Source organism: Nelumbo nucifera, chromosome 3, assembly GCF_055504915.1.
Source record: "Nelumbo nucifera cultivar China Antique chromosome 3, China Antique-T2T, whole genome shotgun sequence".
NCBI lineage: Eukaryota > Viridiplantae > Streptophyta > Magnoliopsida > Proteales > Nelumbonaceae > Nelumbo > Nelumbo nucifera.
In genome coordinates this window covers 6,761,643-6,904,136 of record NC_142651.1, presented here as the reverse complement: position 1 = coordinate 6,904,136, position 142,494 = coordinate 6,761,643, and the positions used below count along the sequence as shown (strand labels likewise).

Sequence of the window (142,494 nt, the reverse complement as noted above, 5' to 3'; positions counted from 1 at the left end):
CAACCACCCAACTAATGGTGGATTAGTTTCGTTACCCAAATTCAGGATGTGAATGGTTCTTTGTCTCCTTAACTTCTTCCTAATATAATTTTGATATAAAACAAGATATTTTTCAATAAAAAGAAAGAATTTCATCAGTCCATGTAACACAAGCGGACCCTATAACTAAAACTGACCAACACAACTTCAAAAAAATTTTTAACTAGCTAATCTTAGTCCCATCAATCATCATCCCATCATCAGTGACCAAAAAAAAAAATTAGCATCCCATCATCAGTGACCAAAAAAAATCATTATTCCATCATCATGTAAGCCTTATCCCAACTATATGGGGTTGGCTACATGAATCCTGTTTTGCTATTACTAGTCTAAGAGCACGTGTGCAAATAAATGTTAAGCATATATGATATATAGTATTTGGATTTAACTTTTATGACCTACAAAGAACCCAAGGCAAGTATCCAGTTTATACAGTATAGATAGATGATCTGTTAGTGCCATTTCCATTATTAAATTATGAGCACTTTAAATACTAAGAAAATCTATCCAAAGGCCGGAACAGACAGTATTTACAAAGGTGCCGAACTGCTGATCAATGTCCCTTAAATAGGAGAATTAAATTTTCCTTCACACAAGAGAGACTTTTTCATCTGATTGGATCACATCTCCCAGGCATAATTGTCAAGGCTTCGTCTGGTGCCTGCCTAGGCATCAACTAGGTGCCCTTGGCTGGGTGCCTCACCTAAATGTCTTGTCTATAGCAACTAGGTGCCTGCCTACATAATTTCTTGTTGGGATATGGGGCTTACTGTCTTGTTATGCTTCTGTATATCCTCCTGTACACATCTATATCACCTCTATGATTCTATGAATATATTACATTTCCCTCAAAAGAAAGGGAAAAAAGTGGATTATATTGATCAAACCATGCATATGCCACTGCATCAATTCTTTTTTATGAGAAAAGGTAAAGTAGCCACTGCATCAATTCTAGAGGGATAAAATTTACAAGTCCTTCCAAACATTGGACAGCTGTTTCATTTGATGCTTTCAATCATAGCTTTGACATGTTCATGGGTCTCATCTTGGCCCATTCGGAGGAACAATCACTTTAATAAGTTCTAGCCTTCCAATCTACTACTAAGTTTTTAGAGCCCATGTTAAAATGGTAAAAAAATGTGGAGAGGATTATGAGGTCCTTTGGGAAACAGGACATTCCAAAAAGGGTGGTAGGAAATGGTTTTTAAGACTAGAGAGGAAGGTGGGCTTGGATCAAGTAGTTTAACCATAAGAAATACATCCTTTTTAGGTAAATGGCTGTGGAGGTTTCCTATTGAATCTGATATGTGGCACTCTGTCATAAAAAGTATTCATGACATACAATCAAATGGACAAGATGTAAAGTTGAAACCAAGAGCAATAAGTAATGATGCTATGAGGGGAAATATGGTTAGATTTTGTGAAGACCTCTGATGGGGTTATGATCCATTGGTGCAAAGATTCTCAAGGTTGCATTTTATTTCTTAGTATAAAAACTAGTTGAGTGGCATGCATTTGCACATGAGAGAGAAAGAGAGAGGCCAATGCATGCATAGGCGCTATATAGTAAAGATATCCCTTCTTTTTCTAAATAGGATTTATATTAATGAGAAATAGGGAGAGATTTCCTCAAAATAGAAAGCACATAGCTAATACAAACAACCAACATAAGATTACACAGGCTGAACTTAAGAGGGAAAAACTCTATACAGATAAAAGTAAAAATAATAATAATAATAATAATGTAATCCTATTGTCCCTGAAAAATGGTCATATTCAAGGCCATCAACTTCTTTGAGGATTTCTACCAAAAACAAAACTTGAGGATCGAGACCCAACACTGTTACAGATCCTTGATTTTGCCTTTGATCGAGACCCAACACTCTCCTGTTTCATTCCTTCCATAAAAACCAGTGGATAGCAATAGGTAATTAAATTCAATAAAATCTTCCTCTTGTCATTAAACCCCATTGGCTGCCAAGAAGAACTTTCAGGGGCACCCAAAGCCTGGCAAACAGCTTTAAAAAATGGGACTAGATATCGTATGCATAACTGCATTGTCATCCTTTATTTCATCTTCTACTACATATCCATCTTGGAATTTTGGTTTCTAGAGAGGCCTTAGGGATCATGAGATCTCGGAGACTATTCTACTTCATGAAACTCTAGAGGGTGCTTTTTGGAATTTAATGATAATGATAGGAGAGCTGGGGCAGTCAATCATCTTGGTTTCTTCTTTCATGCCTTGGGTTTTAAAGCCATTGTCACATCAAACCAACTTATTTCCAGTTAAAGCAATATATTTTGGTTGTACCCCCTAAAATTAGATCCTTCTGTTAGTAAATTTTCCACCTAAGGATTAATACTTATGAGACACTTAAAAAAAAAAAACTGAGTAGGATATTATCACTCCATATATTGTAATATGGAAAATTTATATTGAGTGTAGAACCTTTTATCATTGTTGTAATTGGGTGATGCCTCATCACCATCAGCATGTAATTTTTCTTTTATTTTAACGAAATTTTCATTTTTTACCTATCAAAAAAATTTGTATCTTCTATTCATTTGTGAAAAGCATTTGAGAACATTATCTATCAAAAAAATAAAGCATTTGAGAACATTTTTTACCCTATTTGGTGCTAGGTGGAAATCTCCACCTTATGGATGCATTATTTTGACCAACTCTACTCTCACCAACAAGTAAAAGGGGTACGGTATCATGGTGATTCATATGGGCAGATGTATTTTGGACAACTTGGCATATGGTGGCAATGAAGAACTAGAAGCACTACAGTTTGGGCTCCTCCATAAAACATGATAAAATTTTGATGGGCGTAGCCTTAGAAACACAGGTGCTTCAGGAATAGATTGGCATTTTCAAGAACCAGATTTAATGATGTTTGTTCGCCCAATAGAGTGCCGTAACTCCATACAGGCAAAATTGAGATGTGCTTCAAGGATTGTTGAGCCTGGCTTAGAGCCTTAGACAGCTAGCTTTCAAAACCTCCTCATTGAGGGAGATTCATTAATCATGATCTTGTTGCTGAATAGAGTAGCAGGAACTTGGCATCTAAGACATCACATGAGAGAAACAGAACACTTAGCTCATTGTTTAGAATAAAAATTTTATTGCGCTTCTTGGTCTGCTAATTTGTTTTCTGATTCTTTAACTCATGAGGGAGTTAATAGAGGATTATTAGTGTGGGGCAGGTAACCTTTAGAATGAAACAAAGTATTAGATTGGGTAATGTTATGTGGGGCTCTAGTTGGAGCAGGGGGGCAGCAATCAGCAATGGTCTAGCTCCGAGGTTACAATTATGATTCATACACAAGTCCATCTAATTGGTATATACTACTGTATAGACTTATCATCAATAAAATTATCACTATTAATGATAAAAAATGGAAAAGATGGCATTCTTCATTTATTTTTCCATGATTATTGACCTAAGGTTCATGAACAATTTTATTGTCTAATTAATATAAACTTGTTATATGAAAATATTCTCCTCTGCTTTCTCAAAAAAGTCCATATAAATCTAGTTCTATGCTTGTTGAGTCAATATCCCGTACCATGTTGAATTCTAATACTTGTATTAGCAATACTAGCAAGTAAAAATTACATAACCTAAAAGAATATGATGCTAGCAAATAGATGAGATGCACATCCAATACACTACGACATGGTAGGATGAACAAAATCCTTGGCTTTTTAATACATCCTTTCATTGGTCCACCTTGTGTACAGCATGTCACATAGCTGAGCTGAATGCTAGCATAAAATGTCACCTTGTAACATTAATAACCTATATACTCAAGTAAAATTTACTGGCCTACTTTGCCACCATACCTGTTGCACAAACTCTTGCTCAATAGATTTGCCTGCTGCAGCTTCTTGTTCTGCTGCCATTTTCCATCTTGCAATTTCTTCCTCAGCAGCTGCAACGTCCATCATAAGCCCTTCAACCTGTGATCAATACAAGTTCATTAAGCCCTTGGTATGAATAAATGATACACAACTATGAGCCTTTTTGGATCAACTAATATACATTGGAGATGGATAAACATTTTTTGCCTTTTCCTTTTGGCTCCTTTTCAAGTTAACCTAGAGTCCCCAATTGAAACAAGGGAGAAGAATATATATAGTTCTATACATGCATATATACTAAAAGGCATAAGCATGCATAAAAATTAAAAACACACCAATGTATGTAATATGTATTTGTGTATGGGAAATCCTAACCTTCCCTCTCAAAGGACAATATTACTGCCCCAGTTTTTTGAATGCTAATAAAATAATTAGATCTAGGATCATATGAATGGTTTCTCTATGGATAAGTTTAGTTACTTCTTCCATCTGCTTCATTTGTTCTTCACTCTATGCATTAAATGTCTCTCCCTCTTCAACTGTACAATCACTACATTTAATAACTGAACCTGCTACTGTTTCAACCAAAATCACCATTTACTCAGACAACCCCTAGAAATTCAATCAATCAGGCAATGAACCTATAGAAAAAGTTCTAACTATCATCGCATCAATCAATCTCTATTGCTTTCCAAGAAATTGTAAAGATCAAAATTTGAATCTCTAGATCAATATTAATGGACTTCAAGTCTTCAACATGGAGTCCAGCAAGGATGATAAGCAACCGATGTTTTCACCTATAAACACACCTATGTCTACCCTCTCTTGCTCCCCAACCCATGGCAATTAGAAAACAATAGTAGTCAGTGAATAGGTGACAAAATCATCTTTTTTGACTTGTTCTCTAACAGTCTAACCCCTTATTGCTCCCCAATCCTCCATCTGCCAACGTCATTGGTTTAATGTGTTGATCTCTTAATTAGTCAAGATGGACATTGGGTCCCTTGAGTTGGTTGCTGCACCTCAAATCTGATAGACTTAGCCATGCCAGCACATAATGCTTGGCATGCCAAAATGCGGATGATGTTCCATGATAGTACCTGGCACTTCCGGACAATGTGTCAAATAACAAATATCAAAAAGTTTCCAACCCTTTGAATTTCAAACTTTTTCTTTAGTTTTTTCTATTCATTGAATGATTTATTATTTTATTCAAAATATCCACTTATGACCACATCCCCATGCTGTGATTTATAGAGTTTGACACGCTGGGAAGCCTTTTAAGACCTGCCACCCATGCCACATCATGGCAACACTGGTTTGGTTGAATTAAAACAACCACTAAGCCACAAGTGTGTAGGACAGACACTGATAGTGTCACTTACTGACTGTATCCATCAACAGAGTTTCAAAGGTTTACAGGAAGGTCAGAGGCAAGGAAGAGAGTAGGGGAAAAAAAGGGTAAAAAACAAATTGAAATTTATCTATCTTAACCAAGGCAATGCTATTACTCGGGGCAGTATTTTGTCCAAAAAATGTGAACCATACTATCATTACCAGAAGATGCAGTTACTAGGTGCAGTTTAGTCCAAAGTTGCTTACACTTTCATTTGCGACTCTCTCCTTTTCTTCAAGTTCTTCTATCCGATGCTTTCTTTGGCTGAGCTCCTTGGCTTGAACCTCCACATGTGACTTAAGTAGATTTGACTCTGCCCTTGATCCAGTAAGGCATTATGCAAGACAAAGGATATCTAATCAACAGATGTCAAGCACTATTACAATATTACAAATGGAAACTATCACGTCATCAAAAAACATGTATCCATTCCCTCATAATTTTCTTTTCTTCTTGTACGAATGGGTAATGCCACTTGTGCAATTAGTGAAGTCTATGTTGCTGCCACAGACTCGGGTTTGAAAAACCCATGTCCTCAACAGGAGTTGCAAACAATAAGTAGATTGCATACCCAAAAAAAAAACAAATGTTGAGAATGTGATTCCACTTTTTAATAACACAATAAATTCTTACATGACCAACTTCATATATTTATATAGAGGGTACCTAAGTTCATCCACAGAATGCCGCAGCTCAATAATCTCCAGCTGAGATGCCTTAATTATCTTCTCCAAAGCTCCAACCTGCATGGAATGAAAATAACACTCAAAGATAGATACACATGGAATTCCTCATAACAATTTTAAGAAATAGTTTAATCAACGGTGCTATAGAAAGGCTTACCAGAGTATAGACCTCATCCTCCTCTACCCCCAAAGAACTCAGTTTATCATGGGAGCCCAGATTTTCATCATTCCCTAAAAGGTTATTGAATCTTAAGTCCATCCCTGCCTCTCTTAAGCTTTTTTCTGCAATTTGTAGAACTTCATTCATTTCGGATGATGGATCTGATGTCATCCTACTAGACAGAACACTTCTAAGTAAATACCCGATATGTTGTTTCTCCTTCACCAATCGATCAACAGTCTCATTTAGACATTTTGCTTCCCGGCTCCTCTCCTCCATTTCGTTCCTTATTTTTTCTGCAGCTATTTTGGTCAGCTCATAAATAGATTCCATCCCAGCCAAAGAAGCACGTAAGTTCTCATTCATGTCCATTTCTTGAGGTAGGAAGATTGATTCTGACAAGTCCGATTGATCTGATTTACTAGGGTCAACCATCTTAATAACATTACAGATGTGGTCATGGATTTTTGACACATAATTCAACTGGTCGACCAATAAGGATCTCTGTGAGTCCATTTTCAATTCCAAACTGCTCAATTTATGATCATAATCCTTAACCATCTCCCTCAGCTCTGCTGCTTCGTTCTCCAACCCATTTAACTTTTTTGTCATCTCTTTGTCCATCTCCGATATATTTTCGTCTTTCTCAGCAATTGCTTTTTCCAAGTTATCAATTTCAGATGTTTTCGTCACGACCTCCTCCCTCAACCCATTAATGGTTGCTTCCAGTTGAGAAACTTCAATTGCAATTTCATAATTTCGTTGTTCCATCCGTTCACGAGCATCATTCCTAGCCTTCGTTGCCGTGTCGAGGTGCCCAAGAAGCTCTTCAACAATTTCATTTGTTCTCTTGATAATGCCATAAGCAACAGCAGGCAATCCTGTGTACTTCTGAGATCTCGGGAGCCCAGTCCCGGAGAAATTTTTGAAATTACTAACCTTTCCAGAGATTTTCTCCATTCCAGTGACAAGCATATGAGCAGCAACTTCGACCTCCGATCTTGACAAGTCCCTTGCCTTAACTGCTTCATCGAGCTGTCGTGCAACATCCTCCCTCTGCTTCAGAAGCTCATCTTTAAGTCTCAGAGCCTCCGCCAATTCCCCTGAAATTCTCTCATTGGATCTCAAAAGTTCTTCCTTCTCACGCAACGCTTCCTCCCTCTGCCTCCCACTCTCATCGCGCTTCTTGATTGCCTCATGCGCGAGCACCTTCAAGCGATTGAACGAGGTCTGAAGCTCGGATTTTGCATTCTCCGCAGCTTCTCTACCCTTCCGCTCGCGCTCAAGCTCCGAAAGGATCTCCCTAAATCTCTCCACGGATATGTCTTCTTGAGATGGGTCGTTGAGGACAATTGGAACCGCATCGTCCCCTTCAACATCACTGAGAACTGCGTCGGCGTCTTCATCAACGGTGCTGGCCATTTCATTAAACAAATCAGTACTGGTGGCCGATCAGATCCTCTTCCATCTCGGGAAATGGAATTCCCCAATTAAAGGGATTTTTGGACTGCACTCCCCCTCAGAAATCTTCTTTTTTCTTATATCTATGTCGAGTTCGTATTATTCGAATTAGAAAGATGCAAGAAACTGTTCTGATTGGAATCCGACAAAACGAAAGCGAAAAATCGACGAGTTAAACACAGATTACTAAAGCGACTGGACAAGAGAGCCAATTGAGTCTAAAATTCTGATTCTTTTAGCGTGCCGTAGACGTAGAGGGAAAAGGTTGGAGTGGGAAGAGAGCACAACGGAGAAGAAGAGCGAGCAATAGTCACCAACAACCAGTCTCCGGCTCCGTCTCCTCCCTTTGGCCTCTCAGGTTGCTTACACTGGATGCTTTTTGGTGGCGAAGTCAAATAGACCGAGATGACCGTATAGTAGAATATATATATAGGCGTATACGTGTTCAAATCTGAGGTTATGTCCAATATCCAGTAAGTCCCACTATTCGCCTTCGCCGTTCGCTTTTTCCAGACTGACAGACTGTGCGTCTGTGCCTCCTTGTATCGTAACAGCGGGAAGGATGGCTGGATGGGGGGAATCGAGCTGTCAAAGTTTTGTATTTGCTTACACAATGAGAAGACCCATCGGGTTCAACCCATATCCAGAAGATCTCAAAGCTTAATCCGGAACAAAGCAACAAGACCCGACAGCCCGATCATACATAGATACACTAAAAAATAATACAAATTTCATAAATTGAATACGGATGAAAATATTTCAAAATTATTAAAACTTCTAAGATACATATTGATGGTGCACAATCTGGCCGGTCTTAGCTGTCGATGATCTTGCCTCTGAACTGAGTAACAGGGACCTGAAACGGAAGGAGAAGAGAAGCTCCGGGGAGAACCCGGCGTAAGGGCTCCGAAGCTCAAGTTAGAATTCTTCAAAGGCAAGATAAACCAGATAGCGCGAAAAGTTAGCATACCTCGTTCCTAGGGGGTAGAAGCCTTTTATAACCACCTCGCGCACTCACTTCCAGGCTTCCGTCAGGTCGGGCATGATTACTTCTGAACTCCTGCCAGTTCGGATGTCATTTCCTCTAGCCGGACAGAACCGCCACTGTTCCTTTTGTCAGAGCCATCTCTGCGGCTAGTGACGACGGTTGCAGGTGGCGGTAGTAGGAAGCCGTTTGAAATGCGGCTGTCAGGCGTCAGATCCCAAATCAGTCAGGTGCGTCGCCCTTGGATACGGACGTCCTTGGTGTCGGGTACGTTTGGTCGGCCTGGTGTTTCGGAAGTGAAGTGTTGGAGTGGCGAGCGAGGTGTCTTGAGTTCGGTTTGGAGTGTTCCGAGCTGCCATGGGCCAGCTCGGGTCAGCTTTGTGAGGCTTGGGGCCTAGTATAGTTCGTGCTCCTTGCAGGGAGCTCGGGTTCTCAGTAGGGAGCTCGCTCTTAATAGGGAGCTCGGACTCCCAGTAGGGAGCTTGCTCTTAATAGGGAGCTCGGACTTTAGGGAGCTTGGGTTCTTACTTAGGGAGCTCGGACCCTTAACAGGGAGCTCGCTCTTAACAGGGAGCTCGGACTTAGGGAGCTCGGGTTCTTAGGGAGCTCGGACCCTTAACAGGGAGCTCGCTCTTAACAGGGAGCTCGGACTCGGTACAGCGGTCTGGAGTTCGGGCTCGGTAGTGAGCTTGGACTTGCTTCCGATGTTCGCTTCGAGCGCTCTACTGTCCCGAGCTGCTTGCCTTTGCCACGTGTCGGGCGATCGCGAGCTCGGGCCAAATTTCCCTTCATCAATTGCCCCCCACTCCCTGCGACAACGGCCCCGTCTTGGCGCGGGGAGTTTGCAAGGTAGCAGGAGGGTTTTGGTCCGTGCCGAGCGTGCTTGCTCTAATTTGATTTTCAAAAAAGGGTGCGCGTTTGGGAGTCGTGACGGCAGTTGTTCGGGAGTTACGCTGCAGACGCTTTTATTGCGAGGAGACGTGCGCCGACACCCCGTCAGTTTCGGGAAGACGCGTGCCGACACCTGTCCTCTGACAAGACGTGCGCGACGCTTCGTCAGTTTCGGAAAGACATGCGTTGATTGGTCTTGGAAGACGTGCGGCTTAACGCGGCTGTGGGCCGTTGGATTGGCTTCGATCTGGGCCGTCGCTTTCCGGCCGCTGTGGATATAAATAGCGCGCGGGGGGGGCCCCCGTCCTTGCTACTATTGTACATCTTGAGCTCGCGTCCAGGCTTTTCAGCTCGCGTCCCAGGTTTCCTTGTTCGATCTTTCGTGGTCTACTTCAGTCTTCTTCCCGGGTGAGTGCTTTTGGAATCCCGTTCCGTTTCCCGATGTCTGGTTTGGAGGGTTCAGACTGTTCAAGTGGGTCTGATGTAGGTTCTACGAACCAGTTTGCGTCCCCCGGTAGTTCAAGTGAGCCCGATGTAGGTCCTGAGGAAGGGGTCGGGCCTACAGCCCGAGGTGCTTCGGGTAGGTCGGCGTCCACCTCCCGTCGTGGCCGGGTTGTAGATCAGTTCGGCCCTTCAACTATGACGCCTGAGGAACTTCAAACCCGCGTAGACTACTACGACTTGCCCGGGGAGTACGGTTACTTTATCCCTACGGGCAACAGCTTCCCTTGGGAACACGGTCCTGATGAGATCGTGATTTTCCGGGAACAGCTCGCCGCGGGGTTGCGAGTGCCCTTCCACCCTCTTCTTGTCGAGGTCCTAAACCACTTCGGTGTGACGGTCGGCCAGCTTCACCCGAACTCTATTAGGAACTTAGTGGGAACGATCTCTTTATTTTGCGACGAGAACTTTCCTCTGGATCTGGAGATTCTCTTCCATTTTAATGCTGAAAAAGCAAGTGGGTCCCCTTCCTGGGCGTAGGCGGGCATACTACCTCGCCCAGGCTTCAAGCTCTTACACGAACTCCCCAATAAGGTCCCGACGTGGAAGCGGGATTATTTCGGGGGGCGAAGTGCGCTGGGGTGGCCATTTCAGACCGGCTGGGGGATGGCCGCTCCTGATTCCGACATCACACTTGATAAGGAGACGGCGAAGAGCCTCCGGCAATGGGCACGTCTTGGGCTGGATTGTCAATGGTATCTGACGGAGGCCAAGCTTATTGCTGCGGGCCTGAGTTCGGGTAGGTTCTTTCCCTAGTGATCCTGTCTTGCTCTTCTTTTACGTGTCTTACTGATGCCGAACTCCTTTTCGCAGGTACGATGGACTCTCGAGGGACCCGAGGTGGGCACTTGTTCGAGGGCATGAAGAGGAGAAAGCGGGTGGCTAAGCGAGCTCGCGCCGAGCCATCCCAGGGTGCGGAGCCCGAGGTGTCGGATTATCCGGCAGAGGAGCCCGAGATGGTTCCTCCTATGCAGGAGCTGGCGGGGAATCCTTATGCTGAAACCACACACACGGGGGCTCCCGCCTATTCCGAGTCTGCCCATATGCGAGCTGGTTCGTCGGGCTCGAAGGCACCGGGGGACTTCAGGAGCATGCTGTCACCTATTCATGCTCTTCAACGGAGTAAGGAGGCGATGTTTCCCGAGGAAGTTGCGGCGTGGACCGAGCTCCTTCGGTGACAGGAGCGACCTCTTCTGCCTCACCGAGAATGCTGGGCCGAGGTAAGTCCTCTACGTACACGGTTCTCCTGGCGTTGTGGCTCGTGCTAGCCAGTTGGGACAGGGCGTCGGCCTCAGCGTTCTCTGACCTCGGGATTTGCTTGATGAAGTGTGACTGGAAGTTGAGCAGAGCTTCCTTTACTTTTGCCAAATACGTAATCATAGTGAGCTCGTGTGCTTCGTACTCGCCTGTAACTTGGTTGACCACGAGCTGGGAATCACTGCAGATAACCATGTGCTTTGCTCCGACCTCGTGCGCTAGGTTTAGCCCGGCAATCAGTGCCTCGTACTCTGCCTCGTTGTTGGATGCCGCGAACTCAAAGTGTAGTGCGTATTCCAATTTTGTTCCGCTCGGGCCGCGTAGCACTATTCCAACCTCGCTGCCTTGTTGGTTCGAGGAGCCATCTACGTGAAGGATCCAGGGCTCCTCATCCCAGTTCGCGCTTGGTCTAACCAGGAGGGATGCCACACTGGCTGCTACTTCACGGGGTTCGGACTCGTTTGGCTTGGGAGCTCCGAGTTCGCCCAAACTGGGGATCTCGGGCTCGACCGGCTCAGGGGCTTCGAGGCTAAACGTGCATTCTGCGATAAAATCTGCCAAGGCTTGGGCCTTGATGGCAGTTCTTGGCTTGTACTGGAGATCGTACTCGCTGAGTTCGATGGCCCACTTCGTCAGCCGGCCGGAAACCTCGGGTTTGAGTAAAACTTGTCTCAGAGGTTTGTCAGTCAGGACGAAGACGGTGTGAGCCTGGAAGTACGGGCGGAGTTTCCGTGCTGCTACCACCAGGGCATACGCTAGCTTTTCTATCTGCGGGTACCTTGTCTCTGCTCCCTGCAAGATTTTACTAACATAATATATGGGTCGTTGGACCCGGTCTGCCTCCTTTACTAGTACCGAACTGACCACCTCGTCGCTAGCCGAGAGGTACAGTTCTAAGACTTCGCCTTCCTCGGGCCAAGCTAAGGTTGGCACACTGGCGAGGTAGCCTTTTAGCTCGTCAAACGCGAGCTGACAGTCTTGGGTCCATTCGAACCCTTTGCCTTTGATTGCTTTGAAGAAGGGTAGGCAGCGATCTGCCGACTTGGACATGAAGCGGCTTAGAGCGGCTATGCGGCCGTTTAGCCTTTGGACTTCTTTTATTTTCCGAGGTGGTCTCATATCTAGGATGGCTTTTATTTTGTCTGGGTTGGCCTCGATGCCGCGTCGATTGACAACGTAGTCCAGGAACTTGCCCGAGGTGACGCCAAAGACACATTTGTTGGGGTTCAATTTCATGTTATACTGACGCAGGATTTGGAAGACAGAATCTAAGTCTTGTATTAATTCTTGTGAAAACTGTGTTTTGACGACCATGTCGTCTACATAGCACTCAATCTTTGTGCCGATTAGGGGCCGAAACAGCCTATTTACAAGTCTTTGGAAGGTTGCCTCGGCGTTTTTTTAACCCGAAGGGCATGACCTTGTAACAGTATAGACCGAACTCGGTTATGAAGCTGGTTTTTTCCTCGTCGGATTGGTCCATCCGGATTTGGTTGTAGCTTGAGTAGGCATACAGGAAGCTTAGCAATTCATGTCCCGAGGTCGCGTCCACTAGGCGGTCAATCCTAGGAAGGGGGAAGCAGTCTTTCGGGCAAGCTCGGTTCAGGTCGGTGTAGTCGACGCACATGCGCCACTTGTCGTTCGCCTTTTTCACCAGCACAGGGTTGGCCACCCAGCTCGGGTAATGGACTTCCCTTATGAAGTCTGCCGCGAGGAGCTTTTCGACTTCCTCGTCGACCGCTTTCCAGCGCTCCGGGGCTAAGTTCCGTTTCTTCTGTCTAACGGGTCTGACTAAAGGGTCAGTGTTAAGTTTGTGAGTTATAAGACTAGAGTCAATACCGGGCATATCGGCCGCAGACCATGCAAAAATATCTAAATTTTGGAGTAAAAAACTTACCAGTTCGGTCCGTAGGGGTTCTTTGACAGAAGCACCAATCTGGAATGCGCGAGCTGGGTCTGTAGGTGAGGTCGGGATCGCGACTGTTTCTTCTGTTGGCGAGGCTCGTTCTTCGCCTTGCTCCGTAGGCCGCTCCAGATCGAGGTCGTCGGCCGGCTTGGACTTGCCCTTTAGGGCGGCAACGTAGCACTTGCGGGACTCGAGCTGGTCGCCCCGCACTACCCCCACACCGAAGTCCGTAGGGAACTTCATGGCCAAATAGTAGGTGGAGACCACCGCCCGCAGGATATGCCTGATTGGCCGTCCTATTATGGCATTGTATGGGGAGGGGGTCGCGACCACCAGGAAGTCGTGGTTGAGTCTGACCGCACAAGGCCACGTGCCGACTTCCACGGGCACCGTTATTTTTCCAAGGGGCCTGACTTCCTCCCCGCTAGACCTGTTCATGGGCTGGCTCGGGCCGGGCTTTTAGTGTTCATTAACGAAAAAATAATAGGCCCGAGCCCGAGCCCGGCCCGACCAACGGGCCTAGAACTTGGGCCCGAGCCCGAGCCCGAAGCCCGACCTAATAAAAGAAATTAAAATTTTTCCCTACATTATCTATTTTAATTCAGATGTTTTTTCCCCTATTTAAATAAACACTATTTTACATTCTTAAATCAAAAAATTTATTCAAATGGAAATCACATAACCCATTTTAATTTATTCTTTTTTTTTTTTACAATCAAGTGAATCAACAACCTTCTTTAAGGTTGTTTAATATATTCCCTGTTGTTTGGTTGTTTCTCTACAACCAAGGCAAACCTGAAATAAAACACAAAAGAGCAAATCATATAGGTTCATATTCCTACAAATAGCATCACAAACTAAAACTAAATTCATATAACTTCAAGTTCATGTTCCTCCAAAGTCATAAAAAAATAATCTGAATAAGACAAACAAAATCCATAAAACATGTTCTCCATCCATTCTTGAATTCACCAACAAGATGGAATATTCCAACTCTCAAGTTCCAAGCCATTCTAAAAAATAAAATAAAAGACTTCATTGCCCATATGACCATATCAAATAAAACATGTTCTAGGCTTCTAGCCATCTCCATTCATTCTTGAATTCACCAACAAAATTGAACATTCCAACTTCCAAGTCCCAAGCCATCCTACAAAAGAAAATAAGAGATAAATTCAGTACCCATGTCACATATGTAATTTGTTATCATGTCAAATGACAAATAAATAATGGAAATATATGTTATTATAATACCTAAAACATATTATCAAGTTCAATATTTTCATCATCATCATCATCACTACTATTTGATTCTCCATCCTCTTCTAACAAGCTTGAACCTGAAGAAGCCCCTAACAAGCTTGATCCCCCTGCATACAATTGGTAAATCTATTAGAAAAAATTCAATGAATCATATATTTTAATAAACAATAAATAAAAAAATTACCTAATACAAGGCCTTGTGCACGAAGCCAATCTTCAAGACAAACCAAAGCTTGAATTGTCTTGGACTTAAGTGAACTTCTCCAAGGATTGATCACCTTCTTTCCAATGCTAAATGCAGATTCGGATGCAACTGTGGAAATAGGAATATCCAAAATATCTCGAGCCATTGATGCCAATTCAGGATACCTAAGAGAACTCTTATTCCAATACTCCAAAACATCAACATCTGCTTTGATATCAAGGTTTTGTTCCTCCAAATAAAGGTCTAACTGAGTTTTTTCACTTTGAATCTTTCTTTTCGAATTCAAAAATTGCTCATAATCCTCAAACCCATCACCATCATCATTTCTCTCACTCATGTCAAATTGACTAGAAAATCCAATAAAGGAGGTGGAGGAAAAGTTTTCTTTGTATTCATTAAACAAATCATGGAGAGTTTTAGTTATAGCATTAACATGCTCCTCAGCTTCATCCCCATAAAGTTTATCAAAACAATACTCCACTAACCTAATCTTGCAACGAGGATCTAACACAGTAGCACAAGACAAAATCATACTATATTCAGCCCAATATTTATCGAATTTATCCTTCATTTTTCTAACCATGTCAGTCATAAAATTCTGAGGTTCGTTACTCACTAACATCAAATGTCTATGAATCATCCACACTCCCTTGAAGTAAATGTTTGAAGTAGGGTACTTAGTGGCAGAAAACATGCAAGTAACATCATAAAAAACCTTTAAGAACTTGTGAAGCTTATCCACTTTTCCCCATTCTTCTTCCGAAAGCATAAACATTTTAAAAATATTATCCCTTTGCCCCCAATGTTGTAAGACTTGCTTATAATAAATGGCATGTTCAAGCATCAAATAAGTTGAATTCCATCTCACACACATATCTAACATCAATCTTCTAGTTGTGTTTAAGTGAAAACTTTTTTCAGCAAGTTCATAAAATCTATGCTTTCGGGCAGCTGATTTCTTTATATTTTTCACACCATCCCGAATCTTACAAACAACATCATCAACAATATTCAAACCAGCTTGCACAATAAGATTCAAAATATGGCTACAACAACGAACTTTGAAAAAATCACCACCACACACCAAAGATTTATGTATTGAAGATCTCAATTTCAAAGAGTTAGCCATCACATCATTATAACTAGCATTATCTAATGTGATGCTAAAAATTTTCTGATCAATATTCCATTCGCTTAAGCACATGGCCACCTCATTTGCTAAAGACAATCCATCAAAAGGAGGTGCCAAAGCTTTAAAGCGAATAATTCTTTTCTGTAACTTCCAATTGTTGTCAATCCAATGAGCAGTTATACACATGAATTCATCATCAGTGTGCTCAGATCTCCAATTATCGGAAGTTAAACAAATCCGACCAAGTGTATTAGACAAATCACTTTTCACACCCTCTCTCTCTTTCACATAACTAGACATGATATCTCTTTTAGCAGTATGCCTACTCACATTTTTAAATTCAGGATTTATAGATTGAATAAAGAATCTAAAACCAGGTTCTTCAACAGTAGTAAAAGGGTGTTTTCCACATACAAGAAAAACTGATAATGCCCTACGAGACTCTTGTTGATCAAACTTGTAGTTTTTCAAAGAAGTACTCCCATCAGTGTTTGATTGAGTAGTTACTTTGTATTGTCTAATATCCTGAATTCTACGTCTAGGGCAACGCTCTAAATGACGCTTCAAGTGAGTAGTTCCCTTACTTGACTTACCTTGTAATATTTTCATGCAGTGCTTACATCGTGCCTTCTCCGAATTAATCTTTTCCATTTCTTCCCACACCTTAGATGTCAATCTTTTCTTAGTGGAAGTCTGATCAAACTCTTGATAGTCATCATCAACTAAATCTACTCCAGCAGCCGCATTTTCACTTGTCATTGACATGATAGTAATTATTAAATATGAAATAACCTGCATAATGAATTCTAATTTTATCAATAAGACAAGCATATATTAAATAAAAAACTAAAAGAAATTTCTACAAATTTTTTACATTAAAAAAGAATATAATTTCTGAATCTGCAAAAAAAAACAATTGCTGATTATCCAATATAAATTCTGAATTCAATAATCAATATAAATCAGAATTTATTTACATTAAAAAAGAGTATAAATTCTGAATTCAATAATCAATATAAATCAGAATTTATTTACATTAAAAAAGAATATAAATTCAGTATAAATTCTGAATTCAATAATTAATATAAATCAGAATTTATTTACATTAAAAAAGAATATAAATTCAGTATAAATTCTGAATTCAATCTTATTCTTTTCTGACTTCACAAATTGCAATCTTATTCTTTCCTGACTTCACAAACTCAGATCCAGAATCTTCTGGGGATCAAGATGATCAGATTATGGTTGTAAATGTAATGTTCCTGGTCTGAGGCACTGCAGGAATTTTGAAGTAAATCAAGCCAAATGTAATTTAAATGACTAAATTTAGGTCTGAGATGCTAATGGCAGCCCAGAGCTTACACCCTTACTCCAGACCAGATTGCCTAAAGCTTCCAAATAAGGACAAACCCAGTACTGGAAGGACATAATTGCTCCGCACAAACTGCCATGAGGAAAAGATCAAAAGGTGAGTTATTTTTTTTTAGAGTGTGGGAGATTGGTCCTCCAGCAACATTGAGAGAGGATTGCAGAAGCGCACCCACCAGCTCATCCTGTCTCAAGACACCCACAAAAGAATAACATACTTCGGCTTCATCAGTTTTGAAAGGAATGATAATATCTCACTTCCCTTGACAGAACTGATAAAAATAAATCTTCTTTTATGTAGTAAACACTCCTCAATGTTGGCTGAACTGTATATAGAATTACAGAGTAAGAAAATGATTCTTTTGGACTCCTTTTCCTTGCAACTTTTCTCTACTTTTTCTTGTAAGGCTTTCCTGGTTTCCCATTTATCTAAACAAAGGCTTCTGCTCCTCATGTTACCATTTATCTAAACAAAGGCTTCCCATTTCTCTGCTCCTCATGCAGAGAAGTTAACTGAATTCATATTTAATGCAAACACAGTTATACCGCTAGAACATTTTCATATATTTTAATAGCAGTTCTGATACTAACAGAATTTGTAATGCAGAGGCAAACCTGGTGGTGGTCGACTGGAAGTTGCAGAAGTTTATAAATTTCACGTATTCAAATGAGAGTAATAAATTTCACGTACAGGAAATATTCTGTGAATTGGGTACGAATTAATCGCTGATCAAAATCATATTGAATCTTGTGTATTCTTCTTCCTTTTTTGACTTTTGATTTTTAACACAAAACACTTTTAAAGTTTAGAAAGCGCGTAATAAAACGAAAGAATAATGGGATAGGCAGATAGGTGGGTTGTGTCATTTATCTCCAACAGTTATAAAAACAGTAAACACCAAAGATTGTAATAGAATAAAATGGTAAAGAGGACTCACCGCCGCTGCCGGTGATTGTATTCGTCGGTGACTGTGGCTGCCTGAGAGTGACTTGATCAGTTCGCATATGAGAGAGAGAGAGAGAGAGAGAGCTCACCACCGTCGTCGGAGTTGTTGCGCCAGTAAACGTTCGCCGCTTCACTGGTTGTGGCTGCCTGAGAGTGTGAGGATGAGAACTGTGGTCTGTGGAGTGTGGAGGATGTGGAGATGGAGATGAAGGGTTCGGTTGGAAAAAAGAATGGGAAGAGTCAAAGATGTCTAGAGTAGGGTTTAACTATGGTCGGGCCGGGCCGGGCTCGGGCCGGGCTATTTCGGCAAATCCCGAGCCTGGATCAAATTTATTGCGGGCTGGGCTTTTTGGCCCGAGGTTAAGCCCGCGGGCCCATATACCTGTTCAAGCCCGTCCGGGGGCCGGGCCGGCCCTTCGGGCCGCCCGGCCCATGAACAGGTCTACTCCCCACTGAAGCCCACCAGGGGAGTGCTTGCAGGTTTTAGTTCGCTCCTTGGCAGCTGTAGCCGATCAAACGCTGACTTGAAGAGGATGTCCGCCGAGCTGCCTGAATCTACGAGCACGCGCCTAACCTCGAAGTCGCTGATCCTGAGTTTAACGACAAGTGCGTCATCGTGAGGGTAGCGAACTCCCCGCGCGTTGTCTTCTATGAAGAGGATCGGCTCCTCAGTCTTCGGCCTTTTCGGAGGGTTCCGCTCCTCGAGGACCGCTTCACGAACTGAGGTCCGGGCTGCCGCTGATGTGCATCCCGCTACCACCGAACCTCCCACAATTACATGGATGGTTCCCCGAACTGGCCTTTCTGCCGGAGGCTGTCGCTGCATCGGTTCGGCTGGCTTGCTGCTAGTTTCGGGGGCGTCCTTTAAGTGTTCGCCCGGCTGATCCGCTTTATTGCTATTATTGTTGTGCTGTACAAAGTTTCTTAAGTATCCGCGACGGATGAGCCCCTCTATCTCGTCTCGGAGGTTATTGCACTGCTCGGTACTGTGACTGTGGTCCCTATGGAAACTACAATACAAATTCTTATTTCTTTCGTTCGGATTTCCCTTTAGGCGAGGTGGCCATTTCACGTATGGGGCGTCCTTGATCGTCATTAGGATCTCGGTCCGCCTCGTGTTTAGGGGCGTGTAATCCGTCCGAACTGGCAGGGGAGCTCGGAACGACTGGTTCGGTTTTGGGTCCCGGGCCGGGTTTCTTCGGTCGGCCGAGCTAGAGGGCTCGCCGTCCCTCTTTCTCTTCTCGTTTCCGCCCTCAGTTCGCTGGTTGATTTCCTCCTCTGTTCTCATGAACTTGTCCGCGAGCTTGAGGAACTCGGCCACGGTCGCGGGCTGGTTGGCTACCATGTGCCATTTGAACTCCTTGTGCGTCACCCCTCTTTTTGCTGCGGCGAGCTGCACCGCGGGGTCTAACCGCGGTATTTGTAAGCATGCCTCATTGAATCGCTTGATGTATCCCCGTATGGGTTCTCCTTCCCTCTGGACTACCCCAAAGATGCTTTCCTCTGCTCTGGGGCACCGTTTGCTAGTGACAAAGTGTGCAGTGAAGACCCGCACGAACTGAGCCCAACACTTTATTGATCCGGGGGCCAGGTTCCTGTACCAAGTGCGGGCTACCCCCTTGCGGGTGGTGGTGAAGGCCACGCACATGCATGATTCGCTGGCTCTGGCGAGGTGCATTTGGGACTGGAAAGCGTCCACGTAGTCGTTTGGGTCGAAGGACCCGTCATACTTGTCTAGGGGCGGGAGCTTGAAATCTCTGGGCAAGGGGACTGCCAGGAGTTCTGAGGCGAGGGGGGAAGGAACTGAGAGAATTGGGGCGACTCCTACCTCGTCCGAGCTCGTCTCGCCTTCGCCTCTGAGCTCGGATAGGACGCGGGTGGCGGTTCGTCGACTTCGACGGCGCCTTCGCTGCTGAGTGGGCCTTGTGCTGGCGCTGCTGGCCTCCGTGTTGCTGAGCTCGATGGGCCCGGAGTGCTGGTAGTCCGCTGCTGCCAGTGCGCCGAATCGGTTTTCCACCAGTGGGGACTCCGATTTGGAGCCCCGAGGTGCCGATCTCGCGGGCGAGGTTCTTGATCCACCTGCGAGCCGCGAGGCGGGGATGACTTTTCTTTCTCTCCGGCCTGGGAACGAGGCCTGGCTGTTTGGGGGATTCTGGGGCCTAGAGGCCTTCCCTTGGTGGAGGCGCCCATCCTACGGAGAGGCCTTGACTGGCTTCGGGGCAGGGTGGCGAGGTGGAAGTAGTGGTTGGTTCGGTGTCAGTTGGGGGAACTGCTGTTGATAGTGGTATTGGGAGAGGTTGTGCAACACTTGGTGCTGGTGAAGCTGGTGTTGCTGGAACTGCTGCATCTGGGCTTGCGTTGCCCGCATGCACTGCATTAAGTCGTCCAACCGATTTTGGCTAGCTGCCAGGGGGACGGCGGTTGGTTCGGTGAAGGTAGTCTCGATGGGAAGAGGGAGGGGGATGTTTGCGGCAGGTAGGCTTACAGGCACCACTGCTTGTGGCATAGTCAGATTGGGGATTCCATCCACCGAGAGGGGGATGGTGAACTGCCCAACACACACCACGGGAACTTGGGGCTGTTCTCCGGTGGTGTTTGTCTCTGTGCCGCGTCCGGCGTTGCTGGATGAGGCCATGAGTATTGAGTTTTTCAGAGAAGAAGAAAAGGGTATGAAAGTTTTGGAGGGAGGCCTTTAGAAGCGATCCCACAGACGGCGCCAATTGATGGTGCACAATCTGGCCAGTCTTAGCTGTCGATGATCTTGCCTCTGAACTGAGTAACAGGGACTTGAAACGGAAGGAGAAGAGAAGCTCCGGGGAGAACCCGGCGTAAGGGCTCCAAAGCTCAAGTTAGAATCCTTCAAAGGCAAGATAAACCAGATAGCGCGAAAAGTTAGCATACCTCGTTCCTGGGGGTAGAAGCCTTTTATAACCACCTCGCGCACTCACTTCCAGGCTTCCGTCAGGTCGGGCATGATTACTTCTAAACTCCTGCCAGTTCGGATGTCATTTCCTCTGGCCGGACAGAACCGCCACTGTTCCTTTTGTCGGAGCCGTCTCCGCGGCTAGTGACGACGGTTGCAGGTGGCGGTAGCAGGAAGCCGTTTGAAATGCGGCTGTCAGGCGTCAGATCCCAAATCAGTCAGGTGCGTCGCCCTTGGATACGAACGTCCTTGGTGTCGGGTACGTTTGGTCGGCCTGGTGTTTCGGAAGTGAAGTGTTGGAGTGGCGAGCGAGGTGTCTTGAGTTCGGTTTGGAGTGTTCCGAGCTGCCATGGGCCAGCTCGGGTCAGCTTTGTGAGGCTTGGGGCCCAGTATAGTTCGTGCTCCTTGCAGGGAGCTCGGGTTCTCTGTAGCGAGCTCACTCTTAATAGGGAGCTCGGACTCCCAGTAGGGAGCTTGCTCTTAATAGGGAGCTCGGACTTTAGGGAGCTCGGGTTCTTACTTAGGGAGCTCGGACCCTTAACAGGGAGCTTGCTCTTAACAGGGAGCTCGGACTCGGTACAGCGGTCTGGAGTTCAGGCTCGGTAGTGAGCTTGGACTTGCTTCCGATGTTCGCTTCGGGCGCTCTACTGTCTCGAGCTGCTTGCCTTTGCCACGTGTCGGGCGATCGCGAGGTCGGGCCAAATTTCCCTTCATCACATATCATATGAAATTCATAAAGTTTTAATTATTAAAATAACGATTCCATTTATTAACATTTTTATTTCTACACATTTTCTGAAATAACAAATCATTTTATATATAAATTTAAATAAGTGGATTTGATAAATTCAATTTAATATTATATTTTCAAATATTTATAAATAATTTTTTTATTCTTTAAATAATAAATATGTTATTTTTAGTCTAAATTAAAATGTCAACGAATAATCTATAAAAATATGTTAAATTTTGAAGATACATATAATATACAAATTTATGAAATTTATACTACTAAAATAATTATTTTATTATTAATATTTTTATTTGTATAAATTTATTGAAAGTAAAAAAATAATTTTTGATATAAATGTAAATTTGATAGATTGTTTACTTCATTAATGTTTATAAAATACTAATTTTTTATATTATTTTTTTATTTTAAGTTTTTTTAACACAAATATATATTATTTGTTTAGGCTCAATTTGGAAGGAGTACAAATATGTAAAGTGCAAAACCTTGTATTTTATATGTATTTATATTGTACATATTTGCATTTGTACTCTTTCCAAACTAAGCCTTAGGTTGCATGTTAATAATGAAGTTAATAATTTTTGCTTACTTGATATTGCAAGTTGCATGGTGGCATAGTGGCTCAAAACACTAGGCACACAATGGTGTAGGTGTGATGACTTGAGTTTGAATATTCGCAAAAGCATTTTTTGAATAAGAGATGTACATGTATAAGTATGTATCGACATATCGGTCGATACAGTGCGATACACATTGATATTGACATGTATCTTGTTATGCGCTCAGGTAATGATTTGAGTCAATTGAAATCTTAACAAACTCCTAGTCCAATGAGTTGCATGATCGCATCCTTATTGGTAATGAATTAGAATCTACTCCTCACAAAGCACACTTCACACAGACCTCATAGCCCCATACCATCGTATATAGGAACATCTCCCCAAGAATAATAACACGAAGTAGGGGAGATGTTTCAGTACACAATGGAATGGGGTTGTGAGGAGCATATCCAGACTTATTGGTAATTCATAAATCATATCACTCCACTTTTTTATGGGGAAATCTATTCGATAAATATATGATGACGTAAGGGCTTTTACCAATAAAAGTCCTGCTAAATTTGATAAATACCACGTGATTGGTTTTTTTCACTTTGGCTTATTCGCTTTTCAGAGAGTTGATTATTAGGTAAATGCACTAATATGGATAATTCGGGTAAGTGCATTTATCCATATTCTTTTATTTCCCAAGTAAATAAGACAATGATCGTTTTAATCATAAAAAATCATTATTAAAAGGGGTGATTTTGTTTCATCCAAGTGTATGCAGATTCCCGAGTGAAAAATTTGCTTACTCACATTAGAGGATAGGGAAATATTTCTGTAAATCCCATAAATCAATAAAAAGAACATGAATATATTGCTCAATAAAAAACCAAAATCCTATGACCAACTTCTCCCCTCTCAAAATCCAAAAAAATGAACAAGCCCTTTATAATACTAGTTGATTGAGGTGGGAGCAAAGGAGATAGTTACAAATGGATTTAGGGGTAGCGTAAAAAAAAGGATTTAGGGGTGTATGTCATGTACAGATCGAATCAGTCAAAATCAAACCAATATCTTAACCGATTGGTTTTGGTTTTAGGGTAAAATACAAAAACCTCCCCTGAAGTTTCTGGCAATCATAAAAATACCCATTCTACCCTCTTGTCAACCTCTTTCTCTTATAATCTCCCATTCTTGAACTCCATTGACTAGGAACCTTGTTTAATACTCCATCGACCCAAGAAGAGAGGAACCCTAGAAGAATATTTATCATTTTCTCCTCTTTCAATCTCATGTTCTTATAACTCCATCGACTCAAGAAAAGGTAGCAACCACCGTTGACTCTTTCAGCCTTGAAACTTACTCCAATCAAGAAGGAAAACAACATTTGAACACCGGAGATTGTTTGGTGAAGAAGTGAGGCAACATTTATGGTTTATGCACAGGAAAAGCACAAATAAAATTTGAACTTTAGCTATAGATTAGAAGGTGAACCGTTGCAGGTGATTGTTCTTCACCGGAAGGTTGGCTGAGAAGTGTGTTAATCATAAAGGCTGCATAATCTTTTAATCACATCTTAGATTTATGATACTGGTTTTCTAGCAGAAATGCCAAATGATGAGTTATTGGGTTTGATTGCATATCAGAAATAAAAATAATTCTTACACTGTTCAACTTTTCCCCTTGTTTTTCTTTTGGGTTTTATGTATTTATGGACACTTCTAAATGCATCTTTTTTTCTCATTTTGGGTCATACGAAATGTCATTTATTGAATCTCTGATTTGGTTTTTGTGGGCTTCAATGAATTTGTGCTTTATTATTTCTGTGCTTTTGGATTCGATGAAGCATAACTCTGTTTGGTCCCTAATTTCTTATCGATTGGCTACTGGTTACTCAATTTACGAGCCACCAATGAATGATGTTAGTAATACCTTCAAAAGAAAGCGTTAACAAATTACAGCACATAAAGAGGAATTGATTTATTGTCCTTGAGAGCCTTTGTTATTTTTCCATGCAGTACTAATGAAATGCCGGAGACTTTGCTACCCAGAAATGTCGGAGACTCTGGTTAGCAGGGTCTTCCTTTTCTATTTGTGAAATGCAATCGTCATAGCAAGATAAATGAAAAAAAAGCTCTAGTGAGAAATTGCCGGTAAAGAATAGTAGTTGGTGAAAAACGGTTTCTAGAAAATGGGAAATATTCTTAGGTAAATGGAATATTTTGAATGATGGTGCCATGCAAGTGTTTAGTGGTGTTAGGGTTTAAACTCTATTGTTTTGATCTGGAAAAAGGCTCATAAAATCACAAAGAGTGATGTTAATCGAATGAGAGCACTTTTAAAATTTTAATATATTTGCAATGATGCCCCAACAATTAATAAGGGGTAATTTTGTAATTTTATATGTTTTCCGTCTGGATTAGTGACGAAAGGGAGGTTTCTGTTGATTTTTTCAAAAGTTCAAGGGAGGTATTTGTTAAAGTTAAACTACAAGGGAGGTTTTTATGATTGCCAGAAACTTCAAGAGAGGTTTTTATATTTTACCCTTGAGTTTATTTCATGATTTTAAAAAAAAAACCGGTGATACCAATTCAAATTAAATTCCCATTAAAATAGTTAAGAAATGCCAAAGTCGGACCTGCCCAAATTGTGCCCATAAGGTGATTGGGCAAAGATTCAAGGCAAGTATTGGCAATAGGAATTCCTAATGTAGTCAAGGTTGGATATTATAACAGACCCAATCACATCCAAATTCGTTACCAATGTTTTAAAAACTGACTCGAAGGTCAAATCATTTTTGCCTCTGGGTCACAGGTCACTAGTTCGACCGGCTAGGTCGAATGGTTCACACCGTGCCATGTCATCACATATATACATTAAGTATGTGGTACATATGGTTTATGGAATTTAAACTTTTATCCCTTGTTAATTTTCCATACTCCAGTTAATAGTTTTCTAATTTATTTGAGTGGGGATGATTGCTTTCCCTTATTCAGTTTGTAAATTTTACAAAAATCATGTCGAGGAATATACCAGCTTACCAAAAAGAGGCAAAGTTTGCTTTAGTGGCTTTGGTGGAAATACCTTCTCAGTATAAAACAATGATGAGGCTTGACATATTGGGGTGGGTATCTACCTATCCACTCTTTAATTTTTTCCTCTAATATTTTGTTCTTTTGGCTTAGATTGGAAAGAGTATAACTACAAATTTGTAGAGTGCCAAACCTTGTATTTTGTATGTATTTGCACAATACATATTTATATTTGTACTCCTACCAGATTGAGCCTTTTGGAATGAAAATTATGTTTCCAAGGCCTAAATATCTAAACCTGAGTTATAATATCTTCTTCTTTTATGTGCTCAAGCAGTCATCCAAGAGGAAGGGCTCCAGACAGGTTTCTCTGCCCACACCTCTTTATGAAGAGTCTTCATCTCTGTAGTAGAATGCACCTTCTTATAGTGAACATGATATACTTGTTCCCACAGCTCCCCTTGCAAGCAATGCCTCTAATGACTTGGTACACACATTTTGATGAGCTTTTCTTTCTTCTTGTTCTTGTGGCCATTAACTTGGATGTGGGTGTTATATACAATATTATTGGCATATGAAACCTATGAGGAATATTAATATATATGATCCTAAACAGGTTTGCCTCATCTGCCTAAGTAATCCCAAAGACATGGCATTTTGGTGTGGGCATTAGGTAATGATTTAACGTAGCTGCTTAAATTTCTCCATTTTCTTGGTTAGGTTTAGGAGGGATGTAACATTGGGTTATTTTGATGGAAAGAGGTCATGTAATCCGGTTGTTGGAAAATTGGGGTCACTAAAACTTGGAGGAGAAGCTCTGAGGCGTTTATGAAGACACTGTCTTTAGAATGTTATTTACCCCACTCAAAAGTCAAAGCCGCCATTCGCAAGCCACACGAGAAATGCACCTCTAAGGTGCCTCATAACACCGCACACACGCGTTGCGAAATAATAAGCCTCCATATTCTCCTATTTATTTCTAAGGAGTGTAAATAAGCTTATATTTAAAAACTCAAAACAAGTTTTATAATTTTCCAATGTGGGACATGTTGGAAATTTGTTTTAGTAAGAGAAAAAACTATTTTCCAATACATGTATACAGGTGTGATTTTCATGAAATTAATGAAACAAACCCATTGGATTTAATCTCTAATGAGAATAAAATCCAACACCGATCAAATAAGCAAATTCTCCAACTCCATGTACTGCACCTAATTATCTACTACGTTGAGGAAAATAAGAGAGAACTCTCTTAATATGCTTTGTGATCACTCTTCCCAAATCAGCCTTGTAACCTTCTATGTATTGGAATTGGAGTTATAAATTTTAATATAAGTGTATTGAGCATTGGTTAAAATATGAAATGGGATAGGCCTTGATGCACTTCAAATCCTCGAGAAGACCAAATGCACTTCATTCTTGTAAGTTGTGACTCAATTTTAGCATGAACTTTGGAAAAACGATTCATTTTCTAATTGAATATCATTGTTTCCTTCATCTTACGTGGAACAACCACAATGAAATAATTTCACTCCACTTGGAATTAAACAATTCATTAAGGCATCAATAAGTCACTCCACTAGGAAAGATAACTGCACTTATGGACTTACCAACACTCTTTTATTATCCAAGTAAAATTGTATAATGATTGTTTTATCTAAAAAAGTGATATTATATATATTTTTTGAAATGCAAAACAAGTAATATTATCGAATTGATAATATTATCCTATCACATATTAGCAATTTATAGGAGGGATGGGTAAGTAATTTATTAAGGCTCTGTTTGTTTATGCTACAAATGCCGAACCGGGGTATTTATGTAACCTGATTCGCGTTTGCGAACATTTATTTGAAATGTAAAAAAAGTAATGATTATCAGAGCAAAAACGTATTTTCTGACACTTTTGTACTCTGAAAAGAGAGCATGTACCTAGTTTTTGGATGCAATTTTGTGTTCTTTTGATAATTAATTTTTTGACCAAAATTAATGCATTGGAGCATAAGATAGTTGGAGCATTTAATGATGGGCCCACACTTTTGCACTGATTTTAAACAAACAAGATGAATGCAAAAACGGTTTAAAATATGAACCGTATTTGCATTCATAAACCGAAAAATGGATAAATATGTAGTATACATTGCAACCAAATGCCGCCTAAGTCTCATGAAAATATTTTTGGACCAAGTAAATGAGATGTTTTAGAATCATTATTTTTCATGGGACCCACCAATTTGCCCACCCCCACTTCTTGGAAAATGAACTAAGCCTTAGTAAACTATGGGTACTATAATAAATTGCTTTTCTCTAAGCATCACACGTAAGTGATGATGGATAATTAATTTTTCCACTTTGAGGGAATTGAAATTGTCAAAACATCATGAAACAAAATTGTCCCCCCTAATAATTGCATTTTATAGGGGTGTCCACGGTTCGGTTAACCGAACCATGCCCCCTTTTTGTAAACTGAACTGGTGGTACCGAATTTTTCATTTCACTAAACCGAAATTGAACCGGTACCACCAGTTAACCAATCCACCGGTTTTGGCTTTTGAATGATTCGATTCTTCAGCTTTTCAGTTTTTTATATTTATAATATATATTATATAAATATATGTATAATATTATGTTATAAATAATAAATGATATATAATATATTATAAATATTTTAAAAATATATAATATATTTATAAATAGATCATTATAAATATAAGATAAGTATATATTAATATATAATGAATATACAATTTATATAAAATACATAGAAAATATGTGACATATATTAAATATATATATAAAATATACATATAAATATATATACCGGTCGGTTCAGTTAATCGTCGGTTTTTTATAGGTTAACTGAAAACCGAACCGGTCCTTCAGTTTTTCAAAAATTCCAAACGAAAACCAAACCGACCAGTTCAATTAACCGCATTTTGCGATTCGGTTCAATTTTTTGGTTTTTCGGTTTTTCATGGACACCTCTAGCATTTTATGCATAAAAATGATCAAAGCAACACTTTTGTGTGGAAAACACTAGATAAGTGCACTTAAGTGGCATACCCCAAACGGACAACTCCTTAAGGTTTAGGGTTTTAGGGTTAGGAGTTTATGGGGTATAAGGGGTTCAGGGTATGGGGCTTAGAACTTTAGATATGAAATTTCAGAGGTAATCGGACGCACCATAGTAGGAGCCAAATAAAGACCGGGCTAGATCTAGATGGTTGAATCTTGTAAGAGTTGACAATTCGTTAGCGAGGATGCAACAGTTGCATGAAATGTCAGAGTTAAGCCGAGTACATCAAATAATCTCCGTGTGTTTTAAAGTTCAGACAGGTTTATTCCTTCTTCTGGGAATTGACACTACAGCTTTCTAAAAACTTGGAGTGAGTTTATCTTGATTGGTTTCTAGAACATTGATCTCATCAATCAATAATTGAAGTACCATTTTACTGCTCACCGATAATTATTAATATGATCATTGTTTTAATAGACCAGTCCAAATAAACTCAGAATAATCAGAAATGGGTATATATATTCACATTAGAAGTCGCTTCTTTTTCTTAGCTTTTAATACCAACGCGCTTTCTGTAATTTGCAGGACAACTTCCATTTTTTCCTGGAATTTTCTTTCTGTTTTGTTCCCTCTTTAATTCTAAATGGCACTGGAAAATGAATAGATAATAAAACGATGAGATGGAGGGTTGAATTCTAATCTGCACCCCAGCCATTTGTCTAATTTCAGGACAGACCAGATTTCAGTTTTCTCTTTTGTTGGTAATTTGAAGTTACAAGCTTTTAGTTTTTTTATTTTTTTGGAAATCGTGGTCTCTCTTCTTCGTAACTGTTTCTTGGTTTTCTTATTATGGAATGGTTTGTTTTGCTTTGTAGCTGGTGGTTTTGATTGCCAAAAGCAATAAATCGAATTGGTTAGTCTTGGAGAAGCCCGGGTATAACAAATACAAAGTTGATGGTGGCTCACACGATACCCGATAACTACAGTTCCTTAGAAGAGGTGAAAATCCCTTTTCTTTTTTGTTTTTCGAGTCTCATATATTGTTTTATTTGAGTGCATGAGATAGATCTACTTCATGTGCTGCAATTGCAAAGAAATTATTGATCCATTTCAAACCTCTATCTGGGTTGTCTATAGCCATCGGAGCTAATGGGCAAGAATCAATCCAACGAGAGTCAACGACTCAACTGGTCACAGTCTTTGTTTTTTCCCCTCTTTTAGTTTAGAGAACAAAGTTGTATACATTGGTGATCACCCCTGAAAGTTTCAATAAAAACTCATTAAGAGCCTCAAAATGAAAGGATCAAAACGAGTGTCTCAAGATATAGAAAAAGTGAACGAGTTGGACAGAGTTGACCTGGATTAGGCATTGAACACATACTTCATATGCACCTTTTCTATAGTCCTTCCATTGTTCCCTCTGCTCTGTCCATTTCTTTCTACTTCCTTTTTTGTAGTGGGAGAAAAAACATTGCTCATAGAACTGCTCACAGCAAAGAGATGATCATTCTTTTCAAAGATATGGGGATCTAGTTCCATGAAAAGTTTGTTTGGATGCCTAGAATGAAATGATTTCATTGTAGTTTTCATTTACATCTGAAATAGATCAATTTCTGGTTGTTAATTAAGATTAGAATGAGGTCGTTTGGGCTTTCCTGAAAATGGATTTGTTCACAGTTTCTGTTATCATCTTTGACTTGACTGAAATAGTGACGAAGTTTGTGTTCATATACTATGCAAAACTAAAAACAAATGATTCTAGTTTATGTAGTGTCAAAATAGGAAAATACTTGGAAAACAGACACATAAATTAAGGGTTACAAATAGTTGGATTGGGATATTGTAGCCAATTGCATTTGAGCCTCCCTAGGCTTGAAATCAAGATTTGGCAAACAAAATGGGATCTGCAATTTTGCTGTTTGCACCTATTCTATAAATTCTTTTCAGATGGGATCAAATGAAAAAACATGTCTCACATATCTCACTTTACTAGTTATCATGATGAAAATTTGTCCTCTCATGGATCACAAAATCATACACTTACAGTATGAAAAGTAATTAGGCAATAGCAGATAATGATTGGGATGGGTATAACTGAAATTTTATCTAGAATTGTTACTTCATTTACATGAAATTATACTGCAACAATATCAAGGAAAATCTGGAAAAAGGAACATCTTCATGCACCAAATTGTATTCATGAGTGAAATCAACTTTTAAGTTCTTACTTTTTTTACTAATATTTTCCACATATCAACATGCATCGCCTATTGTTGTGTAAATTAATCTTATTAGGGTACTTATATAAGTGTATTCATGTGCAAAATATTGGAAACCACCTTAGGTTAAACATATGGCCATTACAGTTCCAAATGTCCATGGACCTGCTGCCATCCTCATGGGGTGCTGGGATCCATCACATAATTTTCTTATATACAGTTTCTAACTAGCAGTTTGCACCTCCAGTGGCAATGTAGTCAACATGCAATCTGCTCAAGGGCTTCATTTTTTTTTTTAATTCTTCCTTTAGTGGTGAGAACTGCTAGTTTTTTAGGTCTTTCATCCAGGAAATGATAGGTTGGTGCATTGAATTTTCTAGAATTTGTAAAATGGAAAAGCCTAAGTACTCCATGTGAGAAAATTATGAATGGGAATATTCCCACTTTTGCTGATGGGTATGGGTGTTGTAAACAAGAAAAAGTATCACAATTATACAATATTAATCTTCTTAAGGCTGACTTTATTTCTATATAAAGGTGATGGAAAACAAAAGTTTTGGTTTTAAAAGGCCCAAAAGTATAACTAAACTTTTTCAGGTTTAATTTTTTTCAAAATCTACTATAGAGAAGGAGCCTAATAGGAAATTCAATGGAATTAAGATTTTAGTTCTTGTTTGTAACTTTGTAATAAGCACGCATGGACTAGAACAGTTGTTTTTGCTGAAGTTATGTTAAGGTAATTAAGATATCTTGAGGATCTGTCATTGTTTGTTTAATTTTTGATTAGTAAGAAATTACTGATTATACAAAATCTACAATTTTGCTTTTTGATTGCTGATTGACTAAACTTGAATGGTTCAGAATTTTTTATTCTTCAATCATGTTATAATGGTGAGATGACCAAGTACCTACCTCTCTTCAGGTCACTGAGGCTCTTGCACGAGCCGGGCTTGAGTATTCTAATCTCATTATTGGTATTGATTTCACAAAAAGCAATGAGTGGACAGGTTTGCTCTCATCTATATGCTTTTGAGATTCTTTTATTTAGTAAACAACATGCTTAACATGCAATGAAAACTAGGTAAAATGTCATTCAACCATCCGAACCAGCACCATATTGGAGACACTCAAAATCCATATGAGCAAGCAATATCAATTATTGGGAGAACCTTAAGTGCATTCGATGAAGATAACTTGATTCCCTGCTTTGGATTTGGAGATGGTAGTTTCTTTTGAAAATGTGTATTAGCAACTTGATTGGTAGATTTTATCTGGATAAAGGAGATAATGGTGTCCCTCTTGTCAACTTTGGCAGCTTTAACACAAGATCAAGGCATCTTCAGTTTCTATCCAGATGAGAGATCTTGTGTTGGATTTGAGGAGGTCTTGGTGCGTTACAGACAATTAGTCCCCCATCTACAATTAGCAGGTTGATATTTAGTTCTCTTCCTTGCGTTATTTTTGTTTTGAATAAATTAACTGTTTTGATTCTTATCAAATATGGTTTTCCATTATCTTGTGCAGGACCAACATCATTTGCACCCATCATTGAAATGGCTATGACTATTGTTGAACAAAGTGGTGGTCAGCACCATGCTTTGTTGATAATTGCTGATGGGCAAGTATATTTTCTATCATTCATTCTTTTTAAAAGGCCATTACCTGATGCTGGTCCCAGAAATTTAGGATAATGGACCTAATCTTATGGTATCTTTCTTCCACAAAGTGGTTATTTTCAGACTCAAACCCACGTTCATATGCTTGTCAACCTAAGGTTTTATCATTGCACCAAGCAATGCTTCAGATTCTATTAAGTTTGAAAAAGGAACTTTGCTCTTGAAGGAATGTTGTTTTTGCATGAATTTTGAACTGACTTCTGATTTGGTAGCTCAGTCGTATTCTTATATTGGATTCTAACACCACGGATCAAGCATTATACAAGAAGATATTATGGGCAATATACTTGCTAGGATGCTTTCTTTTTACATAATTTGTATAATATTGATTGTGAGACCCAGGATCATACAACCTAGTTGAATAAAAAGTAATAGTTTGCAAGTCTAGAAAATAGATTGAAATCCAACAATAAGAAAAACAAATTGTATTAGTTTTGCAATAAAATTATAGAATAATCAGAAGTTGTAACTAAGCACTAAAAGGGAGAGAAATTGAAAGGCCAGAATTGGTCTTTTTGTATATAAAACACAATTTAGCCAATTGTGGAATGCATTTATGTTGTAAGGGAGCACTAAAAGGTTAACTGAAACACACTCAAGATGGAAATTTTCCCATGGATATGTTCTATTGTTGCTGATTCCAGGTCTTTGAACAGTAGAACAATATAATCGGCAATTTACTTACAATGACAAGCTTGATTATGCCTTAACATGCGTAGGTGGATTGCCAATCATGAATATCCTACCATTTCAAGGAGTGCGAATCTGAAAGAAACCTTTTCTTCACAGGTAACAAGGAGTGTTGAGACAGAACATGGGCAACTAAGTCCACAGGAACAAAAAACTGTAGATGCAATTGTAGAAGCCAGGTAATGACCTATGTTCTTTACTGGATTTTTCTTGGCAATTCACATTCTTAAATACTTCTCTTTTCTTTTTTCAGTAAATTCCCCTTGTCAATTATTTTAGTTGGAGTTGGGGACGGACCTTGGGACATGATGAGAGAATTCGATGATAACATCCCTGCCCGTGCCTTTGATAACTTCCAGATACTATGCTTTATTTGGTACTTTTCATTCTGCTATTTGTAATATCTGCCATTTATGAATTGAAGACAAAAACTTCTTTTGCTTGTTCAGTTTGTAAATTTTACAGAAATCATGTTAAAGAATATCCCAATTCAGAAAAAAGAGGTAGAGTTTGCTCTGGCAGCCTTGATGGAAATACCATCTCAATATGAAGCAGCAATGGTGCTTGGTATATTGGGGTATTAAAGGTACTTGTTCGGCATCGCTTTTGATGTTCTCACTCAGTATGAAAGTTGTGCTAGTCTTAGATGCTATATTTTAACTGACCTATTCTTTCTATTTTCCATTCTCAAGCAGTCACCCAAGAGGGGAATCTCCTGATAGGGTTCCTTTGCCCACACCTCTTTATGATGGACCTTCATCCTTGCAGCAGAATGGACATTCTTACAGTGAACATGACATATCTCTTGTCACGGCTCCCCCTAGTGCTGTCTTTGATGACTTGGTACACAGTCCATTACCAGAATAAGTGTTCCCCCTTCTTCTTGATAGAGATTAGAGGAAAATGCAATTGATTGCATATATCTTGTTGTTGAGTTATGAGCGTTGTGGCAAGAATTGATATATTCTTTTCTAATGGGTTTGTACAGGAATGCCCCATCTGCATTACTGATCGGATGGACATGGCCTTTGGTTGTGGGCATCAGGCAATGCAGCTCTGTAATTCTCCAGTTATTAGGCTACTTTGAACAACTGGAAAGATATTTAGTTAATATGTTATAATTAATTTTTAGCAGACGTGTTGCAAGTGCGGTGAAGAACTTCAATTTTGCCCTATCTGCCGAAAATCAATTGAAATCAGAATAAAGCTATATTGAAGATGTTATACTGACAAATGCACAAAGTTTGAAAATAGTATGGTGTTGGTTTGGTAAATTAGATGGTGCATTTTTTGATACATTGAGAAGAGATCCAAGAAATTGAGAATTATAGTGTATTTTGATAATGAGAAAAATCTGCATTGCATGGGGTGGTGTACATTGTTGAAAATGTTATTCAAAATTCAACATTCTGATACATAGCACTTCAAAGTAATAAAATATCAAACTAGACAACCAGAACCATGAAGCATTAATGCTCAAGAACATAATAGATCTGAAACACATTAACCTGCAAGTTACAGATGCTGGACTTTGTGAAGATAATATTGATGTTAGAATCCTACCTATATTTTTATAAGTCAGTACTGTTGAGATTATTAGGGTGGATTTCTAGCCCGTTTCAGTTACTTACAAATGACAGATATTATTGGATTGCGTCTGGGCTAGAGTTGTCAATGCATCAGGTCTGGTCTGGGACAGGTTGGACCCAGTCCCGAACTGATAAGAAAATTATGTAGAGCCAGTCCTGAAGCAGACCCTATAGGGTCTATAATACCAGACCTGGAACCAAAATGATTATTAATTAGGCTAACCGAGTTGAGCTGATAAGATCCAAATACATTTAACATCTATAATTACCTATAAACCTGCTTATATGTTAATTAAACTGGCACTTTTTACCATTTTAGACACAAAGTTTAACAAAAAATTGGCCTGGGCCTGAAAACTTGGGTTGGGCTGGAGTTAGTCTTAAAGCAGTTTAAGCCCAAATTGAACCAAGTCTGATGCAACATGAACTATATTTATGTTAATGAATATATGTATACAGGAAAAATGTCATATAACATTTTACCCTGTACATTCTAGGGTATATTCACTAATCACATTCCATTTCTATGTTGGGAACTTGGGGTAAAACCGTAAAAGTGCCAAACATGAGTATGATGGCTTTCAGCTCCAGACCTAATCAATGTGCACAAGCTGGAGCCTAGTTGCTGAATGCTGATAAAAAAAAAGAAAGCTGGAGCCTAGTTATATTAGGTTTAACTTGGGCCGAACTTGGATCGGCAAAGTTGGGCATTGACTTCAGGTTGGACTGGGATTGAGCATGAGGTCAAGCTTGGTTTGAATTTTAAGCCCAGCCCAATCGGCCCAAGTTAGCGGCCAATTAGGATAGAATTGAAACGACAAAATAGTTCAGATTGAGGTCTGCAGATCCAAATTTTTTAATCGATAAAACCAAATTGTCGGCATGCAATAAGAGAAATATGTAATGTGAAAGCTTAGAATTTAAGAAAGCAAGCATACTACGTCACCATATGTGGTATGAAAATAAAAGTGCCTAATAAAAAAAGTATTGGAGAGTTGGGCTGTTGTGGTGGACATCTCAGCCAGATGACCCTATCCCACCTACATCCTTGACCCACTCCAATCCAGCTTTTCAAAAGCCCAACACCCGCATATTTCTGTCATTCTGTGTCGTGATCCACTGCTTGAAGTCGGGGGTCTTTCTGCCACCTGGACAACGACTAATTCTATGCGGGACCATTAGTCTAAATTGAGACCGGATCTGCTCCTCACACTTGGCGTCTCACACACACATCCTACCATGCATTGGGAACATCTCCCATACTTATCAATTATTATTCATGGGAGATGTTCTCAATGCACGGTGGATGTGCATGTGAGGTGCCCATTTGTGAGGAATAGATTCCGTCTTGTCTAAATTTGGATTTGGTCTTCAAAGAGCACGTCTCATACCAATCTCACAACGCATTTGGGCCCCGTTTGGTTCGCGGGAATAAGAGTCTGGAATCAGAATCGGAATAGTCCATTCTAATTCCAACTATTTAGTTGGGTGGAATCGGAATTCCACTTCCATTCCTTCTGGAATGGCATTCCCCCCATTTGATAGAATGGTCATCCCTTGACCCTCCCTTGGGAATGAAATCCTATTCCAATTCCCATTCCTTTTTAAACCAAACAGATTATGGGAATGGACCATTCCGATTCCAGAGGATTTCAATTCCGATTCTGATTCCAACTGCGAACCAAATGGATCCTCATATTTGTCACAGTTGCATCTAATGGAACATTCCTTATACCAACCTCATAGCACTTACAGCCACACATCGGGAACAATGGAATATCACCCGTACGATAAGGGTGTTAATTAGATCTGATTTGGTCTAATCCAATCCCATGGACACTTTGAATCATTTCAGATCGATCCAATTCAATGTATGAACCGGGTCTGATCACCTATCAACGAAAGACATTCCAACATCCTATCAACATGATCCGACACTATATATCTCATACACGAGGAATCCCAGTCTCATGATAAGATGTGTGGTATCAAATCTTATTGATAGAATACTGGAACTTGTTTTGTTGATAGATGATCCCTTGAGGTATGGACCAATCTGTTCAAATTGATTTTAATTCAGATTGGTTTCAACTCAAACTTGGTCCATTGACACTTGTACTCTTATCTTCTATCAATATATCAGACACTTGTACTCTTATCTTCCTACCATTGGGCGTTCAATTCCTCTCTCTCCCCCTGTCTTCCTCCCATCACCGTTGTAACTCTCAACAACGGCGATTGATGGTGCGCAATCCGGCTGGTCCTACTTGTCAACAACCTTGCCTCTAAACGGACCTACAGGGAGCCTGAAACGGAGAATATGAGGAAGCTCCGGGGTGAACCCGATATGAATGCTCCGAAGCTTAAGTTAGAATTCTCTCAAAGGCAAGATAAAACCAGATGGCGCAAAGTTCACATACATTGTTCTTGGAGGGTAGGGAGCCTTTTATAACCACCTCGTTCACTCACTTCTAAGCTTCTGTCAGGTCGGGTATGATCACCTCTGGGCTCCTGCCTGTTCGGGTGTCATCCCCTCTGCTGGACAGAACCGCCACTGCTCTCTTTGTCGGAGCCGTCTCTACGACTGGCGATGACGGTGGCAGGTGGCCGTTGAAATGCGGCTGTCAAGTGTCATATCCCAAGTCAGTCAGGTGCGCCGCCCTTGGATACGGACCCCCTTGGTGTCAGGTATGGTACGTTTGTTCAGTTCGGCGTCCTGGAGGCGAAGTGCTGGAGTGGCGAGCAAGGTGAAGTCTTGAGTTCGGATAGGGGAGTGTCCCAAATTGCCATCAGGCGGGCCAGTTCGGGTCATTGCCTTGTGTGAGGCTCGGGGCCTAAGGGAGACTTCGGGCTCCTTGTAGGGAGTTCGGACTGCTGGTAGGGAGTTCGGACTGCTGGTAGGGAATTCGGACTGCTGGTTCCTCCCTTTGGTGCTCGCGCCCTGGGCGCGCTGTTGTGCCGAGTTATTTGCCTTTGCCACGTGTTGAGTGATTACGAGGTCGGGCCAAATTTTCCTTCATCAATTGCCCCCCATTCCTCGTGCTAAGGGTCTTGCCTTGGCGCGGGGAGTTCGCAAGGTGGCAGGTGGATTTTGTCCCATACTTCGAATCTCGGTTGACTGATAGCGCGAGGTGCGTTGTTAGGGTTCTTTGGGTTTCTTCGAGCGCCCAAAAGGCGGGAAACGCGCCGACCTGCCTACAAATGCTGACAGACGTGATAGCGCGCGCTTTATTTCAAAAATTCAAAAAGCGCGCCGCTGGGAGACGTGACAGCAGGCGTCTTTTCAAATTTTGAAAACGTGTCGCTGCCGCCTTTAATGTGAGGAGACATGCGTTGGTGTTCTGTCAGTTTCAGAAAGATGTGCGTCGGCACTCTGTCAATTTCAAAAAGACGTGCGCCAATCACGTCTCGATCTCAGGGGAAGTGCGGTCAACGCGACTGCAGGCCGTCGGATTGGCTTTGATCTGTGCTATTGCTTCTCGGTCACTATGGGTATAAATAGTGAGGGACCCCAGTCACTTTGTCACTTCTGTGCTTTGCCTCTTGAGCTCGCGTCCAGGCTTTCACTTCGCGTTCAAGGTTTTTGCTCGTTCAAGTTCCCGTAGTCTTGTTCAAGCTTTTTTCCGGGTGAGTACCTTCCTGGAATCCACCTTCTCTCCTCGATGTCTAGCTCGGATATCTCAGACGGTTCTTCAAGTGGGTCAAATGCAGGTTCTATGAACTGAGTTGCATCCCCTGATAGTCCTAGCGAGCCGGAGATAGAGTTCGAACCCGTAGGTCGAGTCGCCTTGGGTAGTTTGGCGTCCACCTCTCGTCGGGGTCGGACGTTAGACAAGTTTGGCCCCTCGACCATGACGCCAGAGGGGCTCCAATCCCTTATTACCTATTACCATTTGCTTGGGGAGTACGCTTATTTCATACCTTCAGGTAGCTTTCCTTGGGAACACGAACCTGATGAGATCGTGATATTCCGGGAGCAGCTCGCTGCGGGGCTGCGGTTGCCTTTCCATCCCCTCCTTGTCGAGGTCTTGAATCACTTTGGCATTATGGTCGGCCAGCTTCACCCGAACTCCATTCGCAATTTGGTGGGGACAATCTCCCTATTTTGCGAACAGGGCTTTCCTTTAGACTTGGAGATCTTCTCTTCCATCTTAATGCTTAAGAAGCAAGTGGGTCTCCTCCCCGGGCGTAGGCGGGCGTATTACCTGTCTCCTCGCCCGGGTTTTAAGCTTTTACATGAACTTCCTAACAAGGTCCCGGCGTGGAAGTGGGACTACTTCGGGGTGCGAAGTGTGCTGGGGTGGCCGTTTCAGACCGGGTGGGGGATGACCGCCCCTGACTCCGGTGTTACGCTTGACAAAGAGACGGTGAAGGGCCTCCGGCAATGAGCGCGGCTTGGGATAAAGCGCCAACAGTATCTGACGGAGGCCAAGCTCATTGCGGCCGGCCTGAGTTCGGGTAGGTTCCTTACTTAGAGGTTCTATTTTGCTCTGTCTCTTGCTTTTTTCTGATGCCGAACTCTTTTTACAGGTGTGATGGACTCAGGAAGGACTCGTGGTGGGCACTTGTTTAAAGGCATGAAGAGGAGGAAGCGAGTCGCCAAGCGAACTCGCGTCGAGCTGCCCCGGGATGTGGAGCCCGAGGTACCAGACTACCCGTCAGAGGATCCGCCCAGGGAGCCCGAGATGGCTTCTCCAATGCAAGAAGCGACAGGGGGCCCGTATGCTGAGACTACTTTCACGGGGGCTCCCACCTACTCTGGTGCTCCTACCTACTCTGGTGCTCCTACTTACTCTGTGTCTGCTCATACGCGAGCTGGGCCCTCGGGCTCGGGGGCCCCAAGGGAATTCAGGAGTGTGTTGTCTCCGACCCACGGTCTTCAAAAGAGTAAGAAGGCCATTTTCCCTAAGGAGGTCACGGCGTGGACTGATCTCCCTCTGCACCAGGTGGCCTGTCGTGCTGTTACTCATGCTATGGTGGTAAGTCAGACTTTTTTATCGAGCTCTTTTGCTTTTATCCTTCTTGTTGTCGTTCTTTTGATCACTTGTTCTTTCTTTTTGGTAGGTGAACTCTTTTATCCATGCCTTGGTGGCCCAGGTGGAAAGGAGCTCGAGGCAGGCGTGAGCTGCCGAAGAGGCTCTTCGTGCTGCCGAGACGACTTCCCGAGCTGCTGAGGCGGCTGCTCGTGCTGTAGAGGCCAAGCAGGCGAGGTCTCAGAGAGATGCCGAGGCCATGGGAGTCGTAGTGAAGCACATGAGGACATTAGGGAGATGACGCAGATATTTTCTCAAGGTATTGAAGATGCCAAGAAGAAGGCTGTCGATGAGTACATCGTCTCGTCGAGCTTTGACGACCTAATGGTGGACTCGTACCGAAGGGGTTTCAAGCTAAGCCGATGGATGATCCGGAATACGTACCCCGAGCTCGATATCAGTGCCATATCCACTTCGCGCATAACTCAGGAGATGGCCAATGCTGCTGATGGTGAGCCATATTCCGAGGGCGAGGCAGGGCCTTCGGGTATCGTTGAAGTGCCTTCCGATAATGACGAAGTAGCTCCGGGCCTGTAAATTTTTTTTTTTTCGAAATGTACTCCCTTATTTTGAAATGGAATGACTTTTCTTTTGGTTAAGTGTTGGTTGTTCTTTCTCCCGAACTGAACGTATTTGCCGAACTGACCATACGTCCGGTCTGTTTCTTGCCCGGGTTACCGCACTCGCGCGACCTGTTTTGGAGTTAACTGTCTCTGAGATGTCGATGTCCCCATTAGCTCGTTGTTTCCATTTCGCCTTTGGCTGACTTTTCTTTGCTTGTCTATGCTAAGGTTCCTTCGTTAGCTCGGCATCCTAGCCCTTAGGCTTTGGTGGCGATTTTATCCACTTCGCTTGGTGGTCTATAGGTAGTATCGCCTTAAGTTGACGATGTTCCATCATCGGGGTACTTGCTTACCCTCTAAGGTTTCGAGCTCGTATGCCCCCTTGAGTGCTTTCTTTACTTTGTAGTGTCCTTCCCAATTTGGTCCAAATTTGCCCACGCCGGGTTCGGGTACCATGATCTTACGGAGAACCAGGTCACCGACGCGGAAGCTCCGCTTCTTTACTCTGGCGTTGTAGTACCGAGCTACTTTTTGCTGGTAGGTCGTTGTTCGGATGTGCGTGAGGTCTCTTACCTCATTCAATAGGTCGAGGTTGGTGCGTAACTCGTCTCCGTTTGTCTGATCGTCATATGCTTCTAGTCGCAGTGTAGGTATTTTGATTTCCGCCGGGATCACCGCTTCAGTGCCGTAGGTGAGGTTAAAGGGGGTCTCTCCCGTGGCGGTTTTTTCCGTAGTTCGATGAGCCCATAGAACACTTGGTAGCTCGTTCGCCCACAACCTTTTAGCTCGGTCTAGTCGTGCTTTCAGTCCGCGGAGGATGGCTCTGTTCATTACTTCTGTCTGACCATTTGCCTGCGGGTGTGCAACCGATGTGAAGTTCTGACGAATTCCCATATCTTGGCACCATTCTTGTCGGAGATCAGTACCCGAGGTAGCCCAAAGTGACATACTATGTTCTTCCAAAAGAAGTTCTGTATGTTTCGGGCTGTGACTGTTGCCAGAGGTTCAGCTTCTATCCACTTTGTGAAGTAATCTACAGCCACCACTAGGAACTTTCTCCCACATGTTGCTGGCGGGAATGGCCCCAGGAGGTCGATGCCTCATTGTGGAAAGGGCCATGGACTGGTGAGGTACTTGAGGTCAGCAGCAGGCTGATGGTGGATATTGGCATGCTTTTGACACTTGTCGCATTTTCTGACGAGCTCGACGGTTTCTGCCTTCATCGTTGGCCAGTAGTATCATTGTCGAAGTGCCTTTTGGGCGAGGGCTCTGCCCCCCAGGTGTTCGCCGCACAGACCTTCATGAGTGTCGCGGAGTACGAGCTCAGCTTTGGCAGGTCGCAAGCAACGCAGGTAGGAGAGCGTGTAGGACCATCGGTACAACCGTTCGTCTATTATGACGTATTTGGCTGCCTGACGTTGCACCCTGCCTTTCTGGCTGCATTGCGGTCCGCAGGGAGGGTTCCATCTAGCAAGAAGCTCGCGAGTGGGTCGATCCAGCTTGGCTCTGCTTCAAGGACGGGAGCGACCTCCTCTGCCCCACCGAGAATGCTAGGCCGAGGTAAGTCCTCTATGTACACGGTTCTCATGGTGTTGTGACTCGTGCTAGCACCGAACTGGGGATCTCGGGCTCGACCGGCCCAGGGGCTTCGAGGCTAAACGTGCACTCGGCGATAAAATTTGCTAAGGCTTGGGCCTTCATAGCCGTTCTTGGCTTGTACTGGAGGTCGTACTCGCTGAGTTCGATGACCCGTTTCGTCAGTCGACCGGAAACCTCAGGCTTGAGTAAAACTTGCCTCAGAGGTTTGTTAGTCAAGACGATGACAGTGTGAGCCTGGAAGTATGGGCGGAGTTTCCGAGCTGCTATCACCAATGCGTATGCTAGCTTTTCTATCTGCGGGTACCTTGTCTCTGCTCCTTGCAAAAATTTACTAACATAATAGATGGATCGCTGGACCCGATCTACTTCTTTTATTAGTACCGAACTGACCACCTCGTCATTTGCCGAGAGGTACAGTTCCAAGACCTCGCCCTCCTCGGGCCGGACTAAGGTTGGCACACTAGCGAGGTAGCTTTTTAGCTCGTCGAATGCGAGTTGGCAGTCTCGGGTCCACTCGAATCCTTTGCCTTTGATTGTTTTGAAGAAAGGTAGGCAGCGGTCTGCTGATTTGGACATGAAGCGGCTTAGAGCGGCTATGCAGCTGTTTAGCCTCTGAACTTCTTTTACTTTCCGGGGTGATCTCATATCTAGGATGGCCTTTTATCTTGTTCGGTTTGGCTTCAATACCGCGCCGGTTGACAATGTACCCTAGGAACTTGCTCGAGGTGACACCGAAGACACATTTGTTAGGGTTCAGTTTCATGCTAAATTGACGCATGATTTGGAAGACAGAATCTAAGTCTTGTATTAATTCCTGTGAAAACTACGTCTTGACGACCATGTCGTCTACATAACATTCTATTTTCGTGCCAATTAAGGGCCGAAACAGCCTATTTACAAGTCTTTGGAAGGTCGCCCCGACATTTTTTAATCCGAAGGGCATGACCTTGTAGCAGTACAGGCCGAACTCGGTTATGAAGCTGGTTTTTTCCTCATCGGACTGGTCCATCCTGATTTGGTTCTAGCCCGAGTAGGCGTCCAGGAAACTTAGCAACTCATGTCCCAAGGTCGCGTCCACTAGGCGGTCAATTCTGGGGAGGGGGAAGCAATCTTTCAAGCAAGCTCGGTTCAGGTCGGTGTAGTCGACGCACATGCGCCACTTGCCGTTTGCCTTTTTCACCAGCACTGGGTTGGCTACCCAGCTCGGGTAATGAACTTCCTTTATGAAGTTTGCTGCGAGGAGCTTTTCGACCTCCTCGTCGACCGCCCACCAGCGCTCCGGGGCTAAGTTGCGTTTCTTCTGTCTAACGGATCTGACTACAGGGTCAGTATTAAGTTTGTGAGTTATAAGGCTGGGGTCAATACCGGGCATGTCGGCCACGGACCAAGCAAAAATATCTAAATTTTGAAGTAAAAAACTCACCAGCTCGGTTCGTAGTGGTTCCTCGACGGAAGCACCGATATGTAGTGTGCGAGTTGGGTCTGTAGCCGAAGTCGGGCGAAGCTTGTTCCTCGCCTTGCTCTATAGTTCGCTCCAATTCAAGGTTGTCGGCCGCCTTGGTTTTTCCATTCTGGGCGGCAACATAACACTTGCGGGACTCAAGGTGGTCGCCCCGCGCTACCCCCACACCGAAGTCTGTAGGGAACTTCATCGCCAAATAGTATGTGGAGACCACTGCCCGCAGGATATGCGTAATTGGCCGCCCTATTATGGCATTGTATGGGGAAGGGGTCGCGACCACTAGGAAATCATGGTTGAGTCTGACCGCACAAGTTCTTGTGCTGACTTCCACAGGTACTGTTATTTTTCCGAGGGGCCTGACTTCCTCTCCGCTGAAGCCTACCAGAGGAGCGTTCGCGGGCTTTAGCTCGCTCTTCTGCAACTGTAGCTGGTCAAATGCTTACTTGAAGAGGATGTCCACCGAGCTGCCCGAATCCACGAGTACGCGCCCGACCTCGAAGTCGCTGATCCTCGGTTTTATGACAAACGCGTCATCATGGGGGTAGTGGACCCCTCGCGCATCGTCTTCCGTGAAGAAGATCGGCTCTTCAGTCTTCGGTCTCTTTGGGGGGTTCTGTTCCTCTTGGGCTGCTTCGCGAACTGACGTCTGGGCTGCTACCGAAGTACACCCTGCTACCCCCGAACCTCCCGCTATTACATGGATGGTTCCCCGAACTGGCCTCTCTTCCGGAGGCTGTCATTGCAACGGTTCGGCTGGTCTGCTGCTAGATTTGGGGGCATCCTTTCCGTGCTCCCCTTTGTCGACCTGCCTTATTATTATTATTATTATCTTGCTGTAGAAAATTTCTCAAGTATCTGCGACGGATGAGTCCCTCTATCTCGTCCTGGAGATTATTACACTGTTCGGTACTATGACCGTGGTTTCTATGGAAACTACAATACAAATTTTTATTTATCTCGTTCGGATTACCCTTTAGGCGAGGTGGCCACTTTACGTATGGGGCGTCCTTGATCGTCATCAAGATCTCGGTCCGCCTCGTGTTTAACGGTGTGTAATCTATCCAAACTGCTAAGGGAGCTCGGAACGACTGGTTCGGCTTCGGCTCCTGGGCCGGGTTTTTTCTGTCGACTGGGTTGGAGGGCTCGCCTTCCCTCTTTCTTTTCTCGTTCCCGCTTTCGGTCCGTTGGCTGATTTCTTCCTCAGTTCTCATGAACTTATCCGCGAGCTTGAGGAATTCGGCCATGGTTGCGGGCTGGTTAGCTACCATGTGCCATTTGAACTCTTTGTGCGTTACTCCTCTCTTGGCCGCCGTGAGCTGCACCGCGGGGTCTAATCGCGGTATCTGCAAGCACGCTTCATTGAACCGCTTGATGTAGCCCTGGATGGATTCTCCTTCTCTCTGGACTACTCCGAAGATGCTTTCCTCTATTCTGGGGCACCGCTTGCTGGTGACAAAGTGTGCGGTGAAGACCTGCACGAACTGGGCCCAGCATCTTATCGACCCAGGGGCCAGGTTCCTGTACCAAGTGCGGGCTACCCCCCTGAAGGTGGTGGTGAAGGCCACGCACATGCACGATTCATTGGCCCTGGCGAGGTGCATTTGGGACTGGAAAGCATCAACGTGGTCGTTGGGGTCGAAGGACCCATCATACTTGTCCAAAGGTGGGAGCTTGAAATCTCTGGGCATGGGGACTGCCAGGAGTTCTGATGCGAGGGGGAAGGAATTGAGAGAATCGGGGCAGCTTTTACCTCGTCCGAGCTCGTCTCTTCCTTACCTCTGAGCTCGGGCAGGACACGGGTGGCAGTTCGGCGACTTCGCCGGCGCCTTCGTTGTTGAGTGGACCTGGTACTAGCGCTGCTGGCCTTTGTGTTGCCGAGCTCGATGGGCCCGGAATGTTGGTTGTCTGCTGCCAGGGCGCTGAATCGGTTCTCCGTGAGCGGGAACTCGGGCCTGGAGCGCCGAGGTGCTGACCTTGCGAGCGAGATTCCTAACCCGCCTGCGAGCTGCGAAGCAGGGGTGATTTTTCTTTCCCTTCGGCCTAGGGATGAGGCCTGACTGTTAGGGGGGTTATGGGGCCGGGAGGCTTTTCCCTAGTGGGGGCGTCCACCTTGAGGGGAGGCCTTAACCGGCTTCGGAGCAGGGTGCCGAGGTGGAAGTTGTGGTTGGTTCAGAGGCAGTTGGGGGAACTGCTGCTGATAGTGATACTGGGAGATGTTGTGCAGTACTTGGTGCTGCTGGAGCTGATGTTGCTGGAATTGTTGCATTTGGGCTTGCATTGCCCGCATGCATTGCATCAGGTCGTCCAACTGGTTATGGCTGGTTGCCAGGGGGACAACAATTGGTTCAGTAAAGGTTGTTTCGATAGGGAGAGGAAAGGGGATGCTCATGGCAGGAAGGTTTACGGGCACCACTGCTTGTGGTGCATTCAAGCTGGGGATCCCATCCACCGGAAGGGGGATGGTGAACTGTCTGACGCACACCACGGGGACTTGAAGTTGTTCCCCGATGGTGTTTGTCTCTATGTCACGTCCAGCGTTGCTGGAAGAAGCCATGAGTGTTGGGGTTTTTGGAGAAAAGAGGTTATGAGAGTTTTAGAGGGAGGCTTTTAGAAGCTTTTCCCACAGACGACGCCAATTGATGGTGCGCAATCCGGCTGGTCCTAGCTATCAACGACCTTGCCTCTGAACGGAGTTACAGGGAGCCTGAAATGGAGAAGATGAGGATGCTCCGGGGGGAACCCGATATGAATGCTCCGAAGCTCAAGTTAGAATTCTCTCAAAGGCAAGATAAAACCAGATGGCGCAAAGTTCACATACCTTGTTCTTGGGGGGTAGGGAGCCTTTTATAACCACCTCCTGCACTCACTTCTAAGCTTCAGTCAAGTCGGGTATGATCACCTCTGGGCTCCTGCCAGTTTGGGTGTCATCCCCTCTACTGGACAGAACCGCCACTGCTCTCTTTGTTGGAGCCGTCTCTGCGACGGACGATGATGGTGGCAGGTGGCAGTGGCAGGTGGCCGTTGAAGTGCGGCTGTCAAGCGTCAGATCCCAAGTCAGTCAGGTGCGCCGCCCTTGGATACGGACCTCCTTGGTGTCAGGTATGGTACGTTTGTTCAGTTCGGCGTCCTGGAGGCGAAGTGCTGGAGTGGTGAGCGAGGTGAAGTCTTGAGTTCGGATAGGGGGTGTCCCGAACTGCCATGAGGTGGGCCAGTTCGGGTCATTGCCTTGTGTGAGGCTCGGGGCCTAAGGGAGAGTTCGGGCTCCTTTTAGGGAGTTCAAGCTCCTTGTAGGGAGTTCGGACTGCTGGTAGGGAATTTAGACTGCTGGTTCCTCCCTTTGGTGCTCGCGCCCTGGGCGCGGTGTTGTGCCGAGCTGTTTGCCTTTGCCACGTGTTGAGTGATTATGAAGTCGGGCCAAATTTTCCTTCATCAACGATGAATTTCCCTATCCCTCTCTCTCCCCCCTATTTTCCCGTAGTTGCAACAACCCTGTTTCAGCAACTGTGTTCAAATGTACACTAAATTAATTATTGATTATTTTAATTTTATTAATTATTAATTACATTAATAGTTTTTATATTAATTGGCTAATATTAAATATTTTTTAATTACTTCATAGATTTTATTAATATTTTAATTCTTAATAATTTATTTTTAATTTATAAATTGATATGTATTTTCCAATTTTATTCTTATTTTAATAATTTATTTTAGTTTTATAATTTGTATTTATATCAATTATTATTAATTTCAATTATTATTAATTATTTTAATATTTTTATTTTAATAATTTATAATTATTAAATAGTTTTTTCATTACTTCATGGATTTTATTACTATTTTCATTATTATTTTAGCTCTTAATAATTTATTTTTAATTTATAAATTTATATGTACTTTTCAATTTTATTCTTATTTTAATATATTATTTTTTTATATTTTATAATTTACTCATATTTTTAATATTATTTTGAATTTAACAAAATATTTGTTATGAAATAATGCAAATTGAACTAAAAAATACCAAATAGTCTGTTTTAAGGATAAAATAGTAAAAGTAGAAAATTTCAAATGTTGAAAGGTTGATCAAAAAAGAGTGGTAGAATTAACATTATAAATATTATTTTATTAATAAAAATATTAAAAATTATTAAAAGATTAAATAAAATGAAAATAATTGGACTAATGTAACAAATGTGCATTACAATGAAACATTCCCACAAACTATCCGCCCATAGTATGAAGCATCAACAAGAAAATAATGTAGATGATAAATTAGAATATGACCCATCCTTATTCACGCTATTTTATGAATAGTGCCATCTAAGTATAGAAAAACAGAACGATCATGTCAACAATATTTACACACTACCAAATGACAAGCTAATATCTTTATAACTTTTTAAGATTTCAAATTTATTAAACGCGACATAAGCATCAGCTAAAGATTCCAGAAAATCATTTTGGCAGGGCACAACACAATCATCCTCATCCCTTTTTATTTAAAAAGGAGCGCACTCCTCATCATTAGTCCTAATACTATTATATATGCATTAAATGACAAGAAACCCTCGTGTTGTGCTCCCCATGTTTAAAAGCTCTGGCCATTGTTCGGAGAAACTTCGGGAAAGCAATTATCTTTGGTTAAGAAACTCTCCAAAGTTGAAAAGTTAAAAGGCTATTCGCTTTAGGTGCCATGCAAAATTACCATTATAGGCTTCTGGCTGACTGCACAGTGGAGGAGCATCTCCTGACCTGTCACTTACAGGCACAGCTATTCGCCTACTGTCGATCCTTCCAGGATGGATAGACAATAGACATAATACACCGATAGAGGCGGAACCTTGTTAAGGACGAAAACGAAAAAGAAGAAGGAAGGAAAACGATGGAGAAATTGTTGCAGAAACTCATCAGTTGTTCTCATCGAGGTACGAGAAAGCTTGTTACCTCGAGGAGATTTTTCTGACAGAATAGCGGTGAATTTGTTGAAGGAATTAGGGTTTTCTCGTCTGTTATGGCTCAAAAGAATCAGAACAGAGGCACTATAATGATATAACGACGATGGCGGCAGGATTTAGGTCGAGTTGATTGTCTTTTCTTGGAAAATTCATTCTTCGGATAAATTTGTGATTCTTTTCTATTTTTAAGAGATATGGATATAGACATGAACATTAGGTGGAGTTCGAACTGGGCAAGTTTTTCTATTTGACTCGCCTCTTTCTCCCTACTTCCTTTCCTTGCATGTGAAGTTGCGTTTGTGTATTATCTTTATTTATCATTCAAAAAATTTTAATGAATAAGCGTGGAAAATGAGTCCCGTTGCGTGTTGGTCTCTTCCTAACTCATAAGCCATCTGGCACTGCTTCTCTGCCTTCTTTGGAGTCTCCTGATTTTTGTTACTCTTTAGCCCCTATCTAGCGAGCAGTGAAGGAGCGTCGAAGAGGGGGACTCAACCTATCCCTTAAATGTATTTTCGAAGGTCGGCGGTTTTAACAGGTCGTTCTTAGCCGCTTTTTCTCGGTCTTTCGTTCAGATTTGGAAGAAAACTACCGTGTCTTCTTTGTTCTTCTATTTTTCTAATTTTCCTGGAATTTTCGTTCTTTGACGGAGATCCTTATAGCCTAGAAGCAATAAAAAATAATACGATATTTAAACTCGTTTTTCTTTAGAAGAGAATTTTTTCTGCGTGGCTGTTCGAACAGGTTATTATTATTATTTTTTGCTTTAGGTTGTAATTGAAGTTAAATGAGTACATGTCTCTGAAACGACAATATTTCTCTGCTTCTCTTTGTTAGGATTTTTTATGGTGTTTAATTTGCTACGTATTGTAGGTAATTGGTTACGTCGCTCTGGTGTATATTCTTCTAAATTAGAGAGCTCAAAATTGTTAAGCATTAGGATAGATCACAGAGTTAATGGGGGGTAAAAATTCAAGGTCGACCAGTTGGAGACAGTCTTCTTCTTTTGGCTCTAGTTCTTCATGGGGTCGTCATGGTTATCCACAGTCACCATACACACCACACAATCCAAATTATGCTTCCCAGCAAAACTATGCTTCTCAGCAAAATTATGCGCCACAGAATCACTATACTCCTCCACCTGAAAACTATGATTATCGGCCCCCAGATCCAAGAAGGAAGTTGGAAAGGAGGTACTCAAGGATAGCTGATAACTACAATTCCTTGGAACAGGTTAGACCATACTTTCCGAGATGTTTTATTTTGAACATCCTCTCTTTTGTTATTTTCGCGTCATGCACGGTTTCAATTCTTTGATGCATGTTACTTTGTTGTTTAACCACGGGTATTGGATTCCAGAAAGGATTTGGAAAGAGGAGGGTTTGAAGCCAATGATTCTAGATGATAGTAGATAGTAGAATCGAGCCCAGATCTCCTGCAGGCAAAAACTCTGGAATCCAATAATTACTGTATAAAAAGCTCTGGAACTGTGATCTATGTCTGTACTGAAGGTGTTGGTACATTTATGAATGGAAAGTTCCAAGAATTTCCACTTCCCTTGAAGAAAATAATGTGTTATGCTCAGTTATGAAGTGGTGGACATGCATCCGCCACTCTACCATATTTGATTTCTGGTGTCTTGCCAACTATTGGTATAATGGCCTTTAGGAGACTTGAAATTGGTGGAGGTTAACTTGTTGAAAAGAAGGATTTTGTGCAAAACATCTTGTTTCTTGTGCAAGTTTCCACTAGACACTTTTCACAAAACCTCATGTCAAGGCACATAAACATGTCTGCTGGTTTGAGTACTTCCCCTGGCTTGCTGTATTCTGTAGCCTTATTGAATATTCTTGTTTTTATTGTGCCTTATGACAAGTCAAATAATAGAGGAAAAACGGCTTTGAAAATAATGGAATGAGGTGATTCTGAATGCTTTTTCCTCTCCTGTGCCTTTCCAATAATACTACTTGGTATGCTTACTTGAACAGATTTGTGTAATGCAACAATAGGCATGAAATGCAATGAAAAAGAAAAGAGTAAGACATTAGCTGAATAATTTTTTTAGTGCCTGGCCAAAATTACTGAAGTAGAATAGAAACCGGACTAGTTATTTTAATCCTAACAGAGGCCATTCCCCAATGTTAGCCCCAGATTTACAGGGTCCTGGGAAGGGTGGATTGGATAAGGACCTGGACCTTTGGCATTTTTTGCACGAAGTGGCTGATCTCAGACTTGAACTGATATCCTCATGCTTGCCAGTCTGAGATTTTATCATTAAACCAAGGAGTAGCCCCTATCCAATTCATAACAATGGAAATAAATATGTCATGCATTAACCATTGCCATTGTCATTTTACAAAATTAGATAGAATCTGCAGCATCTTGGCAACAAGGAATACAGAATCTGGAATATGATTATCATATTGCAAGGGGTGAAGATCAATGAAAAGGGAGAACATGGAATAAATATATGCACAACAAATTATGAGTCTTGTGTGGATTTCTAGAAGATGCACAAGTATATTGAGTTTTCTTCCTGAAATTTTCAGTATAAAAATGCAAACATACAAACTGAATATTCTAACTTTCTGGATGTGGCAGGATTAATAACATTATAAAACATTAAATTTAACCACCATATAATTTATGTAATTAAATTATGCAACTAGACTATGTTTGGATTGTGGGAGTGCATTTATATTTAAGTTTCATCCATTTTACTGATCCCCTGAAATGCAATGACTACTCTCTGCAAACCTGGAAATTGAAAGGTATAGATCCACTTCCTGTTGAATTCCATTCCACTAAGGAAATGGACCTGAAGTGTGTGATTAGGAGATTTCATCACCAATGCCAATTTCACACTGATCCAAATCAGCCTTAGAGTTTAGTTGGCATTCATTGATTACATTTAACAATTCTGTGAAAGTAGGTCATTACAACTGGCTTTGTTTGGTTCCCAACTTCAATTGCTGACTGGTGTTCTTTCACCTTGAAATTCTTTTATATTGGTTGCCAGAGTGAATTCCTTTTAATATAAGACAGCATCTTACTGGATAATTCAAAATCGGTGCTGTTCGAAGTTGGGCACTTCATTTCTTTGATAGGTAAATGACTGTATTGATGATAAAAAGTGTAAATTCCATGACCTTAACTTATCTAGGTAAAACATTATACTGTTAAAGCAAGTTAAAATAGAATCTACATTGACAAAGTAAAAATGTTATGGCTGCATTCTTGAATAGAATATCATACAGATATCTCAATACAGTTTCATACTTGTAATAAATAACAAATTTTTTTGAATGAAGGTTCCTTTCTTGTTGCTCATAGTAGTAACACTTCCCCCTTGGTCGATGCTTTAGATAGGTATTAGGTTTTCGTAAAAATTTTGTCTGGTTACCATATTTAAGGAATTTATGGATCACTTTGATCGTCTAATTGTGTGTGTATTTCTGCTCAATTTTTTAGAGAGCTTTTACACTTATGGAAACAGTGACCAAGAATTTAGCTTTTACTTCAAATACTGAATAAAAATTTACCTCACTCCAGGTCACTGAAGCCCTTGCACAGGCTGGCCTCGAGTCTTCAAATCTCATTGTTGGTATTGATTTCACAAAGAGCAATGAGTGGACAGGTTTGAATTCATTTATATGCTTTGAACTTCTTTTATGAGTAGTAAGAAACATGCTTGACTTGCACTGAACAATAGGCGCAAGGTCATTCAACCGGCGAAGCCTGCATCACCTAGGAGACAGTCAAAATCCTTACGAGCAAGCAATATCTATTATTGGAAGAACATTAAGTGCATTTGATGAGGATAATTTGATTCCTTGTTTTGGATTTGGAGATGGTAATTATCTATTAAGATGTGTTTAGTGAATTGTTACCATATTTTATTTTAATCACAGAGATTATGTGTCTCTCTTTCATGTGTTGGCAGCTTCAACACATGATCAAGATGTCTTCAGTTTCTATCCAGATGAGAGAGACTGTAATGGATTTGAAGAAGCATTGACACGATACAGGGAAGTAGTCCCTAATCTACGATTAGCAGGTTTCTATTTCCCCTTTATTGCTTTATTGTGGTTTTGAAAAGGTTCAGCCATTTGGTCCTTAGTTTTTCCATGTTTTCTGTTTTCATGTGTCAGGACCGACGTCATTTGCCCCTATTATTGAAATGGCGGTAACCATTGTTGAGCAAAGTGGTGGCCAGTATCATGTTTTATTGATAATTGCTGATGGGCAGGTATACCATCATTTTTTTCCAGGTCCTATTTTAGTTGAGCAAAATACTGGTTTTCAAGAGACAATGTTTGCTTAAATTATGAGATGAATGTCTTATTTGATATGAGTTACTCAAATTGTATGGTTTGTGGTTCTGAAACTGCCAGAAATAGCAACTGAGATTGTATTAAGAAGTACAGTGGTTGCACATTTGGTTCTTGATTGAATTTGGAATTAGTCCAGTTCCAAGTCCAAGTGATGACATGCATATTTTAGTGCAGAATTGTATTTTTTCCTGAAGTTAAGTGTCCACTTTCAGTTCCTAGGATTGGAATTGGTCCAATTTGAAGTCCAAGGGATGACGTAAAATATTAGTGTTGCAGGGTTGTTTTTTTTTCCAATTCTAGGAATTGGAGTTTAGGCTAAGAATGCAAAACACTGGTTCTTTGTTAGGGGGGGATCCATTTGAATTACAGACCTCTCTCAAAGCCCTCCCCTCCCTTCTCCATTGCAAGTACCAGTGATGGTGTTTTGAATTTGTACCATGAACTATAACCTCTCTGATATAGATCAATCCCACAGTGTTGAACCAAGTCTAACAATTAAGTCAAAGTAGATTTAGATCTATGGACCAGTTCTCAAACAATTATATAAAATGAGGAAAGAAGATAAAATAACCTAGGACTCAGCACCTAAAGCTTCTTGCTGGAGTCAGATCAATCAAGTTAGTTTGGAGTCAGCTCCAAACCAAGAAGAAGAAAAATTGCCTGTAACATTTAATTAATGTCATCACCCTCATTCGAAAAAGAGTTTTGCTTACAAGCTGTATTTCTGTACTCCATAAGATTGAGGCTTGTTGAACTTCAATTTCAAATGGAATCCAACCTTGTAGTTTGCACCAATTTAACAACTTCATAGGCCAGCAAGTAAAACAATCCTAATCTAGACACAATAAAACTGGATAAATCATAGACTCTGAATTACTTTGTAACTTTATCTAATATATCTTGTGACAGATCTTGAAACAACTAGACTGGCACATGAATGGATGTAATGTTGTGGAAAAATAAAATTCCTGAACTACCCTTAAAATCTCCCAAGGAAAATATGTTCAACCCCAACTACTGAGGTGGATGTAGCCCAGCTGCACCCATAGAAAATCTCCTTTAGCATCTGGCTAGACAAACCCTTCTCTTGCATTTTGCACCCATCATCATTGTTTCTGCAGCCCTTTTGCTGTTTCTGTTGTAGTCATTTTCTGCTCATGTTAACATTGCAGCCACATCTGGTCACTGTCAGTGATTTTGCCTTACCCTAATGATGGGGTATTTCTATTTGTAGTTTTTCTTTAGATTAGCGACCTATACCTAGTTCATGCTATTCCATATTCAAATTCAATTCCTTGCCAATTGTGTCAGGTGCAAAAACTTAATTTTTAATTCTGTAAATTATAATTCTAAGAATTTCAATTCCAATATTGGAGTTCCAAAGTCCGATGATAATTCCAATTATCAAACAGGCCCTATGATTGCAACCTATTGGGGTATGCTAGGCTGCCTTGGGCCATAGTTGCTAAGGTGTCACTTAGGCACTTGCCTATATACTCCCTAGGTGACAAGGTGCGCTTGCTGGGGTGCTTAGAATGAAAGCCATGTCTTACCAAGCAGGTTGGACTGGTGACCAGTGACCTGATCAAATTCTGCTTTGGGTTAACATCTGACTGTCATATAACATAATTATTGATTTGGTCAATGGCCCATCGATCTAGACAGTTGAACTGTTGAATCATTTAACCCATTAACTGGTCACTTGGTTTTTGTGTGTTTTTTTATTTTTATTTTTTATTTTTTTGTGCATGACACAATTGGTTGACTCACATTGATGCAGACAACTTATTTCAATATTGTTACTATGGCTGCATCTTATTAGTATGTGTTTTGATACATTGCATCATATATCATATATTATTTATTCTCTGTTTCGGGATCTCTAAAGAAGAGAGAAAGTATAAAAAGTCATCTTCTTTTTTTTCCTGCAATCACTTGCTCTCCCTATTATCTCTCTCATATAAAATAGAAAAGGGGATTGACCCCTTGTTTTTTGCCCTTTTAATTAGTCTCTAGCTCTCATAAATATTTTATCAGTATAAAATTATAGCCTTCTTTAGTTGCTAATAATTTTTGACATGTAATTATTCTATTAATTACTTATTATTATATGTTTGAAATATTAAAATAAATGATCTAATAACTATTATCTATTATCTTTTATTGCTTATTAATAAAATTTAAGGTGGCTGCCCCTCCACCTGGAGTAAATTTTGGGGTTTGAAAAAAAGCTATTATCTTTTATATAATAATTATTGGTCATGTTTTGAGATGAAATTAAATATTATTTAAAAAGCATTGATATTTTTTTTTCAATTTATATGCATGCTGATTAGTATAAAAACCAGGGAAGTGACGTAGAATTTGGTTCTTTATTTGCAAAATTATTTTGCTTAGGTACCTAGACTGTCACCAAGAATCACTTGTACACTTTGACAACTATTTCTCAGGCAAATCAAAATCATCCACTTGGCCCATTTTTTTAAGTAAATGCTATGATCATGTGTTATGATGTTTAAGATTCATTAAAACATGTGTGAGGTTGGCAGGTTTTGATTGGATTGAGGTTGGCTACCCAAAGTGAACTCCAACTTGTAAGATTAATAGGAAGATATTATGTTGTAGGATCAGAAGGCTTTCTTAGAATTAGATTTATTTTTCGGCTTACCAAGATGATAGGTGTATGTGGCTTTGAAGAAGGTTCACTCTTTGTATGTGCTGTCAGGACCAAGGAGTTCTGGAAAGAGGATTTTGTTCTGACTAAATAGGATTAGTTGGTTCTGGATAGTGATGTCATGAAAAAAGGACCAAGCAGATAATCATAATAATTATATAGAGAACTGAGAGATAAACTGCAATTACCAATGGGGTGGGGATTTCAGTAATAACATCCTGGTATTACCTCCAAATCATAATTTTATTAATTTGCCAATCTTTGTGCGTTGCCATCCATGACAGCAAGATCTGTTTCATTTAGCTATTTGCTTACTATTCCAATTACATCTGAGAGAAACCTTGATTTTACAGGTAACGAGAAGTGTTGATACAGAGCGTGGTCAGCTAAGTCCCCAGGAGCAAAAGACTGTTGAAGCAATTGTGGAAGCAAGGTTATAGTTTTTTCCCTTTATCAATCATTTATTTATTTAGTTGGCAATCAACATTCTAATATAGTTGTTTCTTGCAGTGAGTACCCCTTGTCAATTATTTTGGTTGGAGTCGGAGATGGGCCATGGGACATGATGAGGGAATTTGATGACAATATTCCTCAGAGGGCTTTTGATAATTTCCAGGTGCAACATGTTGCTTCCTATCTCTTCCATGTCATTATCTGTTGGTTTCTGTGTTGGAAATTATATTATCAATAAATACGGTTGGGAATGATCACCTTTTTCTTGTTCTGTTCAGTTTGTGAATTTTACAGAAATTATGTCAAAGAACATTCCAGTTTCCAGAAAAGAGACTGAATTTGCTCTTGCAGCCTTGATGGAAATACCTTCTCAATATAAAGCAACAATAGAGCTTAATATATTGGGGTAATAAATGAACCTGTTCCTACTTGCTTTATCTGAATTTCATGTTCTCTTTCTTTTGGCGTGTATACATGTATTGATGCTTAAATGCATAAGCTAAGTTTTCTCCTTTTCTGTTGCTCAAGTAGTCGTCGAAGAGGGAGGGCTCCTGACAGAGTTCCTCTGCCCCCACCTCTTTATGGTGCAGCTTCATTTGCCCACAGTGGCTTAAAACCTTCTCGCACAAACAGTTTCCAGCAGAGTTCATCTTCCTATGGTAGACATGATGCACCAATGGGCACCGCTCCCCCAGCAAGTTCAATTTCTGATAACCAGGTAGAATTACCAGAACTCTCTTATATTTGATAAAATGTGGCGTCTCCTGGCTCCTGCACTTTTGTTTCCTGGCTTTTGCTTTGATCATGATAATGAGTCATTTGCATATTGGCTGTGGCTGCTACTGAAACTGGACCGTTAATGGACATGTTGCTACATGAGTCATCTAGCAAATATCTAGGTCAGTCTCAGCTTAACAGCTCCTGCAATGTTTCACAACAAATCCCTTTATCTCTTTTTTGGTGGAAACAAAGCCCCCTATTTGGGTAGTCTTTAAATTGTTGAGTCGAAACTGTTATTGACTAGAGGGAAAGAGGTCCAGTAGATGCTGGAAGCAAAAAGCTGGCGGGTGGACCAGGGAAAGGGAACATGTGGTTAATCCATATTAATGGTCTGAGTTATCCATGTTGTCCATCTACGCAATTGACCGCTGAATAATAAGGTCATTTTGGGGAGACCTCAAAAGTCTATTGCTTGTAATATGTAAATGCATGCATGTTTTATTTGAATGTTCTGTGAAATTTGGGAGTCATTGTTGTGGACTTGAACAGGTTTGCCCTATTTGCCTCACCAATCCAAACGACATGGCTTTTGGCTGTGGCCACCGGGTAATTTCACTATTCACTTAGTCCTTAATGAGATTGTGAACAAAAATTAAGGGCCATGCTAACATGTTTAGGAATCATTGCCACAGACATGCTGCGAGTGTGGACCAGACCTTCAGTTATGTCCCATCTGCCGTAGTCCAATCCAAACCAGAATAAGGCTTTATTAAGCATTTCTCAGCTCCACAACTGAAGCAACCACCAATGTCAAGATTCTTTGTAAATTCTTCTCAGTTGAAATGATACTCTCTGGTGTTCGGTTTTTGGCTCAGTTTTTTACATACCAAGTCCATGGATTGTAGGGGCAGATAATCATCAAATATGGGCAGATAATCATCAAATGTGGTAGCTTGTACATTTCTCTAGTTTTTAAATCCTAGTGTTGAGCATCATTGACATTTACAAGAGAGCTGCACGTTGTTGTCTGTTACTTTATTATTATTATTTTTATTTGGTGGGCAGTAGTGACTGGCTTATTTTGATTGTTTTCCGCGGAAGGGGAAAATGAATGAAAAAAAAAAAATACTCCAGAATAATGATCATCCCATTTACTTGATTTTGGACGACCAGAAATTCTGAGTTTCGAGAGATGCAGTCTCAAGAAATTTCAAATATTGCGTGATGCATCAAGTGAGAATCTTGTGGATAGCTAAATCCTATTCTCGCGATCAGACCTGTAGAGACATGATGTCTCGTCAGTCGTCATCGTGATTACATGATTCCATGTTCAGAGTATATTTCGTCTTCTCACAGGCGAGTGTTTTTGGTTAAATACTTAATACTCCTTAAGTGGGGGCACTCGTAAATTTAAAGGTTCAGCTTGTTATACTTCATGAGAGATGATAACATTCTTGATTCTTCTACACTTTTGAATAATAAAAATTGCCCTTTGTGATCAATTTTCATTATCTTTTGTCAAAACGGTCCTGAAACTTCCATTCGCTCCATGTCCAGATGGTGAATAGCCATTGTATTTCTAATACCAACTAATAATGCTTTCTTTGGTTGCATGTAGAATAATGGGGATCCAAACTTATAGGAAAATGAAATTCAGGTCTCAGGAGAAGAATTAATTACTTTTAAATATTTGCAAATTTACAAACGCGGCCATAACCTGTAAGAAATATCGAATAGGCTATGAAAATAGCTGCGCCATGAAAAAAAATTGACCCTTTGAATTTTTCCTTTTTTTTTTATTTTACCATAAAAATTGCTATTAACATTTTGGATGGGCCATCCCACAAAGCCAAAAGTTCAGTGAGCAATAAGCAATGAAAACCAACTGTTTGAATGATATAAGCAGTTGGTCCATAAAACTGCAAACACAACGGTGCTTAGAAATAAAAAAAGAAAGAAAATCAGTTGATATAATGCCTTTGAATTTATTGCACATACTGTTTAGTGTTTACATTGAGCAATAAACGTTTTTGGGTTTTGGCAATATGATTGTGAAAGCCAGCTTACAACTGCAAAGCCATAAACGTTTTCAAGACAACCATCCATTTTCATTTATCATGCATTTTACTTACGTCATACATACAACGACGCAAAATTGAAGACAAAATAGACAACCCTGTTGGGCCTTAGCTTAGGGCTTTTATTAGTTCTCTTGCATAAATCTAACCCACTGTGCTATACTTGGGATTCCACCATTAATGACTGTAAGCAAATAATAACCAGAAGGCGCAACGTTTGGAGAGGGAGGAGCTTCAACAACAGCTCTCATCCACCCACCGTCCTCTCTAACTATACTCTTGCACTTGAGCCTCAACATCCTTTGATTCATAGAAACACCATGAGTCGTAAAGGGGGGCGAATACGCACTAAATTTGATGCTGTCCTTGTCCGGTTCTCTCTGCAGATCAAGCCGAAACTTGATGGTAAACTCTTCACGGTATCGAGCACCGTACCCGCCATTAGAGTAGTGTATCGACAGATTATTTGGCCTTCTGCCATCGAAGTACTGGTCCATGTAGTATGGGATAAATGCTTGTAATCTCAGTTCAGTGGGAAATTTCACGTCCTTAAAGGTATACCTAGCATGAGGGTTACTTCCTGCTACCAAAACTCTTCCGTCAGGCAGAAGAATGGCCGACGAGTGATATAACCGAGCTACTTTTGTGGACTTCAGTACAGAAAACCTTCTGCCCAACGATTTGTTTGGCTTGTATAGGTAAGGCTCCAGAGATGGATTTGCTGCATTGTTCCACCCTGCACATCCGTGTGTCGCGCCATTGATGATCAGTATGTTACCGGTTGGCAGAATCAAAATGTCATGTAAAAGACGAGGACCTGGCATTTCCTCCATTTCCCACCTGGGTTTCTGTTCTGTGATCACAATTCTGCCGCAAGAGCTCAATCCCTTCAAGTAGGTCTTTCGTTTTGCGGCCGTGTAAGCTCCTGTGGTGGCACCTCCACATACCATGACTTCCACCTTCTGGAACCCATCAGTGTGGTCTAGAGGGATTAGAACCGAAGAACCAGAGCTTGGGTAGTTCCTTGATCCACCACCCGGCATCCTGGGGAAGGTCTTCACCACCTTATTTCGCCAATAATCAAGAAGAATTGAATCCCGATTTGCAAAGATGAATAAATTTCCATCGGATGAGAGGTGAAGGAATGGATAGAGATTGTTGCCTTCTTCCTTTCGGTTGTTGGTTTGGCGTAGGAGGGAAAGATAAAATGATCTTTCCCTGCTGCTACTGCTAGAAGATAATAATTTGGGCAAAAATTCGTAAGTGAAGACCCTTCTACCACCCACGATAATGACCCTATCCTTCTCGGGGAGTATCTGGTTGGACGCATACCATCGGTTGTCAGCCAATAAGAGAGCTTCTGGCGATCTCCAATCACACCGGTGGTCGGTGCAAGGATCAAAGTATCTGATTCTTCGGTAGCCATGGCCATGTCCACCCGTCTGGAGCAGGGTTCCATTGCTCAAGAAGGTACCCGAGGAGCACCAGGTATCAGTTTCAAGGTTTAAAGCTCGGATGGTGTTGCCCTCGATATCATACTCAACTGAGTGAGCCCAGCAGGAGGAGTCTACAGATGGGTTCCAGGAAGAGGGCACACACCTACTTCCATCGTAGTGACTTCGACGAAGAGGGTATCCCGACCGCCCAGCTCTGGTCTGGTCAAATATCATGACGGTGTTGCGATGGGTTAAGGCCGTATGCATGGCTACTACGCCAGTGTTGTTTAGGAGAGTCTGCCATCTGCCTCTCTTTGCTCCTGGTGGTGGCCCTCCAGCTGCACTACGTACAAGTAGGAAGAAGAGCAGGATGGTGGGCATAGATTTGGCAGAGAAGAGCCTCTTCTTATTGATGACTTTCATATTTGTTTCTTAATTTTCTTGTCTGAACTCTGAATCAATGCAAAGAGCTGAAAGAGCGAAGACTCTCGATCCTAATTAAACTCGAATAATGTGTTTGGTGAAGATCCGATTTTTGAGAGGAGGGTTCATGCATTCGAAATGGTTACGATTATTCCGGTGGTGTCAAATGTCTTACACCATCAGTACTGCGGTCTGAATTCTGAATTCATGCAAACGCTCTTGGAAAGAGGTTCAGGTTACTACTGTGAAGTGAGAATATGGATCAAGTATAGACGTATAGTTGGTTTAAATTATGGACCAAGGCCACTTGAACCGGTGATTCATTCACAACCCGGAGGAAACCAAACCGGATTTCTCTAAAAATTGGTAAAAACAAAACTCAAATTAAAAAGGGGTAAGAAGAACCACCTCATATTTTTTAATTATAAGATTAAATTTTGGGAGCGACGGATTTTCTTTTTTCTTTTTTAGTCATGGATGCCCTGACGTGTTTATCATTCATTAACTTAAAATTTCAGAAATAAAAATAATTTTAAGGTTTTTTTATCAGGCCAATGAGTGGTGAAAACATTAGTGGTCGTTCTTTTTTTTTGGATTTTGAGATGTAGAATTTGGTCAATTGGATTTTGATTCTCATTGATCAAGAAACCCATCTCTTAGGTGGATAAATAACCTTTTCACCTAGGGTTAAAGTGGTCATTACCTTATTTATACGAGAAATAAAAGAACATGAGTAGATGCACTTATTCGGATTGGTCCGTCATTGAAATTGATGCCCCTGAACGTATAAACTAGGTGGATCAGCCAGCCCACCAGCCCACTGGATGATCATGAGTATGACCATATGTTTGGACGGAGATCGGCTTCAGTCAGTGCAAGTACATGCTCACACTGTTTGAACAGCCTCTTGCAATCTTAGATTGGGGATATCTTCTCATGAAATAAAGATAGAAATATGAAAATATTCCTAATGCAAGGCTGTAAAAGCTGTTTGAACGGGCTTTGCACTGATTGAAGCCGGATGGATGTGAAAAATAGTGTGCTTTATGAAATAAGGAGATATTCCCAATGCAAAATTGCAAAAATCTGTTAGAATGGTGTGGGCACAGGTTTGCCCTAATGGAAACCGATCTCTTCTGTGTTCTGTGAAAGAGAGATCAACCGATATTTCGGACTTTCGGTGGCCATATCTCAGTAGGCCCACTCAAGATTGGGCCCCCAGACCGAGGCTTAAAACAGTGTGGACACTCTTGGGCCCATACAACCGCGTGTCCCTAAAGGCTCCAAGTCAGCTCGGTGGATGTGAAATTGTGGTCTTGTGGATGCAACTCATGCAAGTATATTAACGAGTTATCGTATCGTCTAGCCAAAACCGATATGAAAAAAAAATTTGCGAGATTTCTCCGATATTTTTAAAATTGTCGCACTTTTCCCTCCCATCCAGATTCCGGACTACTTAAATTTTCCTCTGTATTATTTCCCTTTACCACCTCTTTTTTACAGAAAATAGACGAAAGCAGGAAACAGTCAAAGAGAAAGTAACAGAAATGGGAAAATAGAAAAATCGTGTTCTCCTGTCTCCTTCTCACAGAAACGGCGGGCGAACGCAAAACCCTTCTTCCTATTTCCCTCACCGGGAACTTCAAAGTATCCTTGTATTGCAAAACCCTAAATCCATCCTCTTAAACAGGTCCGGAAAACTTTTTTGCTTCGTTAACGAACAAAACCAAATCGAGTTTTTCAGCACTTTCAAGGGTGGTTGTTCAATCGTTGCTGAAAAGGAGGATGAGATGATGAGAGTGCCAGGTACATAAAATTCTTAACTTTAATATCAGACCCATCCCCTCTTTCTTCCCAGTTCCCTCCCATTGTGCTTTTAGATTAGAAGCATAAAATCATGGAAAAAAGAGTTGATAAAGTTTATGCAAATAATCCTCCTCATCAAATACGAGTACGACATATTGAAAAGTTCGGGGATTTTGCTTCATCTCGGGAAGCTCCATTTCCCTCTTCATATGGTATTGCGGTTTTTATCGATCGACTCATTGACTGGTATCACCTATAAAAAAACTCCTTGACTGGTCTCCAAGTCGTTGAATGAACTGTTTGAACTCATTGATTTTTGTGTTATCTTAGTTGATTCTAACGCATTGAGTTTTTTTTTTTTTTTGCGTCTACCTTAATTGAAAGGTCAAATTTGTGATTTCTGGAGACCAACAACCATCTCCAATGGAGGTATCTATGTATGTCGAAATCAACCCCGTAAAGACTCAATGTGGACCCTGTAAGTAGTACAATTACTTTATATTTGTTTTATTATCACCAGTAGATTTTAAGTTCTATTAAAATGGCATGTCTAAGGTCTTCTTTAGTTGATTATTAATTCTTAATGTAGTTTTAAGAACAATGGTCATAGTAGTTGCAGTATTGTTTGCCATTTTCACCTTTTTCTTAATCTCAGAATGGCGGTACTTTGAATAGGCTATTCAATATGATTCAATTTGGTTTTATGCCTTTTGCTTTATCCCCAATTTATTATGGTTTTCTTGTTGTTTTAAATTATTAATTGATAATTACAGACTAGATCAAATTGGCAATTTGATATGGTAGGTTTCCTTTCTTTTTTCCTTCCACCACTTGCTTTTTTTTAGGATAAAGTTTTCCTTGTTTTACTCAGAGATATGTTTAGCTTTATTTTATTTCAAATCAGGTATTTTGTCCATCAATCTTCAAAACTTCCTTAAGATAAGTGTCCCTCTGTTATCTTGAATGGATGATCCAGAACGAATAAAAATCTGAAATTACTTCAAGATTTCAGAGTTCTGAAGAATATGTGAGAAAAACATACTTTCCTAAAATTTATACATCATTTCTATTTTATATAATTTTGTTTTATATTTCTTCTATGTAACTAATTTTCTTTGTCTCTATGTTCCTATTTCTTCTCATTTTCTTTGGTGATTTGTTATTTCATTTGGATCTTTACATATATGATATGCCGCATATATTTCATTCCTGTAGCTTCCAAACGGAACAAAAGGTAGGATTTTCAAAAAATTTATTCTAAAGCCCGAGGAAGGAGTTAGTTGTTTGTTTAGTAGTAATCTGATTTAGGCAATAAAATGGTGCGATTGGTGCCAAAGGGGCACCATACAGCTTCAAAGGAGACCAAAAACCACATATAATATATACCGTATAAAACACAATGATAATATACATGTTTAAAGAATAGTATTGTTAAAGTCATTCATACTCTAATTATACACCTTGTATAATATGTTCTCCAGAAAAGATGAGTGACCACATTGGTTCTTCAGAAAAGATGAGTGGTTCTAAGGTATGTCTTCTTTGTGTCCTTTCCAAATCCTCTTCTGATCCATAAAATGTCCATTATTGTTTGTTTACCTGTACCTTAATTCCTGGTTTTTATTCTTTTGGATAGCTGCTTTTGTTTTCCTTTCATTCCTTTTTGTGTGGTAAAGTTTTTGTGATGGTTTCTTCCTGTTTCTGTGGTATAATAATGTTTACTTTGGATGTTTTGATGGTTTTGATTTCTTTGATGGCAAATTGACATTTATTAATTTTTTTTTGAAGAAGGTTAAGTATTGAATTGCAAAATGGTGACAGTTATTAATGAAAATAAAAGTTTTGGAAGGGAGAAGAGTGTAGAGAGATATGCTCCAACAAGAGACAAAAGGTATGTTCCCAAAGTGATTATACAAGAATTGGGACTTCTACACATCAACATTCACAATATCTAACAAAACCAAAAATCCCTTCCAAATGAAGCCCTCTAAACTCATAGGTAGTTTAGATTTTAGAGAGAACTCATTTCAGGAATTGTATACCCTTGTAATTACAGTCTTAGGGCTCTCCTTACATCCAGTGTATTTTGTTTTCTTATAGAGATTCGGTTGTATGTCCCTATCCAATAAGTCTTAGGGGGGGTTCGGATTTTATTGTAAAATTCAACTAGATACTAAAATTTAAATCCCAGAATTCAACCATGAAATTTCATAAAATTTGGATTTTGATAATTTTGCCATAATCCACTGCCAAATTTCAGATTTGTATTGCTAATGCATTATAGGATAGGTTTTCATTGTAAAATTGAATATAGAATCTGTATTTAAAGTTTGTAGTTTGGACCAAACTCTTCAAATTATTGCTAGAATTGTAATTTGGCAGAATCTATATTCTAAAATAGAATCTAAATGCACTCTTAATTGATGTTTCTGAAGATATTGAGGTGTATGTACTCTAGATTTTTCTTAACCACCATGTGGGTATCCTTGAATTTCTGCTGCTCTATGATATCCCGATCTGGTTTCCAACAAGGACATAGATATGAAAACATGGATACAACTCTTGTTTTCCTTAACTTGTACCCACACACACAGGTATGGGTATGAGTATCACATATAATATTCTTATATCATGCTTTTATATCTAATTTTTGAAACTGAATATAATTTCTGATGACTTGCGTCTTGCCAATTTTAATTGTTCCTAACATGTAAAGATTTTTATAGAACAATTTGTTAAAGCATGCAATTTTACTTATTTTAAAAGTTCTAATACAACAGAGTACATCTAGAAGTATCCATGCAGTATCTGGTGTGTCTTAGGTACCTGTCATGTCTTACACTGGTATGCTAGACATGTATAGGTACACAGGTATAATAACTGCTGGCAAGAAGTATCCATGCAGTATCTAGACATGCAGTATCTGGTGTGTCTTAGGTACCTGTCATGTCTTACACTGGTATGCTAGACATGTATAGGTACACAGGTATAAGCTTAATGTGCTTGCTTTATCTCACTGGAGGAGAGTCAGTTTATATCTAAGTTAAGTGTATTGTGATCTTGTATGGGAATGAATTTGGTTATGGATGTGGCCATATGGGCTATGGTAGTTATTATAGGGTTTGGACCTAGTATTTTTGGTATACATGAAAACTGAAGTATTAAAATTGTATCCATCTAGCAATGCCTTCTATGTAACAGCTAAAGTGTGTAAATGCCTAGGAAGTATCTGCATACAATAGCACTATTCTCTTAATTAACTAAAGTATTTAGTAACATGTATTTAGTGCGTATAGTGCACCTTCCCCCCTCTTCTGTACATCACTTGGTCATGTAACTTCCGTGGTGATATTTTAATGGCTTGACTTTTAGATCATGACCTACAGCTATTAGTTACCACAGCTTTCATGTGCAGTGGTGATAGGAACCAGAACCAGGTCCAGCAGACTTTGGACCCAACAACAGATATTTCAGGTCCAGCATTCTCCTCTGGCCCAGTGAGTTTGACCTAACAGCTAGCATCCAAGCCTTATAAACCGTCCATACAATTTGTTTACCTGAGGAGGCCACATCAGACAGTTGAATCTGCACGACTCTCCCTTGATGTGAACTTATAAATATCAAAGTGAGAAGAAATGGAACAGTTTTGGGTGCCGTCTTCTTCATCTTCTTTCACTAATTGTTGAGCTGCTCAACATGAGGATCTAGTTCGAGTGTAGATCAATCTCCTAGAGAGTAGTGTGAAAAGGGAAGAGAAAAGAAGGCACCCAAAACTGTTCCATTCCTTCCTGCCTTGATATTTATAAGATCACATCAACTCATCAAGAGAGAGTCACACAACTGTCTGACGTGGCTTCCTCAGGTAAAAAAATCACATGGGTATAAGGCTTGGATTTTGATGAGTTACCGCTCACCTCGGAAGCCTCTTCGAGGGTGGCTTAACCTCCTGAAACAGAAGATGGGAGGGAAAGGGGAAAGGTAGGAAGAAAATGACTCAGAGAGAGAGAGATGAAAGGGATATTCATTCAAGCCACGTATTACATGATCAGGGCCTTATATAGCTGGCCTACATGTATGCAATCATGGAGAGAATATCTTTTGGTGGTAGTGTAACTAACTCTGGGAGGCTCTGCCGCGTGTCACGCTAGCCTCTCTGTCTTCTAGTGAAATACTGCTCGGTGGTGGCCTGCTCCACTCCTATAGTTGGGTTCGGAGGGAGTGTTTGGGTCCCAACAATTCCTCCCCCCTTAGCATTGACCTTGCCCTCAAGGTCTAGGTTTGGAAACCTCTCATTCAGCCTAAGATAAGGTTCCCAAGTGGCATCATCTGGAGGAAGCCCAACCCATTCTACCTTGGCTTTTGGCACAACCTGACCACCTCGTTGAACCCAACGGAAATCCATAATTCTGATAGGCTCCGTGTCAATGTCCCCTTCTTCAGTGAATTGGGGTAAGTTGGGTGAGATAGGTGTATGATTTCCCACCACCTTCTTAAGAAGTGAGATGTGAAACACTGGATGAAGCTTTGAGGTTGAAGGGAGGTCCAACCGATAAGCAACAAGGCCCACTCTCTCTAGAACCTTATAAGGCCCATAATACCTGGGTGCTAGCTTGTGCCAAGCCCGTCTTACTACCGAGATCTGGCGGTAAGGTTGGAGCTTAAGGTAAACGAAGTCACCCACCTGAATTTCTAATGGGCGGTGGTGTCATAGCGGGCCTTCATTCGTTGTTGGGCTTTTGTCAAGTTGGACTTAAGCAATCTAAGGATCTCGTCTCTCGCAAGTAGACGGATCTCTACTTCTGCCACCTTGGATGACCCATATTCATAAGGTAATATGGGAGGAGGTTCTCTACCATATAGAGTCGACCCAGTATTCTGCCCACGGAAGCCAGTGAGCCCACTGTCGAGGCTTTTCCCCTATGAAACATCTAAGGTAGGCTTCCAAGCAACGATTAAGAACTTCAGTCTACCCATCAGTCTGCGGGTGATAACTCGTAGAGGGGTGCAGTTGGGTTCCTTGCAACCGAAAATATTCCTTCCAGAATGAACTCAGGAAAGCAGGGTCCCAATCTAAGACAATGGATCTTGGGGTTCCATGCAACTTGGCAATGTCCCGGATGAAGATGTCAGTCACCATTGCTGCGGTGTAAGGGTGAGGTAATGTAGAGAAATGGCTGTACTTGGTGAGACGGTCAACCACTACCATGATAACCTCCTTTCCTGCAGAACGAGGAAGACCTGTGATGAAGTCCATGGAAAGGTCTTCCCATACTTGATCTGGAATCTTGAGAGGTTGTAGAAGGCCAGCGGGAGACTATGAGGAGTATTTCTGCTGTTGGTAGGTTTGGCATTCGGATACGTATTGTAATACATCCTTACGCATTCCTACCCAATGATAGTGGCTGCTGAGCCTCTTTAGGGTCCATAGCACCCTTGAGTGCCCTCCCAAGGCAGAGCCATGAAACAACCTTAGCAGTTCAACTTTGTGGGCTGAATTCTGGGCAACAACAAACCGACCCCTAAAGAAAAGATCAGGCCCCACAACTTGGTAACCAGCAACTTGTGAAGGGTCTCGCCTCCACTTATCTCTAATGACCTGCAACTGCGGATCAGACCTGGCTTCTTGCCGTATAGCTTCAAACAAAGGGAAGCTGGGCTGAGAGCAGGTCAGATGGGCTAACTCTTCTACTCGTGACAAGGCATCAACTACTTTGTTTGTGGGCCCCGACTTATATTCTATGAGGTAGTCAAAGCCCATCAGTTTACTAAGCCATTTTTGCTGCTCCGGGGTGTGCACCCTTTGCTCTGCTATGTACTTCAAACTTCGTTGGTTTGTCCTAATAACAAATTGGTGTCCCAATATGTATGCACGCCACTTTTGCACTGCCATTACCACAACCATCATTTCTTTGACATAAGTGGACTGACTCTAGTGAGCTGCTGAGAGAGCCTTGCTGAAATAAGCAATGGGCTGCCCTTTTTTACATCAAGACGGCCCCTACTCCACCCGATGCATCACATTCTATTTCAAAGGGCTGAGAGAAGTCTGGAAGAGTGAGGATTGGAGGGCTAGAAACTATTGTCTTCAAGTCTTCAAAAGCCTGTTGGGCTTTATCAGTCCAACTGAAGGAATCCTTCTTTAATAGACGCGTTAGAGGGGCGACCATAAGCCCATACCCCTTAATGAAGCGCCTATAATATCCGGTAAGCCCAAGAAAGCCTCGCAGAGCCTTTATAGTAGTGGGCTGGGGCCACTTCTGGATGGCATCTACCTTTTCTGGGTCTGCCATGACCCGACCTGCTGCAACCACATGGCCTAAGTACTAAATTTGTCCTTGTCCAAAGGAACACTTTGTCATTTTGGCATGTAACTGGTGCCCCTTTAGAGTTGTGAGGGTGAGTTTCAGATGTTCCATATGTGTGTCCCAATCCTTGTTGTACACCATAATATCATCGAAAAACACCAGAATAAATCGCCTTAGAAATGGCCTGAAGATGTCATTCATGAGGGCTTGAAAGGTGGAGGGGGCGTTGGTGAGTCCAAAAGGCATAACCAAAAACTCATAATGGCCATCGTGGGTCCTAGAGGCTGTCTTGTGGATGTCAGCCTGGTGGACCCGAATTTGATGATACTCGGACTGCAGGTCTAATTTGGAGAACACTCGTGCCTCTCCTAACTCATCTAGTAGTTCGTCAATGAGGAGTATAGGAAACTTGTCCTTCACAGTAATCTGATTCAAGGCTCGGTAATCTACGCAAAAGCGCCAACTACCATCCTTCTTCTTTACTAAGAGTACAGAAGATGAAAAAGGGTTGGTGCTGGTCTGTATATGCCCTTTTTCCGATAGTTCTCTCACTGCCTTCTCAATTTCCAGCTTTTGAAAGTAAGGGTATCTATATGGCCTCACATTGGCCGGATTAGAATCGGGTAAGAGAGGTATCTGATGATCACAAGCCCGGGGTGGAGGTAATTGGTTCGGCTCCTTGAATACATTGCCAAACTGATCGAGTATCGATCGTAAGGTCTTGTGTTGGGCTTCTGTGGGGTGAACAGAGCCCTGGTTGTTCAGAATTGGGACTGTGGGCCGAATGCCTAAGTACATAAATATGGGTTGGCCAGCATCCTTGGAGGCTCGCATCATGGAGGCTAAAGTGTCACTTTGTGGACTAGGGGGTCGCACCCCTTGTAAATGACAAGACTGGCCATCCTGGTGAAAATCCATTGTCGTTTTGGCCCAATCACATAGAGCAAGGCCTAGGCCACGCAACCAATGAACCCCCAAAATAATATCAGCCCCCGAGAAATCCAATGGGTGGAGATCCACCACAAAATTATGGCCCTGTATGAGGATTTTTTCCTTCTTACATACACCATTACACGACATCTGACTCCCAATAGCCACATGGATTGAAAAGAGAGGAGTGGGTTGTATGGTCATACCTAGCTGCTTAGCCAAACGACAAGTGATGAAATTCAGGGTAGAGCCACTGTCAATCAAAATCATCACGGTCCGGCCCACCAATCTTCCTTCTACGCGCATGGACCGAAGAGAGGTGAGGCCCATGAGGGCGTGTAAGGAGATCTCGGCCCTGTTAGGTTCTGGTCCGTCTGGAATCAGTTCACAGTCATTTAAGTGCTCTGGATCTGTCTCTTCCGGTTCTTCTATCTGTAGGAGAAACACCCACTAGACCTAGCATTTATGGCCCGTCCAAACTTATCATCATAGTTATAACAAAGGCCTTTCTCACGTCGGGCTTGCATCTCAGCCCATGAGAGACGTTTGAAGTGCATAGTGGGCCGGGGCAATATGGGCTTCTGATGATCCCTAGCCGGTTTCATGGGCTGCTGATCGACCCATGGAGGAGTCCTCAAATTCGGGTAGGTCGGTTTGCTATCTCTACGAAGGTTGTCGATTCTTTCTTCTTGCAGGCGAGCCAATCCCACCGCAGCCATAACAGTCGTCGGACGCAGAGCCCTCACCTCCAGACGGATATCCTCTCTGAGACCTCCCACAAAACATCCTACTAAGGCTTTCTCCGGCTAGCCGTGTACCCTGGTCGCCATCCGCTCGAACTCGAGCAGGTACTCTGCTACCGTTCCAGTCTGCTTCAATCGGGTGATCAGCTCGTCGTAGTCCACGAATGCCGTCGGCCCAAAGCGGATGCACAAAGCTTCGGTGAACTCCGCCCAAGTTACCTGGGGATGATTCTGGCGATACCACTGGAGCCATAGAATCGCGTCTCCTTCTAGATGAATGGAGGCGATGGAGACACGCTGGTGGGCGGGAGTTTCGTGGTATTCGAAATATCTTTCTGCTTGGAAGATCCAAGGAATGGGATCTCCACCGGAATAGTTGGGAAAGTTGATCTTAGTGACTTTTCCGGTGGGGTAATACCCTGTTCTTTGGCTACTGGAAGCAGAGGTTTCCGCTCCTGCTTGGTGACTGGTCTCGTCAGACTATTGCTGAAATCCAACCTCAAGCTGGTCGACCCTTTCATCCATGGTAGTGGAACGTGTCTGTGGCATCGTGAAGCTCTGATACCAATTTGGTGAGTTACTGCTCACCTCGGAAGCCCCTTCGAGGGTGGCTTAACCTCCTGAAACAGAAGTTGGGAGGGAAAGGGGAAAGGTAGGAAGAGAATGACTCAGAGAGAGAGATGAAAGGGATATTCATTCACGCTACTTATTACATGATCAGGGCCTTATATGGCTGGCCTACATGTATGCAATCATGGAGAAAATATCTTCTGGTGGCAGTGTAACTAACTCTGGGAGGCTCTGCCGCGTGCCACGCTAGCCTCTTTGTCTTCTAGTGAAATGCTGCTTGGTGGTGGCCTGCTCCACTCCTATAGTTGGGTTCGGAGGGAGTGTTTGGGTCCCAACAGATTTTAGCTGTTGGGTTGAACTAACTGGGCCGGATGGGAATGCTAGGCCTGGTACATGTGCTGTTGGGCCCGAATTCTTCTGGGCCTTGTTCTGGTTCCTATCATGCAGTTCTTTGTATTTTCTTCAATAAATTGTGCATACATTTATCCTTTCACCATGAGGAAGTGATAGATTATCTGATTCCTGAACTGTTCCTTTCAGTATTTAGGACTAGTTTTTCATGTCAATGCTTATTTTGTCCAACTTATCTGCTTGTCTTTTACTTTTTCTTTTGTGTAAGCCTAGTCACAAACACTATGATGATCGCCTTTTTCTTTCTTTTTTTTCCTTTTTATTTTCTAACTCTCTTCTTTCATTTACATATTCCTTTGATGTGCATTCAATATAATTAAATTTCTGTAATATATACTTTATAGCATACAAAAAATTAATTTATAGCTTATAAGTATTACAACAAGCTTAATTGCTGTATGCTGTAATTGATAAAAAAACGAAAATGCTGTATGGTTGCTTCAACAAAAAAGAAAAGGTGAAATGAAAATGCTGTAATTGATCCAAAAAAAACGAAAATGCTGTAGGGTTGCTTCAACTATGTACAGCCTTTGCTGATAAAAAAAGAACTATGTACAGCCTTCTTGTTATAGGCATTGCCCAGTTGTTCCCAGGTGGGTGACCACTGACCACTTTAGATGCATCACTAACCTAGGGCATTGCCTGTAGGTTATTAAATGCACAGGTGATGGTCTAAGCATTTTCTATGCAATTCTGCCAATGCATTTATTAATAATCTGTGGAAATCCTTTTTAACCTGATGTCAGTTATGCTCGCCATGTCATGTATGACTAACTGAAGCAGGAAAATCATCTTCCTGCACCCTAAAAAATTATAGCAGATTTACACCATTCTTTGTTTGATTTACATATTGTTGGTTTCCTGTCACTGAAGCAGGTTTTGATATTTGGATCATTCACTGAAGATGAGGTTAGGTCATTCCAGAAGCAGTCATCAGAGAATGCAGTACAACCTTCAGAAAAGAAAGAATTCCAATTTGGTTCCTTGGATTTTGAGACCATAAGATCCTTGGGTGGTTTGAATGGTGAACCCGTAAGGACTAATTTTACAAAAGGGTCAAAAGAGACCCAGCCATCAAAAGTGGTTGGGAAGGATAATGCAATTAAGATTGTTAAGACGTCAAATGATAATTTGCAAACAGCACCAGAAAGTGTGAAAGAAAATGGAAGTATTCAGAATACATCTGATTGCTCTTCCCATAGTAATGGGGTAAAAGAATTTGAAAGAGTTAGTGTAGAGTTCAATTCATTATGTATTTCTCATGATGCTGATTCTACAAAGCAACCAACAATCCCTAGACAGCATGGGCTTGAAAGTGGAAACTTGAACAGAAGTTTTCCCATCACATCTAACTGCAAACCAGGTGAAATAATTGCTGATTCAACAACAGTTCCAGCTTCTAGAAAGGATATCCAAAAGACACTGAACCACCCACCTGCAGTTGTTAAAGATCTACTGCCACGAGGATTAATCAACTCTGGAAATTTATGCTTTCTCAATGCTACGCTGCAGGCTCTTCTATCCTGTACTCCATTTGTTCAGCTTTTTCAGGAATTAAGAACTCGCGATATCCCCAAGGTTTTGATCTTTTGAGGAACCTTTAGTTTTTCTGACTTCCATTAAGATGGTATTATGCACTTGATAGTCTAAACGATTACATATAAAAATAGACTATAGAATTATTTATTTTCCTAACAATAAGCTTAGCACTTCCATAGTTGCATTATTAATTCTCATTCCTGCCCCAGATTGGCTGCCCTACTTTATGTGCTTTTGTTGAGTTCATTTCGGACTTTGACATGCCAACTGATTCAAACTTGAAGAAGAAAGAGATGACAGTTATTGAGACTGGGAGGCCTTTCAGCCCTACCATGTTTGAACCTGTTCTTAAAAATTTTACTCCAGATGTGCCATATTGTATATCAGGCAGGCCAAGGTTGGTACTTGGAGCTTGTTTAGCATATTCATTTTCTTTCTTTATTATTGTTATATAATAATTTTCTACTACATAGCTCCTTTTCCTGCAATCCACCTAATAGGTGGCTCAATGACATCATACTTTTCTGATAATTAATTAGGAAGATATTTACCCCTTTTCCAGACAAGAAGATGCTCAGGAGTTTTTAAGTTTTGTCATGGATCAGATGCATGATGAATTACTCAAGCTTGAAGGAATTTCAAGCTCAGGTGGAGCTGTATCAACAACAGAAGATGATGATTGGGAGACTGTTGGACCAAAGAACAAGTCTGCAGTAACGAGAACCCAGAGCTTCATTCCATCAGAACTAAGTGCAATTTTTGGAGGACAATTAAGAAGTGTAGTTAAGGCAAGAGGTGGGTAAATGCTTGTGATTTGTGTATACCTGTTTGTTCATTGTCAAATAAAATTGATGTTAGTCTGACTGAACTGACTCAGCTTGGAGGGGAGGGGGTGGAAGGAGAAAATTCTGAATTATTCATCATCATTATTAATTTTTCAAAAAATTAGGCTTTTCTTGTTGACTTGTTGCGAATTTGCGATTATGAAGCAAGTTTTTCTTGGGTGTGTTATAGGTAACAAGGCCTCTGCCACAGTTCAACCATTCCTTTTGCTCCACCTTGATATTTTTCCTGAAGCTGTTCGTACTATTGAGGATGCGCTTCGTCTGTTTTCTGCCCCAGAGACACTTGAGGGGTACCGAATATCAGCATCAGGAAAGGTACCTTAAGAAGTTGTTACTCACTCCTTTTTCTAATTCTCCAAAAAATGAATAAAAAAGTTAGTGTTTAAGTTTCACCTCAAGCTCAGATTTCCAGATGACATATAACCTGTGTGTTTGGCTGCTTTTACTTGCTTCATATTAGAACACAGTAGAAAACTATTGTCAAGTTTACTCTAATGAGGATAGAAGGGCAATACCTGGCTAGAGAAATGGAAAGCAGAAACAATTTTAAACTGGGTGAAGAGATCATCCAATAGTCTAGTTGATTTAGCTAGACAAGGAGAACTAGAGGTTCTGTCTCCCATGGTGGCTGACTGTGCTTTGAAATAAAAAAGATGATTGGGGGGGGTAATAGAAGTGTTGATATACAATTAAGGTTTTATAACATTTTGCAAATTGTGTAATGATGGTTTTCATTAGCCAGGGTTCCATATATTGAGCCATTGAGTGGGAACCATTCAAGATCGTTAGTTCTGATGCAGATATTATCTTCTGTTACTTCATCTGAACTTGTAAATTTTCTCTGTACCCGAAAAAAGCTTCTCCATTAAAGAAGCTTTGGCAGCGGTTCATTTGATCACACAGTGGCAATCTCTCCCAACTCAAATTGGAAGTAACTGGGATAACTGATTTTGTAGTTTCTCAAAGAATCCTCAGTTTATGAACTTGGTTTGAGGACATGACCTATGGAACTAGGTTTTAAGTCATCAAAAAAAAAAAAGGAACTAGGTTTTAGTCCTTGAAGGTGAGAGATTTCTTTGAATCCGTTAACACATTATAACACACTACTGAATGCGAAGTGGGTATGTAATCATTATGGCCAGGATTCCAAAAACTTTCTGTTGGTAGGTTTAAGGCATTCTACCTTTGGGAGATGGCTTTAATACTGTTTTCTTTAACTATGCCTCTGAGATGACTAGATGGGAGCTTTTGAGACTGGAATTTCCTCATGGAATTGTTATGAAAGAAAGTAGAACTAACAGTAGTTTAAATTGATGATCTATTTGGACTAAACCAAAGTGAGTATCTATCCCCAACCTCCTTTTTTTTTAATAAGTGACCCCAACCTCTTTTCTCATTGGAAATGGTTTTTATTTCTGGTGCAGTACAATTTATTTTCTTATTGGGTGAACATTAAGTAGCTAAATATGTATTGGATTTTGTATTCAGCGGTAATTGAGGTTTATGCTCCGTTTAATCATGTTTAAATTGGGAAGTAATGTTTATATTTTTTTGAACAGTGAAGTGATGCTTGCCTTTAATGAGTATATTTCATCATAATTACCACATTCACACTATTAATAAATGATGTTATTTATTACTCTGTTTTCTTTCTTGAAAATGTGTAATACTGTTCATTGAATAGCTAGCTATCTGTCAAATAAAAGGGGGACACATCACGTTTATATTTTTTGCAAATGACGTACATCACCATGAAAGGGCAAAACATACTCTTATTTATGATAGTAAAATTTAATACATAGGGGTACTGTGTCCTTTGAAACATGGCACATTAGGGGTGTGCCTTGATCAGAAACTGGATGTGCCTGTAGGTTTTCAAGACTGCTATTCAGTCTTGATCACTAAGAGATTTTAGGTTCGATGAGAAGAGAAAGTGAAGAAGATGTAGAAGAAAGAGTGATGGAAGAGCAATAGAACACAAATTTTGAGAAGAACAGAATGCCAATATTCTGTCGCCGCCACTTTAAGTTAATATATATAGGTTATGCTAGTTACATGAAAGGACATATCTGCCCTTGGTGTTTACATCATAACTGCTAACAAATAACAACCAATATAAAACTGAAACTAGAAATAACAGAACAACAGAATAACCACAGTTGTGCCTAGATACATTCTACCCTACGGACAGAGTGGTACCACAGCCGTGGGGCTCACATCAATGTTTTCTACACTCCTCAAGTTGGGAGTATATGTTCATCATTCCCAACTTGGATAGATCCGCCTCTAGCTTCTTTCTTGATACGGCTTTAGTAAGAATGTCGGCTAGTTGCATACTGGATGTGATGTAAGGGAGGCATACTTCTTGAGATGAGACCCTCTCTCGCACAAAATGGCGGTCAACTTCAATGTGTTTGGTTCTGTCATGCTGTACTGGATTATGTGCTATATTAATGGCGGCTTGATTATCACAGTACAACATCAGGGGCTTCTCATACTCAATACCCAACTCCTTAAGTAGAGATCTTAGCCATAAGATTTCAGCCACTCCATTGGCCATGGACCTGTATTCTGCTTCAGCACTTGACCGGGAGACCACACTTTGTTTTTTACTTCTCTAGGAGACAAGGTTTCCTCCCACAAGGGCACAATATCCCGAGGTAGACCTTCTGTCATCAACACTTCCAGCCCAATCTGCATCAGTATAAACCTCCACCTTCATGTGATTGTTGTTCTTGAAAAGTATACCCCTACCTGGGCATCTCTTCAAGTAGGCTAAGATTCTTTTTGCCGCAAGAAGATGTGTGGTTCTAGGAGAATGCATGTACTGGCTGACAACACTAACAGCATAAGTAATATCTGGCCGAGTGAGGCAGAGATATAGGAGCTTTCCTACCAGTTGCTGGAACATAACTTTGTCTTCAAGAAGCTCCCCACTCTCGGCACTAATCCTGTGATTCTGTTCAATTGGTGTATCTGCAGGCTTGACACCTAACTTTCCAGTTTCTGCCAACAGGTCTAGGACATATTTCCTCTGAGATATAAAGATCCCCTGTTTGGATCTAGCAACCTCAATACCCAAAAAATACCGGAGTACACCAAGGTCCTTCACCTCAAATTCTTGGTGAAGAAGCTGTTTAGGAGACTCAATCTCATGGCTATCATTCCCTGTGACCACAATATCATCAACATATACTGCCAATAGTGTCAAAGAGGACTCCACCCTCTTGATGAATAGGGTATGATCTGACTGGGCTTGTACATATCCAAACTTCACAAGTGCTAGTCTGAATCTATCGAACCAAGCCCTAGGTGACTGTTTCAAACCATACAAAGCCTTGTTGAGCCGGCAGACCTTCTTACCTACTTCTGCATCATAGAAGCCAGGAGGCAAACGCATGTAAACTTCTTCCTGCAGATCTCCATTCAGAAAGGCATTTTTCACGTCCATTTGGTATAAAGGCCAAGTGTGACTTGCTGCAAGGGACAAGAGAACTCGAATAGTAGTCATCTTGGCTACCGGTGCAAATGTCTCCAAGTAATCTATGCCATAAGTTTGTGTAAACCCTCTTGCAACTAACCGAGCTTTATACTTCTCAATAGATCCATCTGCATTATGCTTCACCGTAAATACCCATCTGCACCCAACTGGTTTCTTTCCTTTTGGCAAATAAACTACCTGTAGGTAGGAGATAGGCGATCATAGGATAAAAAATGGGAAATACAGTGGGCTGTGGATGTGGTACAATGTCGTTTCCCTTTACGGACTGCAATTGGAAGGTCAAGATCATCTGTAGGGAAAGTCTCTGTGGGCTCTGGGACTGAAGTATCTGGACCTGGAGCTGCAGATGAGATTGGAGCTGGTCTGGACTGCTGATGATCAGGATCAACCTGCCTGCATCGCCTGTGATAAACCCTCAACTCCTGATCCCTCTGACCACCCTCACCATTGCAGTTCTCATCACCCAATGGAATAGGTAAAGGAACTGCCCCACTCTCACTGCTCTCCCCCTGAAGGCAAGAACTCAAACCCCCACTCTCACTACTCTCCCCCTGAGGGGCAACCCGTGGATAATAGGGTGTCCCCTCAAACAAAGTGACATCCATGGAGACAAACTTCCTCCCGGAGACAGGATCATAACAGCAATAACCCTTTTGAGTTTGTGCATAACCAAGGAAGATGCATTTGGAGGCTTTGGGTTCGAACTTGGAGGGATGGGGTCTGAGAAGCTGAACAAAGCAAGTGCAACCGAATGTCTTAAGGGGAATAGAAAACAAGTCCTCACGTGGGTGTAGAAGCGAAAAAGGAGATCACATATCAAGGACCCTAGAAGGGACCCGATTAAAAAGGTATACCGCCGTGAGGATAGCGTCCCCCAGAAGCGAATAGGGACATTGGAAGTAAACATGAGGCTTTTAGCCACTTCCAAAATGTGTCTATTCTTCCTCTCGGCAACTCCATTCTGCTAAGGTGTATGAGGGCAAGAGCTCTGGTGGATAACCCCATGATGAAGAAGATAAGATGTCAATGATTTAGCAAAGTATTCCTTTGCGTTATCAGATCGGAGAACTTTGATCTTGGCATCAAACTGGGTTAGGATCATTTGGTGAAAATTTTGGGTCAGGGAAGGTACCTCATCTCGTGAACGTATGAGATAAACCCAAGAAAAGCGGGTATGGTCATCAACAAATAACAAAAAATATCTGTACCCACCCATGGAAGGGATATGATAAGGCCCCCAAACGTCAGTATGCACAATATCAAAAGAATTATCACTCCTTTTATTACTCAATAAATAAGGCTTTCTACAATGCTTAGCAAACTCACAACTTTCACACTGTAGCTGAGACAACTCAATAGACTCAAATAAAGTAGGAAACAAACTTTGTAAAGATCGAAAAAACAAATGACCTAATCGGTTATGCCAAAGCATAACCGGACTCACACTCTTAGAAACAAAAGACAACTTCTCTACTGACTCTCCCTGACGAAACCGCTCCCCGAGCAGATAGATCCCATTCGTCTCACGGCCAGTCCCAATCACCTTCTGCGTCTCCAAGTCCTGAAAAACACATCGGTCAGGGAAGAAGTTTACTGAGCAGTTCATATGCTTGGTAATACTACTGACTGAAAGAAGGTTAGTATCAAGCTTAGGCACATGCAAAACAGATGATAGGGAGATAGTATCTGAAAACTTGATGTCACCCTTCCCAGAAATAGGAACCAGGGAGCCCTCAGCAATAGATACTTTGTCCCTACCAGAAGACAAATGGTAAGTAGTAAACAGTGAAGGCAAGCTAGTCATGTGATCAGATGCACCTGAGTCTATTACCCAACAAGGTTCAGTAGTACCTGGAGTTGAGGCATGATAGGCTGAAGCTCGAGTACCTGAATGGGCGAAGGCAGATGTGACAGGGGCTGATGGAGGCTGCGGTGGCTGAGCTAAATTTCCAACCTCCTTTTCTAGCTATATTAGGGCAGCCCGAACTGCAGCTAAGGTCTCCAAAGATGTTCCTTTTGTGCCAGATGAGGATGCTGAATCAGTGTTCATGGCTATATGAGCAGTGCCCTTCTTGTTTCTTAACTTCGCAGGAACCAAGTGGGGATGCAGTTTCCAACATGTCTCTTTTGTATGTTTGGGTTTCTTACAATGTTCACATACTACATCCTTCTTGTCTTCCTTCCTCCTGTCCTTCTCTGAATCACCCCCTGATTTGGGTGTAGCCGCTACAAAGGTTGATATGGGTTGCATCATAACCTTCCTTCTGGTTTCTTCACTATGTACAAATGAGTAAGCCTGAGAGAGAGTCACATTGTCTCTAGTCAAAATCTGCTGCCTCACAATATCATATTCTGAGTTCAGTCCCGCCAGGAACTCAAACACTCTGTTTGTCTCGATGTGCTTTCTATGGGTTTGAGCATCTTTGGGACTCTCCCACTCAAGAGTCTCTAAGTGATCAATCTCATGCCACAGGGACTTCAAGGTAGAGAAGTAGACCGATACCGGTTTCTCTCCTTGTTTAAGGGTGTTCACTTCACATTTCAATTCATATGCTCTGGCAACATTAAGGGGTTGGGAGTAAGTTTCTTTCATAACATCCCATATCTCCTTAGCTGTTTTTGCCCATAAATAATTCCGGCTAATATGAGGCTGCATAGAATTACACAGCCATGTCATAACCAAGTAGTTTTCTTGCATCCACTTGGTATATGTCAGGTCTCCCTTGGAAGGTTCTTTCATATCTCCCAGGAGGTACCCTAATTTACCTCTTCCACCAATAGCCATCATGGCTGATTGGGCCCATTCCAAATAGTTTGATCCATCAAACTTTATGGTCGTAATTTGACCACCCATCTCAGAAATACCACCATAACTGATGTTCCCAAGACTGCCTTCTGCCTGAATTTTAGACTCCATTTCTGTCAAGTCTCAAAACAGTACTTGAATCACCAATCACAATCAAAACAGTATAGGCCTGATCTGTATTCTCAGTGTATGTGCACAAAACCGAAGTAATTCTGATCTAAAACCAACTAACCAACACAGCAGTAGCTGTCCGTAGATCTCTAACCCCCTTAGAACTCTGAGAACAACTTTAAAACAAAACTGATATGCTAGGGAAAGTTAGGGTTTTAATCAGTCCTGAAAGGAAGCAATTCAGTCGCACAGTCCAAACTATATAGATGAGCTTGCAGTAGGGTTAATAAGAAACCCTAGAATCTGATCGGATCTACCAATCAACTTAAGAGTAGCTCTAGGTAGATCACAGAGTTCAGTCAACCACTAGGGCTTGCCGCAGATCACTCTCAAACCCTAGAGTAGAGAGAAACATAGTTCGGTCCAGGGTTTGATGTAAAACCCTAGGAAATCGAAGAGAGGAAGAGCTAGAATGGTTTGGCCTTCCCCTCCAGATAGGTCCAACCTATCTTCTCTGAAAGCTCTATTAAAAAGTAACAACTTACAAGGAAAAAATAGTTCGCTGCCTTCTAGGGTTACCTGAACCCTAGTCTTCTCTGATCCTTCCTGACCACCAACACTCTGCAACCCTAGCAAGTTTCCAACAGCTGCTAGTACCTCTGGCGATCTCCAAGAATCAGTCTGTGAACTCCTCCTTTTCAGCTTTCAGTCCTAGGAGATTCTCATGTGGTCGGCTGGTATTAGACTCACATGAAAAACCTTAACTTGGCTCTGATACCATGTAGGTTTTCAAGACTGCTATTCAGTCTTGATCACTAAGAGATTTTAGGTTCGATGAGAAGAGAAAGTGAAGAAGATGTAGAAGAAAGAGTGATGGAAGAGCAATAGAACACAAATTTTGAGGAGAAGAATAGAATGTCAATATTCTGTCGCCGCCGCTTTAAGTTAATATATATAGGTTATGCTGGTTACATGAAAGGACATATCTGCCCTTGGTGTTTACATCATAACTGCTAACAAATAACAACCAATATAAAACTGAAACTAGAAATAACAGAACAACAAAATAACCACAGCTGTGACTAGATACATTCTACCCTACGGACAGTGTGGTACCACAGCTGTGGGGCCCACATCAATGTTCTCTACAGTGCCCAATCACATTCTATAAAAAAGATTCCACCTTTTCTTATTCTAACCTTTTCCATTTGTCCATTTTATGAGAATATGAAGTTTAATTTCTGGATCTCTTCTCACTCCTAAAATTATACAAGGGTACGCAAATAGGAGAATAAACATTAATTGTACTAAAGATCTCTAATAATGGACACTTTCAGGCTGGGGTGGTCAGTGCTAGCAAGTCCGTAAAGATACAAACACTTTCGAAGGTTATGATACTGCACCTAATGCGATTCACCTATGGAAGCCAAGGAAGCACCAAGCTGCATAAGCCTGTGCGCTTTCCTCTTGAGCTGGTTTTGGGCCGTGAATTGCTTGACACTCCATCTTCAGAGGTTTGATTCCTTTGTATTTTCATTTCTGTTGCTTTTAAATGTAATTATGAGTCCATCTAAGTAATGCTTTGCATATGAGATTCGCAAGCTATGATTTCTAGTTGCCATATGCTTCACATGCCCATGCCTGGTGTACATTATAAATACATAATATGATACTGGATACTGCATAGAGCCATTGATATATACTATTATAAAAAGTACGAATGAAGGTGGGACTTTTCTTGACTAAAATGCCCACATTTGTTATTTAGTACATTTCTAATTATGAAGGTTGAAAACATAATTTCAATTAATGTTTTTCACCTCATTTAATCCTCTCTCATTAATTCTTGTATTTAAGGTATTAACTCCCATCCTCTCTTATTAAATCCCATATTTAAGTTATTTTTCACTAATAAATGCTACTAATTAGATTTATGACCAATACTTTTAACAATATAAACCCATATATTTTAAAACTTAATAAAAAACAAAACCATTCTTTATCCAAGTGATGACTAAGCAATTTGACTATTTGAATTAAATTAGCCAACCCATGAAGTCATAGTTAGATAATAAAATTTTTAAATAGAATCAAATATAGAAAATTACAAAAAAATGTAAAAATATAGACACATTTATGATATTTTTTATTAATCAAATTAAAAAAAGAAGTGTAATAAACAAGAATTATTTTTATTGATGATGAATAGTTCAACTTTTGGGTAAAACCTTTAATGTCATAATTAAATAATAAAAATTAATAAACTATAAAAAGCACAAAAATAAAATACATAAATTTTACAAAAAATAACATTTGGGTACATGTATAATATCATATATTTTTCATATTAAACAAAAACTAAGTGTATGTACAGCATTATTTTTTACACAGAAATAAAAAAATATAGAAAAACTTGAACACATCTATAACTCCATATTTACACTATTAAAAATATGAATAATATTGTGGAACTTTCTTTTGACTAAAATACCCATTTTTTGCATTTAATCCTATTTAATTGTGAGGTTTATAGTGTAGTTTGAACCACAATTTTCATGTCATTCAATTCTCTCTTTAAATCTTACATTTTTTTGATAAATGAACAAAAAATATATAATAAGATAGAACATTACAAAAATAAGAGTTTAGCCAAGTAGGTAGGCCTATCAATGATACCTCAAACTTTGCAGCTCAATATGAGGTGCTTATGTAATCAGATTCAGATTTTGCAATATGCATCCGATTAATAGTGAAAAACAAAAATATAAAAAATAAAAAATACATGAATTTTATAGATCATTTTGGATGCATTATTCCTATCATTATCATCATCATGTGCAAAGCACGTGCACACTTACTAGTACACATAAAATATCTACATGGTGTATCTTAATTCATAATACTATGAAAAGTACTTGTATTTTATATGTTCAATCAAATTTGAAAAGATATTAATTATTAACATATGGCACTTAGATTGGGGTTTTGTGTGCAAATTGGACTTAGAAAAGGCCTATGATATGGTGGACTGGGGTTTTTTGAAAGAAGTTTTGCATCAACGGGGGTTTGGGGAGAGATGGTGCAATTGGATGCTTGGGTGTATACGATCTTGTCATTTTTCTATCCTTGTTAATGGAGTGGTAAAAGACTTTTTCCCAGCTTGTAGAGGGTTAAGGCAAGGTGATCCCCTATCACCCTTCCTTTTTACTTTAGTGGCAGATGTCTTCAGTAGACTCCTCGCTAAGGCAGACAAAGAAGATGACTTTTGGGGTTGGAGAGTGGGTAGAGACAATGTTCCAATTACTCATCTCCAATTTGTAGATGATATCATTATTTTTTGTGAAGGAGGAGACATCAGGAAAGTCAGGAGATTGAAAAATCTAATCAAGAAGTTTGAAAAAGTGTCAAATATGAAAATCAATTTGGACAAGAGTTGCATAACAGGGATTAATATGGAGGGGATGGTCCTACATAGGATAGCAGATTGCTTAGAATGTCATATCACCCCGTGGCCTTTGACTACATAGGGCTTCCCCTAGGTGCAAACCCGAAGGAAAGTAGGTTTTGGAACCCAATTATAGAAAGATGTAAAAAGAGATTGGCTGCTTGGAAGAGAAGTTACATCTCTTTGGGAGGTAGGATCACTCTGATAAAATCAACTCTGGCTAACCTACCCATCTACTTCCTCTCTAATTTTAGGATTCCACCAAGAGAAGAAAAGAAATTAGAAAAATTTATGAGGGATTTTCTTTGGTAGCCGGGAGAGACTAGAAAGGACCACTTAATATAATGGGAGGTTATGTGTAAAAGAAAGGAAGAAGGTGGTTTAGGTCTAGGGAATGTAAGGAAGAAGAATATAGCTCTGTTAGGGAAATGGTTATGGAGATGGCCTCTTGAGAGAGAAAATTTGTGGGTTGAAGTAGTGGCAAGTATACATGGCAGATTGGAGAATGGCTGGGACGCTGGTGTATCGCGTAGGGTTACCTTGGCAGCACCTTGGAAAGCAATTCATAGCCTCCTCCCTCAGTTTCTCAGGTACATCAGGTATGATGTTGGCTCAGGGAGTTTAATTCGGTTTTGGGAAGACACTTGGCTTGGTGACTGACCTTTAAAGGAGGTGTTTCCTTCTTTGTATTCTATTTCTTTGTATAAAAATAAGGTCATTTCAATTTTTTTGGTTCTTCCTTCTTTGCCCTTGAGTCTTAATTGGGATCTCGGATTTCGAAGGGGTTTGAGGGATGAGGAAGCAACTTGTCAGTCAAAGCTTCTCCTTCTTCCTGATAGTGTTTCTTTAGAGCTTTCTTGTCCAGATAGAAGAATTTGTTTCCCAAGCTCTAAAGGTTCTTTTTCTTGTGCCTCCTTTTTTAAAGCTCTTTGTTAGTCCCTTTCCTCTCTGTCCTTTCCTTGTAAAGAAGTGTGGTTCCTGCTGATTCCCCTTAAAATTCAGGCCTTCTATTGGGAAGTGGCTCTTGGGAAAATTAACACTCTGGACTATTTGCAAAAGAAGGGGCCTTTTCTGTGTATTTCCCCGAATTAGTTCACTCTATGCAAATCTGATGGTGAATCTTGTTACCATTTACTAATTTCCTGTTCATTTGCTACAGATATATAGGATTGGTTTTTCTCTTTGTTTGGGTGTAGGTGGAATATTCCAATGGAGATAAAAATGTTGTTTGACCCATCTACCTTTGCTTTACAGAAGAAGAGGGGAAGAGTAATGTGGAGGTACACTAGAGCAGCAGTGGTGTGGACCTTGTGGGAAGAGAGAAATGCCAGAATCTTCCAAGAGAAAGAAAGGGGCAAACGACAAATTATGGAGTGTGTAATGAGCAGGGTTATACACTGGCTACAAACGTTGCAACTATTAAAAAATTTCACATTTGATGATATTTGGAGGAATTGGCCTTTAGTGGCTTCTAGCTCAGTGTAGAAGGTTAAGGCAAGGTTGGCTTGGACTCCTCCCATTGAAGGATTTCTGAAACTAAACTTCGATGGGAGTAGTCAAGGCAACCCAGGCCCAGCTGGAATAGGAGGGGTCATCAGAGACAAGGAAGGAAATTTAAGAGCACTTTTCTCAGGATGAGTGGGGAATGGAGACTCCTTAAAGGCAGAATTGTACGCAGCCCTATAAGGCGTACATATTGCAAGAGAGTTAGGATTGGAAAATTTGGTGATAGAAGGGGATTCCAAGGTGGTGGTGGGTTGGCTAAAATCCCAGATTCAGTAATTTGGGCTTACAGAAATGAAATGAAGAAATTCAAATGGATAACTCAGCAGATGGATGTAACTATACAATGGGTGGGGAGGGAGGCAAATGCTTTTGCTTATTCTAGCTAAACAAGGAGTAAATAGGGATCAGTTGTACTGGGCCCACTTGTAACTTTATGATATTTTTGTATTAATTAGTGAGGCTGCACCTCACGCCTCATATTGGGATGCTTGTAATGGACTATTTATCATTTGCTTCTAATGAAATCAATTGAATTTTTATCTATCAAAAAAAAAAAAAAAAAAAACAAAACAAATGGCACTTAGATTGTAAAGCTAGAGAAAAACATTTCTTCTCCTTGTTGATTGAAGTTATTGAAATTAATTCTTTCAAAGGCGCTTGAAATCATAGAGGCCAATGTAGCAAGGTCCTCTCTGTCTTGCTAATTATATCCTCCAAGGAAGAGCTCTTGTGATTTGTAAAAAATATGTTCTTCTCACCTTAGAAGCTAAAACCTCATTGTCCATAATCACTTTTTGATACCTTGTTCAAAAAAAAAAAAGAAAACTGAATAAAAAAAAGAGCACAAGGAGATCCTTGGGAATAAGCTACCAAGGTTCTTTCTTGCTAATGATAGCCTCCAAGGAAGAGCTCTTGTTGCTAAAAATATGCTCATTTTTTTTTGATGAATAAAATATGCTCAATTTTTCCCGGTTGTGAAGAAAATAACCACAGAGATCCTTGGGAGTAACCTAGCTTCTGTTATAAAGCCACAAAAAGGTAAAGCCAAATCTTGGAAGTAAAGCATAATGGAGGAACTCCGGGCTTATATTTTATTGGATGGGAGGAATTTGCTAGGAGAAAATTTAGGGAGTTGGAAGCAAAAGGTACTTGGCCTTTGAAGTGGAGACTGATGGTTTGAGTTTACTACAATAAATCATGAGAATCAAGACTGTCAGATATCGCCTGAAGTTGGAGACAAGCTTGTTGAGAAAATGAGTAAAGAGCTTCTTGGGATTGCAACTGGAGAAAATGAGTAATAGGGTAATATTTGTTGTTGGGGATGTTTTAGAGGGTTGGTTGGTTGTGGAATGACTTGCCTTGTGAGGGGCATAGAGTTTCTGGGTGTAATTTGATTTCCTTTTTCTAAACAAATGTTAAGGGTGGTTTGTCTTTTCGGGTTGGTTCTTGGAAAATTTAGGGTCTTGGGTGAGTGGAGGAGGGTGTCCAGCTTTTGAGACTGTTTTTTTTGTCTTCTTTTTTCTGGCGATATCTTATCACCCTTTTTGTTAAGAAAGGGTGTTATAACATGGCTTTGTTAAGAAAGAACCATTAGGACTAGCCATCCAAAATGTCGAATCTTGAATCTTTTCCTTTCATAAGTGAATTGTGGGCATTTAAGTATGTTCTTGATGAATCTTCTTTGATTTGTAAAAATGTTTACACTATACCTTCTCAAACACCAGATCCATAGGATCTATGAACAGGTTGAGTGTTGAAATTACCAGTCCGCATCTGGCTGGCTATATTTGCTACTAATAACACGAAACACAGATAATTTTTCTCTTATCCATATTGCCTTAACTACTTGACCAATAAATTTTTGTTCACAAGGTGGAAATATTAACCTATTCACTGTCTTTCTTTGGATGTAAACATTTGGGGCCAAGCCATCAAACAGTGCTTCTTTTAAGCATTAGGATTGTCTGGAGGGAAGTGTCTCCATTTTTTTCCAAAACAATAGCAACCAAGGCTGGAACAGAGAAGAGGGATGGTGAACTGAAAGGTTTGGCAGGGCACTCTTGAAAAGCACTAATTTCCCTTCTGTAGTTCAAGACTGCTATCAGTCTTGAGCACTAATAAATTTCAGGTTCGAAAAAGGAGAAAGAATAGTGGAAGGAGGAGAAAGAGTAGAGAGAGAGCAGTAGAAGACAAGATTTGAAAGGAAAGACAGAATCTCAATATTCTGCCGCCACCACTTTATTTAATATTTATAGGTTATGCTCATTACATGGAAAGGACAGATCTGCCCTTAGTCTTTACATAACAAATAGAGCAAAATAAAACTGGAACAAATAACAACTGAAACAACTAAATGACCAACAGTTGACCCTAGGAAGACTAGAACACCTTCTACCCTACGAACACAGTGGGACTGTAGCTGTGGGGCCCACATCAGTGTTCTCTACACTCCCCCTCAAGTTGGGAATAAATGTTTATCATTCCCAACTTGGATAGATCCGCCTCTAGCTTCTTCCGTGGTACAACTTTGGTGAGGATATTTGCCAGCTGCATGTTGGAGGTGATGTACGGGAGACACACTTCTTGTGATGAGACCCTCTCTCGTACAAAATGTCGATCAACTTCAATATGTTTAGTTCTGTCATGCTGTACCGGGTTGTGTGCTATATTAATAGCCGCTTGATTATCACAATACAGCATCAGGGGCTTCTCATACTCAATACCCAACTCCTTAAGTAGTCATCTCAGCCAAAGAATTTCAGCCACTCCGTTAGCCATTGACCTGTATTCAGCTTCAGCACTAGATCGGGAGACAACACTCTGTTTCTTACTTCTCCAAGAGACCAAGTTACCTCCCACAAGAGCACAATATCTAGAGGTAGGCCTTTTGTCATCAACACTCCCAGCCCAATCGGCATCCGTATTGACCTCCACCTTCATGTGGCCATTGTTCTTGAATAGTATACCTCTACCCGGGCATCTCTTCAAGTACGCTAATATTCTTTCTGTTGCTAGAAGGTGCGTGGTTCTAGGAGAATGCATGTACTGACTGACAACACTAACTGCATAACTGATATCTAGCCGAGTGAGGCATAGATATAGGAGCTTTCCCACTAATCGCTGAAACATAACCTTGTCTTCAAGAGGCTCCCCACTCTCTGCACTAATCCTATGGTTCTGTTCAATGTGTGTATCCGCAGGTTTGGCACCTAGCTTTCCAGTTTCCGCCAACAGATCTAGAACATATTTCCTTTGAGAGACAAAGATCCCCTGTTTAGATCTAGCAACCTCAATACCCAAAAAATACCGTAGTGCACCCAGATCTTTCACTTCAAACTCTTGATGAAGGAGCTGCTTGAGGGACTCAATCTCATGGCTGTCATTTCCTGTCACCACAATATCATCAACATATATTGCAAGTAATTTCAGAGAGGACTCCACCCTCTTGATGAACAATGTATGATCTGACTGGGCCTGTACATAAGCGAACTTCCCAAGGGCTAGTCTGAATCTGTCGAACCAAGCTCTAGGTGACTGCTTCAAACCATACAATGCCTTATTGAGCTGGCAGACCTTCTTACCTGCCTCTGTATCATAGAATCCAGGAGGCAACTGCATGTAAACCTCTTCCTGCAAGTCCCCATTCAGAAAGGCATTTTTAACGTCCATTTGGTACAAAGGCCAAGTGTGGCTTGCTGCAAGAGATAATAGATCTCGAATGGTGGTCATCTTGGCTACCGGGGCAAATGTCTCCAAGTAATCTATACCATAAGTCTGAGTGAACCCTTTTGCAATTAGCCGAGCTTTGTACCTCTCAATGGAACCATCCGCATTGTGCTTCACAGTAAATACCCATCTGCATCCAACTGGTTTCTTTCCTTTGGGCAAATCAACTAGCTCCCAGGTATTATTTTTCAACAGGGCATCCATTTCAACTTGCATTGCACCTCTCCACTCCGGGACTGATAGGGCTTCTTGCACTGTTCTTGGAATAGGGACATTAGCAACGGAAGTGAGATAGGACCTGTAGGAGGGAGATAGGCGATCATAGGATAAAAACTGGAAAATACAGTGGGTTGTAGATGTGGTACAATGCCGTTTCCCCTTACGGACAGCAATGGGAAGGTCAAGGTCATTTGGAGGAGGTGAAGTGGCAACAATGGAAGAGGTCTCTGTGGGCCCTGGGACTGTAATACCTGGACTTGGAGCCGCAAAAGAGATTGGAGCTGGCCTGGACTACTGATGACCGGGATCAACCTGCCTGCATCGCCTGTGATAAACCCTCAACTCCTGATCCCTCTGACCACCCTCACTATGGTAGCCCTCATCACCCAACGGAATAGGTAAGGGAACAGCCCCAAAAGTATGAACCCTACCCTCACTGTGCTCCCCCTGAAGAAAGTGACCCAAATCCCGACTCGCACTACTCTCCCCCTGAAGAAAGTGACCCAAATCCTGACTCACACTGCTCTCCCCCTGAGGAGAAACCCAAGAATAATATGGTGTCTCCTCAAAGAAAGTGACATCCATGGTGACAAATCTTTTACCTGAGACAGGATCATAGCAGCAATAACCCTTTTGAGTTTGTGCATAACCAAGAAAAATGCATTTGGAGGCCTTTGGTTCAAACTTGGAGTGATGGGGTTCGAGAAGCTGAACAAAACAGGTACAACCAAATGTTTTGAGGGGAACAGTAAACAACTCCTCATCTGGGTATAGAAGAGAAAAAGGAGATGACATATCAAGAACCCGGGAAGGAACCCGATTAATAAGATATACTGCTGTGAGGATAGCATCACCCTTGAAGCGAATAGGGACATTGGAGGTAAACATAATACTTCTAGCCACCTCCAAGATGTGCCTATTCTTCTTTTCTGCAACCCCATTCTGCTGAGGTGTATGAGGGCAAGTGCTCTGGTGGATAACCCCATGATTAAGAAGGTAAGAAGCCAATGGCTTAGCAAAGTATTCCTTTGCATTATCAGATCTAAGAACTCTGATCTTGGCATCAAACTGGGTTAGGATCATTTGGTGAAAGGTTTGGGCCAGGGCGGGAACCTCATCTCGTGAACGCATAAGATAAACCCAAGAAAACCGGGTATGGTCATCAACAAATAACAAAAAATATCTGTACCCACCCATAGAAGGGATGTGATATGGCCCCCAAACATCCGTATGCACAAGATCAAAAGGACGATTACTCCTTTTATTACTCAATGATTAAGAGTTTCTACAATGTTTAGCAAACTCACAACTTTCACATTGCAACTGGGACAACTCTGATCTGAAACCAACTAGCAAACACAACAGCAGCTGTCCGTAGAGTTCTCGCCCCTTAAGAGAGTTCGGAAACCCCAAAAGACTCTGAAAAACAGCTTAGAAGTAGATCTGATATTCTTGGCAGAATTAGGTTTTTAATCAGTCCTTAAACAGTTCAGTTGCACAATCCAATCAGTACCGTATAGATAGACTTGCAGTAGGGTTAATATGAAACCCTAAAATCTGATCAATGCTAACAACAAACTTGAGGACAGCTCTAGGTAGATCGCAAGGTTCAGTCTAACACTAGGGCTTGCCGCAAGATCACTTTCAAACCCTAGAGCAGAGAGAAACAAGGCTAAGGCAGTTCGGCCCAACAGTAGGGTTTGCTGTAAAACCCTAGAGAATCGAAGGGAGAAAACCCTAGAATGGTTCGGCCGCCCTCTCCAGATAGGTTCAACCTATCTTCTCTGATAGAACTTCTCTTAGAAAATAAATAACTTACAAGGAAATATTGTTCGCTGCCTTCCAAGGTTACTCGAACCCTAGTCTTCTTTGATCCTTCCTGACCACCAACACTCTACAACCGTGACAAGCCTTTCAACAGCTGCTAGCCCTTTTGGCGATCTCCAAGAATCAGTCTGCGAACTCCTTTTCAGCTTCCAGTCCTAGGAGATTCTCATGTGGTCGGCTGGTACTAGACTCACATGAGAAACCCTAACTTGGCTCTGATACCATGTAGTTGTTCAAGACTGCTATCAGTCTTGAGCACTAATAAATTTCAGGTTCGAAAAAGGAGAAAGAATAGAGGAAGGAGGAGAAAGAGTAGAGAGAGAGAGAGTGGAGAGAGAGCAGTAGATGACAAGATTTGAAAGGAATGACAGAATCTCAATATTCTGCCGCCGCCACTTTATTTAATATTTATAGGTTATGCTCATTACATGGAAAGGACAGATCTGCCCTTAGTCTTTACATAACAAATAGAGCAAAATAAGACTGAAACAAATAACTGAAACAACTAAATGACCAACAGCTGACCCTAGGAAGACTAGAACACCTTCTACCCTACGAACACAGTGGGACCGTAGCTGTGGGGCCCACATCAGTCTTCTCTACACCTTCCTTGGACATGTAAGACTTTTTCCAACCTGCAAGTTTCTGCCCAAACCTTCTTTATTACGGGTTCCCAAAATGCATTGAACTTAGACCAATAACTTTGATGGTAGTGATCCACTCCTACAACCTAGGGTGGCTGCCAACTTCTCAATGTAATACTTCACCAACCATAGGTCACTCTTGTGAAATTTGATTTTCAGCCAAGCAATATATTAGTATGAACCTTATAAAACAGAGTGGAAAGATGGGCTTGAGTGAAGATAATGGAGTAGGCTCCAAATTTCAAGAAAGACATGGAAGGTCCTTCTGGTCTTGTTAGTTGGCAAAACTTAAGACTTTTTAACTATCCATAGCTGTCTTGAATGCAATGAGTGGTGTTAGGATGGTTCTATGGAGTGATGGCAAAGTATTTTGGACAGCTTCCTACATCTGAACCATCAAAGATATGCCTAGAATATGCTGCACCAGAAAATTCAGGCCCCAAGATACATTTGGATACTTGGATGCTAGGAATTGATTAAAAATGATGGTCTTCAGGACCTGATTTGCATATGAATGAATTGTTCATGTTATTGATTGTGAAGATAATGGTCAATTATAGTACTGCTTCTTAACTGATCTTACATTCAAGGAAGCAGGAGAGATGGTTACGGTGGTGGTGGTGGTAGAGGTGGACGTGGTGGTGGGTACGGATTTGGAAGTGGTTATGACGGTGCAAGCAGAGGTGGTTATGGTGGTGGAGGGTATGGTTTTAATGGGGGTGGTGGCAGAGGCAGAAGAGGTGGTAGTGGAAGGAATAGTGGCGGTGGTGGTGGAGCTTGTTACAACTATGGTGAGACTGGGCACTTTTCGAGGGAGTGTTATCAGGAAAGTGGAGGTGGCAATGGTGGAAGAAGGTATGGTGGAGGTGGATTTGGTGGTGGGAACTGCTACAATTGTGGGGAGGAAGGCCATTTCGCCAGAGAATGCCCTAGTGGTTCGAGAAACTGATTGAATGAAGTAGTGATTATCTTCTACCTTTTTTGTGGTGTTTGTTCCTTCTCTTCTGCATAACTCCCTAGCTGACGGTTTAGCTAAACAAGGGGCAGAAAGGGACTCGCTGTTTTGGGCTAAGCTGTAACTATAGTGTGTTTTCTTTCTTTATTTTTTTCCTTTCTTGAGGTTCTTTGTTGCTCTTGGAAGATAAGCGTGTTTGTCTTCCTATTGTAAATATTCTATTGACGAGTTAATGAAAGTGTTATTGATCAAAAAAAAAAAAAATTGAAGGGTTCTCTCAGGTTTCGTCTAAAATGATGATACTACATTTATTGGATGGGGTTTCCTGGTATCTTTTCATTCTTTTGTTTCGCATACTTGAAACCTTTTGATGAGAGCTGAAGAATAGGGTTGGTATTGTTGAGCTCTCTCCATCCATTGGTGGCATATATATCATGTAGCGTTTGTTTGGATTAATGGAATAGGCTTATTTTCTTTAATTAATGAATAAGTCAAAAATATCCAGTTGATTGTAAACTTGTATTGTCTGGGACTTAACCTAATAGGAGAGTTGCTGATTATGGGTGGTAGATGGGAGAGAATCTATTAAAAATTTGATGAGACATCTCTTGCTTCTTAGTTCTCGTACTTTGTGTAGGGTAGGAGATATGAGCTTGTTGCAACGATTACTCACCATGGAAGGGAACCTTCAAAGGGGCATTACACTGCTGATGCCCGCTACACTGATGGTCAGTGGCTGAGATATGATGATGCATCGGTCACTGCCGTGAGCATAAGCAAGGTGTTGCATGACCAGGCTTATGTTCTCTTCTACAAACAGGTTTAGAGGAATTGATGTAGGATGGTGTTGTTCTTACTTCTTACTCCAGTATTGTAAAGTAAAGGCGTTTATATTTAAGAATTCATTGAGAGGATGGACTGTAAGCCATTTGTTAGCCAGTCTGGAATGTCCATTTTGGTAGTGTGTCTCGCCGAGATCTAGTTATATTATTTGGATCAACTGTTCTCTGAACTCATCATCAAAGTACATTTAGCCATTCTTGTTTTATTTACAAGGTAGATTTCTTCGACCTCTAAATCCTACACCAAATCAAGAAAGATCTTTTCCTCAACTTTCTGTTTCTTATTTTCCATCAACCAAGGTTTCAGCCACCAAGAATGGTTCCATTGCAGTTGGATTAGCCTACATCTTTAAATTTGGCAGGTCTGGTAACTACGGCCTATGGGGATGTCAGTGGATGCAATGCAGCACGAGCTGATGGTATCGCTACGCGGCAGGATATAAGTGTTCGATCAACTTCAAAGGATATAGAGAAGTAAAGGAGGGAGATACCCTCAAGTATTGAAAGAAAAAGGCAAAAAAAAAAAAAAAACTTGAATGGCCAATAACAGATTAACAGTGACAAAAAGAGGTCACTAAAGAATGGCATTTTATCAAGGCAAATTTTTTTAGCTGAAATTTTAAAAGAACTGAGAAGTGAAAATAACTAAATGCATAATGGTAAAATATAAAAATATCCCCTGAGGTTTCATTTTAAGAAAAACCTTCCATATAGTTTTCAAAAAACCTACAGTTACCTTCCTTTCATTATTGTCTTCTTCGGTCATTACCAAAATTAAAGCATTATTGTCTCAACGATAGAGGCTTAGAAGTTATAAAATTGATCTTACTACTTGTTAGGGCATCTTTCAATATAATCAAAATGCCAGATCTGCCCTTTTAGATTTCACTAGATCATGATGACTTTACAAAATGAAACTATTTTATTCTTTTTAATCTCACCTAGGGAACTCTATTAGTTAAATAAAAGTTTTTTTTTGCGAGTATCACATAAGGGTAAAATGGATAGTTTCAAAAAATTAATACATTAGGCCAATGTTTTCTGGCTCAGACAACGATGGAAGGGAGGTAACTGTAGGAATTTTCAAAACTTAAGGGGAGATTTTTATAATTGTCAGAAGCCTCAGAGATGTTTTTATATTTTATACAATGCATTAATAATTGGATATGAAAGTAGAAAGAGACTAGGAGCACAGAAGTGACAATCAAGCCAACTCCTGGATGATCACTTACTTGATAGACGGTATGGAATCGGCATATCACCTCTCCACAAAGGTATCGCCCGAGCAAGTGGATAATCCCAATATATAATATCCAAAAAAAGAAAATAGAAAAAAGAAAAAAAAAACAGAGAAAATGACATCTCTGAATTACTTGTACAATAGATTAGAGTCTATTGGATGGTAAGCATCAGTTGCAAGTAAACTCTCATAATCTGGTTGGTGCAAAAAACTTGTAATATATAATCTTCGGAAAAGAGGTTTATTTTTTGTTTTTCTTCATGGGTAAATGAAAATTGACAAGTCGCTGAACTGAAATGCTTCAGACTGAGAAATGAACTGGGCTAAAAGGAATTCATAAAAGCAGGTGGGTATAACGGAAAATAGTAATGGAAATCCCACCTAGAAAATTAGATTTATGGTCGTTTTATTTTGGCAATTACTCTGAATGGTGAAGGAGGAAAACCATAGTTTCGGAATTTTGATGTATGGAATTAATGGGATCATTATTGGTTACCCTTCTCATTCGCCAATTTGGTTATCAATTATTATCTACATGGGACATCAGATTTTGACAAGTTTAGACTGCATATGAAAATGAAATATCACGGGTGGGAAATAGGAATCATCCAAGTCATTGCAATTAATAAGACCATCCAATCTACATGACTGTGGTAGTTAGAAATTAAGAGTGTAAATACAGCACATAGAACTAAATCGCTTTGATACCATAAAACTTTTGTCATTTGTGGAGTGGATTTGGTCCAATCCGATCCAGTTAAATGTGAGTGGCTGAGTGCATTACAAATGGATCAGGTCCATTTGAATCAGTCCAATTCAATATTTAGACTGTTGAATCTGTTCAAATTTGTTTTAATTTATATAAATTTTAATCCAAACCTGGTCCATTGACACCTATATTCTTATAATGGACCAGATATTGGTTCAATCCAACTCAATGCAATATGAATTTGGACTAAGTCTGAACTGGTCCAATTCAATATGCCTTGCTAGTCCGTCCAGTCCAATCCATCCAAATGGATTTTGGTTTGAACGGGGTCCAACCCAAAACCTGTCCATTAACACCCTTACACTTACAACCAGCGCAAATTAGGATTTGCCCAGAAGCTGATCAATTATCATGACTTCACATATGGTCTGTCTCCTGTCTGAGAGGCCTCAATCTCATCGAATGGTGCTACACTACTGAGTCATAGGATCAGCCGATCAGGACCCACCATTACCATTCATGAGACTAAAATCAGACGGTTAAGAGAGTTCCTTAAAATGGCAATGTTTGTGAAGGTACTTTCTTGCAAAAATGCATTTTCTTCCAAGTTTCAACTTTCAACAGGCCGATTATGAGTAGTATTAGTATACCCTCATCCTGGGAGTGGGAGCTTTCCTAGGGCTTTGGTACACGACTTCACTAAAGCCAAACCACCGTGGTCCACTTACACCAGACCTTTTTGCCTTTGCATGCATGCAGTACTGAAGGAGAGAAAAGGAGGAGGGGCCGAGGGAACGCTAGCTGCTCGATTTCTGTAAATTCAGTTGTTTGTCTTGTCGTGTAGACTGTAGAAGGAATTAATAAATGTGATTTACCATTGCAAAGCGGCCAACCACCAGTTTCAGGTTACCCACAGACATCATCATCTACTAGAACTCCTTTCTGGCATTTAATGCACTCAACAGCTTATGCATGCCACCTCTCTCTTGTGGTTATTGGCAAAGTAAGAAGGAACAAGTAAATCAGATTACCAGAACCCGTGAAGATAAAAGAGGCCCAACTCATCTTTCATCCATTAATTGTAAACTCCATTTGGTTTGGGTTCTCCTTGAATTCCTCGGGAATCACCCCACCATGTCTGCAATTGAAATGGCTTCACCCATCAGACTCTCTTATCAGAGATTCAGAAATGAAGGTGGGTTTGATGTAGAAGAAGAAAGAGATGAGAGAGCATTCCGGAGAACAAGAAGCTGGTTCAGGTTTAGAAAGTTGGGCAACAAGAAGAGATCGAGGATCAGAATCCCAGGCTTAAGGAGATTCTTGAGAAGAAGAGCAAGGTTACTAACTGCTGCTAGACTTTCCTGGAATAAGGTTGTGAAGAGGTTGAAGGAAAGCAGAGGTCATATGGGCGACCTTTTTTCTGGTAATTATTTGTTCCTGCAGGTCAGCCCTTCTCCTTTGAAATGTTCTTATAGGCCTCTAACGGGCCATCACCTCTATGGTCTGTCTTCGAGTTCGAGGTACTCTCTTGGGAAGATTGCTTGAATGTCAATTTCTTGATACTCTGTGCTTATTTTGTAATTAATGTCTGTGGCTGGAATACTTGTACTTCCTTGAAGGTTGAAGAAGATGGCCTTCATATATATGGTTTCTCTTTGTTCTTTTACCTTTTATATATGAAGCTAAGGCTACAATAATAGAAAATCATAAATTGAGTGACCTGACCTCATCAGAAGTGAAGTTGTTGAGTTGCAGGTTTCCCTTTCTTATTTGGTTTAATTTTCCCAAACAGCTTACAATCTATATATGGCTATATTCTCTGAGATTAAATGGGTTGCAATTCTTCTTTCCTACCTTAAAAAATTTGGCCATATATCTGAGTTTAAATGGTTCAAAGCCATCATCTTTTTCTAGACAAACAGAAATTGAATTTGGAGTACATTGTTTACCAATTTTAAATATAATGATCATTTAATCACCGCTACTTCCGCTAAAGAAATTTGTACAAAGAAGAAGAAAGCATATGTACAAAGAAATTTGCTTTCGATTTTCTGAATGTATAGTTTGCCCTCAGAACTCAGAAGATTGGGGACCGATATAAGAAATTTAAAACTGGTACCTTGATGCGATCTCCCTGTTTTATTTTTTGTTTTTTTTTTTCAATTTTGTAAGGGATATGATATAATATATTTGACAGAAATGCCTAAGAAAATGTTAGATTAATTGGTTTGCTTTTAAAAGGCAAAATTATCATTTAATCTCCAAAGGATAATTGGGGTTTTAAATAGATTTTCATTTACTGATGTGTCATGACCGACTAATCCTTTAAATTCCTTTGTTATTTACTTCAATATTTTCTCATAAATATCATAAAACTTGCATAGCCTTAGGCCTGTCAATGATGCCCGAAAATTCATGGCCGATCTGACATTTTTTTTTCTGATTATCTGCGATTCAAATGATGTATTTTTGTAATTGGATCAGATTTGAATTTGACTCCATCCAATCAGATTATATTATAATATTTATTGATTTTAATATATGATTATATTTAAAATTATAAAAATATATACTATATATAAATTCAGTACGTTATATTTATATTAATTTATTATATATAAAATTTAAAAAATAGTTAAATTTTTATATTTAAAAAATAAATAAATAAAGAAGAACCGGAACAAATCCAAATCTGATCAAAGTTCGCTAAGACTCGAATTGAAATGAAAAGGTCTTCAAATCTCAGATCGGATTGATATGCAAATTTTCAATAATTAGATGAGATTCCACTCTGATCACAGCCCTACTACGTACCTCATTCTCTTGGACACATCATTTTATTTTGCATTTTAGTGGTAGACAAACCGACTCCCTTTTACAAATAAAACCTCCCAATATTTGCACTCCCATTTAAACCTGAAATTTGGTCTCTAGAAATTTGCACTGCAATCAAGAATGCCCTATCTTTTTATTGTTTTTGCTTTAATGATAAAGATCAATTTTCTTTGCCCAACAAAACAAAACAATAAAATAAAATGAAGACAACGTGAAGCAAAAACATACGTTGCTTTCAAGTGTTAAGTGGATGACATGACATACGAGGCAATCAAGGCCACTCATTATTCCAAACCCTCTGATCCGAGGGTTGACAGCTCTTGCTCAAATAATTTCAATGGGATTTAGGACGAGTTCTCTCTAAATTCTTTTCTTTACGAATGCGTAAGCCTGATTACGTACGTGAACAACTAACCATGCCCAAGTCCCAACCCTCTTTTTTCCCAAGCTAGCTTGCTACTTGCCTATATATTCACTCTACTCTCGGGTGGCTTTTTCGAAATCTGTTCTCAATATTGTAGAACTAGTGGTATCACTATCAGTCAAATTGGGCTAACTCCTGAGAAATCCAGGGAGCTAAGGTTGATGCTTGATACTTGGTGGACGCAGTCCACCCTTCTCATCATGCACCGGAGATGCTCATCACGTACGTCGTTTGAGCTAGAAACTCAATTAACATTATATTATATTATATATATGGTTAAAACATGAAGAAGCTCTCTTTCTCGTTTGTCGTTCTTGCTTTTCTGATCGTTTCTCCGGTGGTTGCGGTTGCTCTGCCGCTCTACACCAATTCACGGTGGATCGTCGATGAAGATGGGCAACGAGTGAAGTTGGCGTGCGTGAATTGGGCATCGCACCTCGAAGCCATGGTGGCGGAGGGCCTGAGCAAACGGCCTTTGGACGTGATATCCAAGAGGATTGTATCAATGGGATTCAATTGTGTGAGGCTAACTTGGCCTTTGTTCTTGGCCACCAACGACTCGTTAGCTTCAGTTACCGTCCGACAGTCGTTCAGGAGCCTCGGTCTTTCTGAGACTATTGTAGGCATCCAAGTCAATAATCCATCTCTGGTTGATCTTCCACTTATCCAAGCATATCAGGTAATTATTATTTTAAATTAATTAAAACCCCTTTTAATTTCTTCTAATTAAAAAAGAAAAAATCATATACATATATAAATTTCGTTTTCATTTAATCAAGATACATGAACCATATTTTGTGCTGCTTAGTAATTATCCAGTGTCAACAGACCCTCACATTGAAAGTGATGTGGGTGGTGGTTATCATCAGCCAAATCTTTTGCCATACGAATTTGCACATATAAAAGGGAAGGGTATGTAGTTTCGCTTTACTAGGTAGGAACAAGGACTATACAATATAAGCATATCATGTGGACATGGATGCATCCAAATCAATAGCTTTGGATACATTGATATATCAATTTTTTAATTAGAACATTTAAAATAAGGGTCATTTATTAAAATACCCCTTATAATTTTACAGATTTATTTAAATTTATCCTATGGCTTGTATTTTGGTAAAATACCCTTTATAATTAATGACCTATTTATTTAATCGATCTTTCATTAAGAACTGTTTGTTTTGCCATATAAAAATAGTAACATGTTCATCTAAACCGAGTGGAAAATGTTTAAGGGCACGAACCCATGGTTGTTTATTTCAAAAGTACCCCTAAACTGAGTGGAAAATGTTCAAGGGTATGAATCCATGGTTGTTTATTCAAAAAGTATTCTTAATACTTTTTTTTTTTATGTATAGAAAACAAAATTGACCGATTAGAGAAAAATAGAATGATTGTCTGTGTTTTACTAGGGTCAAAAATGATAATTTTGTTTTTAATTTCTTTAAATTAAATTTATTTGAATGGATGTTAATGTTAAAACTGTCATTTTTCACTTTCATCTAATAGAAGATTTATTAATTAGATAAATTAATTACAAACTATAGGGGATATTTTAATAAACGACCCTTAAAACAAACCAAGCTCTAAAAATTATAAAATAAATAATTTTATAATTAAGTGAATACACAGCAATGTATCAAGCATTTTGATGTTTTAATCCTTGGCTTTGGCTAACAATTAATATGTAGCCAAAACAAGTCCCCTTCATAAACAATAGTTTATATATATGTTAAAAAAGCTAGCTAATTATGTTAATGGGTAGAACGAACAATGAGGTTGTTAATATTTATTTATGTTTGAATGATGGTTAAAATGAATAGTACTGTAAACGTGATCAGGCGGTGGTATCAAACCTTGGGGAGAACAATTTGATGGTGATATTAGACAACCACATAAGCAAGCCGGGTTGGTGTTGCAGCAGCTTTGACGGCAATGGTTTCTTTGGTGACAAATACTTTGATCCAGGCGTTTGGATTAAGGGATTAACCTCGATGGCCACCATGTTTAATGCTACACCCAATGTCGTTGGTATGAGTTTAAGGAATGAACTCAGAGGCAACAAGCAGAACGTCAAGGATTGGTACAGGTATATATATATTAATTACCTCAACCAACCCTCAACACTGCATTGCTGCATAGTGCATCGATCCTGCATATTTTCTTTCTTATATACATGGGATTAGCGGGTTAATTCAGTGAAATAAAAATATAGATCTAGAGGGTCTTACTCCTATATAAGCTTTATGGACAATTTTAGGGTTCGTTTGATTTGTGGTGAGAATCAGAATCAGATTCGAAATGGAAATCGAATTTTGTTGGAGTCTAAATTGGAATGGCTTATTTCCATAATCTGTTTGATTCAAATAGAAATGAAAATAAAAATTAGAATCAATAGAAATGAGATTTTATTCTCAAGTGAGGCATAGGATGAAAATGGGATTCCGATTTTACCCAACCAAACAGTTAGAATCAGAATAGATCATTCGAATTTCGATTCCAATTCCAGACCCCTATTTCTACGAACCAAATGGGGCCTTAATTGCAAGGTATGGTACCAATGACTCGGTATAGCTGAGATTTAGGATCCACTCGGCTCCATTCCAAAGCCGATGATGAATGATGTACTGTTGCTCTGCAAAGCAGCTAGCATCATAAAAGTTCCCTCCCCCTCCCCAAATGAGTACTTGCGGTATTGAGGTTTTATGGTGAGTTTTTATTTGACTCCATCTTGAAATTACATATTTTAACAAATCATCCACCATGAGATGGTGGAATTAATACATACTTTCAGGGAGGAGCAAAATTTTCATGGCTGCACTATCACCATCCCAGATTCATTAGTGTAGCTAAAGTAGAGGTAGGTAATTAAGAGGATATAATGCTGCAACCATGGTGGCATGTGATATACAATGAATGTAGAATAAACCAAAATAAATCTAAGACATCACATTTAGTTAATTCAGTTAAAATGTCGGTGTTTTCATCGAGTTCACATCTGCGCCCCACAACGTCACACAGCAAATGTGAACTCGATGGAGGGCGCCTCACAACACTTGGTGTAGTGCATTGAAAACATCTCTTATAAATTATGATTAGGGCTGTTCACGGGTCGGGTTGGGTCGATTTATTGAGGTTTTTCCAACCGACCCGACCTGGTCGGGTTACCTGAACTTGAAACCAAAACCGACCCAGTATTAAACAAAATCGACCTGGTCGGTTTGAGTCGGGTTGGGTCGGTTTGGGTCGGTTTCGGCTCTAAGTTCAACCATGCTTGACAGAAACTCAACTACAATAATGGGGGCAGACCAAGTTAGAAACTTAGAATAAAAGTTATCAAGAAAATAGAAAGTCAAACTGTATTAGAGAAAGAAGACTGAAATTTGTATATTTCAAGAAACCTTCTAATCTAAGTAAAAAATGACACCTAATTCTAATTGTAATTGGTTGCCTATTTGGTGTAAAAGACCATAGAAACTAGGATCTTTTGATTCTTTTCTTTAAACAGTTCCAAAAAAATTCCTTGTCTAGTTGTCTTACAATACTTGCCATTAATGTTATTCCTAACTAGAAGACTAGAAATTAAGTTAGGTTTTAATTAGGATAAAGACAACTTAGTTAAGTAGGAACTAAGTAGATTGTAACTACTAACTAGGAAGTAGGAACTAACTAGTAACTACTAAGTCGGTTCAGTTCGGATCGGTTTATGATGTTTTACAACCTGAAACCGACCAGTGCTGAAGATAACCCGACCGACTCGGGTTGGGTCGGTCCGGGTTAGTCGGTTTGGTCGGGTTGGGCCTTCTTATGAACAGCCCTAATTATGATTCATTGGAAGATGTTTCCAATGCATGGCTGAGAGGGGCCTTGTAAAGAATAAATCCGAATTCATTTCTATGAATGATAACGTCCAAGTATGAGAGAGGTTTCCATGCACAGCTGATAAGGCTACAACTTGGGCCAGGTTGGCCCAAACCCAACCCGAAAAAGTTGGGTTGATGCTCAGGTTAGGGTTAGGGTTGAAATTTATGAATCCGATTTTACTTCAGGTTGGGTTAAGGTTGACTCTTGGGGCAATCCGACCCAACCCGAACCCGACTCTATAGTACATAGCATATATAAATATATGTTATATATATTTATATATATATATGTATATATATATATATGATATCATACATTGATTTGTTTATATGCAAGATAGTTGTATAACCCCTACAACATACTATTATTTATTTCTTTTAAGATAATCACTTCACTTAATCCTAATTGGAAATACCAAAACCTTAATAACATTTTTTATATTTTTTGAATATTTTATTCTTTATCTCCTCTTTGTTGTTTGTCACCCATAGCTTATTGCCCATAAAAGATCTAGTATAAGCTAGAACTCATAATAAACTATAACCATTTCAAACACTTTTTTTTTTTTGAATTTTGTACTTAAAGAACCAATAAAAAATCAACAAACAAATACTAATAAAACATAGGATTAATATATGTAGTGAAAAGTTGAGTTAAAATTTGAGATTAAGAAGTGATACGAGATTTTAAAGGATGGGAAGAATTTAGTTAGGGTTAAAGGAATTTGGTTAGAGTTGGGTAGGTTGGGTTGGGGGTTTAAAACTTAGGATTGGCCTCAACCCGACCTAACCTGGCCTGACTTACAGCCTTAACAGCTAAGAGCATTGTGAGGTGCACTATGTAAGGAGCAAATCCGGGTTCATTGGGGTAGCATGTAATCTCTGACAAGAAACCATGATGGCATGTAACACCGATTTAGAGAAATGACTAATCAGTCCAGGTCAGAATTTTGAAACCTCACCAGCCATAAATTGATGCTAAATTCATGGACAGGATGCGATTTATAAGGGGTAGGGGGATGTCATTTGCATTGGATTGCAGAGTACTTAACCTTTTATTTATTGTTCAATCCGCAATGCAGAGTACTTAACCTTTTATTTATTGTTCAATCCGCCCCATATACAATTTATACAGTTGGAATTGACAGGTAGTATTATGAATCAAAATTCAAGGAATTCACATCAGCGCCCCGCAGTTGGAATAGTGACAGGTAGTATTATTATGAATTTCATGTGATATCAAATTCCGGGGTACTGAATCATACATAGATGAAGAGAGGTGTTAGGTAAATAAAACCCAAAAAGAAACTAATAAAAACCCTGAGCTGGACTGAACACTGAACTGTAAATTTCCCTACAACTAAAATTACCAGCTGATCTGACGTGAGGTTTCATCAAATTTTCTACATTTGCTTGAGGGGGTGTCTCTGGATTGTCCTGCCTGCGACACAGTTACACTTTGAGAAATCATAATCATCATACTTTTCATTTCAATCAACACCTGTTTCACTGTGTAACATTGGAGATGAATACACCTCATCATGATTCATGATCAGATACATGCAACAAGGAGGCGAAGCGGTGCACTCAGCCAACCCCGACGTTCTCGTTATACTGTCCGGCCTAAATTACGACAAGGATTTCAGTTTCCTGGCCAAGCAACCACTGAACTTAACATTTTCCGGGAAGTTAGTGTTCGAGCTTCACTGGTATGCATTCTCCGACGGTAAGGCGTGGGAGACGGGCAACCCAAATCAAGTTTGTGCAACTGTTGTGAATAACTTGATGAGAAAAGGAGGTTTTTTGTTGGATCGAGGCTGGCCACTGTTTATCAGTGAGTTTGGTGTGGATCAGAGAGGCACCAATGTAAATGACAATAGGTTCTTGAATTGCTTTCTTGGTGTTGCAGCCCAATTGGATTGGGATTGGGCGCTGTGGACACTGGTTGGGAGGTACTATCTGAGACAGGGGGTGGTGGGGATGGATGAGACTTATGGGGTGCTGAGTTGGGACTGGAATAACATCCGTAATTCAACCTTCGTTCAACAGATCTCTGCGCTCCAATCTCCCTTCCAAGGTATATATCTGTTTGATCAGCTGTTTTGTTTGTATACATCGTTATTAGAAAGGTATATATAATTATAAATTAATTTGAATGCAAAATTAATGCAGGTCCAGGTCTTTCTTCAGAGGTGACGCCACACAAAGTAATATTCCACCCATCAACTGGCCTTTGTGTGGTAAGGAAATCTCTAATGATGGAGCTATTAAAGCTAGGTTCTTGTACTGAATCTGAAGCCTGGAGCTATACACCTGAGAAAACTTTATCTCTCAAGGACACAAACTTGTGTTTACAAGCTGATGAATTGGGAGAGGCAGCCAAGCTTGGGATCATCTGCAGTGACTTGAGTTCGAGATGGGATATGATATCGGACTCGAAGATGCACATTTCATCTAATCTTACAAATGGTAGCACCGTGTGCATCGACGTCGACTCTAACACTAACACCATCATCACTAGCCAATGCAAATGCTTAACCAAAGATCATACGTGTGACCCTTCTGGCCAATGGTTCATTATCGTTAATAGCACAAGAAGTACAACGGCTACAAAATTCTCATTGACCACCGTGAATCGAAAGAGTTCCATTGTGAAACACAATCAACTTCAATTAAAGAGTTTAACAAAGGGTGGCGGAAGAAGCAGTCTGTGGCCATTTACATTTACTGAGCCAATTACGAACCTTGACAACATATGACGTTTGATTGATTAATTAATATATATTATATTTGTATATTAGATTACCTCTGTTAATTGTTACCTTACCTGCTGCATGGTCTATAAGTATTAATCAAAGAAAAATTAAACAAGATATGTTACCACTTTTTTTTTCTTTTGTGGATATATCATATATAACGGAGTCAATGTAAAATAAATAAATATATATATATATATATATATATATGACGACATCTTACCTTTACTAATATATGGTGGTATTAATTTGAGGATATGGGGCAGATGGCTTTATGTGTTTCCGTGCTTAGCTTGGCTTTCAAGCAATTAATACCCATAGACCCATGTTTTATTGGCCTTTTCTAGAATATTGAGCTGATGCGGCAATTTAGGGGTGGATTTCGGCCAAGTCGAGTCAAATAGTATGAGGTTCGAGTTTGGTTTGAGACTGTTTTATAAGGTTTAAATTTGAATTCAAGTTCGGTTCGAGCCAGAATATTGAATTCGGGCTCAACTTGAGTAAAAAATTTATAAGTTTGAGTTCGATTTTGAGAAAAATATTTTATAAAAATAAAAAAGTATATACAAAAATATTTTTTATTTGATATTTTAAAAAATAAAAATTATAATATTTTTATTATACATATATATATATATTTGAGCCGGCTTGCGAGCCTTACAAACCGAGCTCTAATAGACTCGAGCTCAATTGAAATCAAGCTGAACCGAACTTTTTATGAGCCGAACTCAAGCAACTTGTGAAAAACTCAGCTCGTTGCCACCCCTATGCGGCATATCCATTGTTTTGTGGTTGTGAGGTCAGTGTGAGGTACAAATGCGGCATTTGTTAATACACGGTGGGATGTGGTGCTCTATGAGGAATAGATCCCAATTCTCTCTGGGGAGATATCCCAGCTCCATGGCTCATCATGTTGCAAATTTACATATTCAATGTCAAGAACTTGACTGAGTGGTCGGTTATCCCTAAATACTTTGGGTCTTAAATTAACCAAAGAGATACGATTTTGTGCTTGGTTAGCTCAGCACCAATCAAGAATCTGTAAGAATTCCAAGAATTCTTGTTATACATTCTTTCCAACCTTCAACCCTCTTTTCTAGGCTCATTGCCATTGGTGTTGAATTAATTGAAGGCACTTTTAACACTTTGTTCCTCTTCAATACTTACATTAATAATAGGTACATGCAAGCAGGAGCCGAAGCAATTCACAGGGCAAGGTGCAAGGATCGTAAATTCATTGAACAAAAATGCAATGTTTGTGTTAGATCAAGGTCGAAGGGTACCCATTATTTGTCAGTGTGTTTGGGATTAATGATCAAAGGAATGACAATAGGTACTCCAATTGCTTTTTCAGTGTTGCAGCTGAATTGGATCTTGATTGGGCTCTGTGGGCTTTGATGGGTAGTTATTATTTGAGACATGGGAATAATTTGGACTTCAATGAAAGCTATGGGGTTCTGGATTCGGATTGGGCCGGCTCCCGGAATTCAACCTTCCTGCAAAGGCTTACTGCCTTCTAATCTCCTTTCCTTTCCGAGGTATCTATACTTTTCTGTTAGGGCCCTCACACTCACAGACTCACTCCTCAGAGGTTCAGACAGCGCTGTCAGTTCTTTTTCCTTTCTATTTTCTGACCTGACTCAACAACCAGCTCTGCTGTTTTTCCCTTTTCTTTGAATTCATGGTCATGGGTGCAACAGAGTCCTACTGTGATGAGATGTTAAAACGTCTATTGCTATTAATATATGATGCAGGACCAGGTTTGTCTGAAGTTAGGCCATACAGCATCCATCCTGTATCATCCATTGACTGGGCTTTGCGTACAGAAAGCTTCACTCTGACATAACCATTAAAGTTAGGTCCCTGTGCTCAGTCTGAAGCCTGGATTTACACACCATTAAGGTTGGAACGGACTGCAGTGGGCCTGGTTCTAGATGGGAGCAGATATCAGCCTCTAAAATGCACATTTCATCTAATCTCGCAAATGGGACCTCAGTCTGTTTGGATATTGATTCTAGCAATAGAATCACCACAAATTCATGCCAATGTTTGCGCGGAGATAGTACTTGTGACCCTGCAAGGAAATGGTTCAAAACCATTAATAGCACAAGAAGCCAGTAATGCAGAACATTAAACTTTGTAATAAGGTGTAATAAATATACACTCGATAAAAAATTAGGGCCCGTTTGGTTCTTCCGAATAGGGATATGGACACAGAATCTGAATGGGTCATTCCAATGACTGTTTGATTGGATGGAATCCAAACCTCATTCTCATTCATGTTGGAATGTCATTCCCCCATTTGAGGGAAAGGTCAATCCCTCCCCCTCCCTTAGGAATGAAATCCCATTCTATTTTATTCAAATTCTGATTCCGATTTCTATAAGAGCCAAACAAATTATGAGAATAAATCATTCCAATTCTAATTCTAAGAGATTTTGTTTCTGATTTCAATTTTAATTCCAACTGTGAATCAAACAAACCCTTAATCAGAAGTAATTCATGTTGTCAAAATGAAGAAGAATCTTGGAAATCCTAATTGTAAAAACTCAAGTTCAGAAGTTGCGTGGAACGCAAAGTATTAAAAAATTGAAACGTATCTCGCTTTTAGGAATTGAAAACTTTTATGCTTTCTGAACCTAGAATAAACCAATTTTTATGGACCCCAGAATATGTCTACTTCGTTTCATGTTGATGTTGTTTGGTTAGAGGAATCTGTTTCACCCATTTCAAGGCATTTGGGGAATCCCTATGTAGATGGTGTTTGTTGATGTAGGATTTTACGTTTTCTCAAAAGTATGTTTTATAAGCATTTCATTTCAAATAACTGTTGGGGTATTGGAGGAAACAAGGATTTGATGTTTCTCCAAATGTATTATGCACATAAATTCAAGCATTTATATTTTTTTAGTATTTATTTGAAAAACATTGAAACTAAAGAGCATTTTCATTTATAATAAACACCAATGCCTATTTGGCGCAATGTAACAACATAATTTTAATAAACGCTCACAGAACCAAACATAGTCAATATCATCATTTTCCTCTAGACATTAAAGAGTTCACATCTGTGCCCCACAATGTACCACAGCAAATCCCTGCCATGCATTAGAAACATCTTTGGATGATGACATCATCTATTTTGGTACTATTAATGGGAATATTCCCAATACACGACGGGGATGTATTGTGGGGCGCTCCCTTGTAGGGCACATATCTGAACACCCTTAACATGTAAAAGTTCAAGGGGGCCTTTGAAACCTTTCATAGTTTAGATAGTAAAGTGACACACCATCCATGATTAAGGGGCTTCTGAAATTAACCCTTAGGTTTCTCTCAAAAAAAAAAATACCCTTAGGTTGTGTTCGGTTAAAAGGAAAAAAAATACTTATACGAGTTTTCCTACCTTTCATTTTCTTTCCCTACCCTTTCCTTTAAATAAATATTAATTATTTATTTTTTCGAAAGAAGGGGTTACTTTAACTTAGTTGCAATTGATAATTTAATATATATTATGCGAGTTCCGAGGCGTGAAACTGAAACTTGGATTCAGTACTCAAAAAGCTGAATCCGATCTCGTGGAACTCGCAGTTGTGTCGCAACTTGCAAGTTCCAGGAAACACAGTCCCAAAAAAGTCCTAGAAAACACAGTCAGGCCAGAAGAGTAGAATTGCAGAATGCTCTTGAATGATAGCTTCGCACAAACAAAAAATAAAAATAAAAAAAGCGAACTCGCAAAATGAATCCAAGTGACTTAAACCCCTGCTGGTGAAACACCACCAAGTTCAAATGGCAACCAAGAAACAAATACAGAGATACTAAAAAAACGTACAAGGTAAAGAAGAAAACAGGTAACCACAACATGGCAGAGTAAATAATCCTCGAGGTAAAATAGTAAAGATACAAAGACGAGCAGTTTCTCACTTTCCATACATAAACAGATAAACTCTCACTCTACAAGGCCTAAAAGATGAGAAAACCCTTGCTGCAACATACTCGCAGCCTCAATACGTTGAATCATCAATCTGATCAGAACTTTGCAAGTGTCATCAAATGATCTAAGACTCTAGACAGGATATATATAGCCTCCGGTGACTGCACTGGCACCCAAGGTGGAGGGCTGGAGGGCGCCACACCATGGCCATGACCAAAGCTATAAGAGAAGCTACTTCTGCTTCTATAAATAACCAACTACTCCAATTTCTGGTCATAAATTGGGCTTAATGGTCTCGTACTTATAAAAAGAAAGCCAGTTAGGCGCCCCATCGATCTCGTCCCAACTTTCTTATTTTTGTTTAACCATTCCAATTCAATTCCCATAACACTATCTCTATAGCAGGGCACAAGGGTAGAGCTCAGCAGTTGAAAATCCTATTCTTGCTAGTTGATTTCAACATGATGAAGAAGATCCTATTCTTACTAGTTGCTTGTTTTCATGTTCTCTCGCCCAATGCTGTGCAGCCTGCAATTGCGACGGAGGCCCTGCCTCTTTACACCGATTCCCGTTGGATCGTCGATGAAACCGGGAAACGAGTGAAGTTGGGATGCGTGAACTGGGCGTCACACCTGCAACCATTGCTGGCGGAGGGGCTCAACAAGCAACCATTAGACGTGATTTCAAAGCAGATCGTAGCAATGGGGTTCAACTGTGTTCGGTTTACATGGCCACTCTGGATGGCAACCAACGACACCTTATCCTCGATGACGGTCCAACAGTCGTTTGAGAGCCTTGGCCTCTTAGAATCCATCGGCGCTATAAGAGTCAACAATCCATCCATGCTCAATCTCACCATTCTCCAAGCTTTCCAGGTGATCCCTTCTTCTCTATATATTCATTAATTGTTGTTTTGTCTGATCCAAAAGCCTATTAATAGCAACTCGTTTCAAATAGTTAATTTGGTTTGGATGAGTACGTAGTTGAAATGGTTGTTACACTTACAACAAATAAATGGTGTCACTCTCACTCACTCAGACAGTGGTATCCAATCTTGGAGAGAATGGCGTGATGGTGATACTAGATAATCACATAAGCAAGCCCGGGTGGTGTTGTTCCAACACAGACGGCAATGGATATTTTGGGGATATCTACTTTGACCCGAATCTCTGGATCGAGGGACTGACCCGAATGGCCACCTTGTTCAATGGCACTTCCAATGTGATCGGCATGAGCTTAAGGAATGAGCTCCGAGGGCCCAACCAGGACGTAAGCATCTGGTACAAGTACGTATCTTCTCATTTCAGTTCTAATGACACCCCCCCCCACCCCACCAACCAAAAATAAATAAAAGGGTTTTCTCATAATGAAGACAAAACCCCATTAATGAACATAAGGTATCATGCTTCATTTTGACAGCAACAAATGCAATTAAAAACTCATCCAATTTGAAAAGCTTTAATCGAATGAAATTCGAATTTGAATTGGGACAAAAGAACTATCTACCTTTTCTGCAATGCTAATCCAATACACGCAATGTGAAAAGAACCAGTTTATCCTTGAACAAAAACACTAGCCCTGTCCAAACCGCGTTTGGTATTAATGAACCAACCCCCCCCCTGACCTCTCCCATGTACAGCCGATTAGGATGTTCATCGTTCGGTTAACTGAACCGTAGACTTATTTTTGAAACTGAACTGGGGTTATTGGTTTTGAAAAATCGGTAATCGCAATTGAATCGTCTAGCCAAGGCACGAGTTTGCTGTACGCCCACGCAATTGCATCAGAAGAATAACTTGTTTGATCGATTAAGAGGGCTTACAACTTAAGGCGGCGTTCAGTTTCAGGGCAAATAAATTTATACTGATGCAAAACTATGATAGTACAAATTATTTGGGTGTAAATTCTTGTTTAGTTTTTATTTCAAATCTTACCTTATTTTGTTTGATTTCAGCAAGGTTTTAAAAATCGACCTGGAACCAGAATTGTTCTGGCCACCTGTTTCCTGGTTTGACAGTTCAACCATCTGGTTCGAACCGATAGCTCATTCAAACTTAAAAAAGAAAAATGATTAAATAAGAATGGCCAAAACTGTTGAGCAGTCAAACAGGTTTGACAGTAAAATGGAACTGGTTGCCTGGACTGACAGTCAAACAGGTCGCTGTCCAAATCAATGGTTTTGGGCCAAGGACTGACCAGGTTAAGGGTGAAACGGAACTAGCTGCCTGGACGATTTCCAGTCCAAACAGTCTGACTGTCCGGATCAACAGTAGTTTGATAAACACTGGATTTCAATACAGATGAAGTAAAATAAGACCGAAGCAGTAAAACCCAAAACAAAATTAAATGAGAATTTGCATTCTTTTCATTTTCATTCCTATACATTTGTACTAGTGCAAACAAGCCTAAATTGTTTTTCTTGTTGCATGTTCTAGAGACAAATCAAAGCCATTTGGTTTGAAAACAGATCGTTTCTCAAAACAAAAAACATGTTTATGATTATGTATGTGTTTATACTAATTTGCCTTCCATTTTCATGATCATGGCATTAGGTACATGCAGCTTGGAGCTGAAGCGGTGCACAAAGCCAATCCCAACGTTCTCACTATACTCTCTGGTCTTGATTTCGACAAAGACTTGCATTTCCTCCACAATCAACCAGTGAATCTATCATTCACTCGAAAACTAGTATTTGAACTTCACTGGTATTCATTCTCAGATGGAAATGCTTGGGCGACTGGCAATCCGAACCAGGTCTGTGGAGTAGTTAATGCATTGAAGAACAAAATACTGTTTGTGCTGGATCAAGGATATCCATTGTTCGTCAGTGAGTTTGGGATAGATCTTAGGGGCACTAACGTGAAGGACAACAGGTACTCGAGTTGCATTTTTGGAGTAGCAGCTGAATTGGATTTTGACTGGGCCTTGTGGACTCTTATGGGAAGTTATTATCTGAGAGAAGGGGTTTTGGGCCTGGAAGAGGTTTATGGAGTTATGAATTGGGATTGGTCTGGGCCTCGGAATTCAACCTTCCTTCGAAGGCTTTCATCAATTCGATCTGCGTTTCGAGGTACATACAAATCACAAATCAACACAGTGCGTTAAACATGAAGTAGGAAAGGGACAATCTTCTATTGGATCTTATTTTCACATCTCCCACAGTAGAACCTGATTTTTGTTTTTCTGATTTTACTTTTTTTTCTATTAAATTTGTTGTCAAATGCAGGGCCAGGCCTTGATGAAGTCACTCCATACCAAATACTGTACCATCCATTGACTGGTCTTTGCGTCCAGAGAGCTTCACAAAAGAAGCAATTGAAGCTAGGCTCTTGTGACGAACCTGCATCGTGGATTTATACACCCGAAATGACTATAAAAGTGAAAGGAACAGGATTATGTTTACATGGTGATAGGTTGGGCGAACGAGCGAATCTTCAAGACTGCAATAGTCCGGGTTCGATATGGATGCCAATAACAGACTCCAAAATGCACCTTGCATCTAAGCTAGCTGGTGGTAGTACTGTTTGTTTGGATATTGATTCTAAGAACAAAATCATCACTAGTCCATGCCAATGCCTGTTGGGAGATCCTACATGTGACCCTGGAAGCCAATGGTTCAAAATAATTAACAGCACAAGAAGCTTGTAGGAAAGATCAAAGTATTACTGCAATAAGGTGCATCCACTCAATTAAGTCTAGGTTTAGATTATGTGGATAGTAGTTATAAGGTGCATCCACTCAATTAAGTCTAGGTTTAGATTGAAATTCAATCTAAACGGCAGAGTCGTCAAAATGAAAACTTTCATAAGTTTTAGTGTATGGCTCCATTTGTTCCAACATTAATGCCGAAAATTTTTATATATATTTTTGCCCCTTTCACGAAGGCTTTGTTATCTAGGCTTGGTTTGAGAAGAGTGCACATATTTGCATTTGCACTCTTCCCAAAATAGGTACAGTGCAAGCACAAATAAAACCTTATATAAGATATTCCTAAACCTTGTATTTACACTGTACATATAAAAATATAAAACCTTATGCCAATAAAAATATAAGGGGTAAAAATTAAAGTTTTGGCTGTAGAGGAATCAGAAATAATAGCTGGTGCATTTATATTGGTTTTATGTCCACCATAGGAGAAACTAACGCAGCCTTATTCTTGCTTAACAGGGAGTTGCATGAACGAGAATTACGTTGACAAGAACACTGAAAATTCAAGTAGAGTTCTTGCTTTTTTTTCTGGGAAAAAAATTCAAGTAGAGTTACAAATGTACATTTCATGTTCCCAGGAATAACATGCCAGCGGTGAAGTTTGGTAGGTAGATAAAAAATGCTCAATGACGAATAAATTTTTATCAGCTGCAGCATCCCCCCCTCTGAGCAACTGTTCCATCTCGTGCTCCTGTTGGACCTTGAGGACGCCCATACCCAACCTTGATCCCAGAAGACTGCAACCAGATCAAAGACCATGAAAACGATAAGCTTGTTTGCCAAAGAAATGCTTGGATGAAGATAGTGGAATTTTGTTTTCTTGATAAGTAGTTAGTCTGATGTATCCATCAAAAGGTTTTATTTGAAAATAGGTTTATTAGGATGGATATTGACAGCTCAAAACCCAAACTGTTAATATCCCCTAACTCTCAATATTTTGCATTTCGGTGGCCTTTGAAACGAATACAATACGCCCCATATCGGACATATTGCATAGACCTATAGATACTTCAAAGCAAAAAGGTCCAGGCTTCCTGGTTGTTATACCTGCTCACAACACTATGGGCAAATGATCCAAGATAGGCCATCAAAGATTTTCTTGTATAACATTTGAGTACATTACCTCCCATCTCAATCAATGAGGAATATGTCCAGCAAGACAAAGGAGCATTAGAGCCATTCTATCAAGGGAAGGTATATTAGAGTCATTCTATCAAGAAAACCCTGAACTCAAGCATATTGCTCCCATCCCCTTCCTGCTACACGCACAGAGAACAATGTTGAAATCACATAGTAAGCACCATGGAGCTCCCCAATTTTGCTGGATGGCCGCACAATTCTACACAAGAAACCATATGTAGGGCCCAATATACCCTTGTGAACATCCAAATTTCCCAGTCATCTACATTTTTTCAAAGAATATAAAATGAGAGTAATCCCACATTAAAACCCTATACTTCAAACGGTGGCTTGTCTCATAGAATAAGAATAACTCTAGAAGAATCAATTAATGGTTAAACTGCCCGCCCACCACTTCTAATATTCCAAATCTCATCTATTAATTGATATTCTGCATCTCCTTTAGTCTCTTGAAGAATTATTATGTTAATCCTCCACCTTCGCAACACTGATTTCATCATTTCCTTTTTTCTCTTTGGGGCTCCCTAGCCCCTAAAATTCCAAGATTTTATTATGTCTTGCCAAGTTTAATTAAATTTCTAACATGTGCAGATCTTTTTATAATATAAATTGTTAAGACATACCATTTTACATATTTTAGAAGTGTTAATGCTATAAAGCACATCTGTAAGTAGGGGTGTCAATTGGACTGGATTTGGTCCAATCCAATCCAGTCCAATGTGAGTCCATTACAATTTACAAATGGACCAGGTCCAATCCAATCCAATGAATATTTTGAACCATTTTGGACCGGTCCAATTCAACGTCTGGATCGTCCAATTTGTTCAAATTCGTTTTAATTTAGATTGGTTTCAGCCCAAACCCGGTCCATTGACACCTATGTTTTTATCTTGTATCAATGGACCAGATATTGGTTTAATCCAACCAAATCCAATATAAATTTATTATGGACGGACCAGGTCCAATCCAATCTAATAAATATTTTGGACTGGATTGGTCCAATCCAATATGTCTTGTTGGTCCGTCCAATCCGTCCAAATTGATTTTGGACTGGATGGGGTCCAATCCAAAACCAGTCCATTGACACCCTTATCTGTAAGTATCCATGCAGTATCCAGTAACCAATGTCCTCATTTCCTCACCCAATCTCCAGCTAGTTTAACACCTTTGGAATTGTCAATTTTAATGAAATCACCACAGATACCAATAGCCTTTAGCACTTCTAGGTTCCATAGGTGTTAGGGAAGACCCAATGCCCTTATCCATTAAGATTTAGGCAATTCATCCTTCGCCACTCAGCATTCTGTGCTCAAAACCCAACAGTCCAGACACAACTTCAACTTGCCAAACATCCATTTGCCTTTCATTAACACCCTATTAGCCTCCTTTTTCAAAGATAAAAGAGGAAATAAAGAGGTTATCTTCTATTGGCCACACTGCCACTTGAAATAAGGTACTCTATTTCTGAGACATCCAACTTTGGTCCTCCTGCCAAGGTGTTGGAACATTTTTTAAGTTTTATTTATTTTTTTTTCAAAACCGGTTCCGAGGGTTCAATTTAAGGCCCGACTACCCTCTGAACCGGTGGCTGACCCGATACAACCCCTGGAGGGGCGTATCGGTAAGCCATCGGCACGATACGTATCGATACTTTGAACCTTGCCTCCTGCAGCCATGGTGTTGGTTCTCTGAACCATCCTACCAAGCAATTTTCCATTAAGCTCTTCTAGGCTTCCACCCCTCTGAAATCCATGTACAGATAGAACAATTAAAGACCTACCTCTATCTGAAACTCACCCTCTAAAGGCCATTTTAATGCTCCAGCAGCCTCCCTATAGTTACAGTGCCCATGAAGATTGGGAGAATGTTTTATGATTTTAACATTTCCAAATTCCCTGCCCCTTTTTCCACCTTGTCTGTCCCTTGTAACAAAGTCAAGGAACAAACATCCTGCCTAGGGATGCAAACAAATCGGATTGGATTCAAATCAGGGTATATTTGAATCCGATCGGATCTGATAGGACTCGATTTGAATTTGAATCCTATCGGTATGTCAGATTTTCAAATCTGATCCAATCCAACTTGTTTTCTTTAAAAACTAATAAATTATTAAAAGAAAAATAAAATATACTAATTTAAATAAAGCAAAAACAAAAAGTATAAGTATTTTTTAATTATTTTCATCATATATATACATGTTTTTTATAAAAAAAAATAATATAACAATTTTATAAAATATAATATAAAAAATATATTTATAAATAAATAAATACCATATATATGTATTGTATATTTATAAATATATAACATATATCGGATTGGATCTACTCAGATTGGATAGGGGTGATCCGAATCCGGTCCAATTTCTGATTGGATTATATTATCTGATCCGATCCGAAGATCCAAACAGGGGTGATCCAACTTCAACCAAATCGGATAGGATCAGATTGGATCACAATCCGATCCATTTGCACCCCTAATCCTGCCTCACTTATACTCCAGCATCCTTTGTCCCCAATGTTCTAAAAAGTCCACTATCACAAGATAGTGGAATTTCTCCTTGTATGACATAATTGGATGACTTTAAGCTCCAACACACAAAGCTTCCAGGTAGATCAACAAGACACCGGGAGTATATGTCTGTATGTGTTTGGAGAAGTGGAGACATGTATGAAGGGGTTATTTTATGATCTCTACACATGATACACATATTTCAGGGATATCTGCCAATAAAAGATATGCTCACAAATTACAAAATCTCAACAAAATGCAGTGAAGCAAGGGAGTACTTCACCTCATTCGATACATCGAAGACACCTTCCTGAATCTTCTGAAGGATCTTTGCAGCAGTGTTGATGAAGGCCTGGAATTGTTTTTTCTAAAATTTGTTAATATATGAGAATTTGAAAGAAGAAGCCAGATGTGGTGTATAGACATAAAGCATACTTGAACGAAATCAGAACAAAATATAAAATGGATCAAATGTGGTCTAGATACAACCTCCTCAACATTTTGTGCCGTTCTTGCAGATGCCTCCATGAATATAAGTCCATTCTCCTTTGCAAATTGCTCACCTTCCTCTTTGCTAACAGCCCTTCGATGAGAAAGATCACATTTGTTTCCAATGAGCATAATTGTCATGTTAGGGTTAGCATGCTGCCGGGCATCCTCAAGCCAGCTCGCTAGATGATTAAAAGTCTCTCTCCTGGACAAGGATCCGAGAGCACTTCAGATAAAAGATTCAGAATAATCTGATCACCAACTTACTTAGAAAGGCAAATAATATAGCCTCCCCCCCCAAAAAAAAAAATAATAATAAAGTAAAAAAAATAATAATAATAAACACAAGCAAGACAATGAAACCTTATACCTGGTTATGTCATAAACTAGAAGTGCTCCAGCTGCTCCTCTGTAGTAAGACCTAGTGATAGATCTGAAAGATTCCTGACCAGCCTGCAAGAGGGCCCAAGTTTCTTGAATTAGATTGTTCATATATATCGGTTGAAGACCTAACGAGCCATTTGATATTCAATATTTGCAGAAGAAAAATTACTTTACAACAAAATAGCAGATTGATACATCCATTATTTCATCGATCAAGAATATTAAATACATTAAATAAATCAAGAAAATCGAACACAATGTACCAGACTTTACTCTCAAATTTTGGCAAATCTATTGGCAATTATCAACTTCTTGCAGTGTCATTTTACATGTCCCTCATGTCTGCAAATCAGACATCTGCTAGCTCCAATCTCAAATCCATGTGTCCCAAGAAACTTACTCTAATTATAAAAAATTAGAGTTTTCTTATTTATTTGATCATTCTTAAAAGGATAATTACTAGTTAAAAAATATATGCAAAAACACTAGCTTGGTTCTCTAAATGATTATTGAGTATAAGGGATAGTAATCACATCATTAAATGTTCAGAGAATCACTGAACAGAAGGTATATTTCCTGCAAACTAGAATAGCAAATTAAAGCTGAAGAAATAGAAGCCAATGTTGCATGGACTCCCTAAACTAGTGTCTATTTTGACCTCCTACATTCCCCAAATTCATAATGAACACTTCTGTGTGACACTTTCATTGTTCTCCTTCCTTATTTGATGTAATTGAACAGATAATGCACCTGATGATGCCGTATAGAACCTTAAATAAAATACAAAGGTAAACTTTTAGACATTTTTCTACAGGTACATGATGCCAGAATTCAAAATATAGAGACTGCATTAATAGTTTATTTATTAGTTGAACTTGTTTGAAAAGCAAAAAAGAAAACTTGCCAAGTCAACTCCCAGACATGTATCTGATTCCAATTCCTCTTATCCATGCCCATGCAACACTAAGAACTGCAAATCCCATCCACTTCAGGATAACAAATGCTTCCAGAAACATCAATTTATTCTATCCAGTTCAGGAGATGTCGAATTGAAAGAATACAACAACCACTCAATGGTACCTTGATAGTGCACCATCTACTGGCAACATCACACAATGGTTTAAAAGGCACACCTAGGCGCACAGGTTAGGTGCATTTAGGTCTGCACCTTGACTAGGCCCAGGAGAAGACCCTTTGAAAAGGTGTGCACCTAGTGCACTTTGCACCTTAGCTCAGGAGTGTGTGCCTTGGTTAAATTTTGCGCTTTTAGAAGGATGGTGGCTGGCTCAGGGCTCCACCCCCAACCCCCGGCCAAGACCCCTTGAGGCAAGCCCAAACAAGTAGATGTTAGGGTTTTAAATGCTTAATCCTTACCAAAACATAATCTTATAATTTTAATTATAGTTCCTTATCTTTTAAAAAATCTTACTCCCTTCACTCACCCACTGAAGCTCTGAGAACCCCCTTTTTGCTAATGTAGTTCATTCTTCTTAATACAAGACATTTTTTTAAGAAAAGGAACTATAATTAAAATTATAAAACCTTTTTTTTTACAAGGATTAAGAATTTAAGACCCTAACATGGACTTGTTTGGGTTTGCCTCAAGGGGCTTGGTGATCACAACTTTCACTTGGCACAAAAGCAGCTCAAAGAAGGTATAAAAGATGTTTAAAATCATGTATTGGGAAAGAAATAAAGAGACTGAAAGTTTGACATGCTTGAATTGTTATGTTTGTGTATTTTAATTTGAGCTAATAGGCTTTTCAAATCATTTAGTTTAAAATTAAAGTTTGCATTTTTAATTAATACTATTTTAACATTTTTAATTAATACTATTTTTACATTTTTTGCTTTTGTTTGCATTTTTTTAAAGTTTGCACCTTGCTTCAAAAAGGCATTCGCCTCACCTTGTGCTTTTAAAACACTAAGATCGCTTAGCATGTCTACCAACATGACCAGGGTATACATTTCAAATTTGAAGCAGGTCTTAACCTGAATTCAAACTGAAATTGTAACAAATTTTTGAAATCTGATAGAAGCCTCAAGAATTTTCATAACATCGATATTCCCAAAATTGAAAAAAAATGAAGTACTTTGTTTTTCACAAGATCTCTATTTTCTTATCATTCTACCAGTTCTTTTTTTGATATCTTTTGAAGGGCTACACAACGGGGGTAGCCTATACCCCAACCCATACCCCCCCCCCAGCCCAGGTGCAGGCAGGATTTGATCCCAAGTCTCCACTACAACCAGCAGGAGACCTTACCAACCAGCTGGTCCTATGCAATATGGAAGGTGCATTCTCAGATAAGACAGGAACCCCAAAGACCTCTAAAGTTTCCAAAAAGAGGTCTTTGTATCAAACCATCAAAGTGTTTCAATAGAGTAGTAGGAACACCAAGTCTTCATTCTGTATTTTAAGGGGGAAAACTTGCCATTGAAAATTCAAGAAGTTGTTTTCCATGTTTTCCCTAATTCTCAGTAACATTTTCTACGAATTCAAAATTTTAAATCAAGTACCAGAGAAATTGTAAAATCCTGAAAATTATCTTCTTTCTCAATATCTTCCTCTAAAAACAAGCATAGCCTTAATTGTCTTTTATTTTGGGAAAAAGAATTGTCATGTTAATTTTGGAATTTGTTTTGCTAGGAAAACAAATCTTAGCAAAAGTTGCAATGAAAGAGTATAATTTTGAAATTTCTCTATATATGAAATATGAGGTTAAGAAACTTAAGAAAAGAAGTCTACAAATATCCTTAATAGCGTTCCAAAAAGAAAAGAACAAAAGTTTGGATTGAGCTTTTTTACCCTTGTCTTTTCTTTCTGTTTGGTTCTCACCCTATAGGGTGACAACGCCTAAAAAAAGGAAAGCTTACTTTCTCAGTAGCACAACCATATTGCAATTTTGATTAAAGAAAAACATATAGTTCTGATTCTTGCACAATGAGAGGTGCCAGCCTTCACATCTGCCCTTCCAATTAGTCTATTAAATGTTCATCATTTCTCTATTGATTCTAGGGTTCTTTATCTCACTACTTGAATCTCGATTCCAGTGATAACCTTTTGTTTTCATTTAATTATGCTTATTTCGTTGCAATCTTAATTATATTTTCCATAGGACTTAATGATGGTCTTCTATCTCAAATGCAATTTAGTTTAGTTCTACCAAAAAAACCTAATTTAGTTCTCTACTCTAAAATTCTTTTTCCCCGTAAACAAATGTTTAAAACATGTGCTCTTTGAGTTTGAGTTCTATTTTTTTATAATCCTTTTTCTAGGTTTTCTATCTTTGTTTTCTGCTTATTTGTTTTGACCTTTGTTTTCAGCTTATTTGTTTTGACCCTATCAAGTTATTTCCTCCTAGGCACTAACCGAAAAGCTGTTAGGTTGGGTACCATTAATCAAGCAAGTCCAAATACTGGATTTGCTGTTTTCGTATATGACATAATATAAAAGTCCGTCACAATATTTCTGAACTCTGCTATGTACTCTTTTTTTAATGTTTTAAGAGAGGTTTTTGATTCATGAACTCAAAGCTAACCAATAATAGAAGTCATGGAAAGGAGAGAAAGAACATGTACAAACCGTGTCCCAGATCTGGAGCTTAATGGGCCTGCCGTCGATTGTGACCATCCGAGCACCGAACTCAACACCTATAGTGAGATCATGCACAGGCTGGAACCTCTTGTCAGTGAATTGCAAGAGTATACAGGATTTCCCCACACCTAAAAACACAAAGGAAGCAGAATTAGCGCTTCTACTTGGGGAACAAGTCTTTGTTCTTGGAACCAGAAAGGAGAAAGGAGGAGGGAAAACCCAAAAAAAAAAAGCAAAATAACAAGAAATAAGGAAGGCCGAAGAGAATTAAACTAACAAAGCAAGCAAGCATTTCTACATTACCTGTGTCTCCAATAATTATATACTTGAAAAGGTAGTCGTAAGACATGTCGACGACGAACAAAACCTAACCTATGAGACTTGAAATCAAAGTGTTGATACAGAGTGTGCGATTGCGAAGCAGAGAGCCAAAGGACAAGACGTCCGCAGAGTACAGACTCCCGGTCCTGGATGGAGTCAAGATAATGTTCGTCTTGATGACTTTACTTGATCAGGGAGCGGAAAAAGCGCAAGCAGCCAGCTAACAGACGCAGACGCAGACGCAGAGAGACCAATCAGTAATCACCATTCACCACTCAACAAGAGAGGAGTAGAAATGTAGAAGTGGAACCTGTGTAAATCATTACCGGCACGCCACGTAAAAGGCACAGTTGCGAATGAATCCAATACATAAAAAAATAAGGGATAAGTGATACGAAGCCGACGCCCTGCGGCTTGTGCACCTTTCCTTCGCCGAAAGCCTCGAAACATGTCGAAATTTCTCTGAAATTTCTTTTTTCATATGTCAAAAATTGTGGAAGTATATCACTGTGACGGTATCTGCTCTCACAAAATGTGCGCCTCACAGGCACATCCACCATGCATTGGGAACATCTCCCGTCAATAATAACTAATAAGTACACGGGATATGTTCCCTTGTGCAGTCCGGGTTGGTGTAAAACGGGCCCGTGGGCCGTCCCGAATGTTTTCTTCCCTTGTGCAGTCCGGATTCAATGTTTGGACTCGAAGGGATTTCCTCTTCGAGTCCATTTAAATTTTGACATGTCAATCTCTGCTCAATCGGCCATTACCTACAACCAATTGAAATTTTATGACTGTTAACAATATTTTTAAATAAAAATAAATTTTATAAAATTTTTGTAAACAGAATCGATAGCTCCATGCCAACCGGCTCAATGGTATTCTCGACCTGTTCGATGACTTCACATTCCTGTGCGGTATCTTCAACCCACTGTATTCCTCGTGAATCCGAGCAAGCCCACGAGAAGCTTCTAACACCACACCAAGCTAATCCTCGACATCCAGTTCATGGGCCACGAGCGGAACGATACGACAGGCCATACCGGCCTAGCCCTTTAACCTAAAACCCCAAACCCGGCATCGGTTGTGCCAGGCTATAACGACCCGTGAACCATCGGGCCTGGCCATGGGCGATACGGTTCGATTTACACCTCAACATTTTACTATTTTTTAATACTATTTCCTACTGCTTCTGATAATGAATACTTTTTATCTTTACCATTAGCATTCGTATTTAATCATGTGTAATATATAAATTCTTTAAAAACTCAAATTTTCCCTTTTTCCCTCTCTCTCCCTCTCCCTCTCCCTCTCCCTCCTCCTCCTCGTATTATTGTATGGGACCACCGTTCGGTTCCTGGGCCCTTGGCCATTGTTAATCCATGTATCAAAAATCAGGATTCTCTTTCTATCAAAAATAAAAATAAAAAAAATCGGGATCCTCCCAATTTAAAGAAAAAACAACTGTTATTCAAAAAATAAAAATGTAAGTCACCCTAATCGGATGATTTTAACCATATGATTTAGTTATAACATCACGCCATGTGTCAAAAGAAAATAGGTGTAATTACTATTTTACCCATTCTCATGCTAATGTGGCATTTCCATGAATATTCTTCAGAGAGGTTGTTGGTCCTAGGGGTGTCCATGGTTTGGTTAATTGAACCATGGGCAATTTTTGCAAATTGATCCGATGGTATCGGTTTTTCCATTTCCCCAAATCAAAACCGGACTGATACCACCGGTTAATCGGTCTGCTAGTTTCGATTTTTGACTAGTTTGGTTATTCGATTTTTCAGTTTTTTATATTTATAATATGTATTATATAAATATGTATAATATTATATTATAAATAATAAATAATAAATAATAAATAATAAATGATATATAATATATTTATAAATAAATTATTATAAATATAATATAAGTATATATTTATATATATAATGAATTTATATTTATATATAATATATAGAAAATATGTGACATATATTAAAAATATATATAATATAAATATATATAATATATATAATATATAAATGGCCGTTTTTTTATAGATTAACCACATTTTACGATTTAGTTTTCTGGATTTGATTCGATTTTTCATGCACACCCTAGTTGGCCTGCAAAGTTTTCCCTCCTATTTGAGACTTTATTTGTGAAGTTTCTTCAAATTTTTCTCCACCGTCTATTCAGAATGCAATAAAATCAGAATTTTATGATCTTTTGTTATTGGACAGGTGGGGCAGGCCGCGGTCGTGGGTTACCCGACCGAGTTATTAACCATATGTGGATTGAAAATCCAAATATGATTACATAAACACATTATCCAAATACGTGATAATTAGATCGAGTTGTAAAGTTTCAAGTATCACTTAAAAGCCTACTAGAGGTGGGCTAAATACACGGCATTTTAATAGCCATTAAAACTGACATTAAAGATGTAATAAAATGACTTTTATACCCTTTCTCAAACAAAGAATTAGAGGATAATTTTAGTCCAAAAAAGTTTCACATTGCACTTACACTTTTATATATAGTTCTTTTTAACCCACAACCATGCTAATGCGTTATACACATGAGGCTTCAAATACCAGCCCAAGCTGTTTTTTTCAAACACCAAACTTCCCCATCACCATTGGCATTGGAAGGGTCCTAAGTGCTAACTAGTAGATTATTTGAGCAAGGATAACCAAAGACTAACCATTTTGATTTTAAGGCTCAGTTTGGAAAGAGTACAAATATAAACATGTACAATGCAAATACATACAAAATAATACAGAATACAAGGTTTTGTACTTTCCTTTTATAAATGAATGAATTTTAAGCACCGAAGAAAAAGAGTACAAGCATCCCAAGGAGAGGCATGAGATGCAACCTCATTTCCAGACTTACTAAAACAAGTTACAAACTAGCAAAAAAAGACTTTTCTTGGATACCCCTTGCTTGGCCAAAGAATCAGTCATAGTATTTGCTAACCAGCTTACCCATTTAACATCAACTCTCATATTGTTGGTTAGCCACTTCACTTTTTTGAAGAGGCCTCTATAGCCCCAAATAGTAGTATTCGGGTTTAACAACCATCCTACTACCAAGTTGGTTAGCAAGTTGGATCCCCTAAATAGCAACTAGCAACTCAACTCTTGTAGAGTCTCCAACTCCCAACGATCCTAAGAACAAGGAAATAATGTTGCTGTCCTTATTCCTTAGCACACCCCTACACCCGAAGGCCTAAGGTTACCTTGGCTGCTCCTATCGAAGTTCAGTTTAATGACACCTTCTGGAGGAGGTTTCCACTCTACCACCCTTCCATTCCTCTTAGTAGAGGTATTAGTCACTTCTAGCCAATTCCTCCAAAGATCATCGAAGGAGAATTCAGCAAACAAGGCCAATATCTTCAACCAAAGGATTACTCTAGTTAAGATACATTCCTTCACTTCAGAAAAACTTCTTTCCTTCTCTAGGAAAGTTCTAGCATTCATTTCCTCCCAAAAAGTCCATAATATAACTGCCTTGATGCATTTCCACATGATTTTACCTCTTTTTGTGTGTCACCCAAAAGTAGATGGATTAAACAACATGCTTACATCAGACGGCAGGTTCCACCTACATCCAAATAAACTAAAGCTCCAACTCCATAAGGTTGCAACAAAGGAGCAAAAGATCAGTAGATGGTAATAGTTCTCATTTTGGGCCTTACATATGAAGCAATAGTTAGGGGAGAGGCAAAGATAATGTCTCTTCTTTTGCAAGTTTTCTAAAGTGTTGATTTTCCCATAGAATACTTCCCAGCAAAAAACAACAATTTTGGGGGGAGTAGGTCTTATCCGGACTTCTTTAACTAGGAAAACCAAGGGGTTAGGGTTAGCAATGAGGGATTTTAGAAAGAAAGCACAAGGTCCCTTTTGGAAGAGGGGTCCAAACTCTTTGATCAGATTTTGAAGCAACTTAGAAATACTAATCAATTCAGCATCCCTTAATCCCCTACGAAAACCAAAGTTCCAATTTAAAGACAAGGGAAGTACCGGACTAGGGAAAAAACTTTGAAATAGGCTCATTTTTGTAAAGAGATAGAGAGAATAGAGAGAGGGAAAAAGATCCTTGAGGGGTTGGCTACCCACCCAAACATCCTCCTAGAACCGAATAGAAGTACTAGAGCAAGTTTCATACCTGATAAACCTACGGAAGCAATGGAGAATACCATGTATCATCTTCCAAGGAGTTTTGAGAGTAACTCGACAAGATATTCCGACATCCCAACCATTCTTTGAGCAACCATGAATGCTTAACACCACCTCATGCCATAATCTCTCCCTATCCAGAGGCCATCTCCATAGTCACTTCTTTAATAAAGCTTCATTCTTTTAAACTATATTTCCTAACCCCAAACCTCCTTCTTCCTTACTTTTATTGACCATCTCCCATCTAATTAGATGATCTTTCTTCACCTCTCCTGGTTACCACAAGAAATCCCTTGTTACCTTTTCCAATTCCTTAGCCTCCTTTGGGGGAATCCTAAAGACTGAAAGGAAGTAGGTTGGAAGGTTGACAAGTGTTCCCTAATCAAAGTTACTCTACCCCCCCATAGATTCGTTTTCTAGGCTACCAAATATTTCCCAAATTTCTCCACAATAAGGGACCAGAAGCTATTCTTTTTAAGATTTGCACCTAAGGGAAGCCCTAAGTAAGTCAAAGGCCAATATGAGGTGGCACAACCTAAGCGAGATGCAATGGACTCTACCTCCCTATCCTCCAAATTTATTCCAGCAACACAACTTTTTTCAAGGTTTATCCTAATATTGGAATCAATCTCAAAGACCTTATTAGATTCTTAAGATTGCCCACCTTTCTTAAATCACTCCCCTCACAAAAAATAATAATATCATATGCAAACTGAAGGTTGATCACCATAACACTTCTTCCTAATCCCCAACCCCTAATTAGCTCTCGTTCATTTGCTTCTTGAGATCAATCTACTAAACGCATCAACAACAAGTGTGAAGAGGAAGGGAGAGTGGGTCACATTGTCTTGGGCCTCTATTGGCTAAGAAGAAGTCCTTGACCACTCCATTCACCAAGAGTAATGACAGGAAGTTAGGCAACTACTTATCCAATGACACCATTTGTCTTCAAATCCTTGCCTTCTTAACACCAATAAAAAACTCCAATCCACTAAATCATAAACCTTTTTCTAAATCCAATTTACACACAAACCCTTAACTACTTGATCTCCACATTTCCTCAATATTTTCATTTGTCAATATCTTACAAATTATAGTCACCAAATTGATTGGCCTAAAATCCTTGGGATGTTTAGCACCAATCTTTTGGGGAACAAGAGCTAAGAATGTAGCATTGAATACATAACTCACCATATATTTATCCTCAAATTCTCTAACAACCCCTATTAAATTTTCTTTGAATATGTCACAACAATCTTGGTAAAATGCCATTATAAAACCATCTGGCCCTAAAGCCTTAACTCTATCCATAGAAAAGACAACCTATCTTGTCTTCTCTTCCTCAATAGTTCTTACTAGCCATCCCATGGCCAATATTAAAATTGATCAATTTTCCCATGTTTTTTATAGGTAAAGTGCAATTCCCATGAAAATAAAATCTCCTAAATAATTTTTTAGCAATTTACCTGAAAAAAATTTACTCACCTGGGGATTAAGTAAATAAGACTAGAATGGCCATGGAAAGAGGACATTGGCCAGACTATGTAATAGTAAAATGTTCTTACCATAAAAAATAAATTAAAGATTCTTCAAGAAATTCTCACTTCTCATCTAGCAAAATAACATGAATAAATGTACTTATCCGGATAATATTTTTTTCTCGGGTAATACTACCCAATTAAATGCATTTACCCAAAGGTCCCGAATAAATTAACTCAACTGCCAAATGAACTAGAGTGTTGTAATAAAAGGAAATTCGTCAAAAAATAAATACAACATAAACAGTGCATTACCAGACTAACCTTAAAATCATCTTATTATGCTGGCCTTACATGCCCAATGTTTTCCTTGGGGCTTGGGGCTTGAGCCCCATCTAACGGTGAGTCCCGATTAACTCACTCACTATAAAGGTGAAAGGGTATGGCCGTATGGGGCCCCAGACGGCCAGACCCAATCCAAGATAACCCCAGATTCAAGATGTTCCCGTAAAAATTGAAAATAATGATTAAAAAAGTAGTTTAGAAAAGAATAATTATTGTCACATACTCGCATTACGTTCTTATTTTTCAGTTCAATCACGAATCCATAGAATTATGAAACTACTTTAGCAATAAATGTTTATATGAAAATGCAATATAAATTCTGAAAAAAAAAAACAAAACCCAAAATAGAATAGGAAATGGATCTACGCTAGTATTGACCGAGAAGGGTGACGAAATCGAAAAGTAACGAAAATACAGTACTTAACGTTGGTTTAATTTGAGTTCTAAAGTACATTGTTACCATTGCAATCTTTATAGATAGGCTCTGAAAACAAACTGAGAAAGGTAAAATCAAACTTCCACTATGAAATACGGGTCGTGGTTGGGGCATTTCACTCTTCCATTGCATCATTTCCTTCGATAACTTCCACTTTCTCCTTCAACGGAGTAATCTTTGTTGTCAAAACCTCTGTCACCATAAAAAAGGTCAACAGAAATAGAGCATGTTAGCTTGGCATTCAATAACATATTGTAATAATACGGAGGAAGATGGGATTTAACGATATCAACACCAAAAGGGAACAAGAAATTGATAGTCTGATAGACATGTTACGCACACTTGTCATAAATCACACGATTATGTAGATTGTCATAAATCCAAGCACGTCCACATAACACTTAAACTCTTGGTGAAGTCTTTTTAGAAAGATTTTCCAGCAGCCAAGATGGCCAAAAAACATATTTAATTATTCAGCTTTCGGGGTATTGTTTTTAAAGACAGAGATCGTTTGACAAGTGATTAGGTCTACCAGGCATTTAAAAACGCATTTAGAAGCTATTTATCACGTTGAAACTTGAATGACCAAAAAAAAACTTCATTTGAAGCTTCCCGAAATTGGTCTTTTTGGGCCTTTCCATGCATACATCTTTTGGTCTTACCAGCTTTTGATTACCAAACGGAAAAAGACTGGTTTTCAGTCTTCCAAACTTGCTGAAGCCCAGAAGAATACATGAAAAGACTTTGGAGTTTGGAGTGATTAACTTGCCGAAGCAGGGAAGAAGAAATCACTGGCCAGAACCAAAGAGAAATAAGAATTCCTGAGACAAGAGTTTGGAGTTTTAAGTGATTGAATTGCAACTGGTTTCAGCTGGAGAGGGCTGTTAAGATGTTGATGGTGGCACAAATAACAAGCGAGTCAACAGTAAACCTAGATCTGATTTACTAGTTGTCATTGACATCTATCCCTCTCTCCAGAATGTGAAATAGGGAACTACAGCTATGTTTTCAGTTCTTATGTAATGGGGGACATGTTGGGGGACTCCGGACTCATAAAATTTACATCAAGGTATGAACCTTTGCCCATTGAACAATCCAACGATCCAGTTTCAGCTGTAGAGGGCTGCAAGATGTTGATGGCGGCACAAGTGAGTCAACAGTAAACCCTAGGGCTATAGGTTTTCAGTTGACTCACTTGTGCTAGGACATCCAGCTCAACAGTTTGCCAACCAATTTTCTCCCCAGGTGACAGGTCAAATGTTGTAACCATCCAGGTCAATGACAAGTTGAAAACATTTGCTTAGACCACACCCCTTCTCGATTGACGAATTTTATGACCAACCAAAATCAACTGATCAGATGGTTAGAATCAGCTAGTTTATAGTTATTGGAAGATCACATATCATACTGTCATGACTTTTCAGATGATGTATCAGTTGACTGCAAGAACAAATTATTTATTTACTTCATGCACCACACCCCTAGACATGACACAAGATTTCCAGCAGTTTTTTTTTTTTTTTGCAAAATTGAATCAAGTTGAGTGTAAAAATAAAAACAAGTGAATAAACTAATATAGACATTTTAATTTGAACTTCAAACATTACCACTTATGCTTGACAAATAAATAAGCAATTCCATGTGATATATCAGTGAAGGTAATTACTAACCAGTCAGACCCTTGGGGAAAGTGTAGCCTTTAGAACTGACATAGGTCCTAGGGTTTGGCATCTGGTGGTTCCTCAGGTACTCTTTGTGCCCCTGCATTACCAGCATTAACAAAAGAAATATATAGCTAAATAAGATAACAAGTCAAGAACTACTTTCCAAATGTGGGATACAATGAGGATAAACAAACCTTGGTTATTACGCAGACATCAACATTGCTTCCACTGCCCAAGTCATTGAAAATACCAGAGCATATAGCCTCACATACAAGCTCTATTCCCTCTTCTCTCTGCAAAGAAACACCCAAAAACCTAAATTTCCAGAATCATGAACTAGTGTCATTAATTCTCTAGAACCTTGGGATCCAGCATTAAAATGAAAGGAAACTTCTTTTCCCTACTAAAGATCACAAGGAAAGTACTAGTTGTTCAATCTATTTGATAGAAAAAACAAAGATGAACATTCTATAGCAAACCACCACCATGCTATCACTTACGATGTGGATCCAATATCCACCAAAATTCCGGAAGGTTCATGTTGAAAATTCGAGATTGAATTGTTGAGGGCATGTAAGTCCTCCATGCTGGATTGTTTATAAATAGGATTATACATCACAAGTGCATTACAACTATTTAATTGAACTAATAGCAGACAGACTTACAGTCAGGCCTTCTCTGAACTTTGACTCAAAGACAGCCATTGCAGCCAAAGAACCCGAACCCATTGTAGCAAATGGCAGAGTGTCAGTTGAGCCATGAGGGTATATCTGCATCACAAGGCATTCTTGTTATAAAGGTCAACACATTGTTAGAACCAGAAAAGATGGGGTGTTTTGGATGCCTAAACTTACTGTGTGCAAATGTGGTCCAGTGATGTCAACTCCACCAAGTACCAAAGCAGCACTAACATATCCTTGGTAACTAGACAAAAGGTGAAGCAGTTAGACACAAGTAGGATATGCTTCCACTACGTAAAACTCAAATAATGCTATGACAGCATTCCGGATTTTTCTTTTTTTTATTCGTAAAATGTTTTAGTTTTTTATCTTATCAGTACTCAAGTGACAAATATTTACCTGAAAAGATGAGACTTTAGAAGGGTAAGAGCTGTAATAACCCTTGATTCTCGACCAGTATGATAACGATGTAGCTGCAGCTGGGAGCTAACCATGTCTAACAAAAGACAACTATAAATGAAGAATCCACATGACAATATACTGATAAAAAAAACCCACATGACAATAAAATATGAAGGATATTGTTCCACGGCAGTGTAACTATTGTAAAACCAAATGCATGTTATGATGCAAACCATAATAAATCTTGAAAAATACCTGTTACTGCTTCAGTATCAGCAGCAGTCCCTGCTCCACAACAATAAATATTAGGTGCAATGTAATGGATTTTCTCACAGTTCTTGTCACAAACTATGGGCCCTTCGGTGGCTCTTGTATCTGCTCCAAGAATGACACCATCCTGACGATAATTTCAAATTAATAAACCCAAAGAAAACCCTGTGATCCAAGAATTAGAACCTATATCTAATGAAATAAGAAGACATCAAATAGGATCAAGGCTCAGATGATGAAGATGAGGATTATGATAAAATAAAAGATGCATGAACAAGCCTCCTTGTAGTTATACCAAGAAGATCAAGAATTATCAATTTTGATGTCAATAACACTCATGCTGGAAAAAAACTTTCTTTATTGAAAAAAATCACAGAAAAAATTTGCATTGTTGTTCTAATGACAATCTATGTTAACTAGAGGGAGATAAGAGGCATCAGAAATAGAAGTTGGGCACTATATGTACGTATGTATAGACTTTAATATTTAGATTTTAGTGTTCAAATATGTATCCTTGTCTTCCCCTTTACAAATAATGTAATAACTGATGGAAAAGTGAAGAAACAAAATGTCAAAACCACATATTTCCAAACAAAAGAGAAGGTAACATCTATTCCACCTTGCAGGAGCAAATAAAAAAGGATTCAATCGACAAGGCCCCTATTGGTTGTTCTGATCATATCTTTAATCTCCTTAAAACATGGAGGAAATGAACTATTCCATTCATTCTAGCAGTAGCACCAATTAGTCTACTCCTAATTATTGAAGAGTCCTCCAAGGAGATTGCTACTCACACAGTGCCAAGATAGATTCTCAGCGATCACTTGCTAGTTGCTACTTTCTCTCCATTTGTTTCCATGAGACAAACCTAAAAATCTCGGTATAGGTCTGTTGGACCATGCAATACATCCTTCTATTGACTGATGTGATCCTTCTACTCCCACCTGAAGTGCAATGTGCTTGTAAAATTCTTGGAAATTTCTTCACTACACAGTTCCAACTAAAGGCCCTTAGCTGCCTTTCAATTACCCATCATTGCAACCTTAGATTGCTGCATCAATATTTACTTTCGAAGCCCTCTTCCATAGCCTATCATTCCCCTGCCTGAAACACCATAGCAACTTCTCAAGGAGGGACAAATATAGAGGACACCTTCTGCCGCTAGAAAACACATCCAGTGCAACCAAATGCACTTTTTGTGTTGTTTTTGTTTTTGATGTGCAAAGTGCACTTTCTATTTTCCTAAAAAAATTCAGTAATTTTTTCACTCTCTTATTTTCTTGGCAACCAAAGGAAGCTTAAAACCTAATTAGAAAACAAGAAAAACTGGGAGACAAATTAAGTGGAACCCATGATGATCAACTTTTTTAAAATGTCTGATATAAAACTCTCCAAATTTCAATGAAAATAATGGTCCCTTCATAAGTATTTTTTTATCTCTGTTTGCCAACCAAAGGATTTGCAGAAAGTGGGGCTAGATCACAACTTCGCATACTTTCTTTTAAAGCAATTAGCCATGATTGCGTATTTACGTTCTTAACCATGCCAGATCTACCAGAGGACAGCATATTCCTCCCAAAACCCAGTCCTAAGACACATTCCCACCTCCAATCAAGTATTATTTTTCATCCATCAGGAATTCTCATATTCCAAAAGAAGGTGCCTTTCTATGTGGTATCTACAAATTAATCCATGCACTTCCAAAGCAGCTTAAATTTCAATTTACCAATGAAACAAAGATGCAAGCAGTAGGTGGCAAAGGTGGATAACATGAGCCAAATACTTTGAGCCTACAAATTTCCGATTTCCACTGCAGAGCTATAAACATTCAAAAGGTCAACGACCCACACTCTATGCACCAACGCCCGCCCGTGAATTGGCATCAATTCCGAGCTGGCACCTACCCTGGCAGTACTTTGAGCCTACAAATTCTGACCCTGGGCTGATCGGTCATTCTCCCAATAAATAAATGACCTTCCTATTGGATAAATAGCTGTTCGTCCAGGATGCTATCATTCCTTCCAAAAACTGTAACCTAGATACCTGTATTTACACTTTGATGCCTAGATTTCCTGTATATGCCTAGCATACCAGTGTTGGAACAATGCATATGAGACTAGAAACTGCATAGACAATTCTAGGTGAACTCTATAGAATTAATGCTTTTAAGGTATGTAAAATGGTATGATTTAGAAAATTATACCATAAGAAACTGTATACATTAGAAATTTAATAGAATTTGGAAGGACATAAGTCTTGAGAAATGATACTTAGCTTCAAAAACTAGACAGAGAAGCATGATATATCTACATTATATGGAAATATACATATTTATGTCCATATGGACCATACCTCATCTGGGATTTTAGGAAATGGAGAGTTATGTAACCATCTCCTGTATATGTGTTCATGTTGCTATCTGTATCTGGGCATCAATAGGTTCTACAACCCAAGCAAAGATCTAGCTACCCTATAACACTCCACCTTACCCAATGAGGCAATGACCACTTCATGCACAATCCCCAATATTGAAGTCAAATATACACTCCAAAACATGCACACCATAAAGCACTATACCAAGTTCTTTAAAGAACCTTCTTAAACCAAATTCCCATTGGTTTGAATTTTACATATTGCAAATTGCATCTTATCCCTCTACATGTCCTGTTATAATTACTCTTGGATGGGAGGAATATTAGTTAAAATTCAATAAGCACAGCTGCACTTGTCAATATCTAATTGAATCTGCCATCCGAATCTGAACCTGTTTTATACAGGGAAGACAGGCATTAGATTATATAATCCTGTTGTATTTCCTTCTTTAATAGAAACATAAAACGCTAAACAGCCTACTAGCTTAAAGCATTGTTCTAATTGTAAATTTTTAATTATAAAGTATCATCTATGGTAAATTTCAATTTTAGAATGCAGCATTCGTTACAATGCCATGGAAACCTTCAGACGGAAAGAATGAGCAATAAATGGCACTCTTTAGACAAACGGTATTGTAAATCACATACCTTGAAAACTAGACCAACAATGGTAGTTCCAGTCTTCCGAAAAGATGGTGGGTGAACACCCTTTGAAATGAGCATCTCATTTCTTCTGCAGAGATCAAAACTAAACCCACCCTTGGGAGGAAGATCAACAACTGCTTTAGACATATCTGATTTCCGATGAACCTGCAAAACAAAGCGCTTAACAACAACCATGTGTAAGTGATCATAACATGGTTTAGTGTCAGACCCTCAGTAAAATGCACATAAAAATAGAGTGTGAAAGGCGACGAGACGAGAATATGTGATTAAAGAAATTAAGACAACTACATCAAAATAAGTAACCTTAAACTAAACATGGTTATTAACCACAAAGGAGAACAGGAGTGAGAAATCCAGATTCTAGATTTGGGAAAATTGAAAGAACATATACATCGTGACTTGCATGGTTAAGAGAAAAGAAAATGAATTAGCGGAGAATAAAATTACAGAAATAATGGTACAATTTATACGAAATTGAAAGAACCCATTATAGCGTCTGCATTGACGAAGCCCTAGGTTTTAAGCTTTCAATTACAGGATCGATTAAACTAAATATCGACAATCCTTTCTTTTTCCCCTCAAAACCCTATAATAATCAACCAAGCCGAAACTTACAAGAAATTGGAGACGCAAATAGATTGCCCGAGAAATAGTTCAACCAGACTCAGCTCAAGATGCTTAGAACACAGAGCGAGGACAATAGTTGCAGACTTGGAGCAGAAGAAAGGGAGGGTTCTACACTTATTTTGCGATTTTTCTTCCGGTTTTTCAACTTTCCTTTAAAATAGACCTGCTCGTGTACCTACTATTACAGACCTTGAACTCTTATCTCGAAATCAGAACCGTAGATTAACACTTTCAAAACATGATCAGGACCCATCATCACGCATCACAGTGTTAACATCCTACTGTGAGAGTATATATGCTATTCCTACCGTGCGTACTTTATAAAAGAAAGAGCAAGGTTTAGCTGTTCAGCAGGCTGAATCAATGAGACAATGACCCTGGGCGTGTAACTTTATCATTGGTTTCACAGCGTTCTGAACAGCTAAAGCGTTTAGCTAATCTGAATTCTAAAACAACTAATAAACGTGAAAGCAAAGCGCGCAGTGGTGCAAGTCGGGCGGACTGCGCCGAACAATGCAGGCTCAACCCTAATATTGGGTAGAAGGGTGGAGGTTGAGGTTAAGTCCGAACTGTCTAATCCGAGCCCAATCCGAAATGTATTTAGGTTGGGTTCGGATTGATCAATCAGCCTACGTTAAAGTTTAATATACAAAAATATGGATGCATGTAAACGTATATATATGCATTTATATATTGTTTATTAAATATATATATATATATATATATATACATAGGTAAATAAGTCCAAATTTTTGGGCCAAAGACGAGCCCGATGCCCTAAAATCCAAATTTAACTCATGTAAATTTGATGACTGAGTTTGTTGGAGTTCAAGTTGGACTTACCCAAGTTGCACCCCTATAAGCAAAGTTCCTAGCAATACCCAAAAGGCCAAAACAATAGTAAGTTGGAAAAAAAAAGGTAAATTACAAAGACATCATGTAAAAAAAAAAAGTTTAAATTCTTGTTTCATAATGTATCTCCTTATCTTAAAATATAAAAATTATCCACTCCTTTCTCCAACAAGTCAATAAAAGTCAAAGGAAACATTAAAAAATCTAAGAGGACTTCAATATTATATTTAAAAAATTAATAAAATCATTAATCATTAAAATAAATCAGAAAAGCTTGGGAATTAAAAGAAAAACAACTAAATGAAAATCCTTTTCGAAATTAACTACAGAAACTCCAACGAATGGGAGTATTTGTTGCAAAATGAAAGTTAAGGAGGCATTTGCTGCAAATGAAAGTTAAGAGCATAATTGTCATTGACTTCATTGTCTATACATTGTGTATTGGTATGACACCCTCTTTGCAATTTATGTATTAATATGATCCCTCTTTTTTCCCATTCTTGGGTACCTTCTTTTACACTTGCACCAGGTACAAGGCGATTAAATAAAGGATCTCACCACTCATCCCTTCTTCTCTCTCTTTTTTTTATTTTTAACATCAAAGGCTTACTGCTCACTAGTTGCAGGTGAAATATATGATGGATAACAAGTAATTAGTTGCAAAACTATTGTCACATGCCCATTAATGCAGTACAAGATTCACCCCAACCAAGTAAACATTTATTAGGTGGATTTCAATGACTCACCTCAATTCGCATTTATCAAGATAGCTTCATTTAGGATTTTTGTGTCTAATCTATATTGGTTCACATTTATCAGGTTAGCATAATAACAGGATTTTAAATTTGTCTTTAATTAGGACTTTCTTTCTTGATGAGATTTAGTATAATTCTAACAAGGAGAGTTTAATTAGATTATGAAACTTTCTTATACAAGGCATAAGAATGTAAAGAAGTCTATATAAAGAGCAGTTGGACCAAAGCTATAGAGGTTTTGTTGATTTTTTCCTTTTAACTATTCACTGAAGAATTGTTCTTCTTCATGTTTTCCGGCTTTAGTCATTTTCTTTGAACCTTTTTTCTAATCATGATTTGTTTTCAAACTACGCCAATCCTTAACGAAAGGCTTGGCTTTGATGATGAGTTTCTTATCTCCATAACGTTGGACTTATTTTTAATAATATTTATTTTTAGGTTAAGTTTGAGAAAAGAGTGCAAATAATCTTTATTTACACTTGCATTATTCTAAGGTTGAGCTATTTAATGCATCAAACTCCATATGTAGTTATGCACTTAAGCAGGGTAAAAAAAGTGGGTGCATGTATTCCATTGCAGCTCAATAACATTTTTATTTTCTTTGGGTGCAATTTGGAAAGAGTACAAATACAAATATGTACATTATAAATATATACAAAATACATGATTTTTCACTCTACATACTTGTATTTGTTTTCTTTCCAAACTGAGCCTTGGTGGTAAAAAATCATACCCACATCTCACCCTTGTTTTTGTCTCTATGCCATGGAACCGTTAAAAGTTAGAACATCACTTTAGATGCAAAAGCCAATGTAGGAGTTTGAGCTCATGGCACTATAGTTATTTATTTATTTATTTGATTTTATCAAAGGGCAAAAAATGACAGTTTATTTAATAAATGTTTTGTACATGATTTATCTTGAAAAATGAGAAAAGTGGTGTATAAACGTTTTTTGTTCTTGTTTTACAGCTAGGTGCCATTAGACACCATTAGAATCCACATAAGCTGAATATATTATAAATAAATGCCTTGGTGTTAGGGAAAACATTAAAATGAAGATTCCCCCAATTTTTGGCTTTTACACAAACCAAGACAAATGTTTATTTAATAAACGATTTACCAAACAACATTTCAAAATAAGGGAAAATCTATGATACCAGAAAGACACAACATCAGAAGAGATTTGACCAATTAAAGCACCCCTATGAATTTGATGAATACCACCTGATTGGTACCTATTGATTCATTGGCTATAAGTTTTCTGAGTATAATGTATTTCCAGTATCATAGTTGAACCCTAAAAAACACCTATGTGGCAATGAGCCGACTCCACTTTTTTTAGTAAACAACAATAGAACCAAGCACCATCATAATGTTTAGGTGATGATGAAGCACAAATCACTCGACTTCCCTACTGGAGGATAGCTCGGATGATTGATGGACAAGGTTGATAGATGAATCTGCAAGAGGCTTAAGTTAATCGAACTTATGAGAATTGTTTAGAAAGTAGAAAGCAGAAAAGGGGAGTGTGAGCAAGAGGCTTGATTGCACTTAATCGTGCATACCTTGTGAAGGTATGAGTGTGCCTATTTATATGCCTTAGGGTCCAAGAGCCATGCCCAAGATATACAGGAGCAGTAGGCCTTATTGGCCCATTATCCTTAGAGCATGTCACACCAGCTCCAGTGACGATCCTCATCCAATCTCTCTGAATCCTTCAAGTATTGGGGTTATCCCTATTAGGTGGGCAACGTGTCATCGTTGATTTCAAAACCGATGGATGTGCTAACTGGATATGAACAGCCTGCCACGTAGGTTGGTACCCCAGAGGTCAACTGGCTACTTAGTCCGTTGGTTGGCCAGATTGGGGAGATCAAGCCGGGACCTGAAGTCCTCAGCTTGTTCTCCCAAAGTGACATGCTTCGCCTAGCTGAAAGGGCAACATGCCGATTTAGGCTGACCTGGCTCAATCTGACCTATTCCTACATGGCGTCGAGGTGTCTTTAGACAGTTTAGATTCGCCATGCATTTCATTATGATTGATCGGCCAAATTACTCCTCATTAGGTGATATATCACATTAAAATTATGAAAGGTTCACATTAGGTCGATATCACCGGGGTACTTTATGTTTTGAAAACCAAAGAGTACTTTGTACATTCATCTGTTACTAATTTCCCCTTTATTTTATTGCACGAAGAGGATTTCCCTTGGTCCTTGGATGAGTCAGGACCCCAGGAGTGACTAAAATTATGTGCATAGTAAAATCATCAATCAACAATTGATAAGAAAATAGATGAGCTGGTAAAGTGGAGCAAATAACAGATTTAGTTATTATTCCACGCCATCAGTTGAAACTCTCTTTGTTGTCTATTATAAAACTCGTAAAATATAAAAATTTCCTCTAAGGTTGTTGACAATCATAAAACCTCTCCTAACGTTGCATTTCACAAAAACCTCCCCTGTAATATTGAAGAAACTTGTAGTTATCTTCCTTTTATTATCAACTCGTAGTTACCTTCCTTTTATTATTAGTTCTGAATGCATAATAACCTTAGTGTAATGCATTAATTTTTTGAAAGTATCCATTTTACTTTTATATCTATCAATTCAGTAAAAATTTACTAAAATAACTCCAAAAGAACTTTTTTCTCTTATGATTTAAGAAAATACCCGAATTAGATTAAAAATAATAACTGTAATTTTATTCTATAAATACATAGGTCAAATGAAGTTTAGACTTTAGAATAACAAACTTATCATTTTGAATTATATTAAAAGATACTTCATTACTAAAACAATGATGAAAGAGAGGTATCTGTAAGCTTTTATAAAACTACAAGACTAGAAAAGAGGTTTGATTGTGGTGTAAATGCAAATCAATGTAAAACTTCATCATTGATTCACATTTATACGTGTTTGTTTCATATATAAAAGCAGACCAGTGTAAAACTCTAAATCGGTGCACTTTTCCAATTGCTTGTTTCCAATGTAAACTATTCTTTCGATTGACATTTTTTTATGGTAAATCACTTAGACAAAAGTCTCTCAATGGTACATTGATTGAAATTTTAAACCGGTAGATTGAAAATTTCATGTGATTTTTAGATCGAAGATTTTTCCATTGCTATAAGTCAAATCTCATTGGAGGTTATGATAGATTGTGAGAACCTTTGGGAGAGGTTTTTATATTTTACCCATAAAAAATTTGATGCGTTGGTGCGACCGAAATTCATTGAAGGGAAAATTTCACTTTAGTACCCTAAACTTTGGGGGTAGTGTTAAGTTAGTACCCGAACTTTCAAATGTGTCACTACAGTACACAAACTTTCAAAAAGTGTCACTACAACCCCTTTCGATAACCGACCGTCAGTTATCTGGTCACGTGATGACATATGCAACTTGAAATTTTTAAAAATTGTCAAAACTACCATTCAAATTAAGATATTGTTCATTGTCTTCTACCTTGCGCTGCATTACCCTTTGATGCCCAAGTACCCAAAGGGTGTTCTTGTTCAAGAGAAGATGGAAGTATTGGAGTTGAAATGCATTTTTGTCAAGAAAGCCACCAAACGGCTTCCTGGTATTCTTCATTAAATTCTTTGGCACTCTCTTATATATAATAGAAAGAGTGAATGATTTATCTTCTTTTGGTATCCGTGGGACTCTAATGGGTTTTAGTCACATCGTTATAGAGCTCGAATCCAACTCGACAAGTAGGGTGGGGAAGGAGTAGGGTCAGGAAATTCCTGAAGTTGGTTTGTTTGGTTGTTGAGAAAGGATGGGATGATGTTTGTTTGCTAGAGCCATTATCCTATATAATATGCTTTCAAGTGTTTAGTTGATGAGAAAATTTTGCATGATGCTTGGTTTCATTCCATTTCGATAAATACATACATTCTCCAACTCCACAACACAACCTTTATTTATGGGGTGACATGGCATAGTAATAAGTGAATTTTGTTGACATTGTGATATTAAAAAAATCATGAACATTGAAAATATTGAATTTTCCATGATACATCTTCCACTAGTTCAAGTCAATGGCATGGTATTTAATGAGGGCAGATTTGGCCCTCCACTGGCATCATGGCACATGGCATCTCATAACAGCTGGATGACACCCCGACACCACTTAGGCGATGACTTGCCTTAGCCAAAATGATGGAGTCCTATCTGGCAACCTACCTCCGCCAACTTGCCTTCGTTGACCTAGCGACCTGCCTCTGCCGCCGACTTGGCGAACTACCCCCGCTGCTGACCTAGCGACCTGCCTCCGCCCACCTGGTGACCTACCTCCGCCGACATGGTGGAAACCTAGTTGGTGACCTGCCTCCGCCCACCTAGTGATCTACCTCCACCGACCTGGCAACCTACCTCCACTGGCCTGGTGGAAACCTAGCTGGCGACCTCATCCACAACTCAAGGCGATTAGCAGCGCTTCATCCAGGGCCGACCTGTGGTACCTCATCAGTACCGGTCAAAAGTAACCTCAACATGATGAGCGACCTCCCTTGAGGGCTTGCCAACTTGATTGAGGTCTAGGTTGCGACTTGCGAGACATGATCGCTGGCCAATTTTGCATGCATTCCGTCACTTGGAAGTTGGCTCCCACACCGAATGTTTCGGAGGAAACCGAATAAGGCGCAAAGACTGGTCTACATGCACGACTACCTCCGAGGACTTCGGACCGGTTAGGCACGTCTTCCCGGAGATCTCGGACACAATGCATGAAGCCCATGCCAAACAATGCCTATATAAAGGCCTTACCTTCAACCTTAGAAGGTAGACGCGATTATTTGCTCACTAGCCTTCTAGCATTCAAGTTTCCAACTCACACACAAAGTACTAACTTAAGCATCGGAACACTCAGACCGGGTAAGTCACCCCAGGTCCTCTAAGCCTTCTTCTTTTGCAGTTTGACCGGCTAGCAAAGCGGATTATCGTCCGAACTGCCCTACAGCTAAGAACATCCAAATCGCGCACCATCAATATTTGTCTAAGAACGTAAGATTTTAGAACTCTATTAAAGAGTGAATTTCTGTATTATGAATCAAATCTTTTAGCTTGGGGTTTCATTTATTAACATATATCATATCTACCAAACTTTTTTTGGGATTATTTCCTATCTATTAAACACTTGACTTATTTGAGTAGAAAGGGGGAAACTAAGTTGTAAGGTGTTTCATGTATAGAGTGAAAGAAGATGTTTTACATAGACGGCTTTGTAATATATACGTTTAGTGATCAACATTTTTCTATTAGTAAAAGAAGAATGCCAAGAAAAAAATTAACAAATAATAATATATTTATAAATCAAATACCTCAGCAAAAATCGAAAAGTAGGAGCATGTAGGAAGGGTTTTCACCAGGACACAAGGGAGACGCAATATCTGGAGTTCTTCACCCCAACGAGAAAACATATAAAAATAAAAAAAGTAAGAAGAATAATTGGGACCTGTTTTAACAAATCTGAGGGAAGAGAAACATATCTCATTGGAAAAACATATCTAAGGGAAGAAAACTCTTACCTTGATGCGTTTTAACGGGAAGGTTTGAACCCAGAAAAATGCATAAACACCTTGACGCATTTTAACGGGAACAAGTGGAGAAGTGCAGATTTGTAAAACATCTACCTTTATACCGCCGGAAACAATGGCTTTTAGCTGACTATCTACCACGTCTTTCCAACGGCATGAGGAGATCGGTGATGCCAAAAATGTGAAAAAGATAATCTCCTTTATTCGATGGTCATGGATCTGGTTTTATCTTGGTCGGATATCGTCGAAAATGTTGTTGGAGACTTGAACGCTGTAGACACAAGGAGACGGTGAGAGGACGGCTGTGAAGCTTCAGTCAAAAGTCGATATTTTCTTCTCACAATTTTCTCTTCTCATCGGGGTCACATCATTTCAGTGCGACCCCACATCCTTGGTTTTGAAAATCAACGTCCCACGATTTTCCCACCCTACCCAAGTGAACAAACACATGAAAATGGGAATCTAATGGAGAATATTCCCATTTCCCCATCCTAATTGCAACAACCAACATACCCTAGTGACTGGTGAAGGAGTCATTCGTGCGTGACAGTAATATTTGAAATTTTTGAAAAACAAAAATTAAATAAAGAAGGGAAATTATTTAAAACTTATCATGAGTTTTCAACATTTTTCTTAAATTCATCACGATTTTTCAAAATGTCTAAAATTCACCATGTTACTAACTTAACGTTAAACATATTAACGGGTGTTAATATAATACCATTTTAACCTTCATAAAAAAATATAAAATATATACAAAATAAATTAGCGGGTTTTAATATATTACCATTTTAATATTTAGACATGAAAAATGGAGAAAGTTCAAAAAATATTTCAAATATAAAATACATAAAACATAGAAATTACAAAAAATATAGAAATTGCAAACAAAAAAATGTTTTTAAATTATAGAAACTATAGAAATTGAAAAACAAAATTAGAAAATAAAAATTGTAGAAAAAACACCAAAAATTATATAAAAACACAGAAATTGTAAATAAATAACAACAAATACAAGAAAATTTATAAATTGTAGAAAATAGAAAAACGTAAAAAAACAGAAATTATAAAAAAACATTGGAAATTATAACAAAACACTCAAAATGTAAAAAAAACAAGAAAATTGAAAACCGAAAAAGACCACTTTTCCTCTAACTCACCATTCAAGGGTAATTTGGTCATGAAAATTGTTATTTATGCTGACATGAACACCTCTGTTAAAAAGTATTAATGGTGCACCAGGGGAAGGTGAGTTTTGAAAAATAAAAACTTACTAACAAGATGAGTTTTAGACATTTTGAAAAGTTGTGATGAATTTAAGAAAAATATTAAAAATTCATG

The 142,494-nt window shown here is 39.7% G+C and overlaps 9 protein-coding genes and 1 pseudogene across 32 annotated transcripts in view; 5 read left to right on the top strand and 5 right to left on the bottom strand.

Annotated features, from left to right (window-relative positions):
• The window catches only part of LOC104593046 (uncharacterized protein At3g49055-like), a 9,601-nt gene extending 1,586 nt beyond the window's left edge, over positions 1-8,015 (bottom strand). The window contains exons 1-4 of the mRNA XM_010252702.3: positions 6,150-8,015; positions 5,973-6,049; positions 5,513-5,624; positions 3,893-4,009 (exon numbers count right to left, since the gene is read on the bottom strand). Coding sequence (XP_010251004.1) covers positions 3,893-4,009; positions 5,513-5,624; positions 5,973-6,049; positions 6,150-7,574 — 1,731 coding nt within the window. The 5' untranslated portion in view covers positions 7,575-8,015. The remainder of the gene's footprint in view (positions 1-3,892; positions 4,010-5,512; positions 5,625-5,972; positions 6,050-6,149) is intronic.
• A 6,209-nt stretch (positions 8,016-14,224) lies between these two features.
• Positions 14,225-16,518, bottom strand: LOC148800931 (zinc finger BED domain-containing protein RICESLEEPER 2-like). Its single transcript, XM_088899522.1, has 3 exons — positions 14,601-16,518; positions 14,415-14,523; positions 14,225-14,303 (listed from the first exon to the last, which is right to left on the bottom strand). Exons 1-3 carry the CDS (start codon positions 16,516-16,518, stop codon positions 14,225-14,227), a joined length of 2,106 nt encoding a protein of 701 aa, XP_088755648.1.
• An 11,952-nt stretch (positions 16,519-28,470) lies between these two features.
• On the top strand, positions 28,471-34,162 carry LOC104593045 (E3 ubiquitin-protein ligase RGLG2-like). 7 transcript variants are annotated; one of them, XM_010252698.3, is made up of 11 exons: positions 28,727-29,095; positions 29,210-29,333; positions 31,476-31,560; positions 31,635-31,775; positions 31,869-31,982; positions 32,078-32,175; positions 33,019-33,098; positions 33,173-33,295; positions 33,369-33,505; positions 33,615-33,762; positions 33,908-34,162. In XM_010252698.3, exons 2-9 carry the CDS (start codon positions 29,289-29,291, stop codon positions 33,373-33,375), a joined length of 693 nt encoding a protein of 230 aa, XP_010251000.1. In that variant the 5' UTR covers positions 28,727-29,095; positions 29,210-29,288; the 3' UTR covers positions 33,376-33,505; positions 33,615-33,762; positions 33,908-34,162. The 7 variants fall into 7 exon arrangements, with proteins under 7 accessions (XP_019052557.1, XP_010250999.1, XP_088755767.1 ...); XM_010252697.3 differs by lacking the exons at positions 33,615-33,762; positions 33,908-34,162 and adding an exon at positions 28,472-28,654 and having other exon boundaries at positions 28,920-29,095; positions 33,173-33,502; XM_088899641.1 differs by lacking the exons at positions 33,615-33,762; positions 33,908-34,162 and adding an exon at positions 28,472-28,704 and having other exon boundaries at positions 28,920-29,095; positions 33,173-33,502.
• A 13,627-nt stretch (positions 34,163-47,789) lies between these two features.
• On the top strand, positions 47,790-57,368 carry LOC104593043 (E3 ubiquitin-protein ligase RGLG2-like). 7 transcript variants are annotated; one of them, XM_010252693.3, is made up of 12 exons: positions 47,790-48,243; positions 48,997-49,356; positions 51,676-51,760; positions 51,836-51,976; positions 52,067-52,180; positions 52,275-52,372; positions 55,485-55,564; positions 55,642-55,747; positions 55,863-55,990; positions 56,116-56,302; positions 56,854-56,910; positions 56,997-57,368. In XM_010252693.3, exons 2-12 carry the CDS (start codon positions 49,081-49,083, stop codon positions 57,075-57,077), a joined length of 1,353 nt encoding a protein of 450 aa, XP_010250995.1. In that variant the 5' UTR covers positions 47,790-48,243; positions 48,997-49,080; the 3' UTR covers positions 57,078-57,368. The 7 variants fall into 7 exon arrangements, with proteins under 7 accessions (XP_010250995.1, XP_010250991.1, XP_088756909.1 ...); XM_010252689.3 differs by having other exon boundaries at positions 47,926-48,243; positions 56,113-56,302; XM_088900783.1 differs by lacking the exon at positions 47,790-48,243 and adding an exon at positions 48,333-48,661.
• A 1,009-nt stretch (positions 57,369-58,377) lies between these two features.
• Positions 58,378-60,329, bottom strand: LOC104593293 (aldehyde oxidase GLOX pseudogene; annotated as a pseudogene).
• Positions 60,330-61,714: 1,385 nt separating this feature from the next.
• Positions 61,715-93,243, top strand: LOC104593041 (ubiquitin carboxyl-terminal hydrolase 24-like). Of its 8 annotated transcripts, XM_088899915.1 has the most exons (10): positions 61,716-62,047; positions 62,432-62,461; positions 62,493-62,525; positions 63,529-63,578; positions 71,883-72,584; positions 72,755-72,942; positions 73,108-73,340; positions 73,560-73,705; positions 81,147-81,323; positions 84,509-84,883. In XM_088899915.1, the coding sequence occupies exons 4-10, from the start codon at positions 63,534-63,536 to the stop codon at positions 84,737-84,739; spliced, it is 1,722 nt and encodes a 573-aa protein (XP_088756041.1). In that variant the 5' UTR covers positions 61,716-62,047; positions 62,432-62,461; positions 62,493-62,525; positions 63,529-63,533; the 3' UTR covers positions 84,740-84,883. The 8 variants fall into 8 exon arrangements, with proteins under 8 accessions (XP_088756039.1, XP_088756041.1, XP_088756040.1 ...); XM_088899914.1 differs by having other exon boundaries at positions 61,718-62,047; positions 62,432-62,525; XM_088899919.1 differs by lacking the exon at positions 84,509-84,883 and adding an exon at positions 92,774-93,243 and having other exon boundaries at positions 61,721-62,047; positions 62,432-62,525.
• Positions 93,244-98,172: 4,929 nt separating this feature from the next.
• On the top strand, positions 98,173-104,925 carry LOC104593039 (glycosyl hydrolase 5 family protein-like). Its single transcript, XM_010252684.3, has 4 exons — positions 98,173-98,860; positions 100,023-100,270; positions 103,601-104,121; positions 104,217-104,925. The coding sequence occupies exons 1-4, from the start codon at positions 98,465-98,467 to the stop codon at positions 104,801-104,803; spliced, it is 1,752 nt and encodes a 583-aa protein (XP_010250986.1). The 5' UTR covers positions 98,173-98,464; the 3' UTR covers positions 104,804-104,925.
• A 3,881-nt stretch (positions 104,926-108,806) lies between these two features.
• Positions 108,807-112,617, top strand: LOC104593037 (glycosyl hydrolase 5 family protein-like). Its single transcript, XM_088900177.1, has 4 exons — positions 108,807-109,609; positions 109,773-110,020; positions 111,287-111,804; positions 111,961-112,617. Exons 1-4 carry the CDS (start codon positions 109,196-109,198, stop codon positions 112,380-112,382), a joined length of 1,602 nt encoding a protein of 533 aa, XP_088756303.1. The 5' UTR covers positions 108,807-109,195; the 3' UTR covers positions 112,383-112,617.
• LOC104593038 (ras-related protein RABB1b) lies at positions 112,197-121,151 on the bottom strand. Of its 4 annotated transcripts, XR_016083781.1 has the most exons (7): positions 120,868-121,151; positions 120,553-120,692; positions 116,953-117,035; positions 116,583-116,787; positions 116,377-116,445; positions 113,566-113,781; positions 112,939-113,179 (listed from the first exon to the last, which is right to left on the bottom strand). XR_016083781.1 is itself a non-coding variant. In XM_010252683.3 (6 exons), the coding sequence occupies exons 1-6, from the start codon at positions 120,911-120,913 to the stop codon at positions 112,324-112,326; spliced, it is 555 nt and encodes a 184-aa protein (XP_010250985.1). In that variant the 5' UTR covers positions 120,914-121,151; the 3' UTR covers positions 112,197-112,323. The 4 variants fall into 4 exon arrangements, 3 of the variants coding, with proteins under 3 accessions (XP_010250985.1, XP_010250984.1, XP_088756305.1); XM_010252683.3 differs by lacking the exons at positions 112,939-113,179; positions 113,566-113,781 and adding an exon at positions 112,197-112,335; XM_010252682.3 differs by lacking the exon at positions 113,566-113,781.
• Positions 121,152-127,236: 6,085 nt separating this feature from the next.
• On the bottom strand, positions 127,237-134,371 carry LOC104593036 (proteasome subunit beta type-7-A-like). 2 transcript variants are annotated; one of them, XM_010252675.3, is made up of 9 exons: positions 133,995-134,371; positions 133,362-133,538; positions 130,327-130,468; positions 130,069-130,165; positions 129,844-129,913; positions 129,655-129,759; positions 129,184-129,282; positions 128,996-129,086; positions 127,237-127,517 (listed from the first exon to the last, which is right to left on the bottom strand). In XM_010252675.3, the coding sequence occupies exons 2-9, from the start codon at positions 133,503-133,505 to the stop codon at positions 127,441-127,443; spliced, it is 825 nt and encodes a 274-aa protein (XP_010250977.1). In that variant the 5' UTR covers positions 133,506-133,538; positions 133,995-134,371; the 3' UTR covers positions 127,237-127,440. The 2 variants fall into 2 exon arrangements, with proteins under 2 accessions (XP_010250977.1, XP_010250978.1); XM_010252676.3 differs by having other exon boundaries at positions 133,362-133,523; positions 133,995-134,133.
• Positions 134,372-142,494: the final 8,123 nt, after the last annotated feature.

Coding starts and splice junctions, on each gene's coding strand:
- LOC148800931 (XM_088899522.1), bottom strand. CDS start 16,518: ATGTCAATGACAAGTGAAAATGCGGCTGCTGGAGTAGATTTAGTTGAT. Junction 14,524..14,600: donor TGCACAAGGCCTTGTATTAG/GTAATTTTTTTA, acceptor AATTGTATGCAG/GGGGATCAAGCTTGTTAGGG. Junction 14,304..14,414: donor AATATTGAACTTGATAATAT/GTTTTAGGTATT, acceptor TTTCTTTTGTAG/GATGGCTTGGGACTTGGAAG.
- LOC104593045 (XM_019197012.2), top strand. CDS start 29,289: ATGGTGGCTCACACGATACCCGATAACTACAGTTCCTTAGAAGAG. Junction 29,334..31,475: donor ACTACAGTTCCTTAGAAGAG/GTGAAAATCCCT, acceptor ACCTCTCTTCAG/GTCACTGAGGCTCTTGCACG. Junction 31,983..32,077: donor CCCCCATCTACAATTAGCAG/GTTGATATTTAG, acceptor TATCTTGTGCAG/GACCAACATCATTTGCACCC.
- LOC104593036 (XM_010252675.3), bottom strand. CDS start 133,505: ATGTCTAAAGCAGTTGTTGATCTTCCTCCCAAGGGTGGGTTTAGTTTT. Junction 130,166..130,326: donor TGATACTGAAGCAGTAACAG/GTATTTTTCAAG, acceptor GTCTTTTGTTAG/ACATGGTTAGCTCCCAGCTG. Junction 129,283..129,654: donor AGTTCAGAGAAGGCCTGACT/GTAAGTCTGTCT, acceptor GTTTCTTTGCAG/AGAGAAGAGGGAATAGAGCT.
- LOC104593043 (XM_010252689.3), top strand. CDS start 49,081: ATGGGGGGTAAAAATTCAAGGTCGACCAGTTGGAGACAGTCTTCTTCT. Junction 49,357..51,675: donor ACTACAATTCCTTGGAACAG/GTTAGACCATAC, acceptor ACCTCACTCCAG/GTCACTGAAGCCCTTGCACA. Junction 51,761..51,835: donor AAAGAGCAATGAGTGGACAG/GTTTGAATTCAT, acceptor ACTGAACAATAG/GCGCAAGGTCATTCAACCGG.
- LOC104593037 (XM_088900177.1), top strand. CDS start 109,196: ATGATGAAGAAGATCCTATTCTTACTAGTTGCTTGTTTTCATGTTCTC. Junction 109,610..109,772: donor CCATTCTCCAAGCTTTCCAG/GTGATCCCTTCT, acceptor TCACTCACTCAG/ACAGTGGTATCCAATCTTGG. Junction 111,805..111,960: donor AATTCGATCTGCGTTTCGAG/GTACATACAAAT, acceptor TGTCAAATGCAG/GGCCAGGCCTTGATGAAGTC.
- LOC104593038 (XM_010252682.3), bottom strand. CDS start 120,913: ATGTCTTACGACTACCTTTTCAAGTATATAATTATTGGAGACACAG. Junction 117,036..120,552: donor AGCTCCAGATCTGGGACACG/GTTTGTACATGT, acceptor GCCCTCTTGCAG/GCTGGTCAGGAATCTTTCAG. Junction 116,446..116,582: donor CGGCACAAAATGTTGAGGAG/GTTGTATCTAGA, acceptor AAACAATTCCAG/GCCTTCATCAACACTGCTGC.
- LOC104593039 (XM_010252684.3), top strand. CDS start 98,465: ATGAAGAAGCTCTCTTTCTCGTTTGTCGTTCTTGCTTTTCTGATCGTT. Junction 98,861..100,022: donor CACTTATCCAAGCATATCAG/GTAATTATTATT, acceptor AAACGTGATCAG/GCGGTGGTATCAAACCTTGG. Junction 100,271..103,600: donor AACGTCAAGGATTGGTACAG/GTATATATATAT, acceptor ATTCATGATCAG/ATACATGCAACAAGGAGGCG.
- LOC104593041 (XM_088899913.1), top strand. Junction 72,585..72,754: donor GAACTCGCGATATCCCCAAG/GTTTTGATCTTT, acceptor TTCCTGCCCCAG/ATTGGCTGCCCTACTTTATG. Junction 81,324..84,508: donor TTGACACTCCATCTTCAGAG/GTTTGATTCCTT, acceptor TTTGCTTTACAG/AAGAAGAGGGGAAGAGTAAT.